Source organism: Schistocerca gregaria, chromosome 2, assembly GCF_023897955.1.
Source record: "Schistocerca gregaria isolate iqSchGreg1 chromosome 2, iqSchGreg1.2, whole genome shotgun sequence".
Taxonomy (NCBI): Eukaryota; Metazoa; Arthropoda; class Insecta; order Orthoptera; family Acrididae; genus Schistocerca; species Schistocerca gregaria.
This window is the reverse complement of record NC_064921.1, coordinates 422,586,988-422,731,166: the sequence shown is the minus strand read 5'-3', so window position 1 is coordinate 422,731,166 and position 144,179 is coordinate 422,586,988. Positions and strand designations below refer to the sequence as shown.

The window sequence follows — 144,179 nt, the reverse complement described above, 5'->3', positions numbered from 1 at the left end:
CTGGCATTTTTTCAGAGAAGGTAGTTTCCTACATATGTTAATACTGTGTCCTGTTTATGGTATATTATAATACCACTACATCACACAGATTTGCAACAAAAATTTATACTTACCACATAATGAATGGAGCTTTATAATCTTTGAATCTAAATATTCATATAATTTGTAGTAAGAGTGGCTAACGAACTGTGTTTTTGATTTTATTTTGAATTGGTAGGGATTCCCAATTTTTTATATCTATTAGATGGGAGCTTATTGAATATCTTCCCACCATAACAACTCCATCCTGAACCTTACACAGGGAGGCAAAGCCCACATGAAAATTGTTTTTTGGCTTGTGCTCTGATTTTTTTTTTTAAAGACCACAGTTAACATGAATTTGATTTTTACTATTATAACCAAAACCACTAACTGTTATGGGAAATCGATAAAAGAATTCAAAGGTCTGTAACAATGCTTCTGCAAAGTGTGTGATTATCAAAATATTCCTATTGCTCACTTCTACTGAATGAACAGTTTATTTACTTTAGATGCACAGCCCCAGAAGATAATTTTTTAAAGTACCAAGGATTCAAAATATGCAAAATAATCCAATACTATTATCTAAGTCAACAATAGGAGAGATATTTCTACAGACTATACATGCTGAAGTGAGCTTTTTGATTCGTTTATTCTTGTGCTGACTCAATTTTAACTTGTTATTTAGCTGAACCTCAAGGAATTTACACACAGTATTTCATGTAAAAGAAAAGTGCTATGAGCAGGCTGGTTCCTGTAGTTTGCTGCATTTCAGGAAGTTCTGTAGTTCAGCATAATAAATTCACTACTCTCTCAAATGAATTCATATAGTTATCAGGATGGTCACTGATTCTGATTAGATGCATAAAAAATCATAACCTTTTTATGTTAAATCTTCTTTTTTCATCCATTCTATGTGCACCTTATATAGCCAAGCTTAGCTCCCTCTCAGAACATCAGCTTCAGAACTATTGCTAAACTAGTGCACAACACATACTGATATTCATTTATCAATTAACCTTAAACTGTTTTAATATATATAACTCTGTTAGCCACACTGTGCTTTACAATGTTCTCTTTAGCAGAACACACTTGTGTTGATTTTTAGTTTTACTCAAATGTGTTTCAGAGCTGTGTACCACTGCCAGCAAATTGAATTTATTTGAATCTAGTTCTGATTGTTAGTGTAGTGCTCTGCCTCGGGTGAATCGGATTATTTTCTTTGGACTATGTTACTGGCAACATTTCATAAAACTGTTGTTTACTAACTAACTTGTGTTTAGTCAAGTAATTAACCTTTCTGTTTTTGTGACAATTTTCATGACTGTAGATATTTTTCCTTTCTTCTCTTCTTTCATAGAGACAGTTATTCTTCTGTAGATCCAAAATATAGTGTTATATTCCTTAAAAAAATAATCTTATTCATTGCAGGCATAGCAACATGACTGCTGATCCACCTCTTGATACGTCACGTAGTGGAACCCCCTGGTGGCGCAGACGATCTGACTTCAAACAGACAGTAATTGAATCGAGGCATTGATGTATCATCAAGATTGCTCCAGTTTGTGTTCCCAAAGTCAGAAATAATAACAATTATTGCTATTATTATGTTCTTTTTTTACATTTTGTCTGTCATATGATCTTTTATGTTAAAAAAAGTGATGAATTTTTGCAAAGCCACACAAATGTTTGCCAGTTTAGCCAGCTGCAGGCATGAAATGTGCTTGTGAAACAGTTCATCCTGTGCTTGTTAGAAAGTGGTATTAGAAAGGAAAACTGTTCCCACTAATTTTTTGTTATAAAGAGAATGTCTGAAATTGTCCAGCTATTTGGGAGTAGTCTGTATGTTTGAGAGTGTTACAGTTGTTTGTGAGTGGCCCAGTCGTTTGCAGTATGAATGTTGTCTTTTCCCTTTTGTTACATAACAAATAATTCTTGAGTCTGCTGTCAAAGTAATCTTTCCAAGATTTTAGGGCCTTATGTGGAAAGAACACCAACAGTCAAAATTACTTGATAGTCACCAAATTATAGTTTCATGTGGCAAAATGTGTACTAGTTCATATAGTAGTGACTTATTTAAGCTGCGATAGGAAGCTTATAACTGTAATAACTGTAAGATCACATAAACACAAAGATGCACAAACTGTCATCTGATTTTTTAAATTTTGTGCCATCTGAATGTGTTGTGGTTTATTAGTTTCCCCTTTCTAAGAATATAAATACTGAGAAAGGATATTCCATTCATCCTTCAAGAATTTTATAGAATTATTTCAGGGCCTCATTGCACATCAAAAATGGAAAACATTATTTCATTTTAAAGACCTGGACTCAAATTTCTCCATAGAGGGACAAGAAAGTAATTTGCCTTGGTTAAGGATTGGAACTATTCAGATAATTGCTAAGAACTGTTGTTTCCTGTATCAGTTTTAAATAATTTGCAGCAAAATGTGCTGTTAATTATTAGTCATTGTGACAGATTTTGGTATCACTGATTTTTAACTTACATACCACAAATTTGTTGTAATCATATTTATGTATATGTTATTATAATTAAATATTTGTCATATGCTGAATATTACTGTTCATTTAGAGATATTTAATGCATTCCCTGCCATGTGTACTCTCCAAATTCAATTAATTTCTGTACTGTGATATATTCAGTATAATTTCATAGTTATTGTAATGTAATAAAATGTAAATATAACTGCATTGCGACTTCTCAGAATGAGGGACACTCAGCTTTTATGGGACTACATTATTTGTTATGAAATGATCTGCAAAGTATTTATATGTAAAATAAATATATAAAATGAGTTGAAATGTTCCCTAAAGCCAAAGTCCCTTGAGTGAATATTTATACTTTATTTTTTTCTCTTCCATAGTCATAAAATGAGAATGTTTTGTGCTAATCTGTACTTGCTATGATGGTGACCTGAGTGATAATTCATTCTAATAGACATTTAGCAGTAAGACAGAACTTACTACCAAACATCAGCAGATGTAATGGAGAACAGTTTTTACCTACAAATGTGAAGTGAATTATTGGTGTTAGTGAAGGTGTGTTGTAGCAGAATTAAAGGATAATACAAATTTGAGACAAAGAAAATACTGAGAAGTGGATCTAATAGTTCCAAAAGTAATTAACCTATTGTACTTCTAATGTGAAGTCTTTGTTAACGTGAATGTTCTGACAGAAAAGAATTGCTATGGCTCTGTATGTTAAGGAACCTCACTTATTTAGGCAAGAAAGTCACTGCTAGAGTATGATCACCATTAAACAGCATTTGAATGACCAGTTACTGTTATTGTGTGTATTACCATTAGTCAAACTTTTCCTTGTACTGAAAAGCCTACATTTTGATACACTTACTATGTTAATGCAATGAAAAATAATGACACTAAAACTACTAGATGTGTGACAATAATGCTGTCCCTGGAGTTAAGAAGTTATGATTTCTGTTACAATCAGACAAGAGTCAGAGTGTTTTAATTTGTGAGAAGGCTTGCAGTGTGTTATAAAGATGTATTAGTCAAACCAGTTGTACTGATCACAAAGACAGTTTTCACCAAACATATGGCAAAATGAAGTCAGTAAACATTTGTATACATATTTATACTGAAGGTTTGCCTGAAGCCTTCACAAATATATTTATAAAACTTGTGTTATGCTTAAAGACAATACAGGTGATATGATTTATTAAAAGAGTAAATTACAAACTGTAGATAACAGATAAACCAAAAAAAGATTGCCTTGTTCCTGTTATATCTTTGTATTTATGTGTAAATGTCAGTCTGATATTGATACAAATGTTTGTTATACCCAGAGAGTGATGACAATCTTTTTTAAATAAATTTGCTTATTAACCACTTTATTTTGTAAGGTTCATGCTTTACTGTTACCCTAATTACAAATAAGGAGGTAATATATGGTAAAATATGATAACAGTTTATTGAAGATTTATACACTTTGACTAGATCACCAGTAACATACCACTTTACAGGATGACAAGAAAAAGCGAACTCAGGGAACTATATCACTTCACACATCTCTTGTCAGTGCCATTAGGCAATCAGGCACACCATGTTTGCCAAAGTAGCTTCCATCTCCTAAAAAGCTGTAGAGGCTGCGTCTTGGAACACTGGCATGCTGTATCTTATCTTTCTGTGAGGGAGCCAACCAACTCATGTTTGTAGCAGGCCACTGAAGCAGGGATATGGCTGGGAACCTTTCTTGAAGAAATCATGAATGGAAGAAGGGGGTGACCAATTGTGAGCACTTGAACGTAAGAAAGCATGTGGGCGCTAAGTGATTATCAGTCAGCTGCTGAACATGGTCCTCCAACTATCTGGTTTCACAAAAGCCTGTAATGCCACAGATGTCTGGGAACTTTCATTTTATGTGTGTGCTCATGCATGTCATTAGAAGTGTAGCAGGATGCAGGTCAGAAGTGGTTGTGTCTCACAGAGCATGTGTTGCCAGCTGCAGAGCAGGCAGGGATGTGGCCCCTGGTGGTCATTGCTGTTGTTGTGCAGGTGCCAGTGCCAGTGAGCTGGATAACCAATCATTTGTTAAATTGTCAATGAAAGCAGGTTTAAGTCACTGAAGTGAAACAGTGCCATTCATGCCAGCCTTTCAAATGATGATAGTGTTTGTTGCTCTTGATATCAGTTTGTAAGGGCCAGAATATGGAGAAAGTAGAGGTGGGCACAATGCCAGACGCGAGTTCATGTGTTCAGTTCTTTGAAAGTAAACTGAGTGTGTCACCTGTGGTGTTGAAGATTTTGTGGGCATAGTTTCCAGATGTGTGGCTCTAGTTTTCGGAGAAAACCAATGTGGCCATTGGATGGCTGAGCTGTTGACAGAGTTCGAGCAATCAGATTGACAGGTACTCACAGAGATTCACTAATCACTAGCCGCACTGAAGAACAGGACAGATCTTCTCTAAAAACCTTCTGGAGACAAGGCAGAGCCCACAGCAATGTATCAAACTGATTCTTTGTGGCAAATGAGAATAGATTTCAGTGAGTGATGCATGTGCTCAACCCTGGTGCTACTAGGTGGGTGATAACTCACAGTATGAATATGGTGGCTTCCACAAAGATTAAGCAGCTCATCAAATAGTAATCCCTCAAACTGATGGTCTCAGTCCATGGTAAAGGTAACAGGGATCACATGATAAAAAAGCCAAGCATTCACATGTGCTTGGCAATGAATTCAGTCATGATGGTGTGACTTCTGGCCATCTGATGTAAGGGTCAAAGATTGTTTGTAGGTAATGCTGACTATCTATATATATAGTAACAGGCTGACAAGGTCCAGGTGGGTATGCGCAAAATGTGCTTTCGGCAGAGGAAAATCTTGAATGGTTGTATGCACATGTGGTGAAACTTTGTTTTTCTGGCAATAAACACAGCAGTAAACCCACATGTGGCTGTCTAAATGGACAACTGACCAGACCACTTTGCTTGCAACAAGTTTAACCGTTGCTTTGGTGCCAGGATGTGACATGTTGTGAATGGCTTTGAAGACCTCTTGGTAGTGTTTTTGTGGGATTAGAGACTGTAAATGATCACTGCTGTAGCCTCACCCCATTTCATTTGCAGATCTGTCAACTGGTACACACATCAGGTGAAGTGAAATAGGTGCCCCATCTTGGAGGTACTGTTGTATGAAAGTGCACATCAGCTGGCCATCTACAGTCTTCACCCAGTCAATGATTGTTATGCTGGCTATGTTCCCCAAAAGACAATCAACTACGGTATTGTCTTTGCCTTTGATGTGTCAAACATCCATTGTAAATTGTGCCACACATTCTGAATGTTGGTGCTAATGTGGTTAAATAAGTTCAGTTGGCCACTGTAGATTAGAAGTGGTCAATGTTCTGTAAAAAGTGTTGGCCCTCTACCAGAGCTGAAAGTATTTAACATCCAGGTACATGACGAGAAGTTTTCTATCTTAGCACTCCATTTAGTTTGCACCTCTGTAAGATACCTGGAGAAAAATGCCAGGGTTGCTAAGATGTATGAATTTGTTGCTGTAAGGCAGTGCCCCCTGCTACTTAGCTGGCATCTTCAATAAGCTCAATCATTCACCAGCCTTTGGATGTGTTAGCAGTGTTGGCTAAGATAGTGCTGTCTTCAAACACTTTAGAGGCTCCTGCAGACCACTCAGTTTTTCTGTTGCCAGATGTGGTTTTTTCCAGTGAGAAACGTACTACTCACTCACCTTGTGAAAGGGCGTAATGACCACACTGTTTGGCCCCCAATAATTTTAAATCTATCCATACATCTCTTTGATTGGCATCTTTCACAATGGCCAAAGGTGCCAAGGAAACACTATGTGTTAAAAATTAAAAATCTTGCACTGACTAAACATTCTTCCACTTTCTTGAAAACTTTTTGCATTTCTGGCAACCAAATGATGCTGTGTCTACCTTTTGCACTGGTGCTTATGAATGCTGCTGTGAGCAGTTATCATAGCTCCACTGTTCCTGGTAAGAACTGTCAGAGGATCAAATTATACTGTCCTGTAGTAGCTCCTCAGATTCCCGTTTGGCTATTGCCAGGTGATACGGAGGTAGTTTCCACTGATGTGGAGATACTGTTGAGCCTGGAGCAGTGTAGATAAAATGTGTTGTATGGTGTTTCAAAGCTTTCTTCACTGTACAGCATAGTGATTGATAGAAAATGTTGACGCTACATTTTTAGCTGGTCATTCTTGTACCCATATTGCTAGGTGACAAAGCTGGGTGTCTTTAGTGATGTCACCCTGACGTGTTGCCCATTAAACAACCATTATTGACGTCTTGTAGCAAACTGAAATGAGCTAGGAAATCTGCTCCTGTTATTGGCTGTGATACATCTGTTACAAAAACTCCCATTGATACTTTTTGCTGAGTCCAAAACCTAGCTATAGAGTTTTCTCATTGAATGCCATAATTACTAAATTGTTTGCACAGATAACTGCTGTGGTGTTTGTCGTCTTCAAACTCGTAGCATCTTGAATGTGTACAAGGAAGCATGCAAGCGCCCGTTAACTAGGAAAGTGCGACTTGAAAATTTATCTGATACACAGTGTCTGCAAGAGTAAGTATAGTGTTATTTTGTCTGGCTAACACCACATTCAAGATCTGTCATTCTGTATTCCCTAAAAATGCACCTAAATGTTTGTCATTAAGGTGCTGGCAGCTACAACAGCTGTTATCAAATTGTGCTGGTGCTGTATACAACTTTGGTGGCTGATCATGCCTCTCTTCAGGCACTCTGGGAGTTTGGGTACATACGGTGCTGAGCATTGTCTTGCCCATTGACCAAAAAATTTGATAGCAGAAGAACTGGCGCTGGTCTGGGTGAAGGCAGTTTGATACTTACAGGAGAAAGGGCGTACACTCCATGTTATCTTGTGACCTCTCACCATCTGTTGTTAACCTTTTCTCAATCTTGTTTTACTGTTAAAGTAGCCATATGGCTCGATAGCTGTTGTATTCTGTCTCTCATTTGTTTCAACTCTGCATGAATTTATTGTGGTTTGCCCTGGTACCAGCAAGCAGCTCATTCACAACATACAAAGGAACGAGTCCAACACTGATTTGTCAGATGCAAGGATTCTTAAACACCAGCGATTATGTGAAAGGGTTTTGTTGCCCATCTCTTCAAAATATAGCAACTGAAGAATGTGTCATCCCACTGATTTGGAAATCCCCTCGTCTCAGCACTGACTTCAAGCACTTGTAACAACTGGAAGTTGATGGAGTGGCAATGATGTCTTCCTCCAGACATGTGAAATTTTGATGAAGTTGGCTGTCCACATAGAGAGAAGGAAAAAAAAAGAAAAAGGTTGTTTGCTTCTACTTGTGCAAACCAAGTTTTTGGGTTATGTGGGAAAAACATTATTAAATGGAGGCCCATTTGTGAGATTAAATGTGTGTTGGATCCACCACTGATAAGGACATTTGCATATGAAATTTCAACTGAGGCAGCTTCAACTCATTGGTCCCTCCTTCCTGCTGGTGGGGAGGGGGGAGGGGAGAGGAAGATTTCAAACAATCTTTATGTGAAACACAACGGCTTACTTTTTTACAAAAGCACATTTTTCACTACCTCAAACCACCTTAAGTAATTCTTTCTTGGATTTGATATTAGCATAGTATTCAGGACAAGTGAGATCTTTATAATTATAACTAACAGTCAACAAATTCTTTACACATTGCATAGAAAGTTCGTTCCTGTCATAAATCTAATGTATAATAAGGAAAACATTCTTTCCACAGCTGCATTATCAAAAGGGATATCAGAAAATTACTGTACGATTTCAAAAGCCTTTCCTTGTGGGTACAATACATTGAACTAGAGCTCTGATGATGTTTTATGGTATGAAATGCATATGCTGCCTCAACTTCTGCTATCTTTCACTGTCACTACTTTTGCTTCTTTACTTTTCTTGTGCTTTTTGGTGTTAACATATTACATAATGTATGATCTCTCACCATGTGCTACAGAAAAGAGACACCTGGAGGTAAATAAATTTAAGATGAGATTATTAATAAACTGTGTATAAGGTACTTGTTATGCATGGATCCAGGGTGCAAAGCTGCAGACTGCATTTTTTTTCACACAATTATATTTATTTTTATCTGAGACTTACCTGTAGATCAAGCATTCTGCCACACACACAGTTCTTCCTGCTCATAGAAATGGAAATCTGTTCAGGTAATTTTCCATTAATTTGAATTTACAGTTATCTTTAGGCATATTCAGAACAGTCTCTACAGTCACAACAAGCTAATAGACCCTGTCAATGATCACAGCTGACTCACTGTGTGGTGAACTACTTTAGAAGAGGGAAACTGAAGATCAAGTTCCATGCCATGACAGTAGACAATTGCATTAAGTGTTGGCAACCTGCTTCAATATCTCCAAATGTATACCTAGCTTCAATTACAGTATTCCAGATGACACTTGACATCACAGAACAGTTTGAAATGGAAATCGGGGTTTTTTACTGTTTTATAATTCCATATACTAACATCATCCAATCCAGTAACATCTGCTACCCCCTCTTCATACATATCCACCCAATGACCTGCATCCCACATTATCATGTGTTTGCTTATTTTCCTCTTTGAGCTCATTGTGTTTTAACGTCGATTTCAGATCATTTTTGACTTTCGCTATCAGCCCTGAGCAGTGCAGCCTGGGGTTTTATGCGAAAATCGTTTTCGTGCCCCTATCTTTCGTTACTTATAAACGAAACGTTATAAATTTTGAGATAACATCAATGAATTGGTTGTCAAATTTCACAGTAATTAAGTAAGGTCATGGATACTCCTCACATATCGCTGGAAACTGTGCACAGTGCCAAGTAGTTATCTCTGTATTCGTACCAAAAGAAGCCATTGTCGAAGTAAAGAACATACACTATTTTCAAACGAAATTATGCCCTATTTCAAAAAGGCGAGCCGGCCATTGTGGTCGAGCAGTTCTAGGCGCTTCAGTGTGGAACCGCTACGGTCGCAGGTTCGAATCCTGCCTCGGGCGTGGATGTGTGTGATGTCCTTAGGTTAGTTAGGTTTAAGTAGTTCTAAGTTCTAGGGGACTGATGACCGTAGATGTTAAGTCCCGTAGTGCTCAGAGCCATTCGATCCATTTTGACCAAAAAGGCAGAAGAAAAATAACTGTTTTGTCAGATAAGTAATCCGAATGAAAGAACTGTAGTACTGACCGTTCGAGAGAAAAAGAGAAAAAAAAAGCTTCACTAATGGTCTTTATTGGCTACCTAGATGGGTTTTGTTTCATTGTTAGCACTCACGACAATGTTTCCAGAATGGCGTGAAGTACTCTGCTCAGAACGAACACTTGTACTAGTTTTGCATTCACGTCGTGCACATTTTTCTGGTGACAAAGGGCATAACTCTTGCATCCAAATTACGAACCCGCCAGTATATCTGAAGCACATACAGTCTTGTTAAAGTCACTGTAATCGCATCACATGGGGATCTGCGGGTTGACAGGGTAATAAAACGGTATTTTTGCAGTTACGTAGTATAAGTGATTATTACTCTGATGAACATAGCCTACTACGGCTAAAAATTATAACATAATTACAAATGTACGGGATAGTTAATACCTGACTTTTCTGTTTTCCAATTGTCAGAAGTAAGCTGTTTACAAGTCTGATATATTAGAATTAACGCATATCGCCTTCGCAATTTTGAGAGTTTCTGTGTGTGACATTCTAAACGTGAAATTCTAAACGTTATCTTCAAAAGCTGTATATTCTAGGATAAGTTATTGAGATAGGATTGCGGGATGTGGGACGCCAAATGATTGCATTTAGCACCATAATCTATCGTTAATACCTGCTCATTCATTTTTATTAAAATATCAATATTAAAAAGAAATATTAGGTTTATACCGCTAACACCACCCGCGCCCCCCTTGCAACATCATCCCAGTTTGGGAACCTCTGCTATAAGGCACGAATTGTATTCAACTCGTAGTATAAGAAAAACACAGTCGACGCCGGTGTGTATTCATAGCTAAAGAGAAGTGACAACGCGCGAAAATAGGTGGTTGAGCTTATTGCGAATGTGACGATAACACTGGAATCCAATAATACAGCCTTTAGGGGACATAGGGAGGAAATAGGAAAATCAAACCGTGGAAAATTTATAGCAACCATCAAACTTCTCACAAATTCAATCAGTTATTAGGCGAACTAATAAATAAACTAAAATAGGCCTATACGCAAAAATTCCCATAGCCCTTCAATTCAAAATGTTCTATCCCCTGAAGTTGAAAAAGAAATTATTAATGACATTAACACTGCCTCATTATTTTCTGTGATTGCACATGCGACATTGGACATTACAAAAAGAGATCAGTTAATTCAGATATTTAGATACGTTACTGTGGAAAGGCTTGTGACATGAAAATAAATGAAAGCTTTTTAAGTTTCGTGAAATAAAAGATCAAAGTGCATTAGGAACCGGAAAGGAAATATTAAGTGCAATAAATACAAAGGGACTTTTTAACTAAATGCTGTGCTCAGGGTTATTACGGTTGTGCCAACATGCCAGGCGTATGCAAAGCTATCAGAACGAGAATTCAACAAAGACAAAAGACTGAAAAATATGTGCATCGTGCAGTGCACACTTAGTCTAGCACTTAATGATGCTACATGTGGAATTCAAAAGTCAGATCCTTCTAAGCCGCAGTAGAAACCATTTCTTTTTCACAGTCATAGAATTAAAAGATGGGAACTTTTGACTTTTGGCATCTCCTTTACATTAAAAAAGCTAGGCCCAACACGTTCGTCTTCGAGATACCAGTCTGTAAATGTTCGTCGTCATGCTTGTCTATTAGGCTATCTAAGGCTCCGTAAAAAATAATATTGATATCTACGTCAAAGGGAGAAAGAGATCAAGCTGTTGTTTTGAAAAACAAATTGGAGGAATGTGAATTCATTTTACAAACAGCGCTGCAATCAGAGCTTTGAAATTTAGCTTCTCAAATTATGCAGTCGGAAAATGTCGAGCTTGTAAAGCGTATTCCCTTCTTTACATGCAGCTGATAATTTATGTTGCTATCAACACAGTTTTTAAGAACAAATGCCACCGAGTACATCTTCGACAAAAAATTGGAACATTTTAATGGCCGTTTGGACATCATTATAGCCAAGTAAAAGAGCAAAATTAATGGTATGCATTATGTTAACCATTTCTTCAAAATTATTTTCCCAAAATTTATAAATTCTTATTCTGATGATGAGATTCACAAATAGCCGTGTGGTAACGTTCTCGCTTCCCACGCCCGGGTTCGATTCCTGGCGGGGTCAGGGATTTTCTCTGCCTCGTGATGGCTGGGTGTTGTGTGATGTCCTTAGGTTAGTTAGGTTTAAGTAGTTCTAAGTTCTAGGGGACTGATGACCATAGATGTTAAGTCCCATAGTGCTCAGAGCCAGATTCACAAAGCAGTAGTAATTCTTCAAAATGAATATGAGGAAGATTCATCCAGTAAATTCCTAAACCAAAAATGCACTGATAAAAGCAATAGTATCATTAACCTCGGTAGCTGATTAACGAAACTGTTAGTAACAGAGAATTCAATCATAGCTGTTGCGTTCCAGATTAATGCACAAAATTTTACCTGTTTTTAACTAATCTTGTCTCTGTTTCTTCATCTGAAGGCTTATTTTTGAAGCTCACAGTTATAAAGAACTATCTGTGGAATTCTATGACCCAAGACAGTGTTAGTGAACTCGGCCTCCACAATATGCGAAGAAATCTATTGATGCCAGTGAAATAATCAATACCTTCCATCGCAGAAAGTACGCCGCATGGTCCAGTTTCACTAGAGGTCAAGGCGAGTACAGTGAGGTTTTATAAGTACAACTTAATCAACAACAGATAGAACTATAGGCGTTTGCTAATTGATATTGACTGTCAAACACTATAATGTATTTAATTTTTAATAACATTTTTCGGTATTAATAAAGTTTAACACTTTGAACGTAGCAAACGAATAGTCTCTTTGTTTATATTACGTGGGATTTTACAATACAGTGCATTAAATTTCTGTTTCTACCAGCTGTAATGAAACCTACATTAGTTATGATAGGTTATATACAGGGTGTTTCAAAAATGACCGGTATATTTGAAACGGCAATAAAAACTAAACGAGCAGCGATAGAAATACACCATTTGTTGCAATATGCTTGGGACAACAGTACATTTTCAGGCGGACAAACTTTCGAAATTACAGTAGTTACAATTTTCAACAACAGATGGCGCTGCAAGTGATGTGAAAGATATAGAAGACAACGCAGTCTGTGGGTGCGCCATTCTGTACGTCGTATTTCTGCTGTAAGCGTGTGCTGTTCACAACGTGCAAGTGTGCTGTGGAGAACATGGTTTATTCCTTAGAACAGAGGATTTTTGTGGTGTTGGAATTCCACCGCCTAGAACACAGTGTTGTTGCAACAAGATGAAGTTTTCAACGGAGGTTTAATGTAACCAAAGGACCGAAAAGCGATCCAATAAAGGATCTGTTTGCAAAATTTCAACGGACTGGGAACGTGAAGGATGAACGTGCTGGAAAGGTAGGGCGACCGTGTACGGCAACCACAGAGGGCAACGCGCAGCTAGTGCAGCAGGTGATCCAACAGCGGCCTCGGGTTTCCATTCACCATGTTGCAGCTGCGGTCCAAATGACGCCAACGTCCAAGTATCGTCTCATGCGCCAGAGTTTACACCTCTATCCATACAGAATTCAAACACGGCAACCCCTCAGTGCCGCTACTATTGTTGCACAAGAGACATTCGCTAACGATATAGTGCACAGGATTGATGACGGCGATATGCATGTGGGCAGCATTTGGTTTACTGACAAAGATTATTTTTACCTGGACGGCTTCGTCAATAAACAGAACTGGCGCATATGAGGAACCGAAAAGCCCCATGTTACAGTCCCATCGTCCCTGCATCCTCAAAAAGTACTGTTCTGGGCCGCCATTTCTTCCAAAGGAATCATTGGCCCATTTTTCAGATCCGAAACGATTACTGCATCACGCTATCTGGACATTCTTCGTGAATTTGTGGCGGTACAAACTGCCTTAGATGACACTGCGAACACCTCGTGGTGTATGCAAGATGGTGCCCGGCCACATCACACGGCCGACGTCTTTAATTTCCTGAATGAATATATCGATGATCATGTGATTGCTTTGGGCTATCCGAAACATACAGGAGGCGGCGTGGATTGGCCTCCCTATTCGTCAGACATGAACCCCTGTGACTTCTTTCTGTGGGGACACTTGAAAGACCAGGTGTACCGCCAGAATCCAGAAACAATTGAACAGCTGAAGCAGTACATCTCATCTGCATGTGAAGCCATTCCGCCAGACACATTGTCAAAGGTTTCGGGTAATTTCATTCAGAGACTATGCCATATTATAGCTACGCATGGTGGATATGTGGAAAATATCGTACTATAGAGTTTCCCAGACCGCAGCGCCATCTGTTGTTGGCAATTGTAACTACTGTAATTTCTAAAGTTTGTCTGCCTGAAAATGTACTGTTGTCCCAAGCATATTGCAACAAACGGTGTATTTCTATCGCTGCTCGTTTAGTTTGTATTGCCGTTTCAAATATACCAGTCATTTTTGAAACACCCTGTATTTTATGCAGGGGGTCAGGATTTTTATTTTTACAGGCGGTCCCGTATCGCGCACGTCACGCCTCTGGGTCATTGATTTTATCCAAGTACATTTGAACCCGAGACTGATCTCATTTCTGTTGCCTTTAATTGAGCTGTGCTACAGAATGAGATAGGGCAGTCTTAACATCTGCTTATAGTAGCGATATATTTTACTTCATCACAGAACAGATCTTTATGACACAGGGTGTGTTCATAAAGGATTACAAACGAAAAGTAATCATTTATTTAAAAAAAAAATATCGACACTACCCAGAAATCATGTACTACATTCTACCATTGGTATGCACTTACGGATATTTTGACAAGTCGGCACCCATGTACAGAAGTCGGGGCATATGGACTCCCGCATTAAATTGGAACATTCTGCGAAACTCAAAACATCTGGCTACACTATCTAGGAGAAAGCCGTTGAAAATCTGAATAGCTCCGTTTTCAAAGAGTCGTCTTGATACAGAATATCTCCCTTGTGTCGGCTGGGACCTAGGCACGATCGAAAACCTCTGTTGCAGTACGTATAACATGGAGCCGCTTTTCTCAGCAATTGGCGGGAGACCCATTTATTGACGTCGGAGAATTATTGAGGACCAGTCACTCCACGGTCATACAATTCCGGGATGTGGCCGTACCATAGATTCTCCTTGTTCGATCACCGGTTACAGCATATTTGGTAGATGTCAGTTGCATTTAGCACTAGACGCTTGCTGCCTGGAGTCTTGTTACAGGTTTCCTCTTCATTACATCTACATCCATAATACGCAAGCCACATGACGGTGTGTGGCGGAGGGTACCTTGAGTACCTCTATCGGTTCACCCTTCTATTCCAGTCTCGTATTGTTCATGGAAAGAAAGATAGTCTTTATGCCTCTGTGTGGGCTCTAATCTGTCTGATTTTATCCTCTTGGTCTCTTCGCGAGATATGTGTAGGAGGGAGCAATATACTGCTTGACTCCTCGGTGAAGGTATGTTCTCGAAACTTCAATAAAAGCCCGTGCCGAGCTACTGAGCGTCTCTCTTGCAGAGTCTTCCACTGGAGTTTATCTATCATCTCCGTAATGCTTTCGCGATTACTAAATGATCCTGTAACGAAGCGCGCTACTCTCCATTGGATCTTCTCTATATCTTATATCGACCCTATGTGGTACAGATCCCACACCGGTGAGCAGTATTCAAGCAGTGCGCGAACAAGTGTACTGTAACCTGCCTCCTTTGTTTTCGGACTGCATTTCCTTAGGAATCTTCCAATGAATCTCAGTCTGGCATCATCTTTACCGACGATTAATTTTATATGGCCTTTCTATTTTAAATTACGCCTAATGCCTACTCCCAGATAATTTATGGAATTAACTGTCTCCAGTTGCTGACCTGCTATACGAGGTGCAGTCAAGTTCTAAGGCCTCCGATTTTTTTTCTCGGGACTGGACAGAGATAGAAACATGCGCATTGTTTTACAATGAGGCCGCGTTCATTGTCAATACGTCCCAGAGATGGCAGCACCGTACGGCAGATGGAATTTTACAGCCAGCGGCGAGAATGAGAACTGTTTTAAATACTTAAAATGGCGACGTTTTCCTTACTTGAACAGCGTGCAATCATTCATTTTCTGAATTTGCGTGGTGTGAAACCAATTGAAATTCATCGACAGTTGAAGGAGACATGTGGTGATGGAGTTATGGATGTGTCGAAAGTGCATTCATGGGTGCGACAGTTTAATGAAGGCAGAACATATTGTGACAACAAACCAAAACAACCTCGGGCTCGCACAAGCCGGTCTGACGACATGATCGAGAAACTGGAGAGAATTGTTTTGGGGGATCGCCGAATGACTGTTGAACAGATCGCCTCCAGAGTTGGCATTTCTGTGCACACAATCCTGCATGGCGACCTGAAAATGCGAAAATTGTCATCCAGGTGGGTGCCACGAATGCTGACGGATGACCACATGGCTGCCTGTGTGGAATGTTGATGCGCAACGACAGCATGAATGGGACTTTCTTTTCGTCGGTTGTGACAATGGATGACACGTGGATGTCATTTTTCAATTCAGAAATAAAGCGCCAGTCAGTTCAATGGAAGCACACAAATTCACCGCCATCAAAAAAATTTCGGGTAACCGCCAGTGCTGGAAAAATGATGGTGTCCATGTTCTGGGACAGTGAGGGCGTAATCCTTACCCATTGCGTTCCAAAGGGCACTACGGTACAGGTGGATCCTACGAAAATGTTTTGAAGAACGAATTCCTTCCTGCACTGCAACAAAAACGTCCGGGAAGGGCTGCGCGTGTGCTGTTTCAACAAGACAACGCACCCACACATCGGGCTAACGTTACGCATCAGTTTCTTCGTGATAACAACTTTGAAGTGATTCCTCATGGTCCCTACTCACCTGACCTGACTCCTAGTGACTTTTGGCTTTTTCCAACAATGAAAGAAACTCTCTGTGGCCGCACATTCAACAGCCGTGCCGCTATTGCCTCAGCGATTTTCCAGTGGTCTAAACAGACTCCTAAAGAAGCCTTCGCCGCTGCCATGGAATCATGGCGTCAGCGTTGTGAAAAATGTGTACGTCTGCAGGGCGATTACATCGAGAAGTAACGCCAGTTTCATCGATTTCGGGTGAGTAGTTAATTAGAAAAAAATCGGAGGCCTTAGAACTTGCATGCACCTCGCATTGTAGCTAAATGATAAAGGATCTTTCTTTCTATATATTCGCAGCACATTACACGTACCTACATTGAGATTCAATTGACGTTCCCTGTACCGTGCGTCAATTCGTTGCAGATCCTGTTGCATTTCAGTACAATTTTCCATTGTTAGAACCTCTCGATATACTACAGCATCATCCACAAAAAGCCTCAGTGAATTTCCGGTGTTATCCACAAGGTCATTTATATACAGGGTGATTCAAAAAGAATACCACAACTTTAAAAATGTGTATTTAATGAAAGAAACATAATATAACCTTCTGTTATACATCATTACAAAGATTATTTAAAAAGGTTTTTTTTTCACTCAAAAAAAAAGTTCAGAGATGTTCAATATGGCCCCCACCAGACACTCGAGCAATATCAACCCGATACTCCAACTCGTTCCACACTCTCTGTAGCATATCAGGCGTAACAGTTTGGATAGCTGCTGTTATTTCTCGTTTCAAATCATCAATGGTGGCTGGGAGACGTGGCCAAAATACCATATCCTTAACATACCCCCATAAGAAAAAATCTAAGGGGTAAGATCAGGGCTTCTTGGAGGCCAGTGATGAAGTGCTCTGTCACGGGCTGCCTGGCGGCCGATCCATCGCCTCGGGTAGTTGACGTTCAGGTAGTTACGGACAGATAAGTGCCAATGTGGTGACGCTCCATCCTGCTGAAATATGAATTGTTGTGCTTCTTGTTCGAGCTGAGTTAACAGCCAATTCTCTAACATCTCCAGATACTGCAGTCCAGTTACAGTAGCACCTTCGAAGAAAAAGGGACCAAAAACTTTATTGACTGAAATGGCACAGAAAACGTTCACCTTAGGCGAGTCACGTTCATACTGAGTTGTTTCCCGCAGATTCTCAGTGCCCCATATACAGACATTGTGACGGTTGACTTTCCCGTTAGTGTGGAAAGTTGCTTCATCACTAAACACAATCTTTGAAACGAAAGATTCATCTGTTTCCATTTGAGCAAGGATAAAATCACAGAAATCGATTCTTTTAATCTTATCAGCTGCAGACAGCGCTTGAACCAATTTCAGACGATAAGGTTTCATAACTAACCTTTTTCGTAGGACTCTCCATACAGTTGATTGTGGAATTTGCAGCTCTCTGCTAGCTCTGCGAGTCGATTTTCCTGGGCTGCGAACAAATGCTTGCTGGATGCGTGCTACATTTTCATCACTCGTTCTCGGCCGTCCAGAACTTTTCCCTTTGCACAAACACCCATTCTCTGTCAACTGTTTATACCAACGTTTAATACACCACCTATTAGAAGGTTTGACACCATACTTCGTTCGAAATGCACACTGAACCACTGTCGTCGATTCACTTCTGCCGTACTCAATAACACAAAAAGCTTTCTGTTTAGCGGTCGCCATCTTAGCATCAACTGACGCTGACGCCTAGTCAACAGCGCCTCAAGCGAACAAATGTACAACAAATGTACGACAGATAGTGCTTAGCTCTGCCTTTTGTTGTTGCAGAATTTTAAATTCTTAAAGTTGTGGTATTCTTTTTGAATCACCCTGTATATTGTGAATAGCAACGGTCCTACGACTCTCCCCTGCAGCACACCTGAAATCACTCTTACTTCGGAAGGCTTCTCTTCATTGAGAATAACATGCTGCGTTCTGTTATCTAGGAACTCTTCAATCCAATCACACAATTGGTCTGATAGTCCATATGCTCTACCTTTGTTTATTAAACGACTGTGGGAAACTGTATCAAACGCCTTGCGGAAGTCAAGAAACAAGGCGTCTACCTGGGAACCCGAGTCTATGGCCCTTTGAGTCTCGTGGACGAATAGTGCGACCTGGGTTTCACACGATCGTCTTTTTCGAAACCCATGCGGATTCCTACAGAGCAGATTTCTAGTCTCCAGCAAAGTCATTATACTCGAACGTAATACGTGTTCAAGTGGTTCAAGTGGCTCTGAGCACTATGGGACTTAACTTCCGAGGTCGTCAGTCCCCTAGAACTTAGAACTACTTAAACCTTACTAACCTAAGGACATCACACACATCCATGCACGAGGCAGGATTCGAATCTGCGCCCGTAGCGGTCGTGCGGTTCCAGACTGAAGCGCCTAGAATCGCTCGGCCACTGCGGCCGGCACATAATGCGTGTTCCAAAATTCTGCAACTGATCGACGTTAGAGATAAAGGTCTATAGTTCTGCACGTCTGTTCGACGCCCCTTCTTGAAAACGGGGATGACCTGTGCCATTTTCCAATCCTTTGGAACGCTACGCTCTTCTAGAGACTACGGTACTCCGCTGCAAGAAGGGGGGCGTGTTCCTTCCGGTACTCTGTGTAAAATCGATCTGGTATCCCATCAAGTCCAGCGGCCTTTCCTCTTTCCATCGATTTTAATTGTTTTTTTATCCCTCTGTCATCTATTTCTATATTATCCATTTTGTCATCTGTGCGACAATCTAGAGAAGAAACTACAGTGCAGTCTTCCATTTAGTATTACGGCCTTTAGTGTGTCATCCTTTGTTTAAGTATCAATTTGGTCAACGAGTGTCTGGACATTTTGTTTTGATCCACCTACCACTTTGACATAAGACCAAAATGTCTTAGGATTTTTTGCCAAGTCAGTACATAGAACTTTACTTTCGAATTCATTGAACGCCTCTCACATAGCCGTCCTCACACTACATTTCGCTTCGTGTAATAAGATACCTTGTCAGAGGCGCGTGACGACGCCTGCGATGAATTGCGAGTTTTGTTTCAGGCACGAGTCACCTTCGGCATTATCATGTGGTGAGAAGTCACTTCAGTCCCTTTGTTGCGTTGACTGAACTGTCATCAGCGCAATAATCTCTCTGATCTCTCTAGTTTATCTCGAAAGCTTTTCCACAACAATATCAGAAGTGTAGAGGTTAAATTTAGCTTCTAGAGTAACGACACGTTGTCCACCAGTCTGTAACTATAACTTGTTTAGTAATTTACTATCTAGATCTTTTTCTCCTTAAATGTCAATGTTTCTCCCTTAGTTATTTGCAGTGAATTCTTAGCTTTAACTGTACTTTTGTGAAGGCTGTTCTCTCCAGCGTGAAACTCCTGGTTCTAATATATGAATGTGGTAATGATAAGCCTTTTTGTGTGTATGGTAGCTCCTGTCCACCTCCCCAGTTGCTTAATTAATCAGGTTAGGGGCGAATTCGGTTTCCTTATATGGTTGACTGAGAGCGGAAATCATGATTACCTACCTCACGGAAAGGGCACAAGGTTTAACATATCTTTTCTTGGCCACCGAAGTGTGCTTGCCGTGTTCGATTTTGTAGTCATCTCAGCCAGTTTCCGCTTTCCACATGCAGACATAGGAATGTGTTTTTACTTTTTCGCCTTTTTTTCTACAACGTTTTGCGGCGAGTGATTAAACTTCTTCTCTTATTTTATGCATTTTAGTTTCTCACTCAATTTTTGTAAGAAAGCCGGAGCTATTCAACCTCTTAAATCCTTCGAGTTTTTTTTATGTTCTTGTGATGCCATTTAATCTTTTATGAAGGTCTATGTACCTTGTTCTTCTTTACTGAAGTGACAATCCAACGGATTTTTTAAAGAATTTTGAGCACAGTATTTACTGCTTTTTCCTTCAGCTTATTTATCAGAAAGTATACATTTGCGTGTTTTTATTTAAAGAGGAGTTCAGTTTCCTATGCCTAACTTTGACAGCATTCACGGTCTTGTGTGACTGGTTAAAAATGTTCCACAATTCAGTTGGTATACTAAAGTTTTCCATCTGTCGATTGACCATATAGTCTGAGAATTTTAACGTTTTCTCCACTGGGCAGTTCCTCCATTGTTACCACCCATGCTTCACCCACACTTTTGGAAGATGTGCCCCTGCAGCACATATGTGACAAAACAATCGGACTTCTTCTCTATCCCTGTATTTCTCCATTAATTGCAGTAATTATATTTTCTTCCACGGATATTGGTTGAAGTGTAAACTGAAACAAGGGATGTTTGAGGGAACACCGTTTTCATAGTTTTGACTACAGCCATTTCAAAGTGTTGCACGGCAGATTTCGGTGACCAACCATATCTTATTTTTCAATTCAGAAAAAAAGTCCTTAACGTGAATTTTGAATTTTGTCTGGCAGCAAAGCAAATAAAACAGAAAATACCATCGTTTCTTCTTCTGCCCTTCCGATGCCAATATGCATGGTATAAAGTTTTTTTGAATTATTTCTAACAACTACCATGTCCCATTTACAAGAACAGTTCCATTTTCACACAGGATTTTCTCTGCTTCTTCATAACGGAACACCAGGATTCTTTTGTCAGGAATAGAGACATCGTCAGTTTTCAAAGAACTATTGCCTTCAGTTAATTTCAAAATGTCTTCACTAAGCTGATTTCCAAACTGCTGCCAGGGTTCTGAATCGTTCAAATGGCTTTCCTTCTTGTTCTACACAATGCAGTCTTAAGAGTTCTCATAATCTGATACATTCGTGGCGAAATCTGAACTTTTATCTTTCAGATCTTGAAATTCCTCTTTAAAAATTTGTAAAACAGACACTGCCTTTTCTTTGTGGCCTCTTTCTCCCGGAGTTATGCATTTGTTTTTTAATCTATAAATTTCTTTCGTCATATATGCAAGATTGTTATTGTTCAGCTATGGTTCTACCATTTGCAATTTTAACACGATTTTGGCAATTAATCCGTTCGGAATTTTCGCACAACCAGTTCATATCCTCAGCTCACTTTCTGTGCTCCCAGTGCCGGATGACTATCCACTAGAAGATAAGGCTTTCGTTTTGAAACGTGGCAATGTTATGAGAACGAATGCCCACGTTCCAGCTTAGTGCAACTTTTAATACGAGTATATAGTGACTGTAAATAAGAGTAATAAATTATTGTAGAAGCAACTGTGGTTGCTGTTCGAGCAAAACAAAAGTTATAGCGAGTTTAATTTAAGAGGGGTGTATCAGAGTTCAGCTCGATATCGAGCATGAGGCAAGTCGGCATACAAGTTTTCTAGAGTAAGCCGAACTGGGTGTCAGTACAGGGTCGCAGTGACTTGCACGAACCATGAGCGGAGAACAGCCACGGTAGAGGTGAGCAAAAAATAGACATCTCTCGATGTTGGAAAAGGTGGATTGGTCCTAACAGAGCCCTCCAAAATGGAAAAAACTAGTCAGCAACTAAGGTAAGGCAGGAAGAATGGCAAAAACTAGGTGAAAGTATAATTCTGTAATTCGACTGCTAGATATTAGGAAGAGTTCAACTTAAGCAGGGTCAGTTTTAAGAAAAATGTGGTGGCTGACGTCACAGTGACGCAGACAGGGAAGGATGGCAGGAACGCCGTTGTTGTGGACCTGTAGCTCTGGCAGTGAATGGGAGAGAAATCTTGTAAATAAGCTTTGTACACACATCATAAAAGTTTTACATCACCCCAGTGTCCCAGAACTCCTTAAGACAGATGTTGACTGTCGATATTGTATCACAGACACAGTCCCTTTGACTTCAGAGATGTCACTAAGTCCGCCCAAAGATCATTCATGAGCAGCGCCTATTAGACGGAGGGGATCCGACAGCCGATCAGTTCCCGTCATTCCACCAGGAAGGAGGTACACGGCTCGTGTTGTCTGTAGTTCAGCCATGCCTAGACGGTCAAAACCACGATTCGATCGCGTCCGCCTTGTTACTTTGTGCCAGGAAGGGCTCTCAACAAGGGAAGTGTCCAGGCGTCTCGGAGTGAATCAAGGTGATGTTGTCCGGACATGGACGAAATACAGAGACAGGAACTGTCGATGACATGCCTCACTCAGGCCGCCCAAGGGCTACTACTGCAGCGGATACCCCGCTATCTACGGATTGTGGCTCGATGGAACCCTGACAGCGACGCCACCATGTTGAATAATGATTTTCGTGCAACCACTGGTCTTCGTGTTACGCCTCAAACTGTGCGCAATAGGCTGCATGTTGCTCAGCTTCACTCCCGACGTCCATGGCGAGGTCTATCTTTGCAACCACGAAACCATGTAGCGCGGTACAGATGGGCCCAACAACATGCCGAAGGGACCGCTCAGGATTGACATCACGTTCTCTTCACTGACGAGTGTCGCATATGCCTCCAACCTGACAATCGTCGGAGACTTGTTTGGAGGCACACCCGTCAGGCTGAACGCCTTAGACACACTGTCCAGCGAGTGCAGCAAAGTGGAGGTTCTCTGGTGTTTTGGGGTGGCATTATGTGGGGCCGACGTACGCAGATGGTGGTCATGGAAGGCGCCGTAACGGCTGTATGATACGTGAATGTCAACCTCCGACCGATAGTGCAACCATATCGGCTGCATATCGGCGAGGCATTCGTCTTCATCACGACAATTCCCGCCCTCATCGTGCACGTCTTGTGAATGACTTCCTTCAGGATAACGACATCGCTCGACTACAGTGGACAGCATGTTCTCCTGACACGAACCTTATCGAAGATGGCTCGGATAAACTGAAAAGGGAGTAGGACAATCTGGATCAACAATGCATGATGAACTTGTGGATAGTATGCCATGACGAATACAGGCATGCATAAATGCAAGAGGACGTGCTACTGCGTATTAGAGGTACCAGTGTGAACAGCAATCTGGACCACCACCTCTGAAGGTCTCGTAGTGTGGTGGTACAACATACAATGTGTGGTTTTCATGAGGAATAAAAAGGGTGGAAAGGATGTTTATGTTAATCTCTATTCCAATTTTCTGTACAGGTTTCGGAACTCTCGGAACCGAGGTAATGCGAGATGATGCAAACCTTTTTTGATGTGTGTATTTTTCTCAGAGCCTGAGAGTGTGCAGTGACTTGCGCGTAGATTGTGCAGTTTTACACTAGTGAATGAAAAGTTTGCTTTGGACTGTGATGATGACGCAGGCATAGATAAAGTAGTTCACTAGGCAAAGCTTATTTTGCGCAGCAACATGGATGCCGCTGGACATGGTACATCTACATCGACACTGATATTCCAAAAGTCACATTTAAATGTCTGCCAGAGGGTTCATCGAACCATCTTCACAATGATCCTCTATTATTCCAATCTCTACAGTGCGCGGAAAAAACGAACACCTACATCTTCCTGAGCAAGCTCTGATTTCCCTCACTTTTTTATGATGATCGTTTCTCCCTGTTTAGGTTGGCGTCAAAAAAAATTTCCCATTTGGAGGATACAATTGCTGACTGAAATTTCGTGAGAAGATTCTGCCACAACGAAAAACGCCTTTGTTTTAATGATGTCTACCTCAAATCCTGTATCATTTCAGTGAAGCTCTCTCCCCTATTTCGTAATAATACATAACGTGCTGCCCTTCCTTGAACTTTCTCGATGTACCCCGTCAGTCCTATCTGGCAAGGATACCACACTACACAGCAGTATTCTAAAAGAGGGCGGACAAGCATAGTGGAGGCTGTCTCTTTAGTAGATCGGTTACATTGTCTTAGTGTCCAGTCAATAAAACGCAATCTTTGGTTAGACTTTCCCACGACATTTTCCATGTGTTCGTTCCAATTTAAGTTAGCTGTAACTGTAATTCCTAGGCATTTAGTTGAATTTACTATCTATAGATTTGACTGATTTATCGTGTAACCGAAGTTTAACGAATTCCTTTAGTACTCAAGTGGTTGACCTCACACTTTTCGTTATTCAGGGTCAATGTCAATTCTCGCACCATTTAGATATCTTTTCTAAATCGTTTTGCAATTTGTTTTGATCATCTGATGAGTTTATTAGTCGATAAATGACAGCACCATCTGCAAATAACCTAAGACGGCTCCTCAGATTGTCTCCCAAATAGTTTGTATATATAAGGAACGGCAAATGGCCTGTTACGCTACCTTGGGGAATGCTTGAAATCACTTCTCTTTTACTCGATGACTTCCCGTCAATTACTCTGACAGTAAGTCTCAAATCCAGTCACATAGCTGAGACGATATTCCATAAGCATGCAATTTCACTACAAGCCGCTTGTGTGTTACAGTGTCAAAAGCCTTCTGTAAATCCAGAAAAACGGAATCGATCTGAAATCCCTTGTCAATAGCACTCAACACTTACAAAAAATGTAAATTTCGTGTGACTAGGGCCTCCCGTCGGGTAGACCGTTCGCCAGGTGCAAGTCTTTCGATTTGACGCCACTTTGGCGACTTGCGCGTCGTTGGGGATGAAATGATGACGATTAGGACAACACAACACCCATATCCTGAGCGGAGAAAATCTCCCACCCAGCCGGGAATCGAACCCGGGCCCTGCGGATTGACATTCTGTCGCGCTGACCACTCAGCTACCGGGGGCGGACAACAGTTACAAAAACGAAATTTTCTAAACCCATGTTGACTGTCTGTAAATAAACCGTTTTCTTCGAGGTAATTCATAATGTTCGAACACACTATATGTTCCAGGATCCTGCTCCATATCGATGTTAATGGTATGGACCTGTAATTTAGTGGAATACTGCTACTACCTTTCTTGAATATTGGTGTGCGTTGTGCAACTTTCCAGTTTTTGGGCACGGATCTTTCGTTGGGCGAATGATTATATATGATTATTAAGTATGGAGCTAATGCATCAGCATACTCTGAATCGTTTGTTAATTTATTTGGTATAAATCTCTCAAATGATGCCCTACTATTTCTTTGAATTCAAGCCACATCTGGTCTACACTTATATTATTAATTTGGAAGGAGTGGAGATGGTCTCTAAGAAAGGTGTCAATTGAATTTTTATCTGCTTTTTTGAATAGGTATATTTATCGTTTATTTATGAAGTTACAATATTCCTTCTTGCTACAACAACCCGGTGTTCACTAATCCCTGTATCCGTTTTGATGCTCGTTATTAACTCAGGATTATTTGTTGCTAAGAGGCCAAGTGTGTTATCACATCCGTTTACTATTCGCGTGGGCTCATGAACTAACTGCTCGAAATAATTTTCAGATAATGCGTTTAGCACAATTTCGGGTGATGTTTTATGCTTACCTCCGGAATTAAACATGTCCGCCAACACATCGTGGGTAAATTAAAGTCATCAACTATAATGGTATGAATCGGGTACGTGTTTGAAATCAAACTCAAGTTTTCTTTGAACCTTTCAGCAACTGTATCATCTGAATTGAGAGGTCGGCAAAAGGATCCAGTTATTATTTTAATCCGGTTGCCAACAATGACCTCTGCCCATACTAACTCACAGGAACTATCTACTTCAGTTTCGCGACAAGATAAACTACTTCCAACAGTAACAAACACGCCACCGCCAACCGTATTTAGGCTTTTCTTTCGGAACACCGTTAGGTTCTCCACAAAAATTTCGGCTGAGTTTTTCTCCGGCTTTAGCCAGCTATCACTGCTTATAACGATTTGAGCATCAGTGCTGTCTATTAGCACTACCTTCTTCCTGTGTTTGACCTGCACCCTTTGTGACCTCCTACCACGCCTTAGTGGTGCCAGGGCGAGGGCCATGTTGCGAAGTATTGCCGCAACGCGGTGCGGTGCGTCAAGTGCTCAGGGGAGCACGACAGCCGCGCCTGCGACCGCGGCAGCAACGTTCTGCCGACCTGTGTCCGGTGTGGCGGCCCGCACGTCGCCAGCTGGCGCGGCTGTGCTGCTTTTGCAAGCCGCAGCCGTGTCGGGGGCGGCGAGGCGGCCGCGGCCGCACCGACGCAGCGGAAGATGCGAAGACGACGTCAGAAACGGCGTAGGGCGCAGAACAGCCCGGCGCAGCAGAGGGACGGCGCAGCAGCAGCTCCACCTGCCAGGAGCAGGGAAGACCGCTTGGAAACGGGCGGCCAGGACGCAGCCCGCGCTCCCGAGAAGATACGTGACCTCGAACTCGGCAACGCCGTGAAGGAGGCCACTGCAGCCCTCAGAGCCGTCATTGCGACAGAGAGGGCTGCCTTCGCAGCCGCCGTGGCTGTAGAGAAAGAAGAGGCCTTAAGGCAGCTGCGAGCAGTCTTCGCCCGAGGCCCCGGCGCAGTAGTACCTGCGAACACTCCTGCGACCTCGCAGAAGGACGTCCGCGCGCCTGAGCCAGCGGCTGCCCCAGCAGCACCGCAGGTGAAAGGTGCTAAGAAGAAAACCGCCGCTCCAGCTGAACCGGTGGCAACGCCGACCGCGACGGGAGCGGGTCCCCCAAGGGATCGAGAAGCCAAAAGGGCAGCCTTTATCGCCCAGGCGCGAGCGAACGGCAAAACTTCCTCGGACGCTGAACTGACGCAGCTCTTCGAACAAACGGAGCTCTTTGAAGCTACATTGCGAAAGAGCTGCGGCGTGCAGTAGAGGAGGACGCTGAACGGTAGCCGATCGCTGTCGTTCTGCACCAGCCTGATGAAGCTGCACCAAGTCTCCGACGACAAGGCGCAGCAGAGGGCCTAACAGCAACGCATGCGTTGCCGCGCCGAACTCTTATGTTACAGGGAGGAAGCCACTGCTGCCGGCCCAGGAGACTTCAAGCGAGGCCAGCCGCAGCACCCGGACTGACTCAGCTAACGGACACGCAACACATAGGTAACGATGCATGATACCTCACGCTAACCGACCTCACCTTGCATGCTCTATCGCAGCTAGCAAGCCGCTACTGCCCTTACTACCCGTCCTACTGTCGCAGAGGTTTTTTTTCCCTTGGCTCTGGCCTTGGCACTTTTTTTTTCCCTCTGCCCTTACAACCGCTACCCTTCAATCGCTTTCGACCACTTCTATCTCCTGATGGACCATGTAAATGAGTAATCTTACCCAGACGCATGGACAACATCACAGCCTGCATCCTGTGACGCCTGATTCAAAACTAACATGCTTACGGAGGTGACAGTAGAACTTTTGGTTTGGTCACCACGTTGATGCGGGCGTGGAGGGGCCCCATCCTATACACCACGCCTTAGCGGAGAAGCGAGGCAACTGTCCCCCAATTAAAGCAGCTGATCGCCGCTATTTGCAGGGATGAATCCTAGTACTGGGGTTGTGATTTGACGTATATGAGACGCAACAAGAGCAAATTGAAGCACAAATTAAACTCTTTTGTTTAAAAAAAGTACTGAGTATTCGAGTCTTTTTTAAAAGTAAACTTAAATGAATGAAGTTTCCTAATTTCCGAAATACGTCTGCATAGAGACGCGAAATTTAAGAATGTAAGGCTCTTTCCTGACAAGGTGGAGCGAGTTTACATCGACTTATTTGCATTAGATAATTACATAAAACTTTTAAAGTAGCAGACAGTACGATTATTATTTAATTCACGTAATTTTCCTGTCAGGTCCTGTTTGCTTTTTGCTGACGACTGTGTACATTTTGCACGCTTACTTATGTTTAGCACACTATTGTCTGCACTCGAAATTTTGGTATGATTAATAGTAATAACCCATATCACTTTAAATACGGTAGGGATTTCATTCGCACATTGGTTTTTAACACTGATAGCACCTCTAAAAGTGGTTGAGTTTGCAACTTTTGATCAAATATTTGACCATATAGGAAGTATAATCACCACCTGACAATACATGTTAAGTATCTAAACGCAATTATTCGACCTACCTCTGATTCATACTTAATATATATTTGATTGCCTTGGTAACCTGGAAAAGGAACGTTCAAAATTATACACACTGACAGTATTTCCACACTATTTAACCTAGGCTTATATTGCACGATTTCCAGGACACTATACCTTTTCCAAATGAGCTGGAAATCCAAATACTATCGGTATAGCATCGTCCTTCAGTTGACGTCTATTTACATAATTTTTCATGTAACAATTCAAATGGTTCAAATGGGTCTGAGCACTATGAGACTTGTGTGGCACTTACGTCACTGGCGCAACCTTCCAAGTTGTAACAAATATTGTCACAGCAAGGCTAATCCCAACTGCACTTTCTGGAACGCAGGTCTTTCATACGCAATGTCAGGATCTTTTCCAAAGGAACAGTGCGGAACTACCCAGTCGTTCGCCACTATCGTCTCACAATTCAGATTAGCCGTGATTATGACCAAACGGTTATCGTTGTGCATTGCTTGAGCACAAATGAGAAGTACAGAAGCAGGAGAAAGCTCAGTAGGGAAGGGAAAGAAAACCAATGAAAGAAAACTCCGTGTGGCCGGCCGAAGTGGCCAAGCGGTACTAGGCGCTACAGTCTGGAACCGCGCGACCGCTACGGCCGCAGGTTCGAATCCTGCCTCGGGCATGGATGTATGTGATGTCCTTAGGTTAGTTAGGTTTAAGTAGTTCTAAGTTCTAGGGGACTGATGACCTCAGAAGTTAAGTCCCATAGTGCTCAGAGCCATTTGAACCATTTTGAACTCACTGTGTCACAAAACTCAAGTAGCTTAGGCCTACGGAAATAGATGTAGTATAACAGTGAACAGGAGCGGGAAATGATCATGAGAATACATACATTCTGCTCCTGGTTCTCTGAGTGGCCGAAAAGTTTTTATATTAAATAGTTTTGTGTAGCGACTTGGAGCTAGCTAATTAGAGGAGTCGGCCAGCAGTTCTCTTGGAGTTGGAGTGGCAAATCTATGTCTACATCTACATCGCTAGTCTTCAAATCACATTTAAGTGCCGGGCAGAGGATTCATTGAACCACCTTCACAATAATTCCCTATCATTGCAATCTCGTACAGAGCGCGGAAAAAACGAACACCTGTATCTTTCTATGCGAGCTCTGATTCTCGTTATTTTATCATTGTAATCGTTTCTCCATTTGTAGGTCGACTCAACAAAATATTTTCGCATTGGAAGGAGAAAGTTGGTGACTGAAATTTCGTGGGACGATTATGCCGCAACGAAGAACGCCTTTGTTTTAATGATGTCCACGTCAAATCCTGTATCGTTTCAGTGACACTCTCTTCCCTATTTCGCGATAATACAAAACGTGCTGACATTATTTGGACTTTCGCGATGTACTCCGTCTGGTAAGTATCCCACATCGCGCAGCAGCATTCTAAAAGAGGTCGGACAAGTGTAGTGTAGGCAGCCTCTTTAGTAGATCTGTTACATTTTCTAAATGTCTTGCCAACGAGACGCAGTCTTTCGTTAGCCTTCCCTATGACATTTTCTACATGTTCCTTCCAATTTAAGTAGTTCGAAATTGTAATTCCTAGGTATTTAGCGGAATTTACGGTCTTTAGATTTGACTGATTTATCGTGTAACCGAAGTTTAACATATTCCTTTTAGCACTCGCGTGGCTGACTTCATTCTTTTCGTTGTTTAGGGTAAATAGCCAATTTTTGCACCATACAGACACCTTTTGTAAATCGTTTTGCAATTTGTTTGATCTTCTGATGTCTTTACTAGTCTATAAACGACAGCATCATCTGCAAACGACCAAAAGCGGCTGCTCAGATTGTCTGCTAAACCTTTTATGTAGATAAGGAGCAGCGAATGGCCTATAACGCTACGTTGGGGAACGCCAGAAATCACATATGTTTCACTCCATGACTTTCCGTCAATTACTACGTGTGCCCTCTAGTGTGGGGTTAGAGTCTTAACATTTTGGAGTTCTGGAGTTAGTGATCCACAGGGTTACTATGCCAGCACATATAGTCTACAAAGCATTCGAAAGTCCGTTCCTGTTTGTGGACGCCGAATTCTGCTTTGGAACTTCCCTGCTTTTCTCAGCAAGTGCTGTGGATTACTGACCATGGATGTGTTGAGTAAAAAGAGGCCTCAGACCAGAGTGTCGAACAATTAGCTAGTTGGATGTGGTGTTTGCTAAAAGTGACAGAGTTGGCTAGTGTTAACTCATGTTGATAAATTCATTTTGTTTCCGTGGAAATATGAGAGTGATGTTTTACGTCTTTCTTTCCCTGTGCTGCTCAGTGGCCGTGGTTATAGCGACGCTGAAGACTTGGCGGCACAGAGTGGCGATGAGCGAATCAAACATGTTTGTTTCACAGAGCGGCGACAGTAGCGTACTAGTGACTTCGGCTGCGGTCGGGCAACGCCGGTAGCATTTGGCAGTCGTTGCGGGTAGCAGCGTCACTTCTGTTGCTGGCGCTTGTGTTTGTTTTGTTGTACTGTTGAGAAGCAGAAGCTTTTAATAGCGACTGTTTCCACTTGGCGTCCTTTATAGGACAACCGAAACAACTATTATCACAAATGATTCATTTTGGGCAAGACATGTGATGAGGTGGCACCAGAATTACATAGAAACTATAAGTACAGAGCGCATATCATTGATCTCTTACTTCTTTCACTGTCTGAAAACGAGAGGCGATAAAAAAGTTGAAGTAGCACAGCTGAGAAGCACATGCAAATAGTGTTTTTATTAGGTGGAAAAAAGTTTTCAAAACTTTTTCATTTGAATAGCTTCATTTAAAATTCTCTTAAAGTTTCGACCTGAAAATGCCTTACCTAGAACGCTCGATGTCTTCTGTATGTTGCTCATCGACACTCGGGGATCCTTGTAGCTCAATGGCAGTGCTGCGGAGAACACGTGCGTTTCACACTATCGTCAGCAAATTCTGGTGAAGTTTTTATTGACTTCGAAAATATGTTCCATTTAGCACTCATTATTCCAAAAGCACGCTCTGTTAATCTTTGTGGCTGGAAAAAACGTTTGCTGAAATATTCACTCCATGAATCTAAAATACATTGATTGTAATATTTAAAATGGCTTCACAAAGGGTATGCCTAACCTCCAATCAATTCAAAAGGCAATCAGACTGACTCATTTAATAGTGGAGAGTCTGGCGGTATATTCCGCTCCCCTTCTTTCATTAAGCGAAATGCAATACAAGAATAAAATCTACCACCTTCCCTTCTCACATACCACCAACATCGATTATAATGAATTTCCTCTCAGGATAGTGCGACTGAACAAAAATTTTTATAGCTATAAAACATTGTACCAGAATTTTCTGGACATTTTAAACGCATGTGTTTTCCGTCAACAACGCCGACTGCAGTTGGGACGTTCTGTATGTTTTGTGAATAATACAGTATTTTCTAAGAAAAAGGCATTCGCGTGTGTTGTGGCCGGGGCAATCCCAAATTTTGGTAATTGTCTCCACAATACTTGCAAAGATTGTGAATCCTATGTCAGAGCCACGCCTCGAAAGCTTCTCTTGATTCCTAGGAACTTGTAACAATTCTCGTTTCATCAGCAATCGATGGCCCTTAAAAACGACGCCATTTCACTGGAAAAATCTCTTGTAGCTTGAATGTTGGTTAGATATGGAAGTTTCGCCTATTAAGCAAATGGAAAAATATTCTCGTCTTAGGGTATTGTCATTTGCCAAGCTCTTGTTTTGATATCTCAAACCGCTTCTGAGACATGAGGAAAGCTAGAAAAATATCATTCTGGCTTTTTCGCTGTCGTGCGACTGTGGAACGAAGTGCTTCACATATGATCAACGTTCTCGAGACTGGCTGTAGGTAAGATATATCCTGTCCGGATCTCGTGGTCGTGCGGTAGCGTTCTCGCTTTCCACGCCCGGGTTCCCGGGTTCGATTCGCGGGTCAGGGATTTTCTCTGCCTCGTGATGGCTGAGTGTTGTGTGTTGTCCTTAGGTTAGTTAGGTTTAAGTAGTTCTAAGTTCTAGGGGACTGATGACCATAGATGTTAAGTCCCATAGTGCTCAGAGCCATTTGAACCATTTTGAAGAGATATATTCTTCTAAGTTTAAAGAATAATTTAGTATGTTAGCTATATTTCGTACACGGGAACTGGCCTAACATGCACCAAACGCAAATTCATAGCGACCCCAATTTTTAATGCAAACTTAAAGAAATTTTTGCAGTAGGTTACTTGATTTTGAAATATCACAATAACTATGACCACTAACGAAATGATAGGCAATTCATCATGAAGCTGAAGAGGAAAGCTATGAGATGCATGGAAGCCAAATTTTTTCGCAGAGTAATTTCTTTAAAATCGTTTGAAGGAGATTGCAGATCGGCCGGCTTGCACGTTTGCCGTCCACGCAATCTAGCGAACTTGCCGGCCGCCGCGCTGCTCCCTCTGCCCCACTGGAAGGGTGCCGAGCACCAAACTAGTATAAATTACTCTTGTAGTAACTCTTACTTCTTTAGTCTGGACTACTTGAATGCAGTTATACGTGACATGAAACCAGGCAGAGCTAATATAATTATTGGGTGCTATATAACTGAAGACTCATCTGGAAGAAAGGCACTTACTTCTGTTTGATGTTGATACAAACCGTATGTCCTATATGGTCTGATGCTTAGATTGGAGCTGGCAGGGATAAATAGAAGTTACCAATGTTCTAAGGTGAAATTAAAAGTTATTATGTGCAGTAGAAGTCACTAGATCTCCTAAGAATGATATCTATGCCGAAGTGGTCAACATACCTAATGATCGGTGCAGATATTCCGGATATAATTGCTGGTCACTTCATATTTCTCAGTGTTTAAGAACGTCTAGCAAAAAGTTAATCTACCCTTATGAGAGCAACGAGAATATGCCTGAATAAAGTAATAACGATATCGACCCTCTCTGCTGAAGTGGGGCCGAAACCAAAGTTGTTAATGTGCCTGCCATACACTTTTGTAGCATAAATTTCAAAAGCATAAAACACATAAAATTTTTATAAAAACTTTTAAAACTTGACACACTTGAAAATATATGGTAGCCATCCTTTGTACCGAGTGAAATGGGACAGTACCAAGACGCTGAATTTGTATTGAGAGTAGCCAGGAAATTTCAGTTCAACAATTCTGATTTACTTTTCCCGGGTTTCCCTATCATTTGAGGCAAATATCTGGCATTCAGCATTCAAAATTAGTCATACATGTGTTGAAAATAGCACAGAATAATACACAATAAGCGCGGCTTTCTCCACAGTAACAATATTGTAATCCGAATTGCGGCAATTGTACCTAAAACAGCAAGAAATGCAAGTTATTCTGAGAAATAATCAGCACTTATAGCGCTAATATAATTGAGATTCTGCGTAGGAACAAAACACTGTCTATTAACACACAAACTGTTACCCAAAGTTTCTCTCCTCTTTTCGTGCAATTTCTATGCAAAATTCACAGTATTTCTCCATAATCTGTTCAATAGCTTCCTTGGTCAATAATCTGTATTATGGAGTCACCGATGGAAGGCGAAGAGGAAGAATTATCCAATTTTCGCCGACAGTCACTGACCGTGACAAACACTGACGAAGAAGTCAGAGAGCTTCCCGTCTTACAAAGATTACAGTTTCCGTTAATCTGGGCCAGGCTGAGCACTGGAATTCGGATACAAGATCTCAAAGAGAATCAGTTTACCGATGCGATTTCCGTTATTAAGGTGAGTGATATAGCGACTAAACATATTCTTCCATCTTCGTTACAATGCCGGCTAGAAATTCCAGCGGTTTTTCATGGAATCTTAACTATAATGTACAATCGTGCAATGTCTTAAGTGATTATTTCAGTCAAAAAGACGTATTTCACGTTAATCTATTTACAAGTAAAATATATGTTGTAGAATAATGCCACTGACATCGTTTGAGGAAAAATTCGGGAGTGGCGCGCACGCTATAACCTTATGAGAACACATTTTGAGAAGCGGCAGCTACAGAATTAGAGTTCTACCACTAAAATATTCGACATGATTTAATTATTAGAAAATTTTGCTCTAAAAATGTTTAATGTCACGTAGATATCGATGTCTGAAGGCCCCAATTTTCGCGAAAGGATATGGCCGCGGCATTGTGGTGGTGGCAGTTGCAGGACTCGCCTGATTGTTCAAGGGAAGCATACAGGAGGGCTTGCAGATTTTTCGGAACACGGGTAATATCGATATGAGTCAAGTCTTTCGTCATTGATCCATCCTTCTGGTTCCTACTTTGCGTTTTAGCTCAGATAGGATGTTATTAATCACACTTTTTTCTTCCAAGGATTCACATTGTTATGATCCCAAGTAAACAGCGTTGAATGTGTGTGTGTGCGTGTGTGTTTTGAAAAACCTTAGCAGACGCCCAAAACCAATTAAAACACATGGGCATACGTTACATACATATACGTTTATATAGTATGGAGATATAGAAAAGAAGTATATATACCACTAGCACTAAAAATATCCTTTTTTTTAGAAATATATGAGAAATATTGGCTGGGACTAAGCAATGGGTGATGTTGACTGGTTACCTAAGATGGCAGAACTAATAACTGGACGGTGGTGCAGTGAAATATATTTGGTTGGTTCATAAGTTCGTTGCGTTTTTATTTTGCATGTTGGTATTACGTTTACTATGGTCCTTTTTTTCGGTTGCCATTCTTTATTTGTAGTTCACTGTTTCTATGTGAGTTTACATATCTCATTTTGAAAGTGAGTGGTGCTGTGGACGCTATAAAATGGAACATTTCCGACATATTCTTCTGTTTGAGTTCAGTAGAGAGGTGCGAGCAGCTGAGGCAGCCAGAAACACTTGCGCTGTTTATGGGGGATAATTCCACTAGACAGAGCATGGCAAGAAAATGGTTTTCTTGGTCTAAGGAGGTTCGTTTTGACGTTAATGACTCTCCTCGTCCAGTGAGAAATCGACAGCGTTAAAATAGGATGTGCTTTATACAACTCGACAGAAAATTATGAAGCCTTATATTTTCTACCTAAGGAGGCAACCATCTATTACGTGGAAGCCATCGCAGTTAGAGAAGCACAAAAGTGTAGCAGATCTTGCAGACAAAGCAGTATGGCGATGTTAACAGATTCCCTGAGTGTACTAAAGAGCCTTAAAAACCCAAAATGGAACAAAGGTGTGTCTCCTGTAATTATAGACATTATGAAAGAAGTCGTTACAAGTCAGCAAGCAGGAATAGTAACATATTTCTTGTGGATTCTAGGTACAGTGGCATCTTTCATAATGAAATAGTATACAGCATAGTGAAGCGGGCAATGAAATGAGGTGAAATCCTAAATGTGAGACTTATTTGCGGAGATATGCTGAACTTCATCAATGAAAAAGCAAGGAACAACAGGCAAATGCAATAGGATACGGCCAAGACATCAAAATGAGTACCGTATGGTAGCTGCAAGCTGAAATAGCGTTATCCTCTGGTTTAGTGATTGGAACAGGAGCAGATGATTAATATTAACGATTATGAACATGCGCTAAAATCATGGCAAATTCCCAAACCACTTGTTCTGAATAGGATTGAAGGAATCTTCACTGTGAGATTTACGCAGTAAAGAAGGAGCGTGAATCACCTACTGGTCTCGTTGACCAAATACAAGACACAACAAAAGTCCTTTATTGGCGCAGTTGGTAAAGCGAAGATACCTCTACCGATGTCGGCCGCACTGTTGTTGTCAACCCAAGAGAGTGCACTAATTTTAAATGTGATGTTTAACTACTTAAATATGTGTGACATCTCTCTAGACACACTACGTACATGATGTGTGGGTTTCTGTATGTTATGGTTTCTTTTTTTATTATTGTGGTGTAATTGCTTTACGAGTAGTTTATAATAGTCACATGTATCAACCATTTATTCATATCTGTAATACTTTTGTAAATAGCAATTCATGGCGTGTATAGAAGAATAACCATTATGAAAGATATTTTGTAAATGTGGTGGCTGGCTGTATGGCGATGGCAAATACCAATAATAAAGAAAGAGAGACGTACAGAAAGATCTTCTGGGCTTGATGAAGATCATGTAAACGCAACATGCAGTAACATACTGTCGCCATATCCTCCACCCAGCCGTTTCTACTCTACACTTCCTGTCATCTCCTCCCATTCCCATCTTTCTTCCTCTTTATTTGCTGCCCTCTGCCAACACACCTGCTCATCTTTTCCTGCTCTCTCCTTTTTTTGCTCCTTTTTGCCCGACTTCCTGCCCAACAACCTCCTGACGCTGCACATGTTGGCATTCCAGTCTCTACACACTTCACCAGACAGCATTCAACTCTCTCCCCACCCATTCACTACTATCACTTCCCCGTCCCCTCCAGATTGTTGCTTACATCCAATGTGATAGTTGCATTCTGGCCTGAGATGCTGGAGGCGACAGTCATGTTCGAATGAGGTTGTTTGCTTGTGTGTATGATTGGTGTTTGTTTCCTTTTTGCTGATGAATGCTGTGGCCAAAAGCTCTATGTAAGTGCTCTTAATTGTGCCCATCTGTAATTTAACGTGTCTACTTTACAGTAAGTAGCAATTCATCTGTTCCTACAGTGTTGATATTCCTAACTGGAGTTTCCATTACTTGATTCATCTCCATCTGAGTTTTTTAAGAGTGGTTTGATGGCAATATCCCATCCAAAATCCAAAATAAGGGCTCATGTATTGACTCCTGTGGGCAGCCTTTTGTGATTTTCTTTAAAACCAGTTGGTATCGTGCTCACAATTCTAAAATTCTATGGTGACAGTAATGAAATACGCTGTAATGTAGGGCAAGTGGAAGTTGCATTTCTCTTTAGCTTCCAAATAGCATAGGCCATCAAAGGTTCTCAAAAGTTCCAGTGATGTCAATATTCTTCTTCTTCTTTTTCTGTGCCTGTGTCCTACATTGGTGCAGTTTTGGTATGGTTACTACAGATGTGACGTGGTTACTTCTAAGGGGTAGCAGAATGACCCTCCTGTTGCCATCCCATTACCTCCCAGAAGGGGATTTGTGTACCCCACCCATCTGCGTGATGTGTTCTTCATGTGGAAGTTAGTGGAAGTGTTCTGATTGTTTCCAAATCAAAAACTGTGGCAGGACATTGGTATCAGCCCAGTATTCAGCTAGAGAGATGTGAGAACTCACCTAAAACCACATCCGGACTGGCTGGCACACCGAACCTTGTCATTCGTCTGATAGATGGATTTGTTCCAGGACCAGCACACCTCACCATCCGGAAACAGTGCTTTAACATGCATAGCTGTCTCGGGTGGTGATGCCAATTAATATTGCATGTTTTGTACTATCTCAAATGCTTGATTGACTGCATTGTTATTGATTTTTGTAACCTGAAACCATATTGGTGTGGACTGATGATGAGGAGATGCTTGGGTGATTGTAGTCCCTCACCACAGCAACCTCTCTTGCACTTTAGACAGTGTGTTTAAGAAGCCAGATTGGCTTGTATGTCTTGTGGTCAGTCGAGCCCTCTCCTCATTTTTTAATGATCACTGCATTTTCTGACCCCTATACAGAAAGTATTTATTCTTGTTGAAAGGCATCATTAAGTAAGTTTGTCATAAAAGAGATAATCTGTAGTACGACAATTTTATGGTTTCAGAATGTACTCCATCTGGGCTTGGAGCATTCCTGTTTTTAAGTTTCATGATTGCCAGTGCAGCCTCCTCCTATGCAAATGGGGTGGTGGGTCCATCATTTTAATAAATAATATTTCTCTCTGAAGGTTCATGTGTCGATGTTGGTCATATGTACTATCATTGCCCAGAAGAAGCTTGTTTAAACAGATATGCAACCAAGCATCTCCAGCCCTGTTTCGTAGTACTGTCTGTTGGCTTTAGTGCTGACAATACCATTGGTGTCTTAATTCTCCCCATCTGTAATTTAAAAGGTGCACCTCGTATGTTATTTTCTGACAAAAATGTTCCAATAGTCCTCCGTTGTCTTTTGTAGTTTTTGTATTGTTGTTTGGCATCACGATACAATTGCAGTCTGAGCTTTTCTTCTTGTGCTTTCATTGCTCTTTCATAGCATTGTCTCATATCATGTGACTTTGTTCTTAGCCTCATCAGCACTGTAGACCATTCCGTTTTTGTCTGTTTTTGTGGAAGTGCAGAAATTTGGGCCCTTCATAGCAAATTTTAATTATTGTGTGTGCTCTGTAGTCATGCTGCCATGCGTAATAGATAACAGGAAGTCTTCAGTTGTGTCCCTTAGCATATGCCAGTTATCCCTGAGTGTTTGTATATGTGTTTGTGTGCGTAGCTGTTTGTATAACTGTTGCATTGTGACCATTGGTTGTTGCATTGTTGAAAACTTTCCAATTAGTAATGTGTTTTACAGATGTTCCATTAGCTAGAGAGATATCTATGTTGTTAGTATCTCTTGCATATCCACAATATTCCAGTGCTTGCTGTGCCTTATTTAGCACAAAAAGGCTACACTCATTTATTGTGTCTACTATTGTTTGCTCACGGATGTCTGTACTGTCAGCATGCCATTATGTTGAGCAGGCATTTATGTCTGTGAGTGTAAGTAATTTTTTGCCTGTGGAGAAACATACTACCTCTTTTATTAAGTCTGCAAATGGTTTGATGTCATATGACTACAGTATGTATACTGATGAAATTACCTATGTTTCCCTTCCCTGTGTGATTTAAACTTTTGCGATATGTTCTGTGCAGAGATGAGTAATGGGTCAATGTGATGTGTGTGTTTGCCACCACAGTTGCTGCTCTGGCTTTTTTTGCTTCTGTGGTTATCATACAGTACGTTGGGAGAGCAGGTATTCTGCCAAGAAGAGTATAAGGTTCCTGTAGGTAGATGACATCCACCTGTACTTTGTTCATCAGCTTGCGAGCATTAACCATAGTAATCCTCTAACAGTTTAATTGTATGGTATTCATAATGGGCATCTAGTATATCCAAAGGCTTGCTGGGATCAAAATAGATCCGTCAGGTGCTTTCATGAATCCTTGTAAACTTTCCCCCTTCCTATACGTGCCATTCCCATGAGATTTCAGAGTTCAAATTTGTCAGAAGGGAGACAAGTAGCATATTTTGTATCCATTGGGATGATTGAGTTATGTCTCTAAGTATGGAATGTATCTTTGTCTTCCCACTGCTTAGATGCAGTTTTGCCTCAATGCCCTCATAGTCTGTTATGTTTCTTTTGTTATGTTCACGTTTTTTGTTAGTGTTTAGTGATGTGTCATGGTGTTTGTGAGTTTTTGTTGTTGTGTAACTGTGGATTTTATGTTTTTGTTAGATGATGATTGTTGGATACTTTCTACATAGACTATTGGTGTTTCTGATAAATTTTTATTTTTGACAGGCTATTTGTCCTCTTTAGTTTCTTCCTTTAAGAGGTCATCTTCTTCCTGATGTGTTTTGTAGGTATTTGTCACAGGTCCTTGTATATTTGAGTTGTGAGTGCTCACTCCGTAGATGAAGCATACTGGTTTCATTTACAACCTTCGTTTACTGGTGGCACATTCAGTTCCTGATACTTTGTGGCTTTGGATACTTGTTTCGAGTTTTGTATTCATTTGCATATAACATTCTTGTGTAACTGAATGTATTGATGTTTCATGTGTCCATGAGCATGTACTGTGTGAGTTTGTATTTCTCTCAGAAACCTTTGTTTGTCAAAATTGTATGGTTTAGTATGTTTATTGTTGTCCTTGCAGAAGCCATCTGTTTTCAGCTCCTCCATTCTCAGTAGGATTGCAGTTTGCAAGGTCGTCCACTGGAACATACCATGTTTGAGTTGCCTGGATATACTGTGGTCTGTGGCATACAAGCATCATCATTATGGTCGGTGATATGAAAGATCTATTCTCCACTATTTCACGTGACAAAAGTGAAGGTGTTGTTTCTGTTTCGATGTCCAAGGTTTTCAGTAGCTCTGTTATCTGTCTCCAAGCTACTAGACTCTGCAAATCTCCTGTTCTGGTAAATAGTGATTTGTATTTGTACCTATTGTCCTTAAATGTTTTAACATCTCTTCCAGTATTGGGAGAGGGCCGTGTTATGTAGTTCATACTGCTTTATTCCATGTTAGTGAATATTGTAAGTGATATTGTGTTCTGAGCACTTAATTTGTCTCCTATTCAGCTGTTTGTAGGTTGGGCATTTGGTTTCTCCAGCTTTGTTGCAAACTCTGTTATGTTATTTACATGGGATGCCGCCAGTAGCTACCTCCTTATCACAGTCTGCCTTTCTATAACCCAGCTCTGGACACTTGCAGCAGACTTGTTGATTGCCACAGCATTTTGGGAAATGGCCTAGCCTCCAGCAATTGAAGTTCTTCTGTACATATACTTTAATTTTAATGCTCAGTGCTTAAAATTGTGTTAAACTCTGTCTCTGTAGTAACAAGAGACAAACTCCCAGAGTAAATTCAATAATATTATTGACTGCATGTTTCTCTTTTGATCATTTCTTAAATTCTATGTTTACTTCTTCACTAAATCCTTCCTTTGAAATGTATTCACTTAGATTTGTCTTGTACAGTTCATCAAGGAAATCTTGATCTGTTACATGTCATTCAGCTGTGCTGTGTATGCTGTGATTTTTCTCTTATTGTCCTGTGTCCCCGCTCCAGAATTACTGTATTAGCTGTCAATCTAATGACAGCAACTTTGGCCTTGGTTTTTCTTGTGTTGATTGTCTTTTGTCTTTGTTATGGTTTACCATTCCCTTACAACATTAGCATCTTCATTGTTTACTGAACGCACATTCTTTTGCTTTGACTTACATGATCCATTATTCTTCAACCTTACTTCTTGGCTTTCCTGTTGTACCACCAGCAACTATGACTGCCTCAAGAGCCAGCAGGGTAGGCCTGTTTACTGTCCTTAGCTCATGGTTTTCTTCTTCTAGGTTAGTTACTTTCTACTTCCTCTTCCAAGTGCTTTATGGGGGTGGATTTTGGGGGGGGGGGGGGGGGGCATTGGCAACAGTGTGTGATTTTTGTGAGTGATGGCTTTCTTTTTGTAGCTCACCATTCTGACCTTCCACTTTCGCTGGTGTGAGTGAAAGCACCTGTATTTTATTCTTTATGATGACTGATATCACTGTGCAACTTTTTTTAATGTCTTAATTCATTTTACAGTTTGGCAAGGACAATGTCAACTATAGCAAATTTGTCAGCAGCAGATGTATGTGAATGTTTTGCAGGTTATGTATTTAGCAGACAAATAACACATATTATAAGTTCCTGCCCAATCTGGCAGCACACAGAAAAAAATGGAAAATAATTTATTTGTAAGTTTTTGTAGAAGGTAATCTCTAAAAAAAATTATAAATCTGCAGGTTCATTCCTTAAATTGTACATAAACCTGAGGTCAGTAATTAGGATTATTTGTGTTATTTTATGATATTGCCTGTGGTAAGCACATGCACTCCCCCCATGAACCATGGACCTTGCCGTTGGTGGGGAGGCTTGCGTGCCTCAGCGATACAGATAGCCATACCTTAGGCGCAACCACAATGGAGGGATATCTGTTGAGAGGCCAGACAAACGTGTGGTTCCTGAAGAGAGGCAGCAGCCTTTTCAGTAGTTGCAAGGGCAACAGTCTGGATGATTGACTGATCTGGCCTTGTAACAATAACCAAAATGGCTTTGCTGTGCTAGTACTGCGAACGGCTGAAAGCAAGGAGAAACTATGGCTGTAATTTTTCCCGAGGGCATGCAGATTTACTGTATGATTAAATGATGATGGAATCTTCTTGGGCAAAATATTCTGGAGGTAAAATAGTCCCCCATTCGGATCTCCGGGCGTGGACTACTCAAGAGGATGTCGTTATCAGGAGAAAGAAAACTGGCGTTCTACGGATCGGAGTGTGGAATGTCAGATCCCTTAATCGGGCAGGTAGGTTAGAAAACTTAAAAAGGGAAATGGATAGGTTAAAGTTAGATATAGTGGGAATTAGGGAAGTTCAGTGGCAGGAGGAACAAGACTTCTGGTCAGGTGACTACAGGGTTATAAACACAAAATCAAATAGGGGTAATGCAGGAGTCGGTTTAATAATGATTAGGAAAATAGGAATGCGGGTAAGCAACTATAAACAGCATAGTGAACACATTATAGTGGCCAAGATAGATACGAAGCCCACACCTACTACAGTAGTACAAGTTTATATGCCAACTAGCTCTGCAGATGACGAAGAAATTGAAGAAATGTATGATGAAATAAAAGAAATTATTCAGATAGTGAAGGGAGACGAAAATTTATAAGTCATGGATGACTGGAATTCGAGTGTAGGAAAAGGGAGAGAAGGAAACGTAGTAGGTGAATATGGATTGGGGCTAAGAAATGAAAGACGATGCCTCCTGGTAGAATTTTGCACAGAGCATAACTTAATCATAGCTAACACTTGGTTTAAGAATCATGAAAGAAGGTTGTATACATGGAAGAACCCTGGAGATACTAAAGGTATCAGATAGATTATATAATGGTAAGACAGAGATTTAGGAACCAGGTTTTAAATTGTAAGACATTTCCAGGGGCAGATGTGGACTCTGACCACAATCTATTGGTTATGACCTGTAGATTAAAACTGAAGAAACTGCAAAAAGGTGGAAAATTAAGGAGATGGGACCTGGATAAACTGAAAGAACCAGAGGTTGTACAGCGTTTCAGGGAGAGCATAAGGGAACAATTGACAGGAATGGGGGAAAGAAATACAGTAGAAGAAGAATGGGTAGCTTTGAGGGATGAAGTAGTGAAGGCAGCAGAGGATCAAGTAGGTAAAAAGATGAGGGCTAGTAGAAATCCTTGGGCAACAGAAGAAATATTGAATTTAATTAATGAAAGGGGAAAATATAAAAATGCAGTAAATGAAGCAGGCAAAAAGGAATACAAATGTCTCAAAAATAAGATCGACAGGAAGTGCAAAATGACTAAGCAAGGATGGCTAGAGGACAAATGTAAGGATGTAGAGTCGCATATCACTATGGCTAAGATAGATACTGCCTACAGGAAAATTAAAGAGACCTTTGGAGAAAAGAGAACCACTTGTATGAATATCAAGAGCTCAGATGGAAACCCAGTTCTAAGCAAAGAAGGGAAAGCAGAAAGGTGGAAGGAGTATATAGAGGGTCTATACAAGGGCAATGTACTTGAGGACAATATTATGGAAATGGAAGAGAATGTAGGTCAAGATGAAATGGGAGACATGATATTGCGTGAAGAGTTTGACAGAGCGCTGAAAGACCTGAGTCGAAACAAGGCCCCTGCAGTAGACCACATTCCATTGGAACTACTGACGGCCTTGGGAGAGCCAGTCCTAACAAAACTCTACCATTCAGTGAGCAAGATGTATGAAACAGGCGAAATAGCCTCATACTTCAAGAAGAATATAATGATTCCAATCCCAAAGAAAGCAGGTGTTGACAGATGTGAAAATTACCGAACAATCAGTTTAATAAGCCACAGCTGCAAAATACTAACACGAATTCTTTACCAATGAATGGAAAACTAGTAGAAGCCGACCTCGGGGAAGATCAGTTTGGATTCCGTAGAAACACTGGAACACGTGAGGCAATACTGACCCTACAACTTATCTTAGAAGAAAGATTAAGGAAAGGCAAACCTACATTTCTAGCATTTGTAGACTTAGGGAAAGCTTTTGACAATGTTGACTGGAGTACTCTCTTTCAAATTCTGAAGTTGGCAGGGGTAAAGTACAGGGACCGAAAGGCTATTTAAAATTTATACAGAAACCAGATGGCAGATATAAGAGTCGAGGGGTATGAAAGGGAAGCAGTGGTCGGAAAGGGAGTAAGACAGGGTTGTAGCCTCTCCCCAATGTTATTCAATCTGTATATTGAGCAAGCAGTAAAGGAAACAAAAGAAAAATTCTGAGTAGGTATTAAAATCCACAGAGAAGAAATAAAAACTTTGAGGTTCGCCGATGACATTGTAATTCTGTCAGAGACAACACAGGACCTGGAAGAGCATTTAAACGGAATGGACAATTAGGAAATGAGACACTTAAAGTAGTAAAGGAGTTTTGCTATTTGGGGAGCAAAATAACTGATGATGGTTGAAGTAGAGAGGATATAAAATGTACTGGCAATGGCAAGGAAAGTGTTTCTGAAGAAGAGAAATTTGTTAACATCGAGTATAGATTTAAGTGTCAGGAAGTCATTTCTGAAAGTATTTGTATGGAGTGTAGCCATGTATGGAAGTGAAACATGGACGGTAAATAGTTTGGACAAGAAAAGAATAGAAGCTTTCGAAATGTGGTGCTACAGAAGAATGTTGAAGATTAGATGGGTAGATCACATAACTAATGAGGAAGTATTGAATAGGATTGGGGAGAAGAGAAGTTTGAAGCACAAGGGTTCACCAATTTGGTATTGGAGGGCTGCGTGGAGGGTAAAAATCGTAGAGGGAGACCAAGAGATGAATACACTAAGCAGATTCAGAAGGATGTAGGTTGCAGTAGGTACTGGGAGATGAAGAAGCTAGCACAGGATAGAGTAGCATGGAGAGCTGCATCAAACCAGTCTCAGGACTGAAGACCGCAATAACAACAACAAGCACATGCGCTATGATTGTATCATGTTTGTCTCTTGGACATTGATGTATTAATTGCTAACTGGAATGTTCCCTGCAGGCAGGTGGTAGTTTCCTTGAACAAATGTGGTTTCCAGCGACCTCAAACCTTCTGGTGTCTGTCACATCTCAAAAAGGTTGTTCTTGCCCATCTTCTGGTAAAGTTCCAGTCCATTAATACATTTCTTTGCAAAAGAAATTTTGAATACATTTGTAAGTTGCATTAGAAAGTCTCCTTATTTATTGGTGGTGACTATTTTTGGACTTCTGTCCATTCTCAAACCATTCTATAGAAACAAAATTGCAGCTGATGTTGCAGTAGTAATATTAGCACAGCTTGATTATGACAGTAATTCTTGTTACAGCATTAGTATGACAGTAATTCTTTTTGCAAAAGGATACAAAAAAGTTACAAATGTCTTCATGAGAGACTGAATACAGTTATGTATGCATGGGTGGAACAACACTGGCAAATATTCCAAATGTTATACTTAAGCATTCACACAAGAGACAATTTACAATAAGCGAGCAGTGCAAAGACAGCTAATTGATGGAGCTCACCAGTAGCTACCAAGTGATAGCGCCAGAGGCCACTAGTAATGGCATGTATTAGGATGAAATGTTCATTATCCAATCAACAGTTCTAATACTGCAATTTTATCATTGCAAATTATGTAATAATACTTAAAAATATTGCAGCCATTTGCTGATGGTAACCAATCCTAGTTCATCAAAAATAACAGACTGCATAATACGTGATTTGCAAATATGCACTCAAGTTACATCATAAATCACCAAGAGGTCCATTTCATCTCACAGGTCAAGAGTGAATGTGTCGCATTACTATTTGAAAATTTTCTCAAAACGATATCTCTTGACTAGTGTTGCTGCTGGCAGTGTGGTCCCAGTTGCCTGAGACTGCAGTCATGTGTGTGTGTGTGTGTGTGTGTGTGTGTGTGTGTGTGTGTGTGTGTGTGTGTGTGTGTATGTCTCTGTGTGTGTATGTGTGTGTGTGTCTATTGTTGATAAAGGCCAATGGCCGAAAGCTTTAATTGTGAAAATCTTTTTGTTGTGCCTATCTGTGACCCAGCATCTCCGCTATATGGTGAGTAGCAACTTTCCTTCTCATAATATTGTTACACTCCATCTTGGATTTTCCATTGTTTGAAATATATCTTGAAGTTCCACGAGGCACCTCTCAAATATTAATATATTTTGAATTTTTAATAATGTGCTAAAACATTATACATTGCTCTAAATGAGATTATATTTGAAAATGTTGCATGTAATGAAAAACTTTGTTCACAATACTATCAGACATAATCAACACATACACACTTCTGAGATTTTTTCCATCTTTGATTTGGAAAAATGAACTACAAAAATTTGGAACTTTTACCAAACTTCAAAATTATGTTTTAAAAATTAGAGTAGTCACAGGATCTACATCTGCATCCATACTCCACAAGACACATGACGGTGTGTGGTGGAGGATACCTTCAGTACCTGTATCGGTTCTCCCTTATATTCCAGTCTCGTATTGTTCATGGAAAGAAAGATAGTCGGTATGCCTCTGTGTGGGCGAGATATACGTAGGAGGGAGCAATAAACTTGATTCCTTGGTGAAGGTATGTTCTTGAAACTTCAACAAAAGCCCATACCGAGCTACTGAATGTCTCTTTTGCAGAGTCTTCCACTGGAGTTTATCTATCATCTCCGTAACGCTTTCGCAATTACTAAATGATTCTGTAATGAAGCACTCTACTCTCCATTGGGTCTTTTCTCTCTCTTCTATCAACCCTACCTGGTATGGGTCCCACACTGGTGAGCAGTATTCAAGCAGTGGGCAAACAAGTGTACTGTAACCTACTTCGTTTTGTGACTGCATTTCCTTAAGATTCTTCAGTGAATCTCAGTCTGGCATCTGCTTTACTGACGATTTATTTTATATGGTCATTCCATTTTAAATAACTCCTAATGCCTACTCCCAGATAATTTATGGAATTATCTACTACCAGTTCCTGACCTGCTATATTGTAGCTAAATGATAAAGGATCTTTCTTTCTATATATTTGCAGCACTTTACATTTGTCAAGATTGAGATTCAATTGCCATTCCCTGCACCATGTGTCAATTCATTGCAGATCCTCCTGCATTTCAGTACAATATTCCATTGTTACAAGCTCTCGCTATACTACAGCATCATCCGCAAAAAGCCTCAGTGAATTTCCGGTGTTATCCACAAGGTCATTTATATATATTGTGGATAGCAATGGTCCTACGACACTCCCCTACAGCACACCTGAAATCACTCTTACTTCGGAAGACATCTCTCTATTGAGAATGGCATGCTGCATTCTGTTATCTAGGAACTCTTCAATCCAATCACACAATTGGTCTGCTAGCCCATATTCTCTTACTTTGTTCATTAAATGACTGTGGGGAACTGTATCAAATGCCTTGCGAAAATCAAGAACACGGCATCTACCTGGGAACCCGTGTCTATGGCCCTCTGAGACTTGTGGACGAATAGTGCGAACTGGGTTTCACATGATTGTATTTTTCGAAACCTATGCAGATTCCTACAGAGTAGATTTCTAGTCTCCAGAAAAGTCATTATACTCAAACATAATACATGTTCCAAAATTCTACAACTGATCAACGTTAGAGATCTGCACATCTGTTTGACATTCATTCTTGAAAACGGGGATGACCCTTGCCCTTTTCCAATCTTTTGGAATGCTATCCTCTTCTAGAGACCTACGGTACACCGCTGCAAGAAGGGGGGCAAGTTCCTTCGCATACTCTATGTAAAATCAAACTGGTATCCCATCAGGTCCAGCAGCTTTTCCTCTTTTGAGCGATTTTAATTGTTTTTCTATCGCTCTGTCTTCTCTTTCAGTATCTACCATTTTGTCATCCATGCGACAAGCTAGAGAAGGAACTAAAATGCAGTCTTCCTCTGTGAAACAGCTTTGTAAAAAGACATTGAGTATTTCAGCTTTTTGTCTATCATCCTCTGTTTCAGTACCATTTTGGTCACAGAGTGTCTGGACATTTTGATCACTTACTGCTTTGACATAAGACCAAAATTTCTTAGGATTTTCTGCCAAGTCAGTACGTAGAACTTTACTATTAAATTCGTTGAACACCTCTCGCATAGGACACTAGATCGCGTGTTTCGCTTCATGTAATTTTTGTTTGTCTGCAAGGCTTTGGCTATGTTTATGTTTGCTGTGAAGTTCCCTTTGCTTCCGCAGCAGTTTTCTAACTCGTTTGTTGCACCACGGTGGCTCTTTTCCATCTCTTACGATCTTTCTTGACACATACTCATCTAATGCATATTTTGTGATGGTTCTGAACTTTGTCCACTGATCCTCAACTTTATCTGTACTTGAGATAAAACTTTTGTGTTGAGCCATCAAGTACTCTGAAATTTGATTTTTGTCACTTTTCCTAAACAGAAAAATCTTCCTACCTTTTATAATATTTCTATTTACGGCTGAAATCACCTATGCTGTAACCACTTTATGATCACTGATTCCCTGTTCTGTGTTAACTGTTTCAAATAGTTCGGGTCTGTTTGTCACCAGAAGGTCTAAAATGTTAGCACCACGAGTCGGTTCTCTGTTAAATTGCTCAAGGTAGTTTTCAGATAAAGCACTTAAAAAAATTTCACTGGATTCTTTGTCCCTGCCACCCATTATAAACGTTTGAGTCTTCCAGTCTATATCTGGTAAATTGAAATCTCCACCCGAAACTATAACAAAGTCGGGAAATCTACTCAAAATATTTTCCAAATTTTCCTTCAGGTTTTCTGCCACAACAGCTGCTGAGCCAGGGGGCCTATAGAGACATCCATTTACCATGTTTTAGTCTGCTTTAACAATAACCTTTGCCCAAATTATTTCACATGTCGGGTCTCTGTCAATTTCCTTTGATACTATTGCACTATTTATCGCTATAAACACACCTCCTCCATAACTGTCCAGCCAGTCTCTGTGGTTTACATTCTAATCTGAGTTTAGAATTTCATTACTGTTTACATCTTGTTTCAGCCAACTTTCTGTCCTTATTTACTATTACCACATTAATATTGTAATCCCCTGTTGAATTTTGCCTACTGCTACCTTGTCGTGTCTTGGGAGGTGTCTTGTTGGGCCAAGGGAGGGAATTCTCTAACCTAAAAGACCAACATGTGCACTCCAGATGTACTCCGCTACACTTGTAGCCCCTTCATGCGTGTAGTGCATGCCTGACCTATTCACGAGGACCCTACATATCTTCACCCGACAGCAGAGGTCGAGAAATTTGCACCCCAGATCTCTGCAGAATCGTTTGAGCCTCTGCTTTAAGCCTTCCACTCAGCTCCAAACCAGAGGACCGTGATCGGTTCTGGGAATGACACTACAAATAGTTAGCTCAAATTCCACCCCACGAGCGGGGCTTTCTACCTTCACCAACTCCACCAGCTGTCTGTATGAACTGAGGATGACCTCTGAACCCAGATGGCAGGAGTCATGGTGCCGACATGAGCAACAATTTGCTGTCAGGTGCACCCAGTCCTCTCTATTGCTGCTGGCAGGGCCTCCTCCACATCTCAGATGCGACCCCCTCACAAGCAGACAGAGTGAACACTGGCATCCTTCTGCGATCTTTCTACTATTTCCCTAAGGGGCTCCATCACCCGCCTAATATTGGAGCTCCCAATCACTAATAAACCCCTCCCCCTCATGTGCCTGCTCGGACCTTGCTGAAGGAGTGGCCACATGTCCACTCACAGGCAGAGTGGGCGATGCCACACGGCCAGCCTCCACATTGATCCTCTGCCTCGTGCGACATGAACGTCGTTGAACCTGCCACTCCCCTTGGGGAGAGGGTGGTCCAACTGTGCCCAGTACGTGTAAAGATGTCTCGACACCAGGGACCGTGGGTGAACACATAACACCTGGGGTCTACCATGCGACACACCAGACTTCCCCCTGCCACTACACTCCAAGGCAGCAGCCTGAAGTCAGCTGACCATGGCCATCAGCAGGTTCAGCTGTTCGCGAACAGTGGCTAGCTCCTCCTGCATCCACACACAGCTGTCACACATCCTATCCATCATAAGAAATCAACAGTTTACTGTAGTGAGTTAAATAATCAACTCTTAACTAGACTGCTAATTCACTAAAGGCAGCTAATAGCTGATTAAACTGTGGTTACTAGTCACTTCCTGTTGGAAATAATGAAAAGAAGCACTAGCTGTCTCAAAACAAACATGAAATCTATGGAACGGTATTACTAGTACTCGAAAATTAAAGCTTCCTAAAAGCAAAAACACATGGAAAAAGACTTGACAAGTAAGAGAAAGACAGTTAATACTTAAATTTACGTAGCTTGCTGCACAGGAGATGTGAAGCAGACGGCAGTTACGACGACACTGGCAGTACTGGCACTACAGCTGATTAAAGGGACTCTGTATGACTGTATTCAAAACAAACACAAAATCTATGGAACACTATTAAATGTGTTGAGGTGGTGGTGGTGGTGGTTAGTGTTTAACGTCCCGTCGACAACGAGGTCATTAGAGACGGAGTGCAAGCTCGGGTTAGGGAAGGATTGGGAAGGAAATCGGCCGTGCCCTTTCAAAGGAACCATCCTGGCATTGGCCTGAAATGATTTAGGGAAATCACAGAAAACCTAAATCAGGATGGCCGGAGATGGGATTGAACCATCGTCCTCCCGAATGCGTGTCCAGTGTGCTAACCACTGCGCCACCTCGCTCGGTAATGTGTTGAGAAATGTGGAAAGACTCCTTACGGGCAACTATGACATTAAAGCATGAAATTCTTAAACTATCAAAATATTTCCACACAAAGGTGAGAGAATATGAAATTTTTTGATTTTTGTAAATTATTTTCTCTAAATTCCTTATCCTGAAAACTCTAAAAATTGTTCCAACTACCAGAGGCAGTGGTCATGTGTGCAAATTGTGGTTGTGTAAGTGTGTGTGTGGGTGTTTATGCTGTCTATTTTGGACCAAGGCCTTATTGACAGGAAGCTCTCTTTCCGACATTTTTGTTGTGCCTTTCTGCGCATTTGCATAGTGAGTAGCATCTATCCTTTTCAGTATATAAGTATGTTTTATCTTTGTTTGAGATAAGGTAGACTTGTATAAGAGCTTGGAGTGCTAAATATGGATCTTCTGATATGACTCACTGGTTGCCGAAAAACATTATAAAATCAATCACAGCAATTTTAAATTCCTACTTCCATTCTTTCTGCCTTCTTTCACTGACTGATATCAAAGGTACATGTATTTATTCAGCACTAGAAGTGTGAATGTGTTAAATGTTATATGCCCATACTTCTTTCTTATTATGTTTCTTCCCTCCTTGAATTATTTATCATATCAAAGAAAGAACTGAAATGCCAAGAAAGAGCAAGAATTTTTAGATAGTTTATATAATGCTGGGTATTTATGATCTTATCTGGAAAGGCAACTGCTAGAGACAATATGTTGTTGTTGTTGTTGTGGTCTCCAGTCCTGAGACTGGTTTGATGCAGCTCTCCATGCTAATCTATCCTACGCAAGCTCCTTCATCTCCCAGTACCTACTGCAACCTACATCCTTCTGAATCTGCTTAGTGTATTCATCTCTTGGTCTCCCTCTACGATTTTTACCCTCCACACTGCCCTCCAATGCTAAATTTGTGATCCCTTGATGTCTCAGGACATGTCCTACCAGCCGATCCCTTCTTCTAGACAAGTTGTGCCACAAACTTCTCTTCTCCCCAATCCTATTCAATACCTCCTCATTAGTTACGTGATCTACCCACCTAATCTTCAACATTCTTCTGTAGCACCACATTTCGAAAGCTTCTATTCTCTTCTTGTCCACACTATTTATTGTCCATGTTTCACTTCCATACATGGTTACACTCCATACAAATACTTTCAGAAACGACTTCCTGACACTTAAGTCTATACTCGATGTCAACAAATTTCTCTTCTTCAGAAACGCTTTCCTTGCCATTGGCAGTCTACATTTTATATCCTCTCTACTTCGACCATCATCAGTTATTTAGAGACAATATATGCTGAGATTAATCACAGTAAGGAAACTTAACAGTGGTATTCCAACCATTTCTTTCATAAAGAAGCATGTTAATGCAGTGGCACCTTACCGGAAGATGGGCAAGAACAGCCTTTTCGAGGTGTCACAGACACCGTAAGATTTGAGGTGACTGGAAATCACAGCTGGTCAATGAAATCATTACCTGCCTGCAGTGATTGTTTCTGGAAATGTCCCAGTTAGTGCATTAATGTCAAAAGATAAACACAATACAAAACACAATAAATGTGGATCACCGGACATCTAATGTACAAAGAGGTCTAAAATTTTTATTAAAAATGTTCTGAAACCTATGACAGGCAGAGGAAAAAAGTAGAAAAATTGGGAAATCTATTCCACAGGCACAAAACATTTCATAGTGCATGTGTTTACCACAAGCAATGCGGTAAAATAACACAAATGGCTGCTGGTTTAGAGTTGAGAGAAAGGCTTGAACTAGGAACCTCAGTGGTTCTCAGATAAGCCAGGCAGTGACTTCATATATTTGCTCGTAGGACTGAGAAATATAAGGCCCCACTAAATGACTCAGGAGTACTCCACAAATCACAGACTGCAACCCAAGTAGCTGACTGTATGTGTGTGGTGCATACAAGTTATTATTATTATTATTATTATTATTATTATTTTTAGATTATGTGACATTCCATCCATCAGATATCAGTAGTTGTCATATAGACCTAGCCCACAGTATTAATATGAGACCCCTATCTGATGCTCTGAAGTCACTGTGTGTGCTACTGGCACAATGCAGCAACATAAAGGTAGGTTTGTGAGTGTGTGTGTGGGCCCATGTGTGCATGTGTTTATCTTTCTCTAGCTAGTTAAAGGATTCATCCGAAAGCATAGTAGGTGTAATAACAGGTTTAAAACAAAGCATAAGGACTAGGGCTGAGACATACTAAGCGAAGCACTTTTGGCTGTCAAGGGAGCAATACATGAAGTCTTCAATTGCTGCAATAGCAGAATATTGTCAAATGATCTTTCATAAAACGCAAAGAAATTCTGGTGTTTTATGAAGGCTTTTAGTGGCACCCAAGTCAGTGTCCAGTCACTTTCAGATGAGATGGGAACTGAAATTGAGGGTATCAGAACAAAATCAGAAATGCTTAACTCCATTTTCAAATGTTCATTTACGGAGAAAAACTCAAGTAAATTGCCCCGGTTTAGTCCTTGTACCACCGAAAAGAAGATTGAAATAAGTGTTAGTTTCAGTAGCATTGAGAAACAGCTGAAATTGTTAAACTTGAACAAAGCTCCAGGACCTGATGGAATCTCTGTCAGATTCTATACTGAATTTATGGCTATCATAGATCCCTGAACAAAAAGCTGTGCTCAATAATTAGAAGAAAGCATAAATCACACCATTTACAACAAGGGTAGTAGATGTAATCCACAAAACTACTGTCCAATATACTTAGACAATGATTTGTTGTAGAATCTTAATACATATTCTGAGCTCAAACATGGCCCAGGTCATAGCAATCTATAAAAAGGGTAGAAAATCAGATGCACATAATTACTGACCAATTTCACTGACATCGATTTGTTGTAGAATCATGGAACATATTTTGTGTTTAGACTTTATGACCTTTCTAGACTCTAAGAAGCTCATCTGCAGAAACCAGCACAGTTTTAGGAAACGGCGGTCATGCAAGACACAGCTGGCTCTCTTTGTGCATGATGTACAACAGGCTCTAGATACCGGCTCCCAGGCTGATGCCATATTCCTCAACTTTTGAAAGATGTTCGACTCAGTTCTGCACTGCTGCTTTCTCCAAAAAAGTGTGCACTTACGGTCTATCTGGTGACATATACGGTTGGATAGAAAGTTTTCTAACAGACAGAGTGCAGTATGTCGTTCTGAATTGGGAGACTTCAACAGAAACAAGCATGATATCAGGTGTGCCCCAGGGCAGCGCAATAGGTCTGCTGATTTTTATGATTTACGTAAACGATCTGGTTGATGGTATTGACAGCAGCATTAGACTGCCGATGATGCTGTAGTCTACAGGAAAGAAGTATCACACAAAAGTTGTGAACAAGTCAATGAGGATTTGGAGAAATGAAATGCATAGTGTAATGACTGGCAGTTATATCTCAATATTACTAGGTGTAACCTACTGCATATAACAAAGTGAAAATCCCCATTAACGTATGAGTACAAAATAGATGCCCAGCCTTTGGAAGCAATAACATCCGTCAAGTATCTTGGTGTGATTATTCGAAATGATCTCAAATGGAACGATCAGATTACACAAGTAATGTGTAAGGTGAACTTTAGAGTGCAGTTTATTGGAAGAATCCTGAAGTGATACAGCCTTTCAAGAAAGGAAATTGCTAACAGTACTTTAGTTCGTCCAGTCTTAGAGTATTGTTTATCTGTATGGGACCCTTACCAGTTGGGTCTGATTCAAGAGACTGAGAAGGTCCAAAGAAGAGCAGCAAGATTCGTGATTGGTACATTTAGCCATCGTGAGAGCGTTACAAATCTCATAGAAAGTTTTAATTGGGACACACTTACACATAGATGACGCACTAAATGGAAGGGGCTGCTCACTAAATTCCAAAATACGATCTTCGCCGAGGATGTGGAGCATATGTTATTACCACCAACTTTCAAATCGTGCAATGATAGTAGTATTGAATACAGTAGTACGAGTTGAAAACTTTTGTCCCTGTTTGTGGGTGTATTAATGCTGTCTCCTTTGTGACTTTGTACTTCCTTTGTGCTAGTGGGAGATTACAGAAACTCTTCTCATTCTTTGCAGATATTGTTTTGTTTGTGTTCCCTCTAATCTTAGTGTCGTTTAGCACTTCTATTCCACACCAAAGAAAAAAAGCCTTTGGTTGTTTCGTGTACATTTTGTAAATGTTTTTTCATGACAGATGTTACACATGTACTTGTGTTGGAAGTTCAGAGAGGTACACAGAGTGTGAACTGAATTTATATGAAAATAGCAATTTTGTGGCGCACAATCTCGTAACTTAGGTTGTTAGACAGTATCAGGTTTTGTAAAATTTAATTGTAAAATGTATCAGGTTTTGTCTTATTTTTTCAACAATTCAGCGTTTTTATCTCACTTATGTATCATTTTGAGGAGTTATACGAATGGCTTGACACTGTCAGAATTGCAGTGTTGTATTAATATGGGCAAGGAGATGCCTTTACATAGTTTCCTGAAGTCAAGAAAGTTACCGAGTTATATTTATTAGGTCTTGTTTAGGCACTCATTATTGGCTAGGTTTTGGCAGTCACTAGTGTATGGAGGCGGAATTGTTCAAATATGTCAAAAGCTAAATGTTTGCTATGCTACAGAGTTTGTTTCCCAGGAGTAATTTATGTTTCTTTCACATCATGTTTAGTCTTAGTGAGTAGAAGCCATGAAGGTGGAATTACGTAATCATTTTTATTGGAAGGGAATATATTTTTGAAGACTGCTAGGCCTTCCAGGTCTTTCGATATATAGATCTGTATGTGAGCAAAACCTTGGTATTTAATAGAAAAGGTGATCTGGAGAACATCTTGAAGGAGGAAAGAAAGATCATGAGGAAAATGTTGGGACCAGATAATACAGAAGAGGCGTATAGACTCAGATCGTGCAAAACAACAGAAGAACTGTCCAACCTTGTCACAGATATCAGGAAATGACGACCAAAATTCTATGGACTCATTCATAGACTCGCATCTTCAAGGCTAACTCACAAGATTTTGACATACACTGCAAAACTGAAGAACATTCCATGGATAGAAGAAGTCAAATATGACTTGGAAAAGTCACAGATGGGAACAAAAGACATACTAGACAGGAAACTTTACTGTCAGATGATAAACAGATGCCAGAGAATGAAGTCCCTAAAAGATCAGGGACCAAATGGTCAGAAGAAAGGAAGAAAGCACAGAGTGAAAGAATGAAAGCTATATGGGCTGTTGGAAAGGCAAATCATAAATATTATGCATGATCTGACAGGGTGCATACAACATTATATACAGGGTGGTCAGAAACTGTGTGAAATGCTTGTAGGGATGTTACAGGGCAGGTTGTACTGAGACATAAATGTTAAGAAAAAAATTCAATACATTGCTCCGTTTCCGAGTTATTTAGCATAGAATCTAGCCAATCGGGGTGTCGCGCGCGAACACTCAAGTGGCCTGCCAGGGGCGGTGTTGCCCAACGAGTGCTTTGTCTTATTAGATGGAACTTGAATTTACACGCATGACGATCTGATTGGCTAACTTCAATGTTAAATAACTCAGAAACGGCACAACTTCTCGAATTTCTTTCTTAACATTTATGTATCAGTACAACCTGCCCTGTAACATCTCTACAAGTATTTCACACATTTTCTGACCACCGGGAAACATTCCACGTGGGAAAAATATATCTAAAAACAAAGATGATGTGACTTACCAAACAAAAGCACTGGCAGGTCGATGACACACAAACATACACACAAAATTCAAGCTTTCACAACCGGCGGTTGCTTCGTCAGGAAAGAGGGAAGGAGAGGGAACGATGAAAGGATGTGGGTTTTAAGGGAGAGGGTATGGAGCAGGTAAACACTCGCACACACACACATATCCATCCGCACATACACAGACTAATTTCAAGTTGCCACTGCTCATACCTCACCTGTCTTTCAACAACTTCTTTGCCTCTGTACTTCTGCCTCGACTGACATCTCTGCACAAACTCTTTGCCTTTACAAATGTCTGCTTGTGTCTGTGTATGTGCTGATGGATATGTGTGTGTGTGCAAGTGTATACCTATCCCTTTTTCCCCCTAAGGTAAGTCTCTCTGCTCCCGGAATTGGAATGACTCCTTACCCTCTCCCTTAAAACCCACATCCGTTCATCTTTCCCTCTCCTTCCCTCTTTCCTGAAGAAGCAACCGTCGGTTGCGAAAGCTAGAAATTCTGTGTGTGTGTTTGTGTGTTTTATTTATTGTGCCTATCTACCGGCGCTTTCCCGCTTGGTAAGTCTTGGAATCTTTGTTTTTAATATATTTTTCCCATGTGGAAGTTTCTTTCTTTCTATATATATATATATATATATATATATATATATGCAACAGTACCTCCATTATGACAGCTGCCACCCATTCTATATCAAACGGTCCCTTCCCTACAGCCTAGACCTGCGTGGCAAACGAATCTGCTCCAGTCCTGAATCCCTGAACCATTACACCAACAACCTGAAAACAGCTTTCACATCCCACAACTACCCTACCGACCTGGTACAGAAGCAAATAACCAGAGACACTTCCTCATCCCCTCAAACCCAGAACCTCTCTCAGAAGAACCCCAAAAGTGCCCCACTTGTGACAGGATACTTCCTGGGACTGGATCAGACTCTGAATGTGGCTCTCCAGCATGGATACGACTTCCTCAAATCCTGCCCTGAAATGAGATCCATCATTCATGAAATCCTCCCCACTCCACCAACAGTGTTCTTCCGGCATCCACTTAACCTTCGTAACCTCTTGGTTCATCCCTATGAAATCCCCAAACCACCTTCCCTACCCTCTGGCTCCTACCCTTGTAACTGCCCCCGGTGTAAAACCTGTCCCATGCACCCTCCCACCACCACCTACTCCAGTCCTGTAACCCAGAAGGTGTACACGATCAAAGGCAGAGCCACGTGTGAAAGCACCCACGTGGTTTATCAACTGACCTGCCTACACTGTGACGCATTCTATGTGGGAATGACTAGTAACAAACTGTTCATTCGCATGAATGGACACAGGCAGACAGTGTTTGTTGGTAATGAGGATCACCCTGTGGCTTGGTGTGTGGCCAGCTCATCTTGGCACAGTGTTACACCATCCGGGTTATCTGGATACTTAACACTAACACCAACCCTTCCGAACTCCGGAGATGGGAACTTGCTCTTCAATATATCCTCTCTTCCCGTTATCCACCAGGCCTCAATATCTCCTAATTTCAAGTTGCCACCACTCATACCTCACCTGTCATTCAACAACATCTTTGCCTCTGCACTTCCGCCTTGACTGACATCTCTGCCCAAACTGTTTGCCTTTAAATATGTTTGCTTGTGTCTGTGTATGTATGGATGGACCTCAACTCCTTTGGTTCCATCAGATTCACATGGTCCTACTCCAAATCCCATGCCACTTTCCTTGACGTTGACCTCCATCTGTCCAATGGCCAGCTTCACACATCCATCCACATCAAACCCACCAACAAGCAACAGTACCTCCATTATGACAGCTGCCACCCATTCCATATCAAACGGTCCCTTCCCTACAGCCTAGGCCTTCGTGGCAAACGAATCTGCTCCAGTCCTGAATCCCTGGACCATTACACCAACAACCTGAAAACAGCTTTTGCATCCCGTAACTACCCTCCCGACCTGATACAGAAGCAAATAACCAGAGCCACTTCCTCATCCCCTCAAACCCAGAACCTCTCACAGAAGAACCCCAAAAGTGCCCCACTTGTGACAGGATACTTCCCGGGACTGGATCAGACTCTGAATGTGGCTCTCCAGCAGGGATACGACTTCCTAAAATCCTGCCTGAAATGAGATCCATCCTTCATGAAATCCTCCCCACTCCACCAACAGTGTCTTTCCGGCATCCACCTAACCTTCGTAACCTCTTGGTTCATCCCTATGAAATCCCCAAACCACCTTCCCTACCCTCTGGCTCCTACCCTTGTAACTGCCCCTCAGTGTAAAACCTGTCCTATGCACCCTCCCACCACCACCTACTCCAGTCCTGTAACCCGGAAGGTGTACACGATCAAAGGCAGACCCATGTGTGAAAGCACCCACGTGATTTACCAACTGACCTGCCTACACTGTGACGCTTTCTATGTGGGAATGACCAGCAACAAACTGTCCATTCGCATGAATGGACACAGGCAGACAGTGTTTGTTGGTAATGAGGATCACCCTGTGGATAAACATGCCTTGATGCACGGCCAGCACATCTTGGCACAGTGTTACACCGTCCGGGTTATCTGGATACTTCCCACCAACACCAACCTATCCGAACTCCAGAGATTTGAACTTGCCCTTCAATATATCCTCTCTTCTCGTTATCCACCAGGCCTCAATCTCCGCTAATTTCAAGTTGCCGCCACTCATACCTCACCTGTCATTCAACATCATCTTTGCCTCTGTACTTCCGCCTCAACTGACATCTCTGCCCTTACTCTTTGCCTTTAAATATGTCTGCTTGTGTCTGTGTATGTATGGATGGATATATGTGTGTGTGTGTGTGTGTGTGTGTGTGTGTGTGTGTGTGTGTGTGTGTGTATGCGCGCGCGAGTATATACATATCCTTTTTTCCCCCTAAGGTAAGTCTTTCCGTTCCCGGGATTGGAATGACTCCTTACCCTCTCCCTTAAAACCCACATCCTTTCGTCTTTCCTTTTCCTTCCCTCTTTCCTGACGAAGCAGCCGCTGGTTGCGAAAGCTTGAAATTTTGTGTGTGTGTGTTTGTATATAAGATGAACCTTTTTTCCTATTGGGGTTGAAGGCAATATTTTCTGACAGTGGTCAACTTGAAATAGATCCCAACAGTGCGTTTAAAACACTGGTTTGGTGAAGAAGAAAAAAGAAAAGGAGGATATTGCCCAATAACCTTTAGGTTACTTCAATTGACAATGGCCATGGAAGCATGCTGACACATTATTGATTGGTGACTCCATGGTGTGTTGTGTGCACCACGACCAAATAGTGGATAGAACTGGAGTTTATGTGATCGCTCTGAGCTTGTGGTTATAGCTTGATACCAGTGCCTACAAATTTTAATTGTATATTACAGCACTGAGGATGGTCACTAAATGACCAGAAATCGATTTTGCTGACAATAAAACAACAAAATACGGCTAATGCTGATTTTCCTTCCAATTCTATGCTGACACATATAACCATCACATGTATTCATTACATCTGGTATTTTATTCAAAATTTAAATAGTAACTTTAGAGTTATAAAAGCAATTTCTAAAATTTATTTTTAAAGACCTTGTCAAAATAGTTGAGTAGTGTAATGTAAGGAAGTGTTAACTTTGTCAATGTGCAGGCAAGTTTCTTTCATGAGGAGGTACTCTGCAAGACAACACGCTTGGCTGATGATGAGAAGTCTGTGGAAGGATACTTGGAGCACATCCATTACTGGATGGAAGATGGAGCTTCAGTAGTTGCAGTACATGAGGGCTCTGGACTTGTTGTCGGTGTTATGCTTGGTATAGTCGTGAGTCGTCTCTTCCATACAAGAACTTACAGCCGAATATGTGTCAGTATATTTCTTTAATACATGGATTATTGTATATAAAACGAATCATCATGCTACTTCTCACATGATATTATCCTACAATCAGAGTTGTTGTTTACTTATTGATGTTCTTTTAAGAAGGAAGCTGAAGCCCATCAGATTAAAGCACAGACATATGTAAAGAGATTCAGCAACAAGTGAAAAAATCAGGGACTCCCTTCTAAAATAATTTATTGCCTTAAATGTTACAGTTTGTATGGACTAGCTATAAGAAGACATAAAGAAGTGAAGATCTAAATAACCTAGTAATTTTCACTGTTGTAATAAAATAACTAACTGAAATTGAGTCTGTGCAGAAGACACATCTAGAAAGTGCTTCATTCTTTAAAGGGTCAGTGTTTGTTGGAAGTTAGCAGAGAGAATTTTGCAAGACACTGAATCAGCAAAATTTATATCTGTTATAGCTGACAAAACTATTGACTCTGTAGATATGTTGCAACTCGTAGTATTGTCTAGATGTATCAATGTAGAGGAACATCTTATTGAAAGGATTTGGGGATTTTTTAATCTTAATGGACAAAATGCCAACACTGTTGCTAAATTTGTGCTGTTGAATGAAGATCAAGTTTTGAAAGATGGGAGTAAACTGATAGGGCAAAGTTGGTGTGCATGCTACAAGAGAAACATGTAACCCATAGGGGCTTTCATGCTCAAAGACATGTAATTTTGCTGTAGGTAAAGCCAATCAGACAAGTGTATGTGAGGAAGACAGACTAATTAATGGTTCCTAAAGATAGACAGCAGCCTATTCTGTAATTGAATGGGCAACAGTCTGGATAATTGGCTGATCTGTCATTCTAACATTAGCCAATATTATCCTATAGTGGTATTGCAGAAGGCTGAAAGCCAGGGAAACTACAGTCATTATACTTTCTGAGAACACAAAGTTCTAATTGACAGTTTAATAGTATTGGAATCATTCTGGGTGAAATATTCTAGAGTTAAAATAGTCTCCCATTTGGATCTTTGGACCTCCAGATGGGGAGGATATTTTCAACAGAAAAAACAAATTTCATATTCTACAGGACAGGCCTTAACTAGGTAAGCAGATCAGAGAACTCAAAAAGAGATATGTATGGGCTGGCGTTAGATATAGTGGAAATTAGTGAAATGGAGTGACAGAGAGAACAGGATTTCTGGTCAGCCGAGACTGATTATCAACACAACATCATATTGCTTAACCAAGAGTAGGTCTAACAATAAATGAGACAGTAGAATGCAGGCACATTACCATTAACAGTAGGAATGGCTAGAGGAGAAATGCAAATCTGTACAAGCGTGCATGATTAATGGAAAGGTAGATGGTGTTAAGAGGAAAACTAAAGAAACCTCTGTGGAAAAGAGAGGCATATGTATGAATATCAAGAGCTTCTATGGCAAGCCTTTTTTATACAAAGAAGGGATAGCTCAAAGGTGAAGAAAAATGAAGAAGCACTATACAAGGAAAGGGAATTGAAGACATTACCTCCATGAGTAGCGCTTCATTCAGTGTGGCATAGTGGTTGTGTCACTAGCTAGTGGTCACTTGTGGGTCACCAGCACAAGCCTGACCACCAGTAATTATTTGTTATTGTGTATTTATCATTACTGGAAGATTATCGAAATTTGTTATGTTTTTCAATTTTTGTATATTCTGGAATATTCAATGTCTGGCTAAATGCAACCATTCTCTGCACAGCAGTTGTGTTCTATTCTGGTTGTATGTTGGTGTTCCTAGTAAATGTGCAGTCAGTGCTATGTTTTGAATTTTCTTTTTCTTTTTTTATTCTGGTTATGACATGACAATGTTTGGTGGAGGTGCTGGGTACTTTGAAACATGATATCACCATGGCTTCACGGCTATCATCCTGTCAGCTTCACCAACATTCTATGCAAGCTGCTCGAACGTATGGTGAACCGGGGGTTGTGTTGGCTCCTTGAGTCTCGGGGCCTTCTGGTTCCATCCCAGGGGAGTTCTTGCCAAGGGTGCTCCATCAGCGATGACTTAGTCTACCTGGAGTCTGCCCTTAGTTCAGACTTTTCCCAGTGATGACACTCTACTGTCTTCCTTTTTGACCTGACAAAGGCCTATGATATGACTTAGCAACACTACATCCTCGCTACTCTGTATGAGTGGGATCTCCAGGGCCTGCCCCTGATTTTTATACGGAACTTCTTGTTGCTCCACACTTTCCACAGTTAGCCCCATATCCAAAAGAATGGGTCCTGCAGGGCTCTGTCCTGAGTGTCCCACTAGTTTTAATTGCTGTTAACAGTTTTGCACTAGCAGTAGGGTCCTCAGTATCTTCCCTCCTGTATGTTGACGATTTTTGTATTTACATCTATTCCTCTTCTACGGGTGTGGCTGAATGCTGGTTGCAGGGAGCCATATAAATGGCACATTCATGGGCCTCACTCACAGCTTTCAGTTTTCAGCCACCAAGACTTGCGTCCTGCATTTCTGTTGTCGCTGTACTGTCCACCACCATCCAGAAATTTACCTTGATGACCAACTGATTGATATAGTGGAGACTTGCTGCTTTTTGGGACTGGTCTTTGACACTCATTTAACTTGGCTTTCTCATCTTCATCAGCTCAAGGAAAAGTGCTGGCGGCATCTTAATATTATTCTGTGCCTGAGCCACACCGACTGGGGGGGCTGATCGCCCTACACTGCTGCAGCTGTACAAAGCCCTTGTGCAGTCACGTGTTGACTATGGGATCTTGGTGTGTGGTTCAGAATCACCCTCCATGCTGCAGCTGCTAGACCGTATCCACCACTGTGGAGTTTGGCTTGCAATGGGAGCTTTCCGAACAAGCCTAGCGAACAGCCTCCTCGTGGAAGATGGCGTTTCTCCATTGTGGCTCCAGTGGAAACCATTGCTTGAAAATTATGCTGCCCACATTTATAGTTTGTCTCACCTTCAAAATTACTATCTTCTTTTTCCTAACATGCTGATCCATCTCTCACAGTGATGGCCCAGAAAAGGGCATTCCCCTGCAGTCCATGTCTGGTCATTTCTTACTGAACTCGACACTTTCCCTCTAGCACCTTAACTGCGTGTCCACTTACATATACCTTCATGGTCCATGCCTTGGCCGCAACTTCATGTGGACCTATTGCAAGACTCAAAAGTTTCAGTTTCACCCAAGGTCCTCCACCAGCAATTTTTCTATATTCTCAATGAGTTCCAGGTCTCAGAATTAGTCTACACTGATGGATCAATGGTCGACGATCTTATTGGTTTTGCCAATGATCATATTGGACATACTGAACAATACTCATTGCTAGTTGGCTGCAGTGTTTTCACCGTAGAGTTGGTAGCCATCTATCACGCTCTTGAGCATATCCGCTCCTGCACTGGGGAGTCCTTCATCATCTGTAGTGACTCCTTGAGCAGCCTACAAGCTCTCGACCAATGCTTAGCTTGCCATCCTTTGGTACTGACTATCCAGGAGTCTCTTTATGCCCTCGGCTACAGTGGAAGTTTAGTGACCTTCATTTGAACCCAGGACTTGTGAAGAACCTAGGAAATGAACTTGCTGACTGCCTGGCCAAACAGGCTACCAGTAAAATAATTCTAGAGATTGGCTTGCCTCTGTGATGTGGGATACTGAATGGCACACTCTCAGTACACAAAATAAACTATGTGTTGTCTAGGAGACAATGACTGTGTGGTGGTCATCCATGCAAGCCACTTGCAGGGACACCTTTGTCCTTTGCTGGCTCTGCATCAGCCACACTTGGCAAACACATGGTCATCTCCTCCATGATGAGGACCCACCTTGGTGTCGCTATGGCTCCCAAGTGACTGTCATCCACATCTTGTTGGACTGCCCTATTTTAGCTGCTCTGCAGTGGACTTTTAACCTTCCCAGCACCCTGCCTCTGATGTTGGGTGACAGTGCCTCAATGGCTGCTGTTGTTTTACATTTTATTCATAAGTGAGGTTTTTATTACGCAATCTACGGGTGGAAGTCTGGCCTTCTCTTCCAGGCCTCCACCCCCCCCCCCCCCCCTCCTACAATTTAACTCCTCCTCACTCTTTCTTTGCTGTTTGTTTGCATTGGTGTTCTTCTTGTCCCTGTGTGTGTTCATCTCACCTTCTCATTTAGGCTGGAGATTTTGGTGTGTTGCAGACTGACTGGCTCATCCTTTTTTATTCTTGTGGTCAGCCAGCCTTGGCCACCTGTTATATTGTTTTGATTCCTTCCACCACTTTTCCTTTTAATAAGTTTTCTCCTTTTGGTTAGCTTCTTTCGTTTTTTCTTTCTGCATGATTCCCTGTTAGTTTTCGTCCTTTTACTTTCCCCGACTCCTTTTGGGAATTGTTTTAACTTTGGCCTTGTTTGCATGAGGAAATAGGGGCTGATGACCCTGTAGTTTGGTCCTTTCATACTCCAAACCAACCAAACAACGGCAGTAAGTTTAGTTGCACATCAGGCATTCTTCAGTGTTTTCCAGGGACACATTAAGGACCTAAAAAAATCGCTGGAAAAATATGATCACATTGTCAAATACAAGAAGGGGGATGACATGATGTATTTGGTAAATGTTGCTTGGATGGCACAGCTCAACCATGGTTTTAGAACAATCAAGAGCAACTTCCCATAACTGAGGTAAAACCCAGGAAAAACTGAAGAAAAGTTTTGGCAACAAACAGCAGCGAGTCTGCTTAGCAGAAGAAAAATTGAATAACAGGGTCCAACCTCATGGGGACACGACACAGTTCTACATTCAGAATATTTTATGAAAGGAGTCACAGAAGTCATGTATCAAGCTCTTCTGGCAGAGGATGCTGCAACTAAGGAATTCATCAAGTGATGAAGGAAATGATGGCAATGCAACAGGAAAGATTCAGATGGAATGAAATATGACCAAATCCCAAATGTTGTCTCTATAGCAGTTTTGGAAGGTCACCATAATATCACTGCTTTCATATGCCGAGTTGTAAGAGAAGAGATACAGCATTTAATGACAGCCAGAACTGCTGGACTGAGTAAGCAAGAGATAGCAGCCATGAAAGCCAATCCCATACACCAGGAAGTAATGAGAATGTTGAAGAAGAGGTTTGTCAGCCTTTACCACTGATCTCAATTACCAGCTGAAAATACCAAGAAGAATGGACTAAGCTATTTTGGACTTATGCCCCAGCCATCAAACAATGATGCAGCATTTGACCAATGGAGGTACAGTGAACATCTGCCCCAACTACAATGCCACACAGAGGAACAGACATTTGGAGGACAGAGGACAACATGTTCTTAATGGTTCCCACAGTGGAGAGAAAGAACACAAGTTTTTCATGACTACAATGGTGTTTGATGTCAACCATCAGAACAGCTGTATTCATGCCATTCAACTGCAGACAATTATGTGGGACAAATCCCATCACTGTATCCTGTATGAGATTTTTGCACAACATACCATAAACATTCTCATTGCCATACAGAGGTACCAGCTGCTTGCCAAGCTCCCATATTCAGGAAAACTAAGCAAGGTGGCCATATATGGAGATAAATCTGCGTAAGATGCAAAATTCTCCACGTAAGATAGACACCAAGATGCCAGGAAATCTCAGTGATGTTATCATTGATGGTCACCTCGTCTATACACTAGTCAACCCAGCAGTTTTCTTTTCTGCACTGTCAAATGCTTATCATCGCTAGCTAAAAATTACTACATGCCATGTGATGGAAGAAGTAGTGCTTAAAGTCACAAATAGGAAATGCGTATAGCCGACAGGAACATGAACTGGAATCTTAACTATTAATGACAGAAAACAGATCTTTGAATGTGTCATTTTATCATAATATAATTATGTGACATTCTCAGGTTGAACTTCTTTCCTTTTTCCTCCATCATACTCATTTCTATTAAGTAATAAGGATTTCTGACTTCCTTGTTGGCCTCCTCTCCTAGTTTTAAATTAACATCATATTTTCAACTGGATAACCAAAGAAGGGAAAGCAGAAAGGTGGAAGTAGTATATAGAGGGTCTATACAAGGGTGATGTACTTGAGGACAATGTTATGTAAATGGAAGAGAATGTAGATGAAGATGAAATGGGAGATATGATACTGCGTGAAGAGTTTGACAGAGCACTGAAAGACCTGAGTTGAAACAAGGCCCCGGGAGTAGATAACATTCCACTAGAACTACTGACGGCCATAAGAGAGCCAGTCCTGACAAAACTCTACTATCGGGTGAGCAAGATGTATGAGACAGGCGAAATACCCTCAGACTTCCAATCCCAAAGAAAGCAGGTGATGACAGATGTGAAAATTGCTGAACTATCAGTTTAATAAGTCACACCTGCAAAATACTAACATGAGTTCTTTACAGACGAATAGAAAAATTGGTAGAAGCCGACCTTGTGGAAGATCAGTTTGGATTCCGTAGAAATATTGGAACACATGAGGCAATACTGACCTAACGACGTATCTTAGAAGGAAGATTAAGGAAAAGCAAACCTACGTTTCTAGCATTTGTAGACTTAGAGAAAGCTTTTGACAATGTTGACTGGAATACTCCCTTTCAAATTCTAAAGGTGGCAGGGGTAAAATACAGGGAGTGAAAGGCTATTTACAATTTGTACAGAAAGCAGATGGCAGTTATAAGAGCCGAGGGACATGAAAAGGAAGCAGTGGTTGGGAAGGGAGTGAGACAGGGTTGTAGCCCCTCTCCAATGTTATTCTATCTGTATATTGAGCAAGCAGTAAAGGAAACAAAAGAAAAATTTGGAGTAGGTATTAAAATCTGTGGAGAAGAAATAAAAACTTTGAGGTTCGCCGATGACATTGTAATTCTGTCAGAGACAACACAGGACCTGGAAGAGCATTTGAATGGAATGGACAATTAGGAAATGAGACACTTAAAGTAGTAAAGGAGTTTTGCTATTTGGGGAGCAAAATAACTGATGATGGTTGAAGTAGAGAGGATATAAAATGTACTGGCAATGGCAAGGAAAGTGTTTCTGAAGAAGAGAAATTTGTTAACATCGAGTATAGATTTAAGTGTCAGGAAGTCGTTTCTGAAAGTATTTGTATGGGTGTAGCCATGTATGGAAGTGAAACATGGATGATAAATAGTTTGAACAAGAAGAGAATAGAAGCTTTCAAAATGTGGTGCTACAGAAGAATGCTGAAGATTAGATGGGTAGATGACATAACTAATGAGGAGGTATTGAACAGAATTGGGGAGAAGAGAAGTTTGTGGCACAACTTGACGAGAAGAAGGGACCAGTTGGTAGGACATGTTCTGAGGCATCAATGGATCGCAAATTTAGCATTGGAGGGCAGTGTGGAGGGTAAAAATCGTAGAGGGAGACCAAGAGATGAATACACTAAGCAGATTCAGAAGGATGTAGGTTGCAGTAAGTACTGGGAGTTGAAGGAGCTGGCACAGGATAGGGTAGCATGGAGAGCTGTATCAAACCAGTCTCAGGACCGAAGACCACAACAACAACAACAACAACAACAACCATGCAAGTAATTGCCAATTTTTTATGTGACTATCATTTTTGATACTTTGTTATGTGTTAAGCACTCAAAATGTGACTGTATAGTTCCTTTCTGTGCCTCATAAGAGTATAGTCTTTTATTCATTATGTGCTACAGTTTTCATCATAAAGGAGAAGCTTCAGGGTGTGAAATGCGTAAGGTACACGTAAAAAATGAAACAGCTGTTAAAAATGACATTAATAATTGTCAAATTAAATTATGTACTGTTTGTGCTTACTAAAGCTAAATTCGGTGTACTAATAGGGGGAGGCATGCCACTACCTTTTTTTCCTTTTTTTTCTTTTCTTTAAGGAAAAAGAGCTTCTTCTTCAAGTATAGACTTAGTTCTCGCCATTTATTGGTTGCTTAATACTTGTGTTTTGACAATGAGATTATCATAGAAACAACTGTTATGCATGTTCAACAAAAACAGAAGCTTGTTTACAGTGAGCATTACTCACCTGGATTGCTGCAGGTGTAAATATGTCACATCTGGGACTTGGAGAGGTGAGCTTGACCCCAATCAAATCCACCTTGTAGATTAACAAAGAGGGCCAGTGAGCCAAGTCTGCCTGTTGTTTCTGGCAGTTTCCCCCATCACAGAACACAGCTCTTTGAATTTGATGTTTTATCAGAATATATGTCATCCTTAGATCAGAATTCTTGCAGGCAGCACAAGCAGTGACAGACTGTTGAAGATCAGAGCTCCAGACTGATGAAGCTATTTCAAGGAGAACATATAATGAAGATTACCCTGCATAGTTGCATGCCATTGAACTCATTGTTATCCCACTGTCATAAATGTGATGAGGTCTAGTTGTCAACCCAGATGCTCATTTAAACTGTAAAGCTTTTGATGAATTCATAAAACTACTCAAGCTCACAAAAGAAATCTACATACCACTGATGATCATAACCATTGTATGTGGTCAAGGAGAATTTTGTATCACTAATTGCTGTGAGCAGCCACAACTCATCCCTAAAGATATTTGTGTAGTGACAGATGAACCAGTCCAGGATGGGCAGTTTAATGTCATCAGTCCGTCAATGAAAAATCAGTAATACTAAAGACAATGCAGAGGAGGAACCTACTGTCATACTGTCAATAGGTTCTGGCCTGAACAGGGAACAATGCCTTTGAGGGTTAGTTGTTTTGCACCAATTTTTGGGTGCTTCCATATACCCGGAGTGAAGGAATGACAGACTAAGTGGTCCATGCTAAAATACCACATCAACAATGGGGATCATCCAACAACTAGGCAGTGCTTGTGTAGGGTGCTATTTTGTCAAAAAATGACATTTTGAGATTGTGACCGTGTAATAAATGCAGGTCGAATCTTGCAAAGAAGAAAACAACAACCAGCTTCTATTAGTAATGCTATTTATTTACCAAATAGCACTGTTACCAGTTTAATATGGATAGGTTGATCTTCAGAGGGCTCTTCATGTTAAGAGATACTATTGTTGCTGTTTGCACTAGTTTTTGGCTCTGCAAGAACAATTCTATAGTTTTATCAGGTTTGATTCCACAAGGAAACAGCTGTGTCCAGCAACTGTATTTATTTCAAGTAGTGAAGGGTACAACAATTAGTCGCAATTGATGTTTATTGTATTTCTTTATCTAGATTATTGCAATGAGTTCACACTCAGAGCTGCATATACAAGTATTTTTAATGTTTCAACTTTCATTTCCTACACCAAAGAGGACCACAGAGTCACTGAGATCTAGAATTAAAAAAAAAGTTATAAACATCATTTGCAATTGATTGCTGTAGCCTATACTGCTTGAAAAACTTGTAACTCTTATAGGCTAAACTCAGAATAATCTGAAAGGAAGTGGACAAAATGCTGCAAGGTGGTGTCTTTGAACCTTCAGAAGATCCTTGGTTCTCTGCTGTGATCCTTGTGAAGAAGTATGGCACGTGGTGTTTCTGCATTTACTGCTGACTATTGAAAAGGTTCACAAAAAGGATGTCTACCCATTTCCATGCATTGATGACACCCCAGACTGCTTGAGGGGAGTAAAGTATTTCTCAGATATGAACATGTAGACAGGATACTGATAAAACAGTGTTGATGAGGCTCACAGGGAAAATAATGGCTTCGTAACTCCTGATGACCTTTATGAGTTCAAAGTATGGACGATGTAATTTTGGACACTGTAATTCTTCAGTCACTTTCGATTGTGTGATGGACGAACTCCTTCAGCACTCCAAATTAACAACAGGCCTTTCCTCTCTGGATGACACTGTCATTTTTTCAAAAATATTTGAAGAACATGTAAGCCATCAGACAACTGTGTGGAATTGTGTTCAGTCTGCATGATTCCACCTGAGTTGGAAAAATTGCCTTTTCGCCGCCCAAGAAATAAAAATCTGGGGGCAAATCATGAATGGCTATAGAGTCTATCCCAATCTAGACAAAATAAGAGCAATCACAGATCTTCTGACTCTTTGTCATGGTGGGGAGGGGGGGGGGGGGGGGATGGGAGGAGGGTGGTTGTTGAAAAACAGACTGATGACTGTAGAAATTTAGTCCGTTCAAACCCTTATTCAGCAGCAACAACAGTGAGCATTGTTACATATTACACCATTAACACGACTCTGCAATCCTTGAATCTAGAACCAGATGTGGCTATAACTCTCTTATTCCTTGCCAAACACTTTTTGTAGAAAATTTCCTTAATAAAAAATTTATATCTTTTTGTTCTAAATCCACATTGTTCTGCCTAAATTTTAGGTTTTACAGATTTCTGTACTGTTCTTCTCCTTGCACTTCAGATGTGTTTCTCACAACAATGCTTAACCTCTTTTATTTGCACACTTCTTCTAGATGTCTTACCTAAAATGTGAAATGATGAAACTTCTCATAGTTACCAGATAATTAATTATCTTAGCAAAGCATATTCATAACCCTTTCTATCCACTGTTTTCCATATCAGCTGAGCACATTACTTCTGTGCTGACTGGATTTATCAGATGTTGTTCCCACTTTCAGCCAAATCAGATTGCTTGGTTTACTATTTTCCAAAATTTGAGAGTACTTGTACTTTGAATCCTCATTTGATTTGCTGTTCAACAAAATGTCATATTATGAATTGATTTCAAGTAGTAGGCCTATTAATTTCTCATTAATTACTAGCATTCCATTTGAAAGTTCTATTGATTTAATGAATTTGTAATAATAATGATTTGAAAGTATTGTTTTTCTTGATAATATTATGTAATAATTTATCAATTTCATTTTAGCTATTCTCCTTACTAGTTTGTTCTTTTCACTTACAGTCCTTCCTTTCCATTGAGAGAAAGCTTTTCTTCTGTTTCACATACACTTTTCCACACCAATATATGGTAAATAATCACAGAATAATTTATCACAATTATTAGACTGAATGAAAAAGTAACATAAATGATAAATTTATCAGCTCTAGAAATTGTAAAAGAATCAGGAAGCTTAATTTAATATTATATGTTTACTTCTGAGAAAAAGTATCATTAGCCACAAGGCAGCAACTTCATGAACACTCTTTATGGACATAGGAAGAATTAGTTGCATTTTGTAAGCATCTGGAAATTGCTGTCAGGTGAGGAACTTACTGAAAATGGTTGTGTTGGACAGCTTACTAAGAGAAATGTGCCAGATACAACAAAGGCACAGTCTTCTCGCCAGGAAATAAGGACCTAACATTACTCGTCGACTTCACTGTGACTGGTGGGTCAGTGGAAGGTTTAGGGTCTCTGGCAAAGGGGATGTGTGGAGATAGGAACCAGGAAGAACACAGAGTACCACACCCATCCTCCTAACCAACAAGTTTTGAGTGTCTGTCTTCCAGTGAAACTAAAACTGAGCCAGTGTGACACAATTCACTTCATCTACATCAACATTTACATTTACACTCCACAAGCCACTGTACGGTGCGTGGTGGAGGACACCCCGCTCCACACTTGTCATTTCCTTTCCTGTTCCACTTACAAATAGAGCAAGGAAAAAATGACTGTCTGTATAACTCTGTATGGGCCTTAATTTCTTGTATCTTATCTTCTTGGTCATTACATGCAATGTATGTTGGTGTTAGTAGAATCATTCGGCAGCCAGCTTCAGATGCCAGTACTGTAAATTTTCTCAATAATGTTTCTTGAAAAGAGCATTGCTTTCCTTCTAGAGATTCCCATTTGAGTTCCTGAAGCATCCCCATAACACTTAACATGTTATTTGAACATACCAGTAACAAAACTAGCAGTCCGCCTCTGAATTGCTTTGAGGTTTTCCTTCAATCTGACATGGTACAGATCCCAAACATTTGAGTAGTACTCAAGAACAGGTTGCCTCAGTGTTCTATATGCAGTCTCCTTTACGGATGAACCACTCTTTCTCAAAACTCTTCCAGTAACATGAACTCAACCATTCACCTGCCCTATCACAGTACTCAGATGCTCATTCCACCTCATATCGCTCTGCAACATTACACCCAGATATTTCAACGACTTGACTGTGTCAAGCAGGATACCAGTAATACTGTATCCAAACATTACAGGTTTGATCTTCCTACTTGTCCGCATTAACTTATATTTTTCACATTTATGGCTAGCTAACATTCATCACAACAACTGGAAATTTTGTACAAGTGTCTTGTATCTTCTTACAGTCACTCAACTTTGACACCTTACTGTACACCATGGCATCATCAGCAAATAACTGCACATTGCTGTCCATCCTGTCCACCAAATCATTTATTTACATAAAGAACAACAGCGCTCCTATCACACTGCCCTGAGGTATTCCTAAAAATACCCTTGTCTCTGATGAACACTCTCTATTGAGGACAACATACTGTGTCATTTTATTTAAAAAGTCTTTGAGCCATTCTATATATGTGAACTTATTATGTGTGCACCTTGGTTAACAGCCTGCAGTGGGGCACCATGTCAAATGCTTTTCAGAAATCTAGAAATATGGAATCTGCCAATTGCCCTTCATCCATAATTCTCAGTAAATCATGTGAGAAAGGGGAAAGCAGAGTTTCACATGAGTGATGCTTTCTAAGACTATGCTGATTTGTGGAGATAAGCTTCTCAGTCTCAAGCAAGTTTATTATATTCAAACTGAAAATATGTTCAAGGACTCTGCAGCAAACAGAAGTTAGTGATCTTTGTCTGTAATTTTGTTTGTCCATTCTTTTACCCTTCTTATATACTACAGTCATCTGCTCTTACCTCCAGTCACTTGGGACTTTATGCTGGGTGAGTGATTCACAATAAGTGCAAGCTAGGTAATGGGACAATGCTGTAGACTACTCTTTGTAAAATCAAACTGTGATTCCATCCGAATTGTGATTTATTTGCTTTGAAATCTTTCAGTTGTTTCTCTATGCCAGGCATACGTATTATGTCCTGCATATGGGAGTCTGTCTGCTGGTCAAATGATGGTATGTTTGTATGATTCTCCTGTGTGAAAGATTTCTTGAACGTGAAATTTAACACTTTGACTTTCATTTTTCTATTTCCAACTGCTGCACCAGACTGGTGAACAAGGTACTGAAAGGAGCCATAGATCCGTTTAGTGATTTTATGAAAGACTAGGATTTTTTCAGGTTCTCTGCCAGATGATCTGCTAAGGTGGGAGGATGGTAGTTGTATGCTTCACATGCAGATCTTTTTACAGATGCACAAATCTCTACTGACCTTCATTTGTTGTCATTTGTGCATTCCCTTTGAACCGATAGTGCAATAGCCACTGCTTCCTCAGCATCTGCTGAATTTCGTTATTAAACCCTGGTGGGTCTTTCCCATGCTTTGTCCATTTACTAGACACATAAATCTCCAGACCACGATTTACAATCCATTTACAGTCCATAATTCCTCTACATCTGTCTTACTGGAGATGAGTGATACCATATCACAGTCTAAGTGAGATGCTGACAACTGCTTATCTGCTGTATCTAGCAGAAACACTCTCCTAGCCTTCTTGATTGACTTGTTAATTTTTGTGATCATTGTTGCTATAATAACATCATGATTGCTACTATCCCTTTCTATAATGACAAATCCATTGACATGACAGTCTACACATGGCAGGTTAAAGTTGCCTCCAACTAGTATGGTCTGGGTATTTACATGCTACTCAACATGGACTTTCTTTGAATGACTCTAGAACTGTTACAGCAGAATAGAGTGGCTGAAAAATTAACTTTATTTCACCTATGCCTGTTATACATGACCAGATGATTTCGCTGTCACTCTGAACTTCGATCTCAATAGAGACAAATTTTTGTCAGCTGTAATGAACATTCCCCCCTCCTATGGCCTCTAATCTGTCTTTCTGATGTAAGTTCCATGCCTCGCTAAATATCTCAGAGCTTTCCACTTTCAGTTTTAATCTGCCAGGAAGTTTCTTATCAGCACACACTCCACTGCAGAGTGAAAATCTCATTCTTAAAATCCTTCTTGTAAAATAATTTTTTGTTTTTTGTTTTTTTAAAAAAAACATACTCTCTTTCACACCAGCACAACTCACCTGCACATGGCCACTGCGTCTGGGCACTAGAGCAAGGGTTGGTCAGGCTCCAGCACCCAAAGACAGTGGCCATCTAAGTGTGAGTTGTACTTGTCTGAATGTGTGTCTGTTTTTTATTTTGGAAGAAGGACTTCATCAGAAAGCTTACTATTTTAGCAGTCTTTTTCATAGTGCCTATCTGTTACTTAAAACCTGCAATATTTGATGAGAAGAAATCTATTCTTTCCATATTGTTGTTGTTCCATTACTCAGGACAGTACAGAAGTAGTGCCCTAATTTACTTCTCACACCAATATGAAGATGAGTGATGTAGATTTTACTGTTTGTAGTGTTGAAAACAACTAAAATGGTTAAAAAAATAAATAATGCTACAGGGCTTGACAAAATCATTCCCAGATTGTGTACAGAATTTTTGGCTGAGTTTGTGCCTTTTGCAGCCATAACATACTGTTCTCTTGAACAAAAAACTGTTCCATCTACAAGAAGTTTAGCAGGAGTGATAGAACTGCCATCCACTGCCGCTGAAGTCCAAGTGTTATAAAATCATAGAACATATTATGAGCTAAAATGTACTGATGTACCTTTAACAGAATGGTTTCCTCCATGCCAACCAGCAAGGATTCAGGAAACATCAGTCATGCAAAACCCTACTTGCATTTTTCTCATGTGACATCCAGAAAGTCATGGATAATGGCTAACAGACATACTGTTTTTTTTTCAATTTAATGAAAGTATGATCATGTGGGGTATGAACCAAAATTTATAGATGTATTGAGGATTTCTTAGTTGGGAGGATGTACCATGTTTTCTTGTATAGAGAGTCACTGAAAGATGTGGAAGTAACTTCATGTGTACCCCAGAGAAGTGTATTAGGACCCTTATTGTTCATATTGTATATTTATCACCTGGCAAACAATTTCAGACTTTTTTCGGGTGACAATCTTTTGTGGAGGTCTATCAGGAAAAGTTGCATAAACATTGAGTCATATCCTGACAAGATTAGAAAGTGGTGCAGAGATTGACAGCTTGCTTTAAGTATCCATAAATGTAAGATTGTGCACTTTGTAAAGTATAGAAACATGGTCTGCTATGAAGATGATATCAATCAGTCACAGTTGGTAACTGCCATCTCATATAAACAAATACCATGCTATTACAATTTGTGGAAACATGAAACGATCATGTGAGCTTAGTTGTAGGTGAAGCAAGTGGCAGACTTTGGTTCAGTCATAGAATACTGGGGAAATACAACAAATTGCAAAAGAAATTGTTTATAAAATACTCATGCAAGACATTCTAGAAAACTTGTCAAATTTGTGGGACCCATATCAAATAGGAATGATGGTATATTCAACGTAAACAAAGAAGGGCGGCTCAAGTGGTCACAGGTTTAGTTGATCCACAGCAGAATATCACAAAAAGAGAGAAATCTTGCACTGGCAAACACCTAAAGACAGAAGTGAACTTTGCTGCAAAACCCGAAACAGTGTTAATTGAGGAATGTAGAAAGAATACTACTGGCCATTAGAACACCCCCAAAGGGACTGCAAAGACAAGTTCAGATTAAGTGAGCACAGAGGCATTTCAGTCATGCTTCCCATGTTCTATACACAAACGGAATCAAAAGAGAGCCTCTTAAGTGGTACAGTCAATTAAGTGAGCACAGAGGCATTTCAGTCATGCTTCCCATGTTCTATACACAAACGGAATCAAAAGAAAGCCTCTTAAGTGGTACAGTCAATTTAACAGTGGTTGTTAGAATATGGATGAACATGAATTTAGGTGTAGATAACTTACAAGTGGCAAATATTTTAATAATCAGTTCTTAGATGTAACACAGGAAAACACTTCAGCAGAGAGATCATGACAATATGTAAAAGAGAACCTTCTGTAACAGATATTTGTGAGTGTGTCTATGGACATCCACAGTAACAAATACCTTTCAGCAAAAAGCTTCCATGTGTGTAAATGTTTGTGGACATCTACAACAATAACTCAGTTAAAATTTAAGGTTAAAAGACAGTATCAGTATTATTATATAATATGCATTTACCAACATCATTCATGAACAGGGATGAACATTATTACATGAAGTGGTTGTAAAAGTAGGTGAAAACTTACAGTATGCATGTATTGGATATTGACTGGTCTCTAGATTCTGATTTTGCGGACTGTAATTTATGAGCTTTATGTACTACATTTTCCATTTTTAGTTGTTGTTTCCAGCCTGGAATTTCAGTTACTGCAAAAAATTCACAAACATTAGTTTCTCACTGAAATTCACCTAGTAATTTAGGTAAATACAAAATTATCAGATTTATAAAATCTACCATGGAACTGAAAGCATATGAGTGAGTTGTTTGCATATAGTAAACAAAGTTAGTTCTGCATATATAATGCAGCAATGAAGAACAATATTTTCCCAAAGATGCCACTTTATATGGAAGATGATAGGAGAAATTGCACTAAACACCTAGATTTAGCCTTGCTTGCATCATTGTTTAAACATTTAGATAAAGAAAATATGTAGTCTAGAATAGTGTCCGACTTTGGAGGTGATCATATCTGAGATTTTATGGAATGAATGGTGTAACTAATAAAATGATAATGTCATACTTAAAGGAAAATAATGGAGCATGTTAACGTAACACTACGGAAGTAACCAGTATAGATTTTTACACTCTGACAAGGGAATGGTCTAATCTGAAATGTCAAAACCTGCCCTGAAAGATTTTATATGGGAATAATACACCAAAAGGAATGCAATGTCAGAATTTTAGGTGCCAAGTAGTTAAAAAATACTGATAATCACCAAATTCATAGCTTCCCGTGCAGTCGGAGAACTGTAAGCCCCTCTCGTTCTTGTAGCAGACAGCACATGTACAACAACGCAGGTGCATATTTGACAGGAACTCACTATTTGTTTAATATATATAGTAATCAGCAGTTTCCTTTCCAGTATTGCTAATGTTAACAATGGAGATGAAACTGAAATAATTTTCTTTGTGTTTTCTTCGTATGTGCTTGCTAACACCATCTTATTTGTGCAAGTTCCAGAGTTTGACAGTAATGTGGAATCTAGTAATGTTTTAAACATTGTAAAGATGTAACATGAAAAATGTGGGGCCAGTTGAAATCATCTACCTCTCCAGAAGACCTACATATGTGTTGTTGTTGTTGTTGTTGTGTTGTTGTGGTCTTCACTTCTGAGACTGGTTTGATGCAGCTCTCCATGATACTCTATCCTGTGCAAGCTTCTTCATCTCCCAGTACTTACTGCAACCTACATCCTTCTGAATCTGCTTAGCGTAATCATCTCTTGGTCTCCCTCTACGATTTTTACCCTCCACACAGCCCTCCAGTACTAAATTGGTGATCCCTTGATGCCTCAGAATATGTCCTACCAACCGATCCCTTCTTCTAATCAAGTTGTGCCACAAACTTCTCTTCTCCCCAATCCTATTCAATACCTCCTCATTAGTTATGTGATCTACCCATCTAATCTTCAGCATTCTTCTGTAGCACCACATTTCAAAAGCTTTATTCTCTTCTTGTCCAAACTATTTATCGTCCATGTTTTACTTCCATACATGGCTACACTCCACACAAATACTTTCAGAAATGACTTCCTGATACTTAAATCTATACTGGTGTTAACAAATTTCTCTTCTTCAGAAACGCTTTCCTTGCCATTGCCAGTCTACCTTTTATATCCTCTCTACTTCGACCATCATCAGTTATTTTGCTCCCCAAATAGCAAAACTCCTTTACTACTTCAAGAGTCTAATTTCCTAATCTAATTCCCTCAGCATCACCTGACTTAATTCAACTACATTCCATTATCCTCGTTTTGCTTTTGTTGATGTTCATCTTATATCGTCCTTTCAAGACACTGTCAATTCCATTCAACTGCTCTTCCAGGTCCTGTGCTGTCTCTGACAGAATTACAATGTCATCGGCGAACCTCAAAGTTTACATTTATTCTCCATGGATTTTAATACCTATTCTGAATTTTTCTTTTGTTTCCTTTACTGCTTGCTCAATATACAGATTGAATAACATCGGGGAGGGGCTACAACCCTGTCTCACTCCCTTCCCAACCGCTGTTTCCCTTTCATCTCCCTCAACTCTTATAACTGCCATCTGGTTTCTGTACAAATTGTAAATAGCCTTTCGCTCCCTGTATTTTACCCCTGCCACCTTTAGAATTTGAAAGAGAGTATTCCAGTCAACATTGTCAAAAGCTTTCTCTAAGTCTACAAATGCTAGAAATTTAGGGTTGCCTTTCCTTAATCTTTCTTCTAAGATAAGTCGTAAGGACAGTATTGCCTCACATGTTCCAATGTTTCAACGGAATCCAAACTGATCTTCCCCAAGGTCAGCTTCTACTAGTTTTTCCATTCATCTGTAAATAATTCGCGTTAGTATTTTGCAGCTGTGGCTTATTAAACTGATCGTTCAGTAATTTTCACATCTGTCATCACCTGCTTTCTTTGGGATGGGAATTATTATATTCTTCTTGAAGTATGAGAGTATTTCGCCTGTCTCGTACATCTTGCTCACCAGATGGTAGAGTTTTGTCAGGACTGGCTCTCCCAAGGCCGTCAGTAGTTCTAATAGGATGTTGTCTACTCCCGGGGCCTTGTTTTGATTCAGGTCTTCCAGTGCTCTGTCAAACTCTTCACACAGTGTTGTATCTCCCATTTCACCTTCATCTACATTCTCTTCCATTTTCAGAATAGTGTCCTAATGTACGTCGCCCTTGTATAGACCCTCTATATACTCCTTCCACCTTTCTGCTCTCCCTTCTTTGCTTAGAACTGGGTTTCCATCTGAGCTCTTGATATTCATACAAGTGGTTCTCTTTTCTCCAAAGGTCTCTTCAATTTTCCTGTAGGCAGTATCTATCTTACCCCTAGTGAAATAAGCCTCTGAATCCTTACATTTGTCCTCTAGCCATCCCTGCTTAGCCATTTTGCACTCCCTGTCGATCTCATTTTTGAGACGTTTGTATTCCTTTTTGCCTGTTTCATTTACTGAATTTTTATATTTTCCCCTTTCATTAATTAAATTCAATATTTCTTCTGTTGCCCAAGGATTTCTACTAGCCCTCGTCTTTTTACCTACTTGATCCTCTGCTGCCTTCACTACTTCATCCCTCAAAGCTACCCATTCTTCTTCTACTATATTTCTTTCCCCCATTTGTGACAAACTTTGTAGAACCTCTGGTTTAGTCAGTTTGTCCAGTTCCCATCTCCTTAAATTCCCACCTTTTTGCAGTTTCTTCAGTTTTAATCTACAGTTCATAACCAATAGATTGTGGTCAGAGTCCACATCTGGCAATTTAATACCTGGTTCCTAAATCTCTGTCTTGCCATTATATAATCTATCTGATACCTTCTAGTATTTCCAGGATTCTTCCATGTGTACAGCTTTCTTTTATGATTCTTGAACCAACTGTTAAGTTATGCTCTGTGCAAAATTCTACCAGATGGCTTCCTCTTTCATTTCTTAGCCCCAATCCATATTCACCTACTATGTTTCCTTCTCTCCCTTTTCCTACTGTCGAATTCCAGTCACCCATGACTATCAAATTTTCGTCTCCCTTCACTACCTGAACAATTTCTTTTATCTCATCATACATTTCTTCAATTTCTTCATCATCTGCAGAGCTAGTTGGCATATAAACTTGTACTACTGTAGTAGGCATGAGCTTTGTGTCTATCTTGGCCACAATAATACGTTCACTATGCTGTTTGTAGTAGCTTACCCGCACTCCTATTTTTTTATTCATTGTTAAACCGACTCCTGCATTACCCCTATTTGATTTTGTATTTATAACCCTGTATTCACCTGGCCTGGTATAGGTTTATAGATGACATCTTTGTGGTCTGGACTCATGGTGAAGAAACACTCCTTAATTTTCTCCATAACCTCAACTCCTTTTCGAATCTGAATTTCACCTGGTCCTTCTCCAAAACCAAAGCCACCTTCCTGGATGTTGACCTTCATCTTGTTGAAGCTCACATCCACACCTCTGTCCATATCAAACCCACCAACAAACAACAGTACCTTCACTTTGATAGCTGCCATCCATTCCACATCAAACGCTCCCTTCCCTACAGCCTAGGTATTCGTGGCAAACGTATCTGCTCCAGTGACGAATCCCTCAACAATTACACCAATAACCTGACCAGTGCTTTCCTCTCCCGCAACTATCCTGCAGACCTTGTCCACAAACAGATCTCCCGAGCAATACATTCCTCCCCGTCCAACAACAATATTCCTAGCCTCAGACCACACAGAAGCATCCCCCTTGTCACCCAATATTATCCTGGCCTCGAATACATCAATAAATTACTCCGCCAGGGATATGACTTTCTCAAGTCAACCCCTGAAATGAGATCATCCCTTGACAAAATTCTCCCCACACCACCCAGAGTTGCCTTTCGTCGTCCCCCTAACCTCCGTAACATCCTTGTTAAACCCTGCAATATTCCCAGACTACCTTCTCTACCCAGTGGTTCCTACCCCTGTAACCGACCCCGCTGCAAAACCTGCCCCATGCATCCCCCCACAACCACCTACTCCAGCCCCGCTACTAGGAAAACATACACAATTCAAGGAAGGGCCACGTGTGAGACTACACATGTCATTTATCAGCTGACATGCCTGCACTGCACAGCCTTTTACATCGGTATGACAACAACTAAACTGGCTGAGCGCATGAACGGACACAGATGAACTGTCCGCCTAGGAGATGTCCAATACCCAGTAGCGGAGCATGCCCTCCAGCATAATTCTAGGGACCTAGGAACCTGCTACACTGTACGTGCCATTTGGCTTCTCCCACCCAACACCAGTCCCTCTGAACTGCGGAGATGGGAACTTGCACTCCAGCACATCCTTTCATCCCGCCATCCCCCTGGACTAAACCTACGTTAAACAACCTCACTCCCATTTACTTTTCAGTCTTCTCCTCTTTCCCTTTCCTCTTTAGCCATTCATGCATCTTTCCATCCTACATCTTTATACTATACACCTCTTTACTTCTGTATGCATCCTCTTTGGTTTGAAGCTGGCACAGTACCTGCAGTAGAATATCTTTGGCTTCCCTCTGACAACCATGCCTCCATCCTTGCTACCTTCCCTGTTTTCCTTTCCCTGTTGCTTCATAACCTGGGTTGTGAGTAACTAAATCCACTTTCCCTTCTTCCCTTTCTTTCCCCTCTCTCCTCCCTGATGAAGGAACATTTATTCCGAAAGCTAGGAGCTTAAATTTTCGGTTGTTTTTTGTGTCTCTATCGGCTGTACTGAGCTGAGGTAAGTACTGGCCAGCCCCTCTATCTCTTTGTTAGTAATTGTTTCACATCTTTATATGAGATTTTCCAGTAATTAGTTTAACCAAAATTCTTGTTCTTCCTGCCATCGAACTTCACTAATTCCCACTATATCTAACTTTAACCTATCCATTTCCCTTTTTACGTTTTCTAACCTACCTGCCTGATTAAGGGATGTGACATTCCACACTCCAATCCGTAGAACGCCAGTTTTCTTTCTCTTGATAATGACATCCTCTTGAGTAGTCCCCGCCCGGAGATCCAAATGGGGGACTATTTTACCTCCGGAATATTTTACCCAAGAGGACGTCATCATCATTTAACCATACAGTAAAGCTGCATGCTCTCGAGAAAAATGACGGCTGTATTTTCCTCTTGCTTTCAGCCGTTCGCAATACCAGTAGAGCAAGGCCATTTTGGTTAGTGTTACAAGGCCAGATCAGTCAATAATCCAGACTGTTGCCCCTGCAACTACTGACAAGGCTGCTGCCCCTCTTCAGGAACCACACGTTTGTCTAGGCTCTCAACAGATACCCCTCCGTTATGGTTGCATCTACGGTACGGCTATCTGTATCGTTGAGGCACACAAGCCTCCTCACCAATGGCAAGGTCCATGGTTCATGGTTGGGACATATGTGTTATTTATTAGAAATTATTTTTTAGAAATTCATTCGAATGATGTCAACACATCATTAGAAATTGTGTAAATGTTGGAAGAATCAGGGAATAACGTATGACGATTCTGTGAGTTGTGGTTCAAATGGTGATTGTTTGGCTAATTAAAGTACAGAAAAAAATGCAGTACCTTCCAAGTCCAAAGAAAGCATATGCAGTAGTATCTTTTCATGATAAAGAATAGCCTGTAATTGTTTTGGTTAAACGCAGAAGAGAGAAACCTCTTAAAGTGGAGCAGTGCGCAAAGCTGATTTTGTTTCATAAGGTGTGAACATAAATTGTATAAATGGAAGAAATACTTACATGAAGTACAAAATATGAGCCTATATGAAACTTGCAAAAGTGTGAAAGAAAAATTATTTGAAAGATTTAGAACTCCTCATGATAGTTAGTGTACCATTACTGAGGGATCTCTATGAGACTGTGTCCTCTGGTTACACAGATTCAGGAAATTATATGGAAAAGGAAGTTGCGAAATTATAAAGTTTACTCAGAGTAAACATGTGAAGTTGTCACTAATAGGTAATACTAAAGAGAAATTATTAGTTAGTGTGAAGACAATGCTTCTTGTTATCCCTTAAAATGCTGTATATAAAGGCAAACAGTCAGGTTTTGTGCAAGATCTATGTGCAAACTGCACTTTACCATTTCAAGTGAAAGGAAGACAGAGCCATTTGTGCAGTTGTGGATGCTATGACACATTTTTCTACAACAAAGCCAGCAGTAAGTATCAGTGGTATAATGTTTCTGCAGCTTTATATGTGCCTTCATGAAACTTAAGGCAGAATAGGACCAAAAATAAAAAAGAAGGACTATTGAGTTGTAAAAATCTAGTAATCGATGTAGCAAAATCTGGAAAAATCGGAGAGAATAATTTTCAATATTACAGCCAAAATGTCTTCTTACCAGTTGCAGAAATTATTTCATTGCTTTTGTTGGAGTATTTTACTAAGACATAATGAAATCTCTGTCTTTAGAAGGATGACAAAAAGAATGTTAATGTAATTCAGATTCCACTCCGAACTAATAGTGCAATTCACCCTCTTGATAAAGAAATGTTTCTATCCTTAAGCCTTTTTTAAAAAAATTGTTGGAGACATCTGATAGTATTGTTAAAGTCAATCATTTGTGTGAATTATCAGTTTGCATCATCTTGTTTTATGAATGTGATCAAGTGTTCCTGGTATGCAGCACTATATGCAGAACAGCCATGACCATTTCTTACTGCATCCCAATCCTGTCTAAATAAAACTAATAATTTCAGTGAGGTGGCTGAATGCATTAAGTTTTCTTTTATCAGGTTACCTAATGTAAATAAACTTTGTTTTTGTCATCCAATAGGCACTTTGTATTTTTGTAATGACTGCAGGGGACAAACAAGGGAGTATTTCATTATTAGTATAGTACAAATTCCTCAAATATTATCATTTCAACTGTGCTACAGTTTAACTGTTGATATGCACTGAAAGTTGTTCAAAATATTAATAATATGAGACATTTTTGGTATGGTTTACATGCTTAAAATACATGAGTGAGCACTTTGGACTTAGCTCCATGTGGTACTACGTTCTCATGTCACGGCTTCATTTGCTTATTTGCTGAGTCATGTGCTGGGCAGGAATGGCTATACAAGTAACTGTTATAAGAAGTTTCTTTGTGTAAGTAACTTGTAGTCCACCTTAGTAGCTAACATCATGGCATTGCATTTTTTTTCATGTATTCCTCTTGTAAGAAAAATTTCAGGGTAGGTTTCAACATTCCCTTGTGAGAGAAATCATTAATATTTTATGTACAGAACACTTGTCAGTGTAGCTCAATGAGTTTCACTGTTAGGCCTACTACTGTGTTTCATGTATGCAAATGACCATTTGTTACACATCAAATACAATTTAATCTTTTTGTGGATGAGATGTAACTGTTTATTATTTGTCGTATGTATACTGTTCACAAAATATAAATTGCCACTTTTCTGGGAGCAGAGGAATTGCTGGAGATATATGACTTCAGACCAATATAGGTTGTTTGTGTCTGTTGTCAACTGTATCTGTGAGCAGTACAGTGCATTGTAGCAATATAATATTGTAGGAGGCATTGTGATCTCAGTGTTGATTCCAGTATGTTACTTGCCGACGAAATGGCTAAATGGTCGGGGTTGCAGCGCACCCCCCCCCCCCTCCCCCCTCCCCAACACCACCACCACCACCACCACGCTGCTCCATCCCCCTTCAGAACTTGTGCTAGATGGTGACCATGTGCATACATTTCCAGCATCTCCGTCAAAAAGTGACAATTTATATTGTGTATGTAGCATATATATAAAAGGCATATATGTTAGAGTAATTTATGTATGTCATTAACATTTTTGTTTTGATGATTACATTCAGCTGATACAGGGAGAAGCACTAGAAAAACTTATGAAATACCAATGGCACATCCATAAGAAGGCTAATGTCTTTGAGAGGTTTAATGTTGATGACTATTACCGAGTATGTTTACTTAGCATACTTCCAGAATATCGTGGCCTGGGTAAGTGAAGATTATTATACAATAACATTAGTCAGTAATTCACTGGAAAATACATTGCAACAATTTCAAAAGGTCTTCTGGGAAATATATTCACAAAATCAGGACTTACTAACATGATGGGCTGCACACCATTTGAGAAAATTACCACTATGCTTTTTTTACCCAATAAGATGCGTAACGTGTTAAAATGGTACTATTTCAGAACAGTTCTTAAGTTTAACTAATTCTGTTGTGGTTCCTTTACCTCTTTGTCTTTGTGTATGTGTACTGGAGTTGACTTACAATTCTATAGATAAACAAAATCATACAAGCTTATGAGCTCCTTTGAGTAGTTCATGAGGTAAACACTATTTTTTATTGTTACAAGACAATTTTATTTTGTTGTTCATTCTAAGTGTTTTTTGTCAAGATGTAAATTTATAAAAGCTGGTAATACATTACAAAACACCCACAGTCAATTTTAAACTGTCTGTAACAAATTTGAAAAAAGTTCATCACCAACTTCAGTGCTCTTTAGGACTCTCTTTGTTCCTGTTTGGGGCTATTAGCCCTGTAAATTTTGACACCCTTGTAAATGGTATTACCTTAGCCAATCCATGATTTAGGAACACCTGCACGCACATATGATACAATGTGTAGGGGCATGTAAGGATAACATTATGCACTCACTTAATCCTTTGATTACTGGAGGCACACCATCTGCTTGGCATGCTGAGGCGCCGCGGCCTGCAGTGTAATCCGGCTACCTGCTTTAAGTGCCTGTGTCTTGGAGCTACCGCTGGAGCCAGAGCAACCCACACTGCCCAACCCACCCTGTGATGAATACTTCTGGACTGATTACAACTCGCACAGAGCCTGCATCAGTTTTTGGTGACTTTGAGCTGTAATATCATGAGCAATAGTTCTTGTAAAGAAATAAAACTTGACCTTCTTGTACAACTTTGTGTGTTCTTTCAAGAATAATAATGAAAGGAATTTTACGAGCCATATTGAGCCAGAAAATTGTAGGTAAAATTGGCCAAAAAAGTACGCGCCCAAAAAAATATCAAAGTTTGGCTTCTTGCATCACCTGGACTAATGCTATGACCAACGTGAAACATGGCATGTAGTAATCTAACAACACAAGGTTCTCTAATATAAAGTTTCATTTGAATAACATTTCCCAGTACTTAATGAATTAAACATAAAATTGAAGATTTTGTAAATATATAAAAATGCAGTATTTTTGTTCTGATTTTGCTGAAAAACTATGTTCTACAAAGTATTCCAAGCCATGTAACTGGACTGAAAGTTTGGCACAAAAATCAGGCCTGAAAACAATGTAAACTTCAGATTTGCATATCTAATAGAGTGAATGGATAATGAAAATGAGATTTAGAGTGCAATAGATTGATAGCACAAAGATATGGAATAAAAAGTTTTATTCTCCTACAATTTTCCAATAATCTAAAAATTAGTTGAAAAAACATTGATTTTCATGAAAAGATAAAGGCAGGTTATATTCAATACTTCTTTTGCAAATAGCACTTTTTCTTAATGCTTCAAAGCCCACCACCATCCCCAGAAGAGTGAGTTTAACTTCCAATATTGGCTAACAACAGAAGCAAAATAGCAAGAAAAGTTGCACTATGGCATGTTATTTTTCGTTGATCAAAGGCGTTTGAAATCAGCTGTGGAAAACAGGTTTTGTCCAAGTAGACCGAATTTTATCTATATTTGTACTACTAAGGATATAAGAATATAACTGTCTATGTTATATGTTAATAATTAAATGTGTCATACAAAGATTAATATATGTGTTTTGGTATACTGGCGCAATGTACTTGGCGTAATTACATTTGCCACTGTGCAGATATTGCGCCATCTCAGTCACTAAGTCCATTCATTTGCCAGCAAACTGTTACATATGAAGAAGACAGGCATTGTTTGAGTAATTTTACAACTGTTGCATCTATTTCCCATCCAGGCTTTGGATCAACACTGATGAAGTCAAAAATAGATTTAAAAAATTATCTTTTTAGTGATTCATTCAGAAGCGTCAATATACTTTCTCAGATTTAGTTCCCAATGATTAGTAATATTTCTTTGTATGATAAGTCTCAAAGCACGGTACAACACATACTAGCATACTTCTCTGCGAATGTTCACTCACAATAACAGCTGGAAAATGTCTCCCTATGAACTGCAGAGAATTCTCGTCAGCTGAATGCTTTCCCCTACCAGCTTTTCTTCCATTCTTGTAGCATATTTTTGTACTATCTCCTGTACAAGAGAAAGGTGAAACTCCACGAGTACCATTTTTTGTCCTGTTACCGGCCGGTGGAGAGCATGAGCATTTAGAATGCACAAATGCAGACTGTGAAAAAAATATTTCTTGTATTATTTCACAGTCTTATGCACTGATCCCACTGAACTCAAGCTTTCGAAGCCAGCAGATCCTTCTCCTGCAGCAGGGTTGAAGGAAAAGGGATGGGGAGGTGAAGGAAAAGAATGGGTAAGATTTAAGAAATAGGAAGATTTATGTAGAAGTTGCCCAAAACCCTGGGTCGGGGAAGACCCACTTGATTTTCTGATTTAAGTAAAACTAACAATAGTTAGTAAATGATAATTTCAAGGTGAGAAACTGCAACATACCAAGTGTGGAAAGGCAGATTAACAAGGTAGACAGAGAGAGAAAAGAAATGATGAAATAGGAACAAAATGGAAACCACATAGAGATAACATGCCTTTTGACTGATAAACCATTACTGTGCTCATTAGCTGCAAGTGAGGCAAACTGAGGAGGAGACAACTAGTAAAGTATTTAAATGCCAGAAAGAGTTGAAAAAAGTCAGAACAATGCCAGAAGATCTAAAATAAAGTTTGGAGGAAGTAGGTAGAAAGCAGAAAACTTATGCAGAGCCAAAAGAAAATTGTGAAGTGGCATTAAGAATTGATTCAAAATTTAACAAAAAACAAGACACAAAGCAACAATAACTGGAAAACAATGTGAATTATAAACCTGAGAAACATGAAGGGAAAGTAATCACTGTAGAACAGACGAAATGCTGAGTATATCATAAAAATGTTGAAATTTGAATTTGAAGTTATGATCTATAATGAAGAACAAGTAAAGTGAGTGTGGAGTTTGGACAGATTTAGATAGAGATCAGTTACATAGGAAATAAAGTGTTTTTATGCGAGGGTGTTTTAAACAAAGACCTAGTAACTAGTACCTGTGAACTGGAACAAAAGGCTTAGTGAAGACTTGTACTAAAAAAGACTTGTACTAAAAAAAAAAAAAAAAAAATGCAGCCCACAGGAGCTTTTCCCTAACTAAACAACAGGGGAACTCTAGTAAAATGAACACATTGGCACATTCTGTATAGGCTGTATTACAATGTGGTGGGTGGTAAACCAGAAACCATTGGTTGTACAAGAGAGACTGTTCGTACCTGTTTTTGAAATATCTGACCAAGTGAGGAAGGTTCTTAACTAATTAGAGGTCCATTGTATGGTGGTCAAGGAGAGTAAAGGACTGAAAATAATGCAGAAAGGTGAGAATAAGGGCTGAATAACAACTAAAGTGACACCATACAGTTCACAAGAAAAATATAAGATATAGAGTCACACAATTGAATTTCCCAACCAAATATATATAAAGACAGGTGGTAATTTATTTAACTTGGTCTATTACAGAGTAACCATCAGAGTTGACAACAGATAGGGAGGTGCCTCTACTGTTGCAATAGCCCATACATACTCTTTAAGGCACCTGGTTTATATAATTCACCATGTTAAACTATGGCAAATTAATCCTGTCAGCTTATTTACAAGGCAGCATTGGCAAGTGTGCACAATTGCCTTAAAGAATTTGCCAAACAAGTCTTAACTATAAATAAAACATAGCTATTAAATACAAGGATAAAATTTCAGGTACCGGTTCTCTAAAACATTCAACAAGAACTGGTCCACTGTAGTTAGCAACCACTTCTAGTTGTAATAAATTACTGCACAATACTGTTTAAGTAATCTTCAACATTCAAGGCAGTTCTTGCAATGAGGAACCCATACTATGTATTTGATTTTCATTCACTTGAAGCTTCCCCTAAATGTGGTTTGGTCTGGGCCAAATGCACTCTAAAGATTTGCTTTCTTGTGTGGCTCCTCTACCAGCAAGGTAACTGGAGTAATAATTTTGACAGTCTGAGCAGGACCTATGAAACATGGCAAAAGCTTGCCCTTAAACTTATTTGCCCTCTTACTTATATAAGCAAACTCATTCATAAATAACTGATCACCTGGCTTCAATGATGTGGGTAGTCTCCTCAAGTTGTGCCATGAAATTTTTTTGTCACTTATTTTGAGATTTCTCTTTGCTCGTTTCCACATATCATGAATTACACATCAATCTCTTCTGTAATAAATCATTCAGGAGCATAAGTTGAAAAGGGGTAAGTTGGGTTGAAATTGAAAATGTCAGCTTTGCTCGAGAATTGTCGCAGTCACCCCTCAGGCCAGGATTGTTAGGTGTGTGGATACTAAGCAGGTGAGGTGGTGATGCTTCAGGTGGTGGCCGCTCTCGGGAACTGATGTTGGTGGCTGTCATATACTCTAAGGCATCAGTGAAACAGCATTGCTTGTAAACATGTTTATTGCTTGTGATTGTACAGCACAAATTTTCATCTCCGGTGTTGCAGAAGGTGTGCTGATTTGCACACTCAAGTACGACAAGGAATATGGACACAGTGCTTTATCAGTTGCAGCTGCGCTGAAAGTTTATCCAGCACTATTGTTGTGCAGATAGCCAGACCAGGAGTCCATGTGCACAAGCCTCCCATGACTTACCAATAACTTGTGTAGCTCAGCCCAGCCATCTCGAAGACAGAAGCGCGTTTAAGAAGGTGCCAGAAGCATGTTGCAGATGGTGGATGTCATGAAGTTGGAAGCCCAGGACCAAAATTAGAAACAGAGCATTCAGTCAGGGAATTGGTTATAATTACAGCCAGGGAGGTGGTAATCAGGCCTTTCTCTCAACAGGTTGTAGGTGCTAGTTTGCAGTTGCTTCGTTTGGCCCTTTACCAGAGGCAGACCTAGGCCCGTTGACATCTTCTATCAGGCTTGATGAAACTGCAGCTTGCAGTGGCTTAGTTCCACTAAAGCCAGCTGGCTGTGGGCTCCGAGATGACGTTTTCTTTAGCCAGCAGCTAGTATGTCACAATTGCAGGCCAAGTTAGGTATAACTATTGAGACTATCATTCTGTCAGGATCATGGATGCAGACAGGATGACCAGTCACTGTTCCTAAGCCTTCTTAAATAGTCACATTTAAGGTTGACATAATCATAGCCGACAATGTGCTCACTTGCTCTCATTACTCAGAGGTGCCAGTGGACTTGTCCCCACCGTGTTGTCTTAATAATTGTCGTTCCACTTGCCTTCACTCTTTCTTTTAGTGGTTGGATCCCATAAAATGGCTGAGTTTGGAAGTTACATGTTATTGCTCTCTATAGCAAAGCTTGCAGAATGATGCATGACTGCCATCATTTGTGCCATTGCACTCCCTGATTATTATTCAGCTCGGTGGGGAAATGTACGAGGTGCATTCAAGTTCTAAGGCCTCTGATTTTTTTTCCAATTAACTACTCACCCGAAATCGATGAACCTGGCGTTACTTCTTGACGTAATTGCCCTGCAGACGTACACATTTTTCACAACGCTGACGCCATGATTCCATGGCAGCGGCGAAGGCTTCTTTAGGAGTCTGTTTTGACCACTGGAAAATCGCTGAGGCAATAGCAGCACGGCTGGTGAATGAGCGGCCACGGAGAGTGTCTTTCATTGTTGGAAAAAGCCAAAAGTCACTAGGAGCCAGGTCAGATGAGTAGGGAGCATGAGGAATCACTTCAAAGTTGTTATCACGAAGAAACTGTTGCGTAACATTAGCTCGATGTGCAGGTGCATTGTCTTGGTGCAACAGCACATGCGCAGTCCTTCCCGGTCGTTTTTGTTGCAGTGCAGGAAGGAATTTGTCCTTCAAAACATTTTCGTAGGATGCACCTGTTATTGTAATGCTCTTTGGAATGCAATGGGTAAGGATTACGCCCTCGCTGTCCTAGAACATGGACACCATCATTTTTTCAGCACTGGTGGTTGCCCGAAATTTTTTTGGTGGTGCTGAATTTGTGTGCTTCTATTGAGCTGACTGGTGCTTTGTTTCTGGATTGAAAAATGGCATCCATTGTCACAACCGACAAAAAGAAAGTCCCATTCATGCTGTCGTTGTGCGTCAACATTGCTTGGCAAAATGCCACACTGGCAGCCATGTGGTCATCTGTCAGCATTCGTGACACTCACCTGGATGACACTTTTCGCATTTTCAGGTCATCATGCAGGATTGTGTGCACAGAACCCACAGAAATGCCAACTCTGGAGGCGATCTGTTCAACAGTCATTCGGCGATCCCCCAAAACAATTCTCTCCACTTTCTTGATCATGTCGTCAGACCGGCTTCTGCGAGCCTGAGGTTGTTTCGGTTTGTTGTCACATGATGTTCTGCCTTCATTAAACTGTCGCACCCACGAACGCACTTTTGACACATCCATAACTCCATTACCACATGTCTCCTTCAACTGTCGATGAATTTCAATTGGTTTCACACCACGCAAATTCAGAAAATGAATGATTGCACGCTGTTTGAGTAAGGAAAACATCGCCATTTTAAGTATTTATAACAGTTCTCATTCTCGCCGTTGGCGGTAAAATTCCATCTGCCATATGGTGCTGCCATCTCTGGGACATATTGACAATGAATATGGCCTCATTTTAAAACAATGCCCATGTTTCTATCCCTTTCCAATCCGAAGAAAAAAATTGGAGGCCTTAGAACTTGAATGCACCTCGTAGTGTGACCAGTGTCTTGCTTTCTGCAACATTATCACTCTTTGTTTGCCCAGTAGCAATGGTGACACATGGTGTGAGCCAGATCTGCTTCTTAGCCAAATGCGCCAAGTAATAACTTTCAAAATTTATATATGCATTCAGGAGTTGGGTGTGCTGTCCAACAGTATTTTGTGCAGCACAGTCGAAGACACAAATTCGAAGACACAAATCCCTCTTAGTGTGATCATTGTGGTGAAATACAATGAGCACTGCATGTGTGTTCCTATTCATGTGCTTGGCAAACAAGGGATTTGAGTAAAATGCAGTTGTGATAGTATAACCTGTAACCTATTCAGCACAAAAATTATTAAAGGCAACCACAGGGATGGGCACTGATCTGTAAAAATAAGTAGAAGTCAGTATTTCTCATATTGGTCAGTTTTAGTCTGTGTTTCTCAGTTTTGGTGTCTAATATTAGTTTCTTCCCCTTCATTCTGAACTTCGCCATCTGTGGATTACACAAAACTTAAGACTTCTTGGCCTTTTTTCCCCTCTTTTCCCTGAACCCCATTCAGTCTTTCACTTGTTTCCCTTCTCTCCTCCTTGGAAACATAATGTATGGATCTCATTTTTACTGGTTTCTCTTCAAACTATTTTATGCTGTTGCTTCTGCTTCTTCTTTGTTTTGGATAATCTCTAATGTGATACCAGTTTCTTGTGAATCTCTTTTGACTTCTTCTATGCACTTATGCACTTAGAGGTGGACTTTAATAATATGATGTAACTGAAGATCTTTCTGGCCAGTCACTTTTCGTCCATTCTTAGTAAAGGTTCATTAAATTCCAACTGTTGTTTCCATGCTGTGTCTGTGATCTTTCTGGTATACTTGTTTTTCCTGTTCTTCCAAGTCCCATCATTAGTCATCTGGAGTCCCAGAATTTTGTTGAGTATCTTTGTTTCCTTTTTTTAAATTGTTTCCAACTTGTTCCTTTTTATTTAAAATAAGACAACTTGAAGCATAGAGTCCCTCCAGTTTTATAATTGAACCAGTGGTTATGCATTTTGCCAATTTTCTATTAGAAATGAAAACAAAAAGTGTTTGTAGTGTAATATAAAAAAAATTAATTTCCATTTGTTTGTGAAAACACCTTTGAAATTATGAAACAATTGAACAAAGAAATATGCATAATGCACAAATGTGTAAGTGCAGCTGCTTTATATGTCTAAAAGTTTTGTAATTTTGTAAACAGCTCTATGGCAACACCTCTTCATAGCTTTATAAATGGATATTGTTTTCACATACAGCTGTTTCTGTTATACATGTGAAAACTATCAAAAGTACTGTCAGACGTGAGAGATTTTTCTTAACTTGGCTTGACTGTAGGAGTGTTTCAGTAGTAAATGCAGTATTAAAACTGTATGAATGATGTGGAATTTTTTTGCAAGTCTCAGTGTTTATGACATCATATCTCTTGAACTATTTGTCATATGATGATATATTGTGTAGGTACATTCAGCATCATATGTAGATACTGTCTTTGTAATCTGTTGCAAATAGAATTAGTAGCATAGATGTAATAAATTTAAATATCATGCTTGATGTTGTGACAATGTTTCTTACAACTCTTAATTTGTGATCTCATATATTCTGAACTGTGAACGGTAGGTAGTTAGCACACCCACAGTGATCGTTGCTTGTCAGTAAGGGATGTGTGTTCCAAGTTTGGTTGAAATTGGTCCAGTGGTACATATGTACATCCATTTTTAGAATATGTATTGATTATAGTGTGTGACTTTGGCTTTGTAGGACATCGCTCACTTGTTGTACCAGTTCTGTTAGTTTGTAAGCAAGGACTAATTTTTTTTACTCTTCCTCTGCCTTTTCTTCATCCAATCTAGTTTCCTACATATGTCTAAAAGCAATGAGATCATGCAAGCATGACATGCAGATGAAGTCTCTATTACAAGACGGTTGCAGTGTGGACACCAGCATTTAACTGTCACCACCTGATGATTTGAAGCAGTTGCCTTGGAGAAACATTTTGGGATTTATAAAACATGACTGGCAGCTGATCCCAGAGTCATACATTGAACATGTGTCAGGAAATGAAGCATGCACACGAATAACGCTGTATGGCACATTTTGACATTTCATAGAATCGCGTAGAATAATGCTGTGTACGGAAGTCTGCATTGCCTGCTGTTATAATTGACATGTTCACCGTCCGAGGGCAGCACTAAACAGCGACAAAATGCGCACAGTTTTCCCGCCTCTATGCGAACAATGCTGTATGTTACAAGAATGGCGGAGTGCAGCAAGGTGACGCTTACCACAAGTGGTTTGAAACATGCAAATAATGCACCGAAAATAAAAATTAACATTTGTAGTTGGCAGCATGTTAAGAGGAAAAGGCTTCGTGATGCTCGATTGGAACATAAATCACGAAAAGGAAAGGTAGTTCCTGCGAAACAGCCTCCAACGCAGGTGAGTGGAATAATGCTGTATGGGTTTTGTAAAAAAGGTGTATGTCTTTAGAGAAGCATATGTGCCCTGTAAAGCGGTGATGTGCCCTTTAGAGTACATGGCTCTAATGACATGTTATGTGTACCTTCTGAAAACATTACAGTAAAAGTATGTAACGTGAATGAAATTAACTACAGTTCTGTAGTTATCATTGACGAAAAAATAGAATACTCAGTCTGAGTAATGCTATATTATTAAAAGAGAATGTGAAATTTGATAATGTAGTTGAATATTTGTTAGTAATAGTGACTGTTTTCGTGATTCAGGATTGTGTATGCAATGCAGAAGTGTGCTCAAAAGAAGGATGCAAGGACATAAACCTGGAAATGAAGTTAAAGCTGTACGAAGAATATCATGCCTGAACGTACGATGAGCAGTCCATATACTTAATAAAATACATGGAAATAGGCATGCCAGCCAGGCGCAAGAGAGGTAAGACAGACGATACTTCATGGAAACAAGCTACTTTCCGATACAAAGTTTACTCAAAAGAAGTGTGTCAAAAAACATTGCTTGACATATTCTCTATCACCCAGCCAAGTAAAAGGTGGAGTAACCACTCCTAAAGACGGCAGAGGAAAACATTGCAATAGGTCACATGCAATATTCGGCAACATATATTGAGTTTCCCAAAGCAGATGAGTCATTACAGAAGGAATAAATCCTCAAAAGAATGTCTGCACCCCGATCTCAACCTCTGTAGAATGTGTCGATTGTTTACTGAAACGTTTTCTGATACATCAATAAGCAGGTCATACTATCAAAGTGTATTTCAAACAGATTTTAATCTGCATTTCGGAACATCTAGATCAGATACTTGCAGACTGTGCAATTTGTTGTTTAACAAAATGATTGCAGCTTCAGATGAAGTAGAACTGCACAAGATCGAAATTGAGAGTTAGTTGCATCATTCAAGGGCAGACCAAGCATACAAAGCCCTAAAAAACGATACGGAAATGGCTAAGAGGAATAACAATATACATGTTATATGTGTTGACCTACAACAGGTTTTACTTTGTCCTACATTGACTCATTCCACGGTATTCTACCAGAGACAGCTGTCGTATAATTTCAGGGTTCATGACGTTGGTACTGGAAACATCACTGTAAATTTGTGGGATGAATCCACTGCAAGGAGAGGTTCAGCCGAAATAGTTTCCTGTCTGCTTAAACTTGTGACACACAATTATGATAGGCTTGAAGAAGGTATGGAACGAAAACTGATTGTTTGGTCTGACCGCTGTGTTGGGCAGAACAACAACTGGAGAGTTTTAGTGCTTTATTTCTATCTGATCAGCTGCAAGTACTTTACAGAAATACATCAGAAGTTTTTATGTTTGGGTCACAGTTTCCTTCCTTGTGACAGGGATTTTGCAGTCATCGAGAAAAGAAAGAAAGTGTCAAAAGTTATGGTTCCTTCAGAATGAAAGCACGTCATTGGTGAGGCCTTTGTCGATCCTTCAAAACTGACCATTCATGAGATGATGGTGGAAGACTTCAAGGACATAGGATCCATCAAGTTGCTTTTGATGAAGCCACCTGCTTTGAAAATTACCGATGTACTTTGGTTGAAGCTGTGTAGTGACGATTCTCGAGGTTTAAGCATGTGCTGTACCCACAATGTGCTTCACCCGTGGGAAAGACACTGTATTGTAAAACATGGTTGTGAACATCAAGTAAAAAATTGTCCATTGCCTTCTGAATTCCGGGTGCTCTATAACGGGACACTGAAAGTTCATAAGGAGAAGAAAAGGGATCTATTGGACATGACAAAATATATGGAACCAAAATACAGGCAGTTTTATGAAAACCTGCAGTGTGACAACTGACTATAATGTACTAGATCTGAGCCTAAACTTGATAAACTAATGCTGTATTTTTTTAAGATCAAGCAATTCAGTTTACAATAAATATTATTTAGTACCTTGTTTTAAATCTCTTGCTTCCTATTTTTGGATTCTAGACACCTTATAATTACAACAGAGTACTGGCTGATCTAGAATAACATTGTATATCCATTGCCATACAGAGTTATTGCATTTTAAAACTTACTTATTTTCGAAAAATCTGTGCTTAGTGCAATTTTAGAAACAAGAAATTAGTATTTTCCACAGTCTGTATGCACAAACAATACATATCTGCTATTACATTATTATATTGTATTAATTCTCTGGAACTAACAGTTTTTGTCAATTTCCCAACAACTGCAAAATGTGCCACACAGCGTTATTCGTGCACACACCTTCAAATGCTGGGACACCATTTTAATGTCACACTGCAATGGCAATACATGGATGCTGTAAATGTTTATATGATTTTTTTACTTAAATTGTTTTCGAATGATTATCTTGGAATAATATCTTTCTTAAATGAAACTTGAATCATATGATCCTTGCCCCCCAAGAACCATGCTCCTTCCTGTGGAGGATGGCTTCTGTGCCTCAATGATGCAGATAGTTGTTCTGTAGGTGTAACCATAGTGGGGGAGGGGAGGGGGTTTCTGTAGAGAGGCCATATTGACTTATGGTTCCTGAAGAGGGGTGGAATCCTTTTCAGTAGCTGCAGGGGCAACAGCCTGGATGATTGACCAGGACTTGTAACATTAGCCAGTATGGCCATGATGTGCTGGTACTGCTGCAGGGGCTTGCCGCGCAGTCTGAGGCACCTTGTCATAGCCCGCACAGCTCCACCCGTCAGAGGGGTGAGTCCTCCCTTGGTCATGGGTGTATGTGTTGCCCTTAGTGTAAGTTAGTTTAAATTAGATTAAGTAGTGTGTAAGCCTAGAGACTGGCCCCATAAGACCTTACCACAAATTTTCAAATTTTTTACTGGTACTGCAAACCGCTGAAAGTGAGGAGAAACTAGAGCTGTTATTTTTCCTGGTGGCGTGCAGCTCTATGGTACAATATAATGATGATGTCATCCTCTTGGATGAAATATTCTGGAGGTAAAGTAGCCCCACGTCATATCTCTTTGTGGGGCTACTCAGGAGGACATTGTCACCAGAAAAACGCAACTGGCAAATGCAACTGGCATTCATCTCAGAGTGTGGAACATTAGATCCCATAATTGGTTAGTTAGTCTAGTGAGTTTATTAAGATAAGTGTGTAGGTCTAAGTTAGTGGGGATTAGTGAAATGACAGAACCTGTGACCATGGGAGTATAGGGTTATCAACACAAAATCAAACAAGGCTAATGCGGAAGTATGTCTAATAACAAATAAGAAAATAGGAATGCTGATAACCTGCTATCAACAGCATAATAAATGCATTATGATAGCCAGGATGGACAAGAAGCCAACACACACCATAGAAGATAAGTACTTACATCACTGAAACTTTTTTTATTTTTCAATGTAGGCTCCTTGTAGATTAATGCACTTGGTCCAGCGAGGTTTCAGTGCCTTGATCCCATCTCGAAAATGAGTTTCCTCCAGGCTTGCAAAATAGTTGTCAACACTGGCTATCAATTGCTCACTTGAAGTGAATCTTCGTCCACCGAGTGAAATTTTCAGTTTTGGGAAGAGATGGAAGTCTGATGGAGCCATATCAGGTGAATAAAGTGGGTGTGGCAACAATTCACACCTCAGTTCATGTAATTTTGCCATGGTGACAGCACATGTGTGTGGGTGCGCATTGTCTTGATGGAAGATGACTTTCTTCCTTGCTAAACGTGGCATTTTTTCACAGTTTTTGCTGCAATTTGTCCAGAAGGTTAGCATAGTATTCTCCAGTAATTGTTTGCCCAGTGAGGAGATAATCTACAAACAAAATCCACTTTGCATCCCAGCACACTGATGCCATGACCTTTCCTGCCTAAGGAATTGTCTTTGCTTTCTTTGGTGGTGGGAAATCAGCACATTTCCATTGATTTGAATGTTGTTTTGTCTCTGGGGTATATTCGTGGACCCTAGTTTCATCTATAGTCACAAACTTGAGCAAAAAAATCTTGTTTGTTTCTGCTAAAATGGGCCAAACATTGTTTTGATATGTCCATTCTCATGTGTTTTTGATCCAGCATCAAGAGTCGTGGCACTCATTTTGCAGATAATTTTTTTCATTTCTAATTCTCCAGCTAAAATGTGATAAACCCTTTCAGATTACATCTGGCAAGCCTGGGCAATTTCACGTGCTTTCATTCAGTGATTCTCCATGACCATTTTGTGCACATTTACAATGATTTCTGGAGTAGTGACACATCTTGGCCGACCACTGCGTGTATCATCATCTAAACTCTACCAACCAAATTTAAATTCATTTGCCCACTTGGCAACAGTTGAATATGAAGGAGCAGAGTCCCCCAGTGTATTCTGGAAATTGGCATGAATTTCCTTTGCTTTCATACCTTTGTTTATGAAGTACTTAATCACTGCTCGAATTTAAATTTTTTTACATCTTTGCAAATTACTACATGGGAACAACAACAGAGCCATGTCACTGCTACAGATCTCTTCCAAGAGCACTGACGTGGCATGTGTTTACAAGCAACAGTCCAATGAATGTTACGTGAACAACTTGTTGCACTAGTGCTGACCTCTCATAGTGATTCCGAGAACTTTTCAAATCACCCTTGTATACGAGTTCATATGTCATCTACCTCCACAAGTGATGAAGAAGTTGAAAGACTGTATGATGATATGAAAGAAATCATTCAGACTGTTAAGGGAGACAAAAATTTGATTGTGATGAGGGACTGGAATTTAACAGTACGAGAAAGAAGAGAAGGAAAAATAGTAGGAATCTGATGATTGGTGGAAGGTAAAGAAAGAGGAAACCACCTCATAGAATTTTTCACAGATTGCAATTTAATCTTCACTAACACCTTTTTCAGAACCCTGTAAGAAAGTTATTTATGTGAAAGAGGCTTGGGGAAAAATAGATTGTTTCAAATTTGTTATCTAATTGTAAGACTGATTTCAAAACCAGATTTTAAACTGTAATACATTTCTAGCAGCTGATGTGGAATTTGACCAGAATTTCTTGGTTATGAACTTCACATTAAAACTGAAGAAATTGAAAAAAGTTAGGAATTTAATGAGATGAATCTTAGAGAAACTGAAGGAAACCAGTGGTTGTTGAGAGTTTCAGAATGGGCATTAGGCACTGATTGAAACAGGGGAATGGAATAAGACAGAAGATGAATAGTTAGCTTTGAAAGATGAAGTGGCAAAGCAATCGGAGGATCATATAGAGAAATCCTGTGATAACAGGGGAAAGAATGAATTTAATTGACAAGTAGAAAAAAATCCAGCAAATGAAGAAGGCAAAGGTAATAAAAACCTCTAAAATATGAGATTGAATACTAAATGGCTGAGCAGAAATGGATAGAGGACAAATGAAGGCTGTAGAAATCTGCATGACTATGGGAAAGATAGATGCCACCTGTAGGAAAATTAGAGAGACCTATGGAGAAAGGAGAAGCAGCTGTATGAATTCAAGACGTCAGGTGGGAAGCCAGTATGAAACAAAAAAGGCAAAGCCGAATGGCAGCAGAGATATATAGAGGGTCTATATTAGTGAAACAAGCTTGAGGACAGTATTATAGAAACAGGAGAGAAAGTAGCTGAAGGGAGTGGCAAGAGTCCAATATAGCACTGAGAGACCTATACAGAAATAAGGCATCTGGAGTAGATGACATTCCCTTAGATTTACTGAGATGCTTAGGAGAGGCAGCAGTGACAGAACTATTCCAAGTGGTATGCAAGGTATGTGAGGTAGGGGAAATATTCTCAGATTCAAGACGAATGTAATGAATCAGGTTTCAAAGGAGGCAGGTGGTGACACATCTGACTAATGTTGACCCTCAGTTTAGTAAGTCATGGTTCAAAAATATTGACACAAACTGTTTTAAGGGGATGGAAAACTGGTAGAAGCTGACCTTGGGGAAGATCAGTTTGAGTTCTGAAGAAATGTGGGATCAAACAAGGCAATCCAAACTGTACGACTTTTCTTAGAAGATACGTTGAAGACAGGCAAATTTACACTAGCAGCAATTCAATGTTATTAAATCTGGATGTTGAATAAACAGAAAAGGAAACGAAGGACATTTGAAAATTACATTGCAGTTCTGTCAGAGATGGCAGTGCACTGTAGTAAGTGGAAGTGCACTTGTATGGAATGGGTAGTATCATGAAGAGAGGTCATAAGATGAATGTCAACAAAAGTAAAACAAGAGGAATGGAATGAGGTAACAGATCAGTCAGGTGATAATGAGGAACTGGTTTAGGAAATGAGATACTTAAAGTAATAAATTAATTTTGCTATTTGCGTAGCAAAACAACTGACAGTGCCTGAAGTGGAGCGGATATAAAATGCAGGTTGACACTAGTAAGGGATTGGTTCCTGAAAAAGAGGAATGTATTAATGTCTAATATAAATTTAAGTGTTGGGAAGTCTTTCCTGAATGTATTTCTATGGAGTGTAGCCTTGGATGGACAGTGCGCAGTTCACACAAGATTGAGACAAGATGAGACTAGAAGCTTTGAAATATGGTGATATAGCAGAATGCTGAAGACTAGTTGGGACTATCAGACAAGTAAAGAGGTGGTACTACTGAAACAAATAGGGGGAAAATTATGCACTGATTGAATAAATGAAGGGATCAGTTAATAGGACACATCTTGAGACATTAAGGAACGATCAATTTGGTTAAGGAGGGAAGTATTGGGAGTAGGTTGCAGTAGTTATTCAGAGATGAAGAGGGTTGCACAAAATATATTAGCATGGGGAGCTGTATAAAACCAGTCACTGGACTGAAGACCTCAATGACATCATATGAGGAATTTTATACATGGATGTTTTGCTTTAAGTGTTGTTAGAAATGTCTAGAGATAATCTCTTTTTCATGATAGGTCCTCAATATATTCCATGAAATAATTACATTTTTATGTATTGATCTGCCCAAGGAGTTGATCATGCAGATTCAAGTTACTAGTGGATGACTGATTTTTTTTTTCAAATAAATGTTTTAAAAATTTTATCTGTGAAAATCAAATGCATTAACTGTCTTAGAGCATTCTCTCTTATACAGGCATAGGAATGGGGTTTATGATCACAGCAGAAAAGATGACAAGACTCATGGGCTTAACAGTACTGACAGGTATCTTCACAAATGCTTCAAGTCAAAACCTTGCTTCAAAAATAGGAATGGAAAATGTGTTTGAGGTAAGTTCTAATAAAAAGGTCTCAGAACTTTAATTATTAATTGCTTACATGGAATGAAGTAGAACTTCTCTTCAGGTGAATGTCTTTGCTACATAAAGCTTGAATCATTAGAGGCCTTCTATAAAGGAATGATTTTGCTCTAAATGTTTAGCAACATCTAGATTTGACCCCTTTTCCATGATGGGTTTGCAATTTATGCAATGAAGTACATTTGGTATGTCCGTATCCATTCGTGGAATTTGTCTGCTGGATCTAAGAATGTTGTATGCCACACTAGGATGACTTATTTTTCAGGTCTGTATTTTTCATAATACTACCTTCGAGTTATGTTTTCATTGCATGAAAAAAATGGGTATATGTAATTTAAGCTCCATGAGAGAAGACAAAGAAGTCATGCCTCTATTGCATAAAAATCACATTTATTTTTTCATGTCAAAATATTACACAGAAATATCTGATTAACAACTGCCATGCTAATGATTATAAAACACATTCAAAACAACCAGGTGTTCCATGATATCCAAATTAGCATCCAGCACTTATGGAATGTCTATCAGTATCTCATATACCAAATGCTTCATATTCCTCCACAAAAAGAAAGGCATACGAGTGAGGTCAAGAGAATGTGGTGACTACTGCTCTGGCCCACCTCTCCTAAACCAACTATTGGGAAAAATATCATCTGAATGTTTTTTGACAACAGCAGCAAAGACTGGTAGACCCTGTTATGCTGAACCATAATTGTTGCCTGACTGTTAGTGCAACATTCTCCAATATTTCTGATTGTTCTTTGCAGAGAAATCCACAGTAATCTCATCCACTGATTATGTTAAGCAGGAGATGTGGTATGAGCAGGTAGTGATGAACAGTACTAGTCCACATATTTATGGTAAATCTCTGTTGATATTAGAATACATGAGTTGATGTAGGTTTTTCAGCTTCCAGACATGGCTGCCGTGGCTGTTTAACATTCCTTCCCTTGTAAAGTAGCCTTGTCAGTTAACAAGACACATATTTGGAAGTCAGGTATGTTGACAGTTTGGTGTAGATACTGTGGATTCTAGTACTATTTGTTTAGCACCACACAAAGGAAACTGTCATGAATGCACACATATATTTTTAGGATCAAGTGTGATGGAAACAATAAACAAATAAACAAAATTCAGTAAAGCCTTAGATGTTATTGATCTTGATATCCTCTTGCATAAGGAGCGTGGAATGTATGATCCCTTAATCGGGCAGGTAGGTTAGAAAATGTAAAAAGGGAAATGGATAGGTTAAAGTTAGATATAGTGGGAATTAGTGAAGTTCGGTGGCAGGAGGAAAAAGACTTCTGGTCAGGTGAATACAGTGTTATAAATACAAAATCAAACAGGGGTAATACTGGAGTAGGTTTAATAATGAATAAAAAAATAGGAGTGCAGGTAAGCTACTACAAACAGCATAGTGAACGTATTATTGTGGCCAAGATAGACACAAAGCCCATGCCTACTACAGTAGTACAAGTATATATGCCAACTAGCTCTGCAGATGATGAAGAAATTGAAGAAATGTATGATGAGATAAAAGAAATTGTTCAGGTAGTGAAGGGAGACGAAAATTTGATAGTCATGGGTGACTGGAATTCGACAGTAGGAAAAGGGAGAGAAGGAAACATAGTAGGTGAATATGGATTGGGGCTAAGAAATGAAAGAGGAAGCCATCTGGTAGAATTTTGCACAGAGCATAACTTAACAGTTGGTTCAAGAATCATAAAAGAAAGCTGTACACATGGAAGAATCCTGGAAATACTAGAAGGTATCAGATAGATTATATAATGGCAAGACAGAGATTTAGGAACCAGGTATTAAATTGTTAAGACATTTCCAGGGCCAGATGTGGACTCTGACCACAATCTATTGGTTATGAACTGTAGATTAAAACTGAAGAAACCGCAAAAAGGTGGGAATTTAAGGAGATGGGAACTGGACAAACTGACTAAACCAGAGGTTCTACAAAGTTTGTCACAAATGGAGGAAAGAAATATAGTAGAAGAAGAATGGGTATCCCTGATGGATGAAGTAGTGAAGGGAGCAGAGGATCAAGTAAGTAAAAAGATGAGGGCTTGTAGAAATCCTTGGGTGACAGAAGAAATATTGAATTTAATTGATGAAAGAAGAAAATATAAAAATTCAGTAAATGAAGCAGGCAAAAAGGAATACAAACGTCTCAAAAATGAGATCGACAGGGAGTGCAAAATGGCTAAGCAGGGATGGCTAGAGGACAAATGTAAGGATGTAGAGGCTTATTTCACTAGGGGTAAGATAGATACTGTCTACAGGAAAATTGAAGAGTCCTTTGGAGAAAAGAGAACCACTTGTATGAATATCAAGAGCTCAGATGGAAACCCAGTTCTAAGCAAAGAAGGGAGAGCAGAAAGGTGGAAGGAGTATATAGAGGGTCTATACAAGGACGACATACATTAGGACAATATTCTGAAAATGGAAGAGAATGTAGATGAAAGTGAAATGGGAGATGCAACACTGCGTGAAGAGTTTGACAGAGCACTGAAAGACCTGAGTCGAAACAAGGCCCCGGGAGTAGAAAACATCCTATTAGAACTACTGATGGCCTTGGGAGAGCCAGTCCTGACAAAACTCTACCATCTGGTGAGCAAGATGTACGAGACAGGCGAAATACTCTCATACTTCAAGAAGAATATAATAATTCCCATCCCAAAGAAAGCAGGTGATGACAGATGTGAAAATTACTGAACGATCAGTTTAATAAGCCACAGCTGGAAAATACTAACGCGAATTATTTCCAGACGAATAGAAAATCTGGTAGAAGCCGACCTCGGGGAAGATCAGTTTGGATTCCGTAGAAATGTTGGAACACGTGAGGCAATACTGACCTTACGATGTATCTTAGAAGAAAGATTAAGGAAAGGCAACCCTAAATTTCTAGCATTTGTAGACTTAAAGAAAGCTTTTGACAATGTTGACTGGAATACACTCTTTCAAATTCTGAAGGTGGCAAGGGTAAAATACAGGGAGTGAAAGGCTATTTACAATATGTTCAGAAACCAGATGCCAGTTATAAGAGTCGAGGGGCATGAAAGGGAAGCAGTGGTTGGGAAGGGAGTAAGACAGGGTTGTAGCCATTCCCTGATGTTATTCAATCTGTATATTGAGCAAGCAGTAAAGGAAACAAAAGTAAAATTTGGAGTAGGTATTAAAATCCAGGCAGAAGAAATGAAAACTTTGAGGTTCACCAATGATATTGTAATTCTGTCAGAGACGCAAAGGACTTGGAAGAGCAGTTGAACGGAATGGACAGTGTCTTGAAAGGAGGGTATAAGATGAACATCAACAAAAGCCAAACTAGGATAATGCAATATAGTCGAATTAAGTCGGGTGATGCTGAGGGAATTAGATTAGGAAATGAGACCCTTAAAGTAGTAAAGGAGTTTTGCTATTTGGGGACCAAATAACTGATGATGGTCGAAGTAGAGAGGATATAACATGTAGACTGACAATGGCATGGAAAGCGTTTCTGAAGAAGAGAAATTTGTTAACATCGGGTATAGATTTAAGTGTCAGGAAGTCGTTTCTGAAAGTATTTGTATGGAGTGTAGCCATGTATGGAAGTGAAACATGGACAATAAATAGTTTGGACAAGAAGAGAATAGAAGCTTTTGAAATGTGGTGCTACAGAAGAATGTTGAAGATTAGGTGGGTAGATCACGTAACTAATGAGGAGGTATTGAGTAGGATTTGGGAGAAGAGAAGTTTGTGGCACAACTTAACTAGAAGAAGGGATCGGTTGGTAGGACATGTCCTGAGGCATCAAGGGATCACAAATTTAACATTGGAGGGCAGTGTGGAGGGTAAAAATCGTAGAGGGAGACCACGAGATGAATACACTAAGCAGATTCAGAAGGATGTAGGTTGCAGTAGGTACTGGGAGATGAAGGAGCTTGCACAGGATAGATTAGCATGGAGAGCTGCATCAAACCAGTCTCAGCACTGAAGACCACAACAACAACAACAACAACAAGTTAAGTAAGTATGAAATTAGAGGCAGGCTGAAAGATGGGTCTAATCTTACATGAACAATCATCAACAGATTACAGGAATATAATACAAAGGTTGTGAAACCAAAAACGTTGTAGTTATTGCAATAATGAGGATAAATCAAGTATAGAGTCCCAGAAGGGTCAGTTCAGGGACTTGTCCCATTACTGCTATATGTAAATGACCTGGTTGATTAAATATGTGATGAAACCACAGTACACTTTGCAGGAAACTTCAACACTGGGTATGCACAGTTTAGGACAGACTCTAGACACAATTCACTACCCTGAGGAACATGTGTGTTTATGTGTTTTTTGTCTGACAGTAACTGTACTAAAAATTTATGATTGGCAGACCTTTTGCACTCTGTTCTCCAGATAAAACTTGGACCAATCATCCGCTATTCCTCTCATACTAAGTTCTTCTAGTTTATTTAGTAATATTTTATGGTCAGCAGTGTCAAAAGTCTTGAGCAAGTATAAGAATATACCTGTAAAACAGCCATAATTGTCAAGAACTTTATGTACCTCTTTTGTGAACTCTGTAATTGCTGATAACATACTTCTCTCATTTTAGAAAACAAGGTTGTATTTATACATGTAACTCATTAGTCTGCCTTCCATGACTGATTAATTACTTTTGTAATGCAAACAGTAGTGAAACTGGCCTGTAGTTTCAATGCTTTCTGCATTACCTGTCTTTAGTAGGGACACAACAAGTGCATGCTTTAGGTAATCTGAACTTAAGGACTCATTTATCATGTTTGTTGTGCTATCTGTGCACGCCTTCAGAACAGAAATAGAAACCTCACCTATGCATGCTTACTTCTTATTTTTTTATTATTGCATTGTGTTCCTGGCTTCAGGTACTGTTGAAGGAAATAAAATCATTGTGCTTTTTGTATAAAACATCATGGACATTTTAGAAAGATTTTACTGTAGCTTCTGCACAGTACCAGAGAAATAATCACTTACAAAATTTGCTAAATCCAGAGGACTTTGTATTACTGTCTTTTTCAGTTCCTTGTTTCATAACATCCCACATCACCTTGGTTTTATTTTCTGCATTATATATTGCTTTGTCACTGAATGATTTTTTGCAGAAAGCATTACTCTCCTGTAGTAGTAATTGAGGAACATTGGATTAATTTAATGCTTTTGTAAAAAAACTAAGAAATTTAAGTGCCTGAGAGGACTTTCTAATACTTGCAGTTTTTCATTTATTCTCCTTAGCTGCTGCAGTAGAAATGGCTGTGTAGGAAATTTCGCCTCAAAAACTGATTTAAATGTTGTGGAGAATTAAGAGAATGTAGCATCTACATTGTTTTTCATTTACAACTCATCTCAGGTTTGATTTACCAGTGCTTTAGAAATGGTATGGATCTTATGTCCTGAGAAAATCATTTTGCAAGCCTGTAGTTTTGCAGATCTTAATAAGCATGTTGTAGTTTTATTATGTGATAGTAATGTTCTCTTATACATACTTTACAATTTTCCCTGTCAGTATCTGTAAGTGCTTGATCTAAAACTGATGCTGAATTTTTTATACCCTCATAGCAGAAATTACCATTTGTGCCATACCAAAAGTGCTCAGCATGTTTAAGAACTTGTTAATAATTTGATTCTCATCACCAGAGTTAGTACTCATGTTTCCACATATTATTAAATTTATTTTTGATGTACCTTCACTATCGATGTGCACATTTTCAGAGATCACACGTTCCTACAGTTCACAGGCCCACTTATAAAGGCCACCTAGGCTGGTCCCCTGGCATGCTCTGGTGAGCCATCAAAGAAAAAGTATTATTTAAATGACTGCAAATGAATGCTGAGCCTATTATGTAACCTGTATTATTGTTGTCCATTCAATGTGCTCAGTGCTACAAGCAATATGTATTTCATTGTACCTTTCATTGGCTCTCAAAGTACTATGTTTCATAAATCGTGTTTCTTCTCACTATAACAAACTTGATGATGGTTGAGGGTGGCATTTTGTCCATGTGTTAATGTCAGTGCTAAGTCTCTCGACAAACACCTCAGTGGAAGAAATACTCCAATATCATTTCCCATCAACAAGCTTCCATGGAGCATCATCAGGCTCTCTCACCACCACTCTCAGCTCAGTCAAATGGCTTTTGCATGTTTGTGGCATATTACTCTTTAATCAGTGCAACCGTCACCCTTTTCAGCTTATGATGAATTGGCTGAAGATTGGGTCTCCTATGAGATATGGTTACACCTATTTTCTAGGTTTTTTGCGTGGGCGATGCAAACCTGCACTGGACATTCTTTATATCCTGGCTTTCGCCATGAATGTACCAGTTGTTGTGCTAAGTTGTGCCTTTGCAAGAACTATCCAGCTTATCATTTGATGAAATGTGTAAGCTTCTCTCAACTTATTTCTGTGACAGAATGCATGTTATTGCAACATGTGTAGAATTTTGCCATTGCCAGAAATACCCAAATCAGTCTGGGCTGCAGAGTTACATGGGTTGACCAATCACTTTAAATTTATAAGTGGAACCCGTAACCAATCCTACACTCTTCACATGGTGTGTGATGTTATTTGTCTGTCTGTGGATAGGGAAGTCTGTGAAAAACCACTTCAATCTGAGTATCTGACACTTACTGATGTGCTCTACACAGCATATTTCTTTGAAGTTTCACTAGCTGCAGGTGATCAGTTTGCTGTATTAGGGGAGGTACTGGAAGTTGCTTAGCCAACTCCTGTTAGGCACGTTGCAATTGTTCATGTCTATGGAAAAGCTGTTGCGGCAGTACAACTTTCAACTCAGCATCACATGGGGCAGTGTCGGTAGCAACAAACCATGTCACTACAGCAATGCCGTGTTGCCTTTCCTCTTGCCCATACTGCTTCATCCAGCATGAACGAGCAACATGCCCTAAGCTTAGGGCTGTTTGCAACAAGTCTTGAAAGGAAGGCCACACTGCGTTGATGTGTAACTCCTCCTCAAACATGGTGGATACTCTAGTAGCAGTGGACGTAAACTGTAACTTTACAATGATTGTTTCGCTGAATAAGTTGTTTATTGACTTGCATGTGTTTAATAATCTGCTAAAAATTCAAGCGGACACAGGAGCTGCAATTACTTTAGTTAATGCATAAACATACATTGACTTGGGCTCCCCTTCCCTCACACAAGTTTCACAAAAATTGGTTAGCTCTAATAAACAGTAGATTCCAATCCTAGATCAGTTTTCTGCTCCTGTGTCTCCAAAAAATAAAACAACAAAATAACTATTCACATTGGTGTATAGAATGTATGAGTCTGGCAGCATACTATCTGACTTTCAGAAAAATCTCATTCACGCAATTTTGAAGAGTGCAAGAGCTGACAAGTGTGAGAATTATTGTACAATCAGCTTCACATACAGCCAAGTTGCTAACAGTAATAATGTACAGAAGAATGGGAAAGAAAATTGAGGACATGTTAGATGACTATAAGTTTGGCTTTAGGAAAAGTATAGGCATCAGAGAGGCAATTCTGACATTGAGGTTGGTAATGGAACCAAGACTAAAGAAAAATAAAGACACATTCATAGGATTTGTCAACCTGGAAAAAGTATTTGACAATGTACAATGGTGCAAGATGTTTGCAGGGTTACCACAAAGGAATATCAGGGAATTTCAAACGTATCAGGGAAATATCAGGGAAATTTGAAAAACACTGGAAAAAATCTCTTTTTTTGTCTCAGTAGAGAAATGGTTTGTTTACTGAGATGTCATGCATTGCTGCTGGCTAGGCACAGCTGAGTATGTGAGCTGCTTCCCTACTCCCTCATTCTTACTGCTTGTTTCCTTTCTACTAATGCCCTCAGCTTGCAGTCAGTGCAGGCACCACTTCTTGCTGCTAGCCTAGCAGCTGCCGATGAGAGGCAGGGAGGTGTGAGGAGTGGTTCGTTTGGATCTGATTCTCAGAGACTGTTGACGCACTGGCCAGAGACAGTGGTCATGTGTGCATGAGTTGTCTCTGAGTGATTGTGTGAATGTGTGTGTGCACTCGTTTTCTGACAAAGGGTATGGCCAAAAATTTAGTTGTGAGAGTGTGATTGTCTTTTCTGTGTGCCTGTCTGCAGCTCAGTGATCATCTTTACGGTGACTTTCTACCTATCCCCATTAGTATTGATTCTCAGAGTATTCACACAAGTTATTGTTGCATGGATTGAACACCGCAGTCTTGTTTTGTCAACATGATGTCTGTGATGTGTAAATAGCTGGCCACACTAGTGGACTTCTATGATGGGCCAAAACCCAGGCCATTTCTGTGGGTATCCCTAACGGATTGGGCGTGCCAATTTGAAGCCCATCATTTCCCACTGTGCAGGCCCTGCCCATCAGATCTAGTCTCATCGCTCTGCCCGCAGGCCAGATGTGTTAGTGAGTGGCGTAATGTGACAGATTTTTTGTGGTTTATCTATGGTTTCAGGATTGCGGTGCTCCTCGGCAAGCCAGAGACGATGGGCAGTGGATTTCAGGAATTGTGACTGTCTCACTGCAATAACATTGCAAAGTGTGGCATTTTATAGACATTTTATTTTATTCTAGAACATTTTGGCACTTTGAAAGTAGTTTATTTATTAAAAAGTATTGATGATAAGAGGAAGAAAATAGTGGCAGTCACTGGCAGTTTGTACACTATTGTACTCACATATTTCGTGAAATAAAAATGACACAATACCTGTAAAGTAATGGACATAACACAGTGGGTAACAACAGACAAAAATAAACATAATAGAACCAACATTTTATTGGCAGTCAGATATTAGTGTTGGTTTACATAATCCTTCCCTGTCTTGTACACTTCTTTCTAGAGGCTTAGTTCTTACTGAGGTTATTTCCAAAAGCAGTGTACATATTTTAAATCTGTCTTGTGACTCCAATGAAATGCATATTTTTGTCACCAAATGTATTTCGTTTTATTGTAATAAAATATCATCAGTGGTCTTAATAAAACATGTATTTCATTTGACTTGGCTTCTCCATCTAAAAACAGGTCATTGCAAAAGATGTTGATATTAGTACTTAAGATTTTTGCTCACACGTTTAGAAATACAAAATCCTTACTTTTTTTGTCAACTTATGTCTTTACTTATCTCTGAGATCTCCCCCAAGGGGCTCATAGCTCTTTTTTGGGATGTGTGTGACACACATGGGTCCCTGAACTATTGCAGCCTTTGATATTTTCCAGGCTGCTTTACCTTCCCCTTTTTTCTCCTTCCCAGTCCTTCTTCTTTTCTCTTTGTCCCTTCCTTTCTTTGTCTTGGCGTTCTTCTTTATGTCAGCCTGGCTGTCCTCATGACTTTGCTTCATCTTGCTGTTTTCGTTGGTTGGTTTTCTTCCTCCTTTTTGGCTTTTCAGTTTTGGTCCCTCTCAGGGGTTTGACATCCATCTCTAAATTTGAAATCTGTAGTGTGAGCCAGATGGGAAAGAACTCTCTCACTAGTGTCTTTGGTGTAGGTTCCTCTCCCCCTCCTACCCCTCCCCCTGTCCCTTTTCCCCATTCCCCTCCCTCCCTGCCAAAGCCCTTCCGCTCCTTGCTTGTTCACCAGCTCGGTAGCCATTCCATGTGATAAGGCTGTTGTGTACCCCGTGACACTACAGGGATCACACTGCTGGTACCTGCACTGTGAACAGCTGGTACCTGCACTGTGAACAGCTTGTGCAAGCTAGAAGTTGTCGCCCCGACCGTCCTGCCAGGTGGCCATTGGTGTGCCTCTGTGCCCACAAGGGGAGTCCCTGTTCTGTGTGGTGGTACCAGGGTGGATGTTTTGCACATAGAATATGTTAAACTCTGTCTGCTCTACTGCAGTCCCATCTCTTCCTTAATATAATTGTGTCTGTTTCTGTTTCCACGTTCCCAGTGTTACCCTCCTTGGATACACCCTGGAGGGGGAGCGGGGGGGGGGGGGGGGGGGGGGGGGCACCAGACTTGTTGGCTTGGGGCGAGTCCCTTTCTCAAGTTCCTGGTCTGTACCAGGGCTGACAGGGAGACTTTTGCCATCACCAAACCCCTTTTATTTGTGGAACATACTGAGGGCAAGTTTGGTGAAGTTGTCTTTAAGCAAAGTGAGATCTGGCTCTCTCCTTATAAAGCTGCCAATCAGTGAGCCTCCCTCAGTGCCTGTGACCATTTACGAGACATCCCTGTGAGTATTGCTCCTCACAAGTCACTCCATATGACACAGGATATAATTTTCCATAAGGACCTTCTCCTTCAGTTCAATGATGAAATTATGGCTAATCTGGAACGATGGGCATAAAAATCCTTGACCGTCTCAGCTACTTTGAGGCCCAGAAGTAGTTTGACAGACTTCAGTCTGAATTCTCTCCTGTACCTTTGCCTCAGTTACGTCTTTCCATCCCCACCCCTCCCCCTTACCCCCATCTGTGCCCCTTACCTTTCTTCACCCTCAGTGACTCCTGTCACTTCCCCTCCAGGAATTGCTCTTTCTCCTCCTCCTCTTCCTCCTCAACCAGGGAAAAAGTTGTTTTCTCTGGCTCGTGCTAGGGTTCGGGCTCTGTCTTGGAACACCCCTCTCCATTGTTCTCAGGCCAGGAAACTTGTACCCTTGAGCCAGAGGAGAGACCCGCCCTCTGAGGGCCCCAAAGCCACTTGCACTCTGTCTGATCCCAACATCACTGCTAGATATTCCCTTACTGATAACGCCTCCTTCCTCCCTCCATGGGAGAAGAAGAAGCAGCACAAGTCAAAGGATAAGACTTTCCTGGCTTCCTGGAGGGTTTTGCCCTCTCCACTTCATCCTGAATCAGGTCCAGTTTTTATGGATGTCACTCTATCCTCATGGGTGACGACCACTGACCAAGTGACGTGACCTCCCCTTGACTTCTTTATGTCACATGGACTCTCATCATACGATAATCCAGGGGAATTGCAACGGACATTATCATCACCTCCCAGAAATACTTCTGGTTTCCTCCTTCTCTTTGTTCTGTCTTGCTCTTCAAGAAGCTCACTTTCTTGATGGCAACCTTCCAACATTTCTTGTTATTGGGCATTCTGTTGGAACCATGCCACCCCCAGGATAGTGTCTGGAGGGGTCTGCATTTTGGTTCACACTGGGTTCATTAGTGACTGGATCCCCCTTCATACCAACCTGTAAGTGATAGCAGTTAGAGTGCAGACAACTCCGGCAATCACAGTGTGCATTGTCTACTTCCATACTCCCCTCCAGTTAGGCTGCTTTCTTACGTTGAACTGTCTTCCTTAATAACAACTCCCACCCCCATATCTCCTCCTTAGGGTCCTCAACGCGCACCACCCCCTGTAGGAGAGTGCCACTTCATTGGGTAGTGGTCTTCTACGTGACCAACTCACTTAGACTCTGATTTGTGTCCCCTCAAAGACAGTTCACCTCTCACTTCAGTGACGCTCATGGAATCTTTACTGCTATTGTTCTCACACTCTCCTCCCCTGCTCTCGTGGCTTGCCTATATTGCCCCCCCCCCCCCCCCCCCCATGAAGATCTTTGTGACAGTGACCACTTTCCAGTGATTCTGTCATTCCTCTGCCACCACCAGTCAGAAAGGACCCAAGCTGGGCATTTCACAGGCCAACTGGCCTTTAGTAAGGGCAAAACTGTTCTTTTCAGAGATTGGATCAGACATGGTCATTCACTGGAATGAACTAACTCTTTTTCATGATTGAGCACACACCATTCACCCACAAGAATAAGTAAAAGGAAGGTACATTGCCTTTTTAATTCAGGTCTCTAAACCGGTATTTTTACCTAATTTTGTCCTACTTTGAAAGAACATATAAAGAGGAGTAATAATTGTGTGTTATGTCCCTAGTAATTCTCAGACACGAAAGTTTTAAGTTTCGTTTGCTGTGAAAATTATAAATATTACAACAAAATCGTAAATATTTTGTTTCAAGTAGAAAATTTTAAGAATGAAGACTGATTCTTGTTATATTTTCATACTTTTACTGAAAAAAAGTCAATTCAAAAATTATTACAACTGTAGTTGAAGTGTATCTGCAGTCGTCATTTACAGTCAGTATTGCCATCTATTTTCCTATAAAGAAAAAATTAATCAATATTGTCATTCATAAATAAAATTTGACCCATTTTAGTTGATGTGAGTCTCTTTCTCTTCTTAGTGCACGTTTGTCCTGCTTTTCAAAATAATCATTCACAGGCCAGTGATGTTGCTGTGATACGTAATACCTTTAGTACCTATTGATACAGTGCACGTCACAGCAATTTTCTTGTTTCCCAGCAGTTTAAGGAATTGTTTTTTTGGCAAATACTCTGTCACTAAACATTTGTTCAGCTCAACACTTGCTGCACTTTCTGGGTCATGACTTGTTTAAAGCTGACTAATAGTTTCATTGAACTCCTTTGAGACTGAAGAAGCCTTCATGTGTTACAGTGGTAACTGGTTCAGAAATGAGATCTGTTTTGAACAACCAACAGTTTTTATTTCTTCAATAGCCTTCATGTAGCAGTCTTGAAATGTCTTGTCATGTGAAAATTCTTGGCTTTGGATGGGGGGTCCAGTAACTTTGCCTGACGAATCAGTTCATTGCTGGATATAGTCCCAAACCACTCTGCTAACCCTATAAGCAAATTATCAACCAATGATTCTGTTTCTTGAGGACATTCTTTATTTTTGTCTTTAAAAGATTTTAGTTGCCATTCTATTAATTTTTGGTAAGATTTTCATTTTTAAAAGTGAGACTGTTTTCTCTGAGGACACTTCTTTGATAAACTCATCAGAAACTTTCAGAATCTATAAAGCCTGTTGCATTATCTCTCAGTCTGCACCTTAGAAGTTTAAGGTGACCAATTTCCTACCTAAAATAGTGAACCAAGAAATTATGGGATCTTTATTTAAAGTAAATCTTTGCAACACTTCATAAGTAGAGTTCTATCAGGTTGGGACATCTTGTTTCAGTTTCAGTCAGTCTTTCTTTAAATTTTTTGCATTTCAGTAAGTTTGCTTAAAGCAAAGGCTCTATCCTTAAGAAAGATAACTAATGATTTGACGCTGTCAGTGGTTTTCTATATCGACTTTTGAATTGAATGTTGCGTGGTGAAGTTTATACATTGTGCAAAGTGTGTGATATGTGAAAATTTTAGAAGCATGGCAGTTAATTTCATATTTGACGCATTTTCCGGTGTTATGGAAGTGATTTTAAAACTGATGTTGTATTTGGGATAAAAGATTTTACCCAGTTCAAGATTATTTTTTGCAGTGTGTCTGTCTTCAAATTGTGAGCACGCTAAAAGGTATGATTTAGTTCACTCTTCTCATCTATGAAATGTAGTGAGTGCATAGAAACTAAAGTTATTTCCACTTGGCCATACATCAGATAAAAGACAGACTGCTTTTAAGGTGGTAAAACCATTTTTAATTTTTTGAAATAACTCTCGATGCAGACTGGTCATTAGAGAGTTTGAAAACATTTGTTGACTTGGTTAATTATAATTTGGGCAAATCAAATATATTTATATATAATTCTGTCTCTTCGACTATAGAGAAAGGATGGCATTCTTTGCAAATCAGTTTTAAAAGCTGTACATTTAATGTCATACTTTTTTAAAAATGTGAGCAGATTTATAATATTACAAAATTACTTATTGGTTGTTGTAAATTTAAAGCAATTGGGCGCGAAAGCATCACAAAATGAAATAAATCAGGACTTGATCCAGAACCTGATGACACTGGTGGGCTGGATACAGATTGAGACTCAATTTGCCTTTCCGAGAGGATACCTTCACCTGAGGCAGAAGCTGGTGTCAGTAAGGATGGTTCATGAGAAATGATTTCTTGAATTTCTGCATCGATCGATAGGGTGGTCAGCTTCCTGAACACACACTGTTCCTGAGGGTACTGTAGGATGCTTCAATTTTAGATGTCTCTTCAGGTGTGATGATGAGCCAGAAGCCATGGCAGTTATCTGCTGACAGTAGCAGCATTTTCCTTTCTCTTCCATTTTTGGTACAATAGTCCCAACATTGCTCATTATTCTTACAGGCAAAGGCAATGTGGATGATGTATTGTTGTGCAGGAGTGAGAAGTGCACTGGTAAAATTAAAATATTTACTATTAACACAGCCATTTTAAATTGTAAAAGCTTCAAGCAAGAAAAAATATATAAAAAACACATTCTATAATCAGAAGTTACAGAGTAAGATATAAAATGTTGTGATCTACAAAACATAGATCCACAATCATGAAGTTCGTATTATATACAAAAAGGTCTGAAAAATCATAGAAATTAAGAAACTTGTGAAGTCAAGCCTGATAATACATGAGGATTTCTCTACTGAAAGATAAAAATTTTGAATTTGGACCACACATTGTGTGAACAAGAGATGGCAGGATAATGGTGTGCATAAAGGTTGGAGAAAAGCAGTGCAAATGAACTCTAAAGCCTGTGCTTTAGAAGCTGTGACCTTTTCTACTCATGCAGCCACTAGTTCTACCAGTGTGTCTGAATTGCTACTGTAGAACATAGTTTTCCATCACTTTCAACTTATTTTTAATGAACTCTGCCATATATTTCAGAATACTGACATCCATGTCTTTCTTTTGACAAATGTTGACACCTGCCTCAAGCCAAGCATGCTCTCCAGTTCCCTAAGTATAGACTGCACTGTCCTAAGACACCACAGAAGTAACAGATGAGCAAGTTGAGTACTGGCATAGAAAAGCTTTGATGTATTACTGACCATACTACTAAAATCCAATGGTAATGAAGACAAACAAGTCAAATATTTGTTCATAAACATCAAATCTATTAAGAATATTATCCTCATGTGTGTCCTCTACAGACGTCTGAAAGTAGTAGAGGTAGCCTGTTTCAAAACTGATCTTTCAAAAGTTGAGTCAACTTAAAGGCATACAAATAATTCTAGGAACAATAACATAAATATTCTGCCTCTTCACTGTGAAATTCAAGTGTGTAATTTCTTCTTCAAACATAACAGTATTTCAGCTTGCACCTATCCATAATGCAGCCTATAGCAGGCCCCCACACAAATATTTACCATGAGATCCAAAGCCAAAGAAATTCATAACTGGAATATCAGCTCACATCATCGTATTCATGACTTACTCTCTAAAATATGCAAGGAATAAACAGTGCCAACATACAGAGACTTTAGGTGGTGTGCCTGGACTTGCATCGGAGGCACAAGAGATAATTTGGGAGACGATTTCTGTACCATTCCTGGACATAAAAGAACAGCACCATGGATTTACAACAAAACTAACTCTATTACACAATAAATATGCTCCCACAATTATCAGGGACATCTTAAACACTCAGTACAAATTGTAAACAAGGAAGAATCAGACTGTAATGGCATCAGTGCATAGATTAAGGTACATGCTTTCATGTAAAAATAAAATTATTGAGATATCTTAGCACGTCTTTTTTAATTTCAAAACAGTACTTACTTAAAAAACATACCTCGTAGTTTAAATTTGCGCTGTGACAAGTTTTCACTAGAGGCTGCGGATTTTGTGTTATTCAAGAAAAACATACAAATGTAAATTCATGTATGCTCCATCTCAGAAACCATTTGGAATAGTGCATATGCCCATATTTAGTTTTTTGCTTCAAATGATCATTCCTATCTTATCTCTGAATATTGACCATTTCTCCTGAGACAACCTTTGTACATGGACTATCATGTATTTTAAAATGACTGTGCTATAAACATCATTATATTTAGTATCCTATCCACCCATAGTAATTAAAACTTGCATAAAGGATACCAGCACTCTGACAACAGCAACTATAAATGCAACAGACATAGAAGAAGACATAATAGTACACATAACAAGAACACTCACACCACAATAAAACAGAAGAGCAACAAATCAAGAAGATGTTGAATAGAACAAATCAAATATGGATACAAGGAATAAAGAGGTGAACTCAGAGCGCAGTGAACAGAGTGATGCATCAAGTCGCCATGTGGTCTTCTCTGTACGATCTTGCCTGTGAGAGTGGGGGGAGTGGTGAGCTACGTAGCAATCCACTCAGTAAGAATGGTGGGCGAGCAATGAGCTAATGAGCTACTTTGCAGTCTGATCCCTGAGAATGGTGGGGTGCAGTGAGCTAGAGAGATGGTTAATGATCCGATTGGTGAGAGTGGTGCGGAGCGCTGAGCTGTTGAGAGGGGAGTGATGCCTGCATCACTTTGCAATACACTCCAATGACAGCTTTTATGCTCACTGTTCACACGTTCTGAATGTGACGCTGAGTCAAAGGGAAAGAAGTAACAACTCACTCAAAAGTATACAAATGTTTATTGAGTTTCTGAAATTTGACATGCTTTTGAAATCAAAAGTGTAAACATGATGCTGGAAGTGTTTCCTGGCTTAATGTGCACTGAAGCGTCATTGCTCATCTGTCTCAGTAGCTGCATGCTCAGTGCAGTGGATTGTGTAGTAAAGGGACTGAGGTTCAATTCCTCGTTGGGTCGAAAAAAAAATTTCCACTTGGAGACTGCGTGTTGTGTTATGCTTACTTTCATATCGTCATAATTAGTATTACTATTGAGACGGCTGAATGGGTACTGCCTGATAGCTAATAAATTGAAAAAAAAAGTAATGGAGCTTTCTGTATTTCCTCTTTTCATAGATGAAAAAATTCATTTACAAATAAGGTGTGCAAATCCACATGTTCACATGATCTATAACAAAATTTTTGAAGTTTGGGAAACATCATCTTAAGGATGTGGGTGGGATGCCATTGCAGCATCCTAGCACAGAATTTTCATCCTGCTCATTACAAACACCAGAGGAACATTTTTGAATCAGATGAACTATCATTTATTTTTTCTGAATCATCCATTGTCTTCTCTTTGGAAATATCAGGTTCTTTGAATCAATTCAGGAGCAGACAGCCCATCACTATTATATAAGTCTGCTGTGCACTTCAACACCTCTCCCTCAAATTGCATTGACATGGTCATGCAGGGCATCTCTGCCACTATTCTTCATGCTGCTGGCACTGCTGTCCTTTCCACAGGTCCCCCTGATCATTTACTGTGGTGGACCAAGGACATAGCAGTCACTGTCCAGGACTGCTGATGGGCGATGCAGCAATTTAAACAACACTGTCACAGAACAACCTCCTTGCTTTAAGTAACTCCATGCTAACTAAGGCTCATCATCTTATTAAGTGGAGTAAAAATGAATGCTGGAAGCACTATGCTTTCTCCCTGGGGATATATGGCTCCTCATTGCAGGTTTGGTCTAAGCTCTGTAGGCTTCTTTGCCACCAGTCAACTGTCCAGGGGCTTATCCTCCAAAGTGCACTGTCTGTTGATCCATCAGTCCTTGCAGAAAACCTCGTGACACATTGGCAGCCTCTTCCTATCCTGCTACCTTTCTCTGGCAGAAACAGAGAGTTGAGCTGACTCCTCTCTGTTTCAACCCTCACCAAGCTGAACCCTATAATGAACCCTTCACTGAATAAGAATTCTTGCATGCTCTTACCTCTTCACATGACATACCCCCAGGTCCAGGTTCCATCCAAAACCAGATGATCCAACACTTGGACATAACACAGAGGTAATATCTACTCAGGATCTTTGACTGCATTTGGCTCACCAGTGCCTTACCCTCATGACAGTGAGACAGTATAGTTATCCCAGTCCTTAAGCCTGGGAAGAACCCAACATCTCTCGACAGTTACCACCCAATTACCCTGCTGAATATAACTTGTAAACTGCTTGAGAGGATCGTTAGCTTCTGATTTTGTTGGGTATTCAAATCTTGGGTCTTTTTATCTCCATATCTGGTCAAACATAAAGCACACCAGTAGCAAGATACAGTCAGTACTTTCACTGTGGGATAATAATGGTGAAGTCACTGATGACAGTGCCAATAAAGCAGAATTATTAAACACAGTTTTCTGAAACTCCTTCACCGTGGAAGATAAAGTAAATATTCCTGAATTCCAATCAAGAACAACTGATGAGAAACATAGAAGATATCCTTGGTGTAGCAAAGCATCCTAAATCACTTAATAAAGAGAAGGCCTCTGATCCAGATTGTATACCAGCTAGGTTCTTTTCAGAGTATGCTGATACAATAGCTTCATATTTAGCAAATATATACAGCTGCTCACTCATAGAAAGATCCATACCTATAGACCGGAAAATTGCTCAAGTCACACCAATACCAAAAAAGGGAAATAGAAGCAATCCGCTGAATAATAGGCCCAAATCACTAATGTTGATTTTCAGTAGTGTTTTGGAACATGTTATAAATTACCTCAAACAAAATGATTTATTGACACTTAGTCAGCACAGATTCAGAAAATATGTTCTTGTGAAGCACAACTAGCTCTTTATACTCATGAAGTAATAAGTGCTATCAAGATGGGGTGTCAAATTGAGTCCATATTTTTATGTTTCCAGAAGACTTTCAACACTGTTCCTTACCAGTGTATTGTAACCAAACTGCTTGCCTATGGAATATTGCCTCAATTACGTGACTGGATTTGTGATTTCCTGTCAGAAAGGTCACAGTTTGTAGTAATGGACAGAAAGTCATTGAGTAAAACAGAATTAACATCTGGCGTTCCCAAAGAAAGTGTTATAGGCCCTCTATTGTTCCTGATCTATATTAATGATGTGGGAGACAATCTGAGATTGTTTGCAGATGATGCTGTCATTTACTGTCTTGTATAGTCATCAGATGACCAAAACAAATTGCAAAATGATTTAGATACAATATCTGTATGGTGCAAAAAGTGGCAATTGACCATGAATAAAGAAGAGTGTGAAGTTATTCACATGAGTACTAAAAGAAATCTGATAAATTTCGATTACACAATAAGTCACACAAATCTGAAGGCTGTAAATGTCTTCGAAGTAATAATGTACTTATTTAATGACCTACTTTAATCACCCTGAGAAGGAGACCTCACTACTCGTGAGGCCATTTTCTAGGATGGCCTACGGCTGTGTGTCTGAGCAGGACTTTGAGGTTTTTATCATATTGAGGCTCTGCTGCTTATTAAATTGACCAGCAAGGTCAATATCAATAGCCTTCAAGCTGCGATACACAGGTACACTGCGCCGCCAGCGACAACGCCATGCACGTCGCAGAGGCATTGCTGTGGCTGTGCTGTGCTGTGCTGTGGCCTCCAATTAACTGCTGCTTATTAAATTGACCAGCAAGGTCAATATCAATAGCCTTCAAGCTGCGATACACAGGTACACTGCGCCGCCAGCGACAACGCCATGCACGTCACAGAGGCATTGCTGTAGCACGTTAACACAAGTGAACGTAGCAAGCCAACGCCCAGCGAGACACCCAGAGCTAAGCGTCCGCACTCCTCGACGTTCGCAGAGCGAATGACGCTCCGTGCTGTGGCGCAGTGTAAGCCAGCACGCCTTATCAAACAACTTCCGGCCACCGCGCAGCGAGCGAGCGGCCTTATCAGCGCCATTGCGCAACCGGAAGTGAGTTTTCGAGCAACACGGGCCTAGTAATACTAGGGCCCGTGTTGCCACCCTGGCCTCGCCAGCGGCCCCGGACATAGCAAGTCAATGCCCTGCGAGACACCCAGAGCTAAGCGTCTGCACTCCTCGAGGCTTGCTGCGTTCACTTGTGTTAACGTGCCACAGCAATGCCTCTGCGACGTGCATGGCGTCTTCGCTGGCGGCGCAGTGTACCTGTGTATCGCAGCTTGAAGGCTTTCATATTGACCTTGCTGGTCAATTTAATAAGCAGCAGAGCCTCAATATGATAAAAACCTCAAAGTCCTGCTCAGACACACAGCCGTAGCTCTGCTGCTGCTTATTAAATTGACCAGCAAGGTCAATATCAATAGCCTTCAAGCTGCGATACACAGGTACATTGCGCCGCCAGCGATGACGCCATGCACGTCGCAGAGGCATTGCTGTGGCACGTTAACACAAGTGTACGTAGCAAGCCAACGCCCAGCGAGACACCCAGAGCTAAGCGTCCGCACTCCTCGACGTTCACTTGTGTTAACGTGCCACAGCAATGCCTCTGCGACGTGCATGGCGTCGTCGCTGGCGGCGCAGTGTACCTGTGTATCGCAGCTTGAAGGCTATTGATATTGACCTTGCTGGTCAATTTAATAAGCAGCAGTTAATTGGAGGCCCCAATGTATTTCGTGGACTACATCTGAACTTCACCTGTGATGTACAGGCAGTGTTTGGAGGTAGTACTTGTCTCACACTTGCTGTTGTGTGGGGCAATCAAGCAGATTATGGTGGCCTTGAAGCTTTTCCTGATGCTAATATTCTCACTTGGAAGACATGGAGTATTTCGGAGACTACAGGACTGTTGGCTAAACAGCCTTATGGTACTCTAGTTCCAAGCATGCCATTTGTTTTGAGTACAAGAAAGAAGAAAAAATTAAACGCTGATGAGTACTTGTTTATATGGGCCAAAGTTGGTAATGGCCGGGGAGGCAACACGGGCCCTAGTATTACTAGGCCCGTGTTGCTCGAAAACTCACTTCCGGTTGCGCAATGGCGCTGATAAGGCCGCTCGCTCGCTGCGCGGCGGCCGGAAGTTGTTTGATAAGGCGTGCTGGCTTACACTGCGCCGCAGCACGGAGCGTCATTCGCTCTGCGAACGTCGAGGAGTGCGGACGCTTAGCTCTGGGTGTCTCGCTGGGCGTTGGCTTGCTACGTTCACTTGTGTTGTGTGGGGCAATCAAGCAGATTACTAGGCCCGTGTTGCTCGAAAACTCACTTCCGGTTGCGCAATGGCGCTGATAAGGCCGCTTGCTCGCTGCGCGGCGGCCGGAAGTTGTTTGATAAGGCGTGCTGGCTTACACTGCGCCGCAGCACGGAGCGTCATTCGCTCTGCGAACGTCGAGGAGTGCGGACGCTTAGCTCTGGGTGTCTCGCTGGGCGTTGGCTTGCTACGTTCACTTGTGTTGTGTGGGGCAATCAAGCAGATTACTAGGCCCGTGTTGCTCGAAAACTCACTTCCGGTTGCGCAATGGCGCTGATAAGGCCGCTCGCTCGCTGCGCGGCGGCCGGAAGTTGTTTGATAAGGCGTGCTGGCTTACACTGCGCCGCAGCACGGAGCGTCATTCGCTCTGCGAACGTCGAGGAGTGCGGACGCTTAGCTCTGGGTGTCTCGCTGGGCGTTGGCTTGCTACGTTCACTTGTGTTGTGTGGGGCAATCAAGCAGATTACTAGGCCCGTGTTGCTCGAAAACTCACTTCCGGTTGCGCAATGGCGCTGATAAGGCCGTTTGCTCGCTGCGCGGCGGCCGGAAGTTGTTTGATAAGGCGTGCTGGCTTACACTGTGCCGCAGCACGGAGCGTCATTCACTCTGCGAACGTCAAGGAGTGCAGACGCTTAGCTCTGGGTGTCTCGCTGGTCAATTTAATAAGCAGCAGAGCCTCAATATGATAAAAACCTCAAAGTCCTGCTCAGACACACAGCCGTAGGCTATCCTAGAAAATGGCCTCACGAGTAGTGAGGTCTCCTTCTCAGGGTGATTAAAGTAGGTCATTAAATAAGTACATTGTTACTTCGAAGACATGGAGTATTTCGGAGACTACAGGACTGTTGGCTAAACAGCCTTATGGTACTCTAGTTCCAAGCATGTCATTTGTTTTGAGTACAAGAAAGAAGAAAAAATTGAACGCTGATGAGTACTTGTTTATATGGGCCAAAGTTTAGCAGATTATGGTGGTGTTACAATTACAAATAACCTAAATTGGAATGATCCCATAGCTAATATTGTGGTTAGAGCAAACCAAAGACTGCAATTCATTGGCAGACCACTTAGAATTTGCAACAGTTCTGCTAAAAAGACTGCTTACATCTAGCTTGTCCACCCTATTCTGGAGTATTGCTGTGCGGTGTGGAAGCCAAGTCAGATGGGACCAATGGATGACATCAAAAAAGTTCAAAGAAGAACAGCTTGTTTTGTATTATCATGAAATACGGGAGATAGGCAGTTATAAGAGTCGAGGGGCACGAAAGGGAAACAGTGGTTGGGAAGGGAGTGAGACAAGGTTGTAGCCTATCCCCGATGTTATTCAATCTGTATATTGAGCAAGCAGTAAAGGAAACAAAAGAAAAATTCGGAATAGGTATTAAAATCCATGGAGAAGAAATAAAAACTTTGAGGTTCGCCGATGACATTGCAATTCTGTCAGAGACAGCACAGGACCTGGAAAAGCAGTTGAATGGAATGGATAGTGTCTTGAAAGGAGGATATAAGATGAACATCAACAAAAGCAAAACGAGAATAGTGGAATGTAGTTGAATTAAATCGAGTGATGCTGTGGGAATGAGATTAGGAAATGAGATGCTTAAAGTAGTAAATGAGTTTTGCTATTTGGGGAGCAAAATAACTGATGATGGTTGAAGTAGAGAGGATATAAAATGTATACTGGCAATGGCAAGGAAAGCGTTTTGGAAGAAGAGAAATATGTTAACATCTAGTATTGATTTAAGTGTCAGGAAGTCGTTTCTGAAAGTATTTGTATGGAGTGTAGCCATGTATGGAAGTGAAACATGGACGATAAATAGTTTAGACAAGTAGAGAATAGAAGCTTTCGAAATGTGGTGCTACATAAGAATGCTGAAGATTAGATGGGTAGATGACGTAACTAATGAGGAGGTATTGAACAGAATTGGAGAGAAGAGAAATTTGTGGGAAAACTTGACTAGAAGAAGGGATCAGATGATAGGGCATATTCTGAGGCATCAAGGGATCACCAATTTAGTACTGGAGGGCAGCGTGGAGGGTAAAAATCATAGAGGGAGACACAGAGACGAATACACAAAACAGATTCAGAAGGATGTAGGTTAAAGTAGGTACTGAGAGATGAAGAAGGTTGCACGGGATAGACTAGCATAGAGAGCTGCATCAAACCAGTCTCTGGACTGAAGACCACAACAACAGGGGAGATAGTGCCACAGACACTATATGGGAATTGGATTAGCTATAATTAAAACAAAGGTGTTTTTCACTGCAGTGGGATGTTCTCATGAAATTTCAATCATCATTTTTCTCCTCCAATAGCGAAAACACTCTGTTGGCACCACTAACATAGGAAGAGATGATCATCATGATAAAATAATAAAAATCAGGGCTTGCACAGAAAAATTTAAGTGCTAGCTTTTCCCGCACGCCGTTAGAGAGTGGAATGGTAGAGAGAGACAGCTTCAAGGTGGTTCATTGAACCCCCTGCCAGGCACTTTATTGTGAATAGCAGAATAATCACAAAGATGTAGGTGTAGACATATTAGTGTGGCTTCTGGTTAGCCTGGTCTCCAACTGATTATTTACTCAGATTGGAAAATGCAATCAACAGGCTTTTACTAACTGTTGGCACCTTGTCATGGTCTTCTTTGATCTACATAAGACATATAACATGGCTTGGTGCCATTGCATTTTAGTTACCCTCCATGACTGAGGCTTTCTGAGTTTTTATCCGATCAGCTCTTCTGGGTTCCAGTTGGAACTTCACTCAGCTCCCCTTGGATTCAGGAGATGGTATCCCACAGGGTTCGATATTAAGTGTCACACTCTTCTTCATAGCCATCAATGGGTTACCCTGGCATTGTATGTTGACAAATTTTGCATCTGGTGCAGCTCCCACTCAGTAGCGTCTGCTGAGCATTGGCTCCAAGGCGCCATCTGATGGACCTCTGTGTGGGCTGTCTCCCATGGCTTCCAATTTTCTCCCTCCAAAACACGTGTATTTTTATCAACCCATGGTAGACCCTGGTCCAGAACTTTATTTAGGCAATGGGCTCCTAGATGTTGCAAGACAGTCCTGTTTATTGGGCCTTATTTTGATTAAAAGCTGCTGTGCCTGCCCTATTTTTGTTGCCTGAAGAATACATGCATGTGGAAGCTTAATGCTCTCTGCCTCCTGGCCCATATATCTTGGGGTGCAAACCATGCTACTCTTGTCCATCTTTACCGTGCTCTTTGGTCTTGTCTAGACTAGATTATGGAAGTAAGTTTTATGGCTCAGCAGCTCCTTACACTCTGAAAATATTTGATCCTGTTCAACATTGTGGGATGCATCTGGCTCTTGGTGCCTTTTCACATTAGCTCCATTGACAGTCTCCTCATAGAAGCAGGGATTCCCCCTCTACAAATGTGATGAAGCCATCTCCTTCTCACAGAATTGCCATTTGCAGATTCCCTGACCATCCAATGTACCCTGTCCTCTTTGTAAGTGAGGGACATCTCCCTCCTTACCTCACTTACCTCTGTCAGGATCTCTGTCTCCCTTCACTGAGATGCGCCAGTGTGTTTCCTCCCCCACCCCTTTGAGTGATGCCTAGACCATAGATTAGGACTGATCTATTCCAGAGCCTCAAGGTCTCTGTTGCCCCAATGGTCTTCCAGCATCTTGTACATTCCATCCTTGCAGAGTTCCTGAGTGCTACCATCTTCTACACTGACAGTTATAAGACGATAGAAAATTGGGATACACTTTCACGTCTCCTACTGGCTAAGAACACCATTTATTGCCAGAATCATGTCATGTGTTCTCAACAGAGCTACTAGCCATTACCAGGGCCCTCCATTTTGTTACTCAGGCCTCCCTCCACAGTGTTTTAATATGTACTGACCCAGTGAGTAGCCTGCTACTCTTGTCATCCTTTGGCCTCTGCTATCCATGACCTTCTCTCCTCCATTGGCTGTGCCGCCTGCTCAGTTGTCTTTCTCTTGGTCCCAAGTCATGTGGGTATCCCAGGAAATGAACTGGCTGATTGTTTGGCTAGAGAAGCTGATACTCACCCTCCATTCCTTTTCATGACTTCAGCTGCAGATATTCAGATATGTCAAATCTTTCTTTGCTCAAAAATGGAATGATATCTGGTGCACTACTGCTCTCAGTAATAATATCCACCCAATCAAGGAGTCTACTGCACTTTGGTGCTTTTCCTTCCACTCCTCTAGGAAGGAGTCCACTGCTTTATGCCATCTACACATTGGATTCCGCGAGTGTTTCCTCATGTGTAGCGAACCACCCCCACAATATGGTTGAGGATCCAGACTAATGGTACTCCACATATTGATGGAATGTCCATTTCTTTTGACCCTTTGTGCTAAGTATAGTCTTCCTTAATTTTAATATTAGCAGACAATTCATTTATAGTTGAACAAGCCCTTAGTTTTCTCAATGAAATTGGTTATTTCTAGATATAAGGTTTTGCTTTACTCCTGCAGCATAGGCAGGGTGGTTGTGATTGTGGCATCTCTTCATGTTCTCTCAGTCTGGTGCCCCATGACCATTCCACCATTGAAGGACCACTCTTTTTTTCCAGTTTTTAGATTTGGTCTAACCTTTTATGCCTTTTATTGTGTGTTTTTAATTTCCTTGCTATATAGTTTGACTCCCCTGACTGGACCTATCCACTTTTAGCAGACCTTCTTTCTTCTATGAGTAGCTTTGAAATCGCAGGACTGATGACCTCACCATTTGGTCCCATAAACCCTCTCAATTAATAAATCAGTCAATTTCAGAATTTGTCAGGGAAAATGCTAAAACTTACCTGGAAATCAGGGAAATATCAGGGAATTCCACTTGGGGAAACTTGTGGCAACCCTGATTTGGAATGCTGAGAAAAATAGGGGTAAACTATAGGGAGAGGCAGGTTATATACAATATGTACAGGTGCCAAGAGGGAATAATAAGAGTGGGTGCCCAAGAAGGAAGTACTCAAATTAAAAAGAGTGTAAGACAGGGATATAGTCTTTCGCCACTACAGTTCAATCTGTACATCGAAGAAGCAATGAAATAAAAGGCATGATCAGGAGTGGAGTTAAAATTCAAGGTGAAAGGATATCAGTGATAAGATTTGTTGATGACATTGCTATCCTGACTAAAAGTGAAGAAGAATTATATGATCTGCTCAATGGAATGAACAGAGAGTAAATCAAACAAAGATGAAAGTAATGGGAAATAGCTGAAATGAGAACAACGAGAAATGTTACATCAGCATTGATGGTCATGAAGTAGATGAATTTAAGGAATTCTAGTACCTAGGTAGCAAAATAACCAATGATGGATGGAGCAAGGAGGACATCAAAGGCAGACTAGCATTGGCAAAAAGGGCATGCTAGCAAAGAGAAGTCTGCTAGTATCAAATATAGACCTCAATTTGAGAAATAAATTTCTGAGAATGTCTGTGTGGAGCAGAGCATTATACTCCAGTGAAACATGGACTGCAGGAAAACTGGAATATAAGAGTATTGAAGTATTTGACAAGTCGTGCTATAGATGACTATTGAAAATTAGGTGGACTGATGAGGTAAGGAATGAGGAGGTTCTGTGCAGAATTGGAGAGGAAAAGAATATGTGGAAAACACTGACAAGGAGAAGGAATGGGATGATGAGACATATTAAGACATCAAGGACTGACTTCCATGGTACTAGAGGAAGCTTTAGAGGGCAAAAACTGTAGAGGAAGACAGAGATTGGAATAGATCCAGCAAATAATTGGCGACGTAGGATGCAAGTGCTACTCTGAGATGAAGAGGTTAGTACAGGAGAGGAATTCCTGACAGGCTGCATCAAACCAGTCAGAAGATTGAAGAATCAAAAAGCCTTCCTTGTCGTGGACCATTCACATACCACAGACCTTTCTGGATTAGATGCTTAGATGCATTTATTGCTTTTGGTTTCTTCATTGCCAATGAAGTAAGTTAAGTGTCAGATCAGGTTCTGTATCAGCAACTGGAGTCCCTCTGCTCTGAGGTTTCATCACTGTTTTTCCCCGGGCTCAATTGTGCTACTGTTTTCAGGCCCACATTTACCATGAACGAGGCCACCTGCCCTTGTTTTTTTTTTCAGGTGCAGCTGGTGCTTGTTACTTTGTGCCACTGTCAAGGCCAGATTACACCATCTGATGTTGCTCAATGTCATTTGGCCTGTTCCTTCCAGTGAATGGGCTACATGATTGGTCATTGTTAAGAAGCCTATGGGTAAGTTTTACCTCGGCAGCGACTTCAGCGTCATGATTAATGCACAATCTGTGATAGATACATACACTTTGCCCCTCCCTGACAAGCTGCTTGCAAAATTATCAGGCAGCCACTACTTTTCCAAGATTGATTTGTCAGAAGCATACACCCAGCCATCAATTGTGTACCTAGGTTTTGAGGTGAAAACCTTTGGTTACCATGTTGGCGCAATTGTGGCTTTGTTGCAGCTGACCTCTATTAAGGAACTGCAGGCACTTCTAGGCAAAGTTGCATACTGCCAAAAGTATTTACCAGATGCCCCAGGACCTGCTTTTGCATAAAAATGTGCTTTTTCTCTGGTCCCCAGCTTGTGATCGAGTGTTTGCTTTGCTTAAATCTAAGCTTCAATCTACCCCATGTCTGGCTATTTTTCCCCTGGGTCAGCATCTCATGTTGGTTACAGATGCCTCTCAACACAGTATTAGTGTGGTGTTGGCACAAAAATACACAGACAGGCCTCAATGAACCATTGCTTGTCCTTTTAAGACTTTAACTTCCTCTCAGCAGTGGTATTCTCAGATTGTAAAGAAGGCTTTAGTCATCATGTCCACCCTCAAGAAATTCCATGTCTTCTTGTGTGGTTCTAAGTTTCATCTCATCAAGGATTACAAGTTGTTGGTTGCTTTTCTTTAACCCTTCAGTTTCCACGCCAGACAAGGCAATACATCATTTGTAGTGGTGGGCTCTCTTCCTCTCCTGTTGATGCGTTGCTTTGTTTCTATTTAGGTATTGTGCTCTATGGTTTTCCCATCATTAGTGCCATGAGAGCAATGGCTGTTGTCACTGATCCTGTACTTTGTTGGGTCCTCTCTTTTGGGCAGCATAGTTGACTGGAAAAACCCCTGGACCATGCCTTGGATCCTTGCATAATTGCTTCTCCCTCCATCACCGCCTTTATCTGTTTGTGGGGTTCATTTTTTTTTTTTTTTGTTGTTGTTTTGTTTTTGTTTTGCAACAGAGGATGCTGCTTCCCAGGTTGTAATTCCTGCTACCTTATGTACTGCAGCTTCTTCATGTTGGTCATTGGAGGACCTCTCACACCAAAGCTTTGGCCTGCCAGCCTGTGTGTTGGCCAGAAATAGATAAAGGCATTACGTGGCTTAGTGCACTTGCACTCACTGTGTTCAGCAACAGGCAGCCCTGCAGGTATCTTTTTCCCCCTCTCCTGGCCAATGCCACAGTGCCTATGGGAATGTCTACACATCAGTTTTGCTGACCTCTCCCTAAATCATTATTGGCTCATTGTAGTGGACGCCTGTTCCAAGTTTCCCTATATGGCGTGTTCTCCATCAACATCAGTGGTAGCCACTATTTTGGCCCTGTCTAAGATTTTTTGCAATTGAGGGAGTTCCAAATACCATGGTTACTGATAACAGCCCTCAGTTTGTTTCTTGAGAATTTGCATCTTTTTGTCAGGCTAGTTGTGTTCCCCATCTCATAGCTCTCCCATTTCATCCTCAGTCTAATGGTGAGGCCGAATGCATGGTTGAGACATTTAAAATTCAGGTGCAGAAGTATGTATCCAGCAGGTCCCTTAAAGCTGCTTAAGACCATTTTTTGAGTTCACTGTTTACTCCAGTGGGGGGACAAGTGCTTGGCAAAGTTGCTACATGGATGCCAACCCTGGTCCTCCTTCACCTACTGCAAATGCTGCTATGTCTGCCAGCTTCAGGGGCTCTACATTGGTTCCAGCTGAGTGCACTTGTCTGGGCTCATGTTGTTAACTGCAGGCCAAACTGGGTTCCTGTCATCATCGAGCATCGCCTGTGCATTGTCCGCACTCCTGACAAGAGGGTATCCTGTCACTTTGACCAGCTGTGACTGCGCATGGTGGGCTCTGTTCCAGAGGGCCCACCACTTCCCCTGCCCCCACCACTGCCAATGTCTGTTCCTGTGACACAGACAGTCCGATTCATGCCACAGCAGGGATCGCTGCGTGGCAGATCGCTGTCTGGTGTCCCTGTCTCCATCACCACTCCTCAACTGCCATTGCTGGTGAAGCTCCCACCACACATGACACTGCAGTGCCACCATCTCTGTTGTTGGGTCCTGTGCACCCATTGTCTCCGATGCCCACTACTGACGACCATTGACCTTGATGAGGACTTTGCTGTGGAGGAGTTGTCTCTGGTCCTTCCATATTGCATCTCATGAGAGGGGAGACAGCAAGCCAAACCACCCCCTTTTCACGTCTGCTCCTACTAACTGATGCCTGCGCGCTACAGGCTGCAGCAGCTGCCATTGTTGGGCAATGAAATGGACATCAGTGCCATCATTGGTGTTCTCTGTGACTAGTAATCTCAGGGCCTTGTGAGATCAGTGCTACTTTTTTTTTTGTGCGGGTGATTTTTTGGTACCAGTGCTTTTTTGGTAACAAGGCTTTTTTGGTACCAGTGCTTTTCCAGTACCAGTTTTTTTCTGGTACCAGTGCTTTTTTCCTGTACCATGCATTTGTCTCTACCATGTGTTATTTTCTGTGCCATGTATTTTTCTGTGCCATGTATTTTTCTGTGCCTAGTGTTTTTTATGTATGTATGTGGTTTTCCCACGCCCTAGAAGGGAGGAGTGATGTACCTTCACTAATGACAGGCAAAATTTCAGCAACCGCATGTCCCTACAGTTCAAAGGTCCACTTATAGGGGTCACCTGGGTCGGCATCCTGGTGTGCCAAAGAAACGGTATTTTTAAGTGATCGCAAACGACTGCTCAGCACCTGTTTCTGGAACCTGTAGTACTGTTGTCCATTTAATGTGCTCAGCACTATGTGCAAACTGTACTTTATTGTATCTTACATTGGATCCGTAAAGAGCTATGTTCCATAAATTGTGTTCTTTCTAGCTATAGCAGTTTTGTGGGATGAGACTCTTTCCAGCACTTTAGTTCCACATTGCCACTAAGACAGCAGGAGACACACAGAGTGATTAACTTCTTATAGATGTACAGCTTTGTTAGTTCAACAGCTGCCAATTCAAAATGTTGATCTATAGTAATTGTGATCAGCTCTTCCCTTGCTTTAAAATATGTGTGACATCTAATGTAAATAAGTGATTCCTCACCCTAAGGTAGTGCTACAGTAGCAACTTACACATTCATATGTTGATAACACTAAATTCTGTAATTCATCGTCTCTACACCAGAGCTGTGTAATGCATACTACTGTTCTGATTGAAGACTGCAATTCATCTTTGAGCTGGTGTACTTTATTTTTAATATAATAACAGATAATTCTGAGAAGGGCTGAGAACTTTGCCTAGCCATGACAATTGTTACTCTGCAGCATTCTGTGACAACTCTCTGTACCATATGACATGGCATTTATATACACCAGAAGATGCAACTTTTGTGAAACTGGTTGTGTGGGTCTCTAATTGACTTAAATAAATGCAGCTTCAGCAGACTATTGAACTTTTCATTTAGTTTTTTTTTTGTAATAGTTTTAACACATGTATTTAAACTGCTGTTGTAGTGTATGAATTGGCCAAAGGTCCAACTCCAGTCTGGCATGCAGTCTTAATCTTTCAAGAAGTTGCAAATCAGCATGTACTCTGCTGCAGGGTGAAAGTGTATCCTGGAAACAATCTTCCACAATGTGTTGTAGCCGTTTCTCTGCACTCTCATTTTTTTTCCAGGGATGGTAGCCCTGCAGAGTATGCAGGAGAGCTTCTGTGAAGTTTGGAAGGTAGGAGCTGAGGTACAAGCAAAGAAAACCTGTGAGGGTGGGCCATGAGCTGTGCTTGGATAGCTCATTTCGGGCAGCAGTTGCCCATGAAAGTCAAAGGTCCCCAATTTGAGCTGTTGTCCAGCATACAGTTTTAATGTGCCAGGAATTTTGAAAACAATGCACTTGCTGCTGCAGAGTGAAAATTCTTTCTGCAAACTGTATCATACTGTAAGACACAAACAACAGCATGGCCACAATGAACCAATCATGAATGTAAACACAAACATAGAAACAATCCAGGTACTCATACAAGCAGCTGCTGAGCATCAGATACTGAAAGCATGAAACGTTTTGAGATCATAGATGATAGCAAGCACTTCCTTTCAACTTGGAGGTAGTTCTGCTGAGCAGAGTTGAGCATTTTTTGTGCGTAAGCTGTCAGATGTTCAGAATCACCCTTATATTGATGTGCAATAGTGGCTCCAAGTATATACTGAGAGGCGTCCTTAACCAAAACCTGATTGTGACCAGGATGAAAAGTAGGAAACAAGGAGCAGAATATAATTCATATTTCAAAACTGCGAACAGGTGCTCACAGGCTGCCATCACAGAGGAGGAGTTGTTGTGAAGCAGCTCATGGAGTGCATGGGCCAATGTAGCCACACCCAGAATAAATTTGTGATAGTAAGCAGTTTTACCAAAAATTGGTTAGTTCTTTGACATTAGTAGGTCAAGGCAGATTACCGCAGTGGTAATACCAGTTCCCATCAGGTCACTGAAGTTATGGGCTGGTGGGTGTGGCTACCACATGGATGGGTGATCACCCAGTCTGCCAAGAACTGTTGGCAAGCAGGATGCACTCAGTCCTTGTGAGACACATAGAGGAGCTACTTGATTAAGAAGTAGCAGCTCCAGGCACAAAAACTGACAATGCCCAGGAGAGTAATGTGCTGACTATGTGCCCCTCCTTATCTACATCATGGGAAGTGCTGATAGTGGCACAGCCCAAAGGGCATGTTGATCACAAGAACTCATTAAGAATTCTAATCTGATAGAACCTGCAAATTACTTCATGTAAACCAGCTTTGGAGAAAAACTGCCCCCCAGTGAGTTTAGCCAATAACTCATCCAGATGGGGTAAAAGGTTGGTGTCAACAACAGACTGAAACTTTAAAGTCATTGCAGAGATAAAGCTGACTAGATGGTTTTTTAACAATCACAAGGGGAAGATGGGAGGGGGGGGGGGGTGGAGGGAGGGGGTAGATGACTCACTCAATATAATAGGCTGTATGACTGCAGCAACATCAGCTTGTTCAATTCTGATTTCACATGATCACTCAAAGCCACTAAAACATGGCATGCATGGGAAGAGTGCAGCTATGCTGCATGTTTCAGTGTAATGTGGGCTGCAAAATTAGTAGCACAAACTAACCTATCCGAGAAAAGCTATGGGAACTCAGAACACAGAGGATCTAACTACAGGGAAGGAACCTGCTTGGAAACAAGATGCACCATATCCAAAATGAAAAAACCAAAAGCGTTTAAGTATCCAGACCAAACAAATTTTTGGTGCCAGTATCATCTGCTACCATAAAGGTCAAGAAACAAACCACAGAGTTATACATAGTGGGAGCTGTAAATTGCCCAAATTGGAATATGCTGTTTGTTGTAAGTCACCTGATGCTGATAATGGGAGACAATGCTGGAGATCCTAAATCCACATAAGTTTGTGAGTTCCATAAAGCGACAACTGCACTCTGAGAACTTTTTCCATCACTTGCTCTTTGATAAACAGTTTTTTATGATTCCTAAGCACTGGAGACACACAGTCTATAGGAAGGGGCTGCTGTACATCCTTTTTACTCCTACAACTGTTGCAAATCAACCACTGTTTAGGGCATGTGGCCCTATCCTATTGCACAAAGCAGTATGGGCAAGATGGGTGTGTGGAGTGTTGCCTTTGCTGTTGCTGTTGTGGTTGTTGTTGTTTGGCATATAGCTGTCCAGTGCGACACAGAGCGAGCATTTGTGTGGATGCCATGACATTTTCCCCCTCCCGGGAAATTGTCTGATGCCTGATAACTGTGCACAGGAGCCACCATGGAGATGTCACACCAAGCTCAATCTGAAAACCACCAGCATGAGATACAAATTAAGTGAGAAAAGTTATGAGACCACCAACACTGTGAGTGATCTGGAAATGCTGTGCTGCTCTACTTGTGTAGATTTCATCCCTTCCAGATGCTCAGTCCAAGTTTCAGCTCCATATAGCCATCATGTGATTTGTGAGAGACCTCAGTGAAATTGTGTTTTTGTTGCATGTTACAAAAATTGAACAGCAAAATTTAGAGCAATGTTATACTATCAAGTTTTGTGTTAAACTTAGGGAACCTGCGAGTGTGGCCTTGCTGAAGATGAATCTCACTCAGGGAATGAAAATCAAGTTTTGACATTGATGGTTATTCACACTTTTGGATCCGTTTGGATAGCAAGAAATACTACCGCTTTGTTGAAAAGGCGAAATGTGTACTTCTTCCATTTGCCACAACATACATGTGTGAATCTGGATTCTCGATCTATGCTGCACATGAAATCAAGTACCGAAGCTGTCCAGATGTGGAACCAGACATCCGTCTCCAGTTGTCAAGAACTGAACCCAACTTTCCAAAATTGTGTCAGCAGAAGCACCCTCGACCATCACATTAGGATTCCATTATTATTCCTACAGACTCATCTATCGTAAAGAAGAAAAATACCTGAACTATAACTCTGTAGGAATTTGGTTTCTGTCTTCTATCATTTACAAAATAATTGTTAATTGAATACTTTTGGCATTGATATTTTTGTTACAAAAATTAAAATGATCTCTAAAGCTGATTTCTTTTCTTTATAATATATACCGATCTCTCAGTTAAAAATATGGCCTGTCTATACTTCAATTACAATTACTTGCTATTACTCTGACACTATATTGTGGCAACTGGATGTGAGCGTAAACAAATGAGGACTTTCTACGTGCCACTTTGTAAAAGACAAACCTCCTCTGTCAGAACTGTTTCCTTTAACAAGAAAAAGTCTTATGTTCTGTAAAATGGTTTGTCTTCTTATACAGAAATAAGAGAGTATGTTTGTTTTCCTAATTTGTTTACAGTCGAGGCTGACTGCCATGATATGATGTCCAAGTAGTAGTTGAAGTTGTCAGCTGTGACTAAACTGTTGCCACATCCCCTGCCAGTTGACAGCTACCAACTGACAGTACACTGTTGCAATGCTGCCTGCTAGCTGCTGGCTATGGACTGACAGCTGTAGTTCAGTAGATACGAAAAGACATAAAAATAACTAGATTTTCCAATCTGTTTACATGGGCACAAAAATTGATTGTGGAACTGGAAAATGGCTTTATGAAACCATATTTCCAGAATCGATTTTGAAGTGTTTAAATGACCAACCAAAAGCAGAACTGGGACATCAGCTAGTGAAATCCGGTTTTGGAGACGCATGTAAACTGGGTGAACGTATTCCCACACATTGCACAACAGATGTCACAATAGTCCTTTAAAGGCAATTCCTTGGCCTCTTTTCTTTCATGATGTGTTTGTATCCTGAATAATGGGTCTACCTCTTTTCTTCACAGCTGCACGGAATGGCCGTGCAGTCTCAGGCGCTATGTCGCCGTGGATTGTGCGGTCCTGTGCGGCCGCTCCCGATGGAGGTTCGAGTCCTCCCTCAGGCATGTGTGTGTGTGTGTGTGTGTGTGTGTGTGTGTGTGTGTGTGTGTGTGTGTGGTGTGTTTCGTCCTTAGCGGAAGTTAAACTTAGGTTAATAGAGTGTAAGACTAGGGTCTGAGGACCTCAGCAGTTAAAGTCCCATAGACTTTACATACATTTGAACTTTTTTTCAGATTTCATGAAAAACCACACACACACACACACACACACACACACACACACACACACACACACACACACGACTGTTATGAAATATGCATGCTCCTTACACAACAATAGCCAAACAGTGGAAGTGAACAGACAGACCACAAACGTCAGCTTGTCAACAGCGAACAGTTTGGACGTGACGTTGATTGCTCTTGGAGGAAGGCAGCTCCAATGTGTGAAATGTCAATTACCAAGTAATTTTAATCAGGCTATAGTGTGTTGAACAAAGGGAGTAAATCCACTTGTAAGTGTCTGGATACAGTGGGAATTGAAATTAGATAGTTAATTTCAAGTTGTTTTCATTCATTTCTAAACCAAAGACTATTGAAACTTAAGGGGTGGGGGAGGGGGTCATTGGGAACATGGCACTTGCATTAAGCAGCTTTCAGTTCCCATGGGTTTCACTCTGAAATATAAAGTTACTGTGCTCTTGATTGACTACGGGTCCGCCATGGATTTTCGGCTGAAGAAGGGGTCAGCCAGCTGAAAAGGTTTGGAAGCCCTGATCTAACATATCCTCAATTTTCTTTTCCATTCTTCTGTATATTATTCTTGTCAGCAACTTGCGCACATGAGCTGTTAATCAGACTGACTGTGTGATGATTTTCGCACTTCCTAGCTCTTGTAATCTTTGGAATTGCTTGGATGCTGTTTCTCCAAAAGTCAGATGGTATATTACTAGACTCATACATTCTGCATGCCAATGTGAGTAGTCGTTTTGTTACCACTTCTCCCAGTGATTTTAGAAATTCTGAGGAGTGTTATTTCTCCCTTCTTCTTTATTCAATCACAAGTCTTCCAAAGCTCTTTTAAATTCTGATTCTAATACAGGATCCCTATCTCTCCTGTGTCAACTCTTTGTTCTTCTCCTATCACATCATCAGACAAGTCTTCCCCCATCATAGAGGCCTCCAATGTACTCTTTCCAGCTATCCACTCTCTCCTCTCCATTTAATAGTAGAATTCACATTGCACTCTTAATGTTAACAACATTGCTTTTAATTTCACTTAAGGTTGTTTTGGCTTTTCTACATGCTGAGTCAGTCCTTCTGACAACTGTCTCTTTTTTTATTTCTTCGCATTTTTGCTGCAGCAATTTTGCCTTAGCTTCCCTGTACTTGCTTGTATTTCTGTATTCTGAAAATTTTTGTACTATCTTTTTTCATCATTCAGCTGAAGTGTCTTGTGTTACCCATGGTTTCTTCACATTTACCTTCTTTATACCTACATTTTTCTTTCTAACTTCTGTGATTGTCTTTTTATTGATGTCCATTCCTCTTCAACTGAACTACCTGCTGAGCTATTCCTTATTGCAGTATCTACTGTCTCAGAGAACTTCAAGTGTATCTTACCATTCCTTAGTACATGTGTATCACATTTCACTAATCTTTCCTAACTAGTCTCTTAAACTTCAGCCTACTCTTCATCACTATTAAATTGAGATGAGAGTCTGTATCTGCTCCTGGGTATGCCTTACATTCCAGTATCTGACTCTGGAAACTCTGCCTGACCATTGTGTAATCTCCCATATTTCGCAACCTTTACCAAATATATGTCCACCTCTTGTGATTCTCAAACAGAGTGTTTACTATTATTAATCGAAATTATTGCCTAACTCAATTACTTTCTCTTCCCTCATTGCTCTTTTTATCAACAAAAGATGATGAATCCCCAGGAGAATTTTTTAAGGTCAGTAAATCGATACTGCTTACATTTATATCCACGGTGAAATACTTTTGTGTCTCATGCTGTTTTTGCATTCTCAATCTTACCTATGACTGCTGTTTTCACTTGACATATTTATCCACTTTTGTGATGTCTGAACTCTCTTGCAGAAGAGTCTTGCTCTGATAATACCTCATTTTTTTGTTTTTAGGTATCCACTTTTAACTCATTTATAACATTACAAAATAAAGATCAGATATCAGTTACACATTTTCTTTATTTTACTTTACTGCTTTCAAGAAATTAATTTGTCTTCAGAAACTAGGTATGGTGTAGCCTGTCTTCCTCTCAGAAGCATAATGCGATGATATGTCCAAAACTGGACATACTATATGTGGTTATTATAGACACAGATTGACAGAGTGGTAGTATGCAGTAAATGAATCACATCTACATACGTGTCAAGTTGTTGTGTAAGCTGCTGGTGGGTCATGTTATCCCATTGACAGTAGGGCCTATTGGAATAGGATTTATTGAGACCTTCATGGAATAGATCTTGCACATGGATCTTTAAGATGGATGTTATCCACGTGTGTGAGATTAGGAAGTAATTATGTCATAAGGATGGACCAAGATATTTTGTAGGTTGAACAGATGGCAGCATACCATTCTAGAAGAGACAGAAAGAATTTTGCAGAGGCTATTCCTCACTTTTGAGCATGATTAAAGGCTGTTGAAGATATAATAAGAGAATGTGGTTCAGTTATTCCAGTCATGGGTAATTGTGAATAGCACAGCATCATTTGCGATCTGTTGGTGCCTTTCAGTTATTCTTTGGTGCCTTATTGTTCAATTTTTGTGACACCTGCAGTCGTTTGATGATGTATTAGGTTGTTTATATAGGAAAATCAGGGATGGAAAGGTGTGGTTTCAGTTGCTTGAGACTGCAGTCGCGTGTGCAAGTTGGTTTGTGTGTGTGTGTGTGTGTGTGTGTGTGTGTGTGTGTGTGTGTGTGTGTGTGTGTGTGTGTCTATTGTTGAGGAAGACCTTAATGTGTGAAAGCTATAGTTTTGAGAGTCTTTTTATTGTGCCTGTCTGCAACTCAGCATCTCCACTATATGGTGAGTAGCAACTTTCCTTCTCAATATTGTTTGTTTGTATAGGTGCATCTTTAAATATGCAGTTAAGTTTTCACTGCTTTGACAGTCATTTCATCCCTTGAAACTGTTAATGGACTGTCTGTGTTAAATATTCCAACAGCGGAAAATTCAGGATGGAATAACGACAATATTATGAAAAGGATAGATTGCTGCTCCACATATAGTGGAGATATTGAGTCACTGACAGGCTGAACAAAAAGGCAGCTAAACATTTCCACAACATGTTCATTAGATTTATGTTTGTTTACTTAGAGCACCTGCTATATTGTATTGCTTTATTTTAGAGAGCGTTGGCTATCGAAAAAAGCAATTTTTGTGTGAAATTGTTGTTATGCAGTGATGTTAATATGAAATTATCTTTTATTTTTATTTTGTTTTCATTGTCATGCTTCATAGTGCAATATGTACATTTTTTTATTTGATTTTCGTAAATGGGTCTACTCTATAGAATGAAACCAGCTTTTATGGATACATTTCAGCTATTTAACTTGCTGATAACCAGAGATCTTGTTTGAGATGTGTAACTCAGATTTATTACTTTTCCTCCATCAGATATAACATTTGGACCCAATTTCCATATGTCAGGTGATTTTTGTCAAGTTAATCAAATAAATAACATAGTGGAACAGTCAAAATACTTTTAAAACATGTTTATTGCAACACAATAGAAATAAAACTGACATGGGTTTTGTGCATAAAACATTATGTAGGACTGATGCACAAAAATCACATGACAGCTACTACTGTGGCTGCTTGTATAGATTCCGACAATTTCAGAGTTAAATTGTGCAGTGTTTCAAGTGAAGTTAAGATTTCGATGCCTTCACAATATGGAATTTGGCTTTTGAAATCACATTGTTTTTTAAACATTATGTCAAAATTTTCTCATGCCAGAATTACATGAAATGTGCATCTATAACAATGTCTTAATTATGTTTATATATTGATTTATAAATACAGTGTAATTTTATTTGGTAACGTAAATCCTATGTCTTTACAGTTGGCTGCATCATAATTACTATCACTTATTGATGTACAAACTCCAAAATGATAAACTGGGCTTTTGTTTACATTATTTTTGAGGTACTTTTAGTTTGTAGTTCAATATCTTTATAAATTAATTACAATTCATCTTAACTGATCATGATTCATCTTAAATTGACTTACTGTCTTCAGTAGAGTGATCAAACAATGAAAAGTTCAAGCTCTTGTATTTATGTAACTTTATGTAAACTGCTTGGCACTGTTGTATTCTTTGATATATTAAGAATCATTGTTTTCATTAAATATTGTCATATTCTGTTACATTGTAACTATTATTTTTTCTCCACCAGTTATGCTCTTGTGTATATACGTAAATGCGTGAAATGTTTTATTTTTACTTCTGCAGGATATTTTCCTGTTGATTTTGCTCTTTAATTATGAATAGTGGCCTGTTGTTGTTTAACATGTATCTTTCATTTTGGATTCTCCAAATACTGTTTGATTTAAGAGCCTCTTCAAGTTAGGCGTACTACTTTTCAGTTCTCCAGGCCAGTAATGGTGTAATGAAATCTTGAAAGACTTTAAGCTGCTTTAAACATTTTGTTCATTGATCATAGTAGTTCATGTGGTACGTAGTAATAATTCAGTGTTTTGCATTTGTTGCATTCACCTATATGCATACTGTGTGGATGTGTTTGGTGTGGGAGGAATTGATAGGAGGGAGGAGGAGGCATTCCAAATCACTTAAAGGCTCAGGTTTCATATAAAACTGAAGTTTTATTAGTGACTGATTACTTGAGGAGTTATTCTGAGAAATGTTAGCTACCACTAATTGTATGAAACATAGGAAAATGCTGTTGAGCAAAATCAAACATTGGAGACTCTGGGTTGGAATATCAGCCATATAAAGGACAGGTAGACTGCTGCTTATTGTAAAGATAACATATTAAGTTGCAGACAGATGCAATGAAAAAGCACTTATACATTAACTTTCATCCACAGCCTTCATCAAAAAAGGATACTTGCACACACATTCGTTCACACAAGCAAGCACCCTCATGCATACATGATTGCCATCTTGGCAGCTTGGACCAGAGATAGTGGTCATATCTGTGCCAGATGTGCTTACTTGTGTGGGTTTCCTTTCCTGAAAAAGGCTATGGCAGGAAGCTAATGCGTAAGAGAGTTTTTCTTGTCTGTCTGCAACTTATCATCTTTACGGTAAGTGGCAATCTATCTTTTTCTTATATTGTTGAAAATGCTGTTGTGTTTGAAACGACATTAGGGTTGATGACCGCTTTGCTTGAAAATTAGTTTGTTTGTTGATGTTCACTAGAGTGTTTGAGCAGCACTTCTGCATAATTAGGTGTATTTTTTTAAAATTGTGATCACTTTAATTACAAATCTGTAAACACTTATTATAACTTTACACTGTTCACATCTCATTTCCTGATGTTAGTCATAAAAGGTGAAGTTTAAGATTTCATCTAGCTATTGTTCTGTTTGTGGTAGAATTTAGCTTACAAACTAAAAAATTGGATAATGTATTTGTGGAAAAATATTCTTGTGTATAAAGTTCTCTGTAAAAATCACAACCCAGCAGAACTGAAATAAACCATTCACAGGTTAGGTATATTCAATGGTTGGAAAACGATGAGATGGTGTTTCAAGAACCGGGGCCAGGAAATTACTCATCAATATTGATGGCAAAGAAGCTATCGTGATGTGCTACCATATGCAGAGGTTTCAAAGAAATGTATTGAAAATTGTGATTTGAAATTTAATATAGTCTGATTTGTTGATTTAAGAGAAGCCTATGTAAAATACTGCTTAATAATACTATCTGTTTGTTTGATATTTATACTTGTGCAAAATGAATATGTGTGTAAATGAGATAAGAAATGATATTTCTTTATTGCTTCACTTGGTTTTATTTCTTTGATACTAATTCACTGATGCTGAAATTTTTGTTTTTCCAAATAAAAATTTCATATATATTAATGGTGAAAACTTAGAACATGGTAAGAAACAGCCATGATAAACTCAGTGGGTTAAACAAATTTAGAAGAAATAGCTTCCTATAAACGTTTTATAAAATAGTTCTATTGCAGCAATATAAATTATATTACATGTATTCAAGGCCTTTGAGAACCATATGACAATGTACACACAATACATAACATGATTCAAAGAGAGAAAGACATAAATGATATGATGTGGACATAAGGGAAAGTGTACCGTTGTAATCCAGCTGAGAAAAAAAGAATGGACAGAAAATAAAGGAGAAGGAATATAATGGGAAGATATTCCTGCAGGATACAGACACAGAGATAATTTAAGAGGGAAAACATAGACTACATGCTTGAAACATTCTCTGGAATGTGTTAATGCACAGTTTGAAAAATTTCTCAGGGAACAAGGATGTTCACCAGCAACAGATGCTGCTGGTAAGCAACTACTTACACAGTTCATTGCCAACTCAACCAGTCCAACCAAAGCAGTATTCATACTGTCCCAGGGTTTTAGTATAAATTTATCTGAAAGAGAGAGCTGCAGAATAAATGTAATTACAGTTGAACAGCTACTAGTAAAACAGAAAACTACATCTTGCACAAACCTAAAGGACATAAAAATATGGAGTAACGTCCATCAAAATATCAGAAGCATTGTAAATAAAAGGGTTGGATATGGGAATGCAGACTTTATTGGCTAATTTCATTTCTGAAATCTTCTCAGGTTAGCAGCTGAGTAGTTCTGTCACAATGTTTCAACGAGTTTTCTACTCATCATGCTCAGGAAAAGTGTCAGATTCATGTCCAGTTCATTCTTCTATTGTTGCTACAGAACATACTCTTCTGTTGAGGGCCCAACATGTGGGACAATCATATGCCTCCAGAAGAAATAATGTGGCCACTGATGGTGGGTACCCGAGTCGGGTGTAGAGGTGTCTGTGCATCAAATTGTAGCGCTCTCTGTCAAAATATTCCCCCACTGTTCTGGTTGTCTTTTTAAAAGACATCTTCCATACAGCACTTGCCAAAACCCTTTTTTTCGGGTTTATAACCCATCAGTGGCATCTGATACACGTGAACAAGTAACTGTACATGCACTGATTTCTACAAAATGATAACTGTACATATAAAGCAGTAATAAAGTCTACTTAAATTATGCGCTTGTATAGCAATGATATGCTTGTCAGTTAATCAGACTGGATATGTTTTAGGGAGAGTTCCAACCTGCGCAATTCAAATAAGCAGGTTTTGGTGGTATGGATCCAGATGGCACAAGCTGTGAAGCATCCATTGAAGTTAAGCACACTGTGTTTTGCAGTTTACTCTGCACTTGTGTGGTCTAGCTCAGGAGGGAAACATGCTGTAACCTCCTTGGTCTCAACCTTTGCTAGTCCCTGTCTCAGTCCTCTTTTGTTCTCCTGCTCCAATTTCATACATGCCTTGTTTCTCCTCAGCTCACCTACTTAGTCCTTTCCCTTTCTCTGCTTCTGCCCTCTCCCACCTCCCCAACCCCTTCTCCCTCTCCTCCCACACCAACCCCTCCTCAACAAACATTGCTTCCTGATGCTGCACCTAGCAGCCCACCATCTTCTTGCATACACTCACAGGCCCTACTGTTCCTCCCTAGTATAATGAAGGACTTCTATTAAATGAGCCTGTGTGTTGTTCAACACCTTTGTATGGTAGGTATCAATCTATCCTAATATTCATATTATTATTCCTACCCACATTTCCATTATTAAGTGTTAGATTTTTCTTGAGTAATTGACATAATTCCTAATTATGAAATCAAAATGAAATAAATATACTCTGTAATTAAGAAAATTTCACACATGTTGAAGTGGGCTACATGTTTTGCATATATTTATGTTTGTTACTTGAATCACAACTTACAGACTTTTTTTCATTAACAGAAACTATCTAAAACCATTTCAAACCATGAATGTTCCAAATATGAAGATGCTGTTATCATTCATTATAGTATTGGAATAGAGTTATTGAGGGGTTTGTTTTGGATTCCCATTCTGTGATTCTGCAGTTTCTTCTTTAGCAACGCAAGAAAATTTTGACTGAAAATCAAGAGTTTCTTGCTTTGTTATAGCATGAATTGTAAAATCACAGAATACATATCCA

The 144,179-nt window shown here is 40.3% G+C and overlaps 2 protein-coding genes across 5 annotated transcripts in view; both read left to right on the top strand.

Moving 5' to 3' along the window:
- Positions 1 to 3,890, top strand: part of LOC126323860 (uncharacterized) — a 488,982-nt gene extending 485,092 nt beyond the window's left edge. The window contains exon 8 of the mRNA XM_049994799.1: positions 1,450 to 3,890. Coding sequence (XP_049850756.1) covers positions 1,450 to 1,558 — 109 coding nt within the window. The 3' untranslated portion in view covers positions 1,559 to 3,890. The remainder of the gene's footprint in view (positions 1 to 1,449) is intronic.
- Positions 3,891 to 33,827: 29,937 nt separating this feature from the next.
- Positions 33,828 to 141,957, top strand: LOC126336172 (uncharacterized). 4 transcript variants are annotated; one of them, XM_049999669.1, is made up of 5 exons: positions 33,828 to 34,171; positions 60,230 to 60,442; positions 84,876 to 85,017; positions 101,431 to 101,564; positions 141,660 to 141,957. In XM_049999669.1, exons 1-5 carry the CDS (start codon positions 33,965 to 33,967, stop codon positions 141,756 to 141,758), a joined length of 795 nt encoding a protein of 264 aa, XP_049855626.1. In that variant the 5' UTR covers positions 33,828 to 33,964; the 3' UTR covers positions 141,759 to 141,957. The 4 variants fall into 4 exon arrangements, 3 of the variants coding, with proteins under 3 accessions (XP_049855626.1, XP_049855627.1, XP_049855628.1); XR_007564905.1 differs by lacking the exon at positions 141,660 to 141,957 and adding an exon at positions 94,668 to 94,833 and having other exon boundaries at positions 33,837 to 34,171; positions 101,431 to 101,490; XM_049999670.1 differs by lacking the exon at positions 141,660 to 141,957 and adding an exon at positions 140,051 to 140,111 and having other exon boundaries at positions 33,837 to 34,171.
- Positions 141,958 to 144,179: the final 2,222 nt, after the last annotated feature.

Excerpts from the sequence above, each read along its gene's own strand:
- LOC126336172 (XM_049999669.1), top strand. The coding sequence starts at position 33,965 with ATGGAGTCACCGATGGAAGGCGAAGAGGAAGAATTATCCAATTTTCGC. Across the intron at positions 34,172-60,229 it reads ATGCGATTTCCGTTATTAAG|GCAAGTTTCTTTCATGAGGA; the intron begins GTGAGTGATATA and ends GTCAATGTGCAG. Across the intron at positions 60,443-84,875 it reads GAACTTACAGCCGAATATGT|CTGATACAGGGAGAAGCACT; the intron begins GTCAGTATATTT and ends GATTACATTCAG.